Source organism: Lolium perenne, chromosome 3, assembly GCF_019359855.2.
Source record: "Lolium perenne isolate Kyuss_39 chromosome 3, Kyuss_2.0, whole genome shotgun sequence".
NCBI classification, from domain to species: Eukaryota; Viridiplantae; Streptophyta; class Magnoliopsida; order Poales; family Poaceae; genus Lolium; species Lolium perenne.
In genome coordinates this window covers 212,641,852-212,786,030 of record NC_067246.2, presented here as the reverse complement: position 1 = coordinate 212,786,030, position 144,179 = coordinate 212,641,852, and the positions used below count along the sequence as shown (strand labels likewise).

The 144,179-nt window shown below is 40.8% G+C and overlaps 1 long non-coding RNA gene across 1 annotated transcript; it reads right to left on the bottom strand.

Moving 5' to 3' along the window:
• Positions 1-56,741: 56,741 nt before the first annotated feature.
• Positions 56,742-58,483, bottom strand: LOC127343279 (uncharacterized). Its single transcript, XR_007877136.2, has 3 exons — positions 57,457-58,483; positions 57,284-57,361; positions 56,742-57,177 (listed from the first exon to the last, which is right to left on the bottom strand). It is a non-coding gene; the product is annotated as an uncharacterized lncRNA (long non-coding RNA).
• Between the last annotated feature and the right edge of the window lie 85,696 nt (positions 58,484-144,179).

The following is a 144,179-nucleotide window of genomic DNA, read 5'->3' as shown; positions in this document are numbered from 1 at the left end:
TATTTTCTTGGTTTTTTTTCACCCACTGATTTTTGGCTATTTCCTTTTTCTTTTGATCCCCTGTCGCCTTGGAAACGTTCAGTAAGATGTTGGCTCATGGGACCCGCATGTCATCCTCTATGTCCATCAACTTTATTTTCTTGGATTTTTTTACCCCTTAATTTCTGGCTACTTTCTTTTTCTTTTGATCTCAAGCCGCATTTGAAACGTTGGGACAGCTGCTGCAAAATGGGACCCACATGTCATCCTCTATGTACAATAAAAGTTTCTTTTCTTGTATTATGTTTCACCCTCTGATTTTTGGTCACTTGCCTATTTCTTTCGATCTCATGCCGCCTTTGAAAACGTTGAGGAACCTGCTGGCTCATGGGACCCGCATGTCATCCTCTATGTACTATAAAAGTTCATTTTCTTGGTTTTTTTTCACCCTCTGATTTTTGGCTATTTCCTTTTTCTTTTGATCCCCTGCCGCCTTTGAAACGTTGAGGACTCTGCTGGCTCATAGGTCCCACATGTCAGCCTGTATGAACGATAAAACTTTCCTTTCTTGGAGTTTTTTTTTACCCCCTAATTTCTGGCTACTTTCTTTTTTCTTTTGATCTCAAGCCGCATTTGAAACGTTGGGACCGCTGCTGCAAAATGGGACCCGCATGTCATTCTCTATGTACAACAAAGTTTCTTTTCTTGGATTATCTTTATCTCCTGATATTTTGTCACTTGCCTTTTTCTTTCGATCTCATGCCGCCTTTGAAACGTTGAGTAAGCTTCTGGCTCATGGGTCCCGCATGTCATCCTCTACGAACAATAAAAGTTTCATTTCTTGGAGTTATTTTTGACCCCTAATTTCTGGCTATTTGCCTTTCTCTTTTGATCTCCTGCCCCCTTTGAAACGATGAGGACGCTGTTGGCAGGTCGGTCCCACATGTCATCCTCTATGAACAATAAAACTTTCCTTTGATGGATTTATTTTGAACCCCTAATTAATTTATGGATATTTCCTTTTTTTTTCTTTTGATCCCCTGCCGCCTTGGAATCGTTGAGGATGCTGCTGCCTTATGGGTCCCGCATGTCATCCTCTCAGAACGGTAATATTTCTTTTCTTGGATTTTGAATACCAAATGATTTTTGGCTTATTTTTTCTTTCGATCTTCTGCCGCCTTTAAAACGTTGAGGACGCTGCTGGCCCACGGGTCCCACATGTCAGCCTCTAACATTAAACGCTGAGGATGCTGCTGCCTCATGGGTCCCGCATGTTATCCTCTCAGACCGAAAATGTTTGTTTTCTTCGATTTTGTACCAACATATTTTTGGTTTATTTTTTCTTTCCATCCCCTGCCGCCTTTAAAACGTTGACGACGCTGCTGGCTCATGGGTCCCCGATGTCAGCCTCCCCGTATAAGAAACATGTGATATCTTGATTATTTTGTAGACAATAAATAGTGTATTTTGCTCTGAGCTATTGCAAAGGGATAAATTAAATCTTTATTTTTACATAAACAAACTTATATGTTGAATCTCCTTGTTTTCTTTTTTTTTTGCGAGGCATAGGACTTTCCTGTTTTTTTAGAAAATTCCAAACTTTCCTGTTTTGGAATGGGCTGAAATTGTACGAATCAAAAGGCGTCCAGCGGGATAGTTTGAAGGCCCAGATGGCCAGAAGCAACCCAATTGAAATATTCCTTTTCTTGGATTTTTTTTGACACCCTTATTTCTGGCTACTTCCATTTTCTTTTGGTCCTGTGCCGCCTTGGAAACGTTGAGACTGCTGCTGCAAAATGGGACCCCCATGTCATCCTCTATGTACAATAGAAGTTTCTTTTCTTGGATTATTTTTGGCTCCTGATATTTGGCACTTGTCTTTTTCTTTCGATCTAATGCCGACTTTGAAACGTTCAGACCGCTGCTGCAAAATGGGACCCGCATGTCATCCTCTATGCACAATAAAGTTTCTTTTCTTGGTTTATTTTTGGCTCCTGATATTTGGTCACTTTCCTTTTCCTTTCAATCTCATGCCGCCTTTGAAACGTTGAGGAAGCTGCTGGCTCATGGGTCCCGCATGTCATCCTCTATGAACAATAAAAGTGTCCTTCATTGGATTTTTTTTTACCCCTAATTTCTGGCTATTTGCTGTTTTCTTTTGATCCCCTGCCCCCTTTGAAACGATGAGGACGCTACTGGCAGGTCGGTCCCACATCCTCTATGAACAATAAAAGTTTCCTATGATGGATATATTTTTGACCCCTTTTGATCCCCTGCTGCCTTGGAATCATTAAGGATGCTGCTGCCTCATGGGTCCCGCATGTCAGCCTCTCAGAACGGTAAATGTTTCTTTTCTTGGATTTTTTTACCAACTGATTTTTGGTCTTTGTCTTTCGATCTCCTGCCGCCTTTAACACGTTGGGGACGCTGCTGGCTCAGGGGTCCCACATGTCAGCCTCTATGAACAATAAACCTTTACTTTGTTTGATTTATTATTGACCTGTAATTTCTTGGTATTTGCCTTTTTCTTTCGATCTCATGTCGCCTCGGAAACGTCAGCCTTTATGAACAGTAAAAGTTTCCTTTGTTTGATTTATTTATTACCCTAATTACTGGCTATTTTCCTTTTTTTATCCCCTGGCACCTTTGAAACTAAGAGGACGCTGCTGGCCCATGGGTCCCACATCTCAGCCTCTCTGAACGATAAACCTTTCCTTTCTTTTTTTTCGATCCCGTGCCGCCTTGGAAACGGTGAGACCGCTCCTGCAAAACGGGACCCATATGTCATCCTCTATGTACAATAAAAGTTTATTTCCTTGGATTATTTTTGGCACCTGATATATGGTCACTTGCCTTTTTTCCGATCCCCTGCCACCTTTGAAACGTTGAGGACGCTACTGGCTCGTGGGTCCCACATGTCAGCCTCTATGAACAATAAACATTTCATTTCTTGGATTTATTTTTGACCGCTGATTTTTGGCAACTTTGTTTTTTCTTTCGATCCCCTGCCGCCTTTGTTAAAGTTGAGGACGCTGCTGCAAAATGTGTCCCACATGTCAGCTTCTCTGTACGATAATTGTTTCATTTCTTGGATTTTTTTTCCACGGCTGGCCGATGGGTCCCCGATGTCAGCCTCTATGTACAAGAAATATGTGATTTCTCGATATGTTTTAACCCGAGAAATGTAGGATACTTTCTTTTTTTCGATCCCTTCTGTTTGTCTTTACCTTCAAATGTTGAGGGACGCTACTGGAAAATGGGTCCTGCTCTAGCATTCTCAACTGAAGGAAAAACTGAAATATTGCCTATTCATTTGTTTTTCGTACTCCATGCATCTAATCCATACTAACTGTTGATCCGGGTTTTAGTTCAACTTAATTAGTTCAAATTTGATATACGAGGAAGTATGTAATATATTTTGGGTTCACAACACTACACTTGTTAACAACAATCTGATGAAGAGGTTTGTCATTTTTTTAAGCTACAAATACACTAAGATCTTGCAAACTGATAGAATAAATCTTGGAACTTTAAATAATTTATGAAAATTTTGAAATCGACTATATGAATATATCAAAATATAGAGCCCATGTAGATGTGCATACTGGCTATGCGCATTTAAAAAGAATCATAATCATAATTGATACGAAATAAAAATAACTTTATATGTAGAATCTCGGTTTCTTGAGGGCCAATCATAGGATCTCCGTGTTTAAATTAGGAAGGGCCCCAATGGCATGAGTCGGAGGCCCATTATTTTTGGATTGTTATCAGCGAAGTAAGCAGGCTGACAGCAATCACCATGTACATGCCGGCGGCAGCCCAAAAGTACAAACAATTGGCCCATGCAGGGAAGATAGTACTTTTTATTTATTGGGAAGATTGTCTGGGCTAACCCAAAAAAAAGTGGTGCTACATGGGGTAGCACTTGAACGCGGAATGAGACCATTGATGGCGTGTAACTCACACGTTCATTGGGAACCCCAAGAGGAAGGTATGATGCACACAGCAGCAAGTTTTCCCTCAGAAAGAAACCAAGGTTTATCGAACCAGGAGGAGCCAAGAAGTACGTTGAAGGTTGATGGCGGCGGGATGTAGTGCGGCGCAACACCAGGGATTCCGGCGCCAACGTGGAACCTGCACAACACAACCAAAGTACTTTGCCCCAACGAAACAGTGAGGTTGTCAATCTCACCGGCTTGCTGTAACAAAGGATTAACCGTATTGTATGAAAGATGATTGTTTGCAGAAAACAGTAGAAACGATATTGCGATGATTGTATTTCAGTATAGAGAATTGGACCGGGGTCCACAGTTCACTAGAGGTGTCTCTCCCATAAGATAAACATCATGTTGGGTGAACAAATTACAGTTGGGCAATTGACAAATAAAGAGGGCATGACCATGCACATACATATTATGATGAGTATAGTGAGATTTAATTGGGCATTACGACAAAGTACATAGACCGCCATCCAGCATGCATCTATGCCTAAAAAGTCCACCTTCAGGTTATCATCCGAACCCCCTCTAGTATTAAGTTGCTAACAACAGACAATTGCATTAAGTATTGCGCGTAATGTAACTAGTAACTACATCCTTGAACATAGCACTAATGTTTTATCCCTAGTGGCAACAGCACATCCACAACCTTAGAACTTTACATCCTTTGTCCCGAGATATCAATGGAGGCATGAACCCACTATCGAGCATAAATACGCCCTCTTGGAGTTACAAGCATCTACTTGGCCAGAGCATCTACTAGTAACGGAGAGCATGCAAGATCATAAACAACACATAGACATAACTTTGATAATCAACATAACAAGTATTCTCTATTCATCGGATCCCAACAAACGCAGCATATAGAATTACAGATAGATGATCTTGATCATGTTAGGCAGCTCACAAGATCCGACAATGAAGCACAATGGGGAGAAGACAACCATCTAGCTACTGCTATGGACCCATAGTCCAGGGGTAGACTACTCACACATCACTCCGGAGGCGACCATGGCGGCGTAGAGTCCTCCGGGAGATGATTCCCCTCTCCGGCAGGGTGCCGGAGGCGATCTCTGGATCCCCGAGATGGGATCGGCGGCGGCGGCGTCTCTGGAAGGTTTTCCGTATCGTGGCTCTCGGTACTGGGGGTTTCGCAACGGAGGCTTTAAGTAGGCGGAAGGGCAGGTCAAGAGGCGGCACGAGGGCCCCACACCACAGGGCCGCGCGGCCAAGGGGGGGGGGCCGCGCCGCCCTAGGGTCTGGGCACCTCGTGGCCCCACTTCGTCTCCTCTTCGGACTTCTGGAAGCTTCGTGGCAAAATAGGACCCTGGGCGTTGATTTCGTCCAATTCCGAGAATATTTTGTTACTAGGATTTCTGAAACCAAAAACAGCAGAAACTTGAAGCGGCACTTCGGCATCTTGTTAATAGGTTAGTTCCAGAAAATGCACGAATATGACATAAAGTGTGCATAAAACATGTAGATAACATCAATAATGTGGCATGGAACATAAGAAATTATCGATACGTCGGAGATGTATCAGCATCCCCAAGCTTAGTTCTGCTCGTCCCGAGCGAGGTAAAACGATAACACGGATAATTTACGGAGTGACATGCCATCATAACCTTGATCATACTATTTGTAAAGCATATGTAGTGAATGCAGCGATCAAAACAATGTATATGACATGAGTAAACAAGTGAATCATAAAGCAAAGACTTTTCATGAATAGCACTTCAAGACAAGCATCAATATGTCTTGCATAAGTTAACTCATAAAGCAATAATTCAAAGTAAAGGTATTGAAGCAACACAAAGGAAGATTAAGTTTCAGCGGTTGCTTTCAACTTGTAACATGTATATCTCATGGATATTGTCAACATAGAGTAATATAATAAGTGCAATAAGCAAGTATGTAGGAATCAATGCACAGTTCACACAAGTGTTTGCTTCTTGAGGTGGAGAGAAATAGGTGAACTGACTCAACATTGAAAGTAAAAGAATGGTCCTCCATAGAGGAAAAGCATCGATTGCTATATTTGTGCTAGAGCTTTGATTTTGAAAACATGAAACAATTTTGTCAACGGTAGTAATAAAGCATATGTATCATGTAAATTATATCTTACAAGTTGCAAGCCTCATGCATAGTGTACTAATAGTGCCCGCACCTTGTCCTAATTAGCTTGGACTACCGGATCATCGCAATGCACATGTTTTAACCAAGTGTCACAAAGGGGTACCTCTATGCCGCCTGTACAAAGGTCTAAGGAGAAAGCTCGCATTGGATTTCTCGCTATTGATTATTCTCAACTTAGACATCCATACCGGGACAACATAGACAACAGATAATGGACTCCTCTTTTATGCATAAGCATGTAACAACAATTAATAATTTTCTCATATGAGATTGAGGATATATGTCCAAAACTGAAACTTCCACCATGGATCATGGCTTTAGTTAGCGGCCCAATGTTCTTCTCTAACAATATGCATGCTTAACCATAAGGTGGTAGATCTCTCTTACTTCAGACAAGACGAACATGCATAGCAACTCACATGAAATTCAACAAAGAGTAGTTGATGGCGTCCCCAGTGAACATGGTTATCGCACAACAAGCAACTTAATAAGAGATAAAGTGCATAATTACATATTCAATACCACAATAGTTTTTAAGCTATTTGTCCCATGAGCAATATATTGCAAAGGTGAATGATGGAATTTTAAAGGTAGCACTCAAGCAATTTACTTTGGAATGGCGGAAAATACCATGTAGTAGGTAGGTATGGTGGACACAAATGGCATAGTGGTTGGCTCAAGTATTTTGGATGCATGAGAAGTATTCCCTCTCGATACAAGGTTTAGGATAGCAAGGCTTATTTGAAACAAACACAAGGATGAACCGGTGCAGCAAAACTCACATAAAAGACATATTGAAAACATTATAAGACTCTACACCGTCTTCCTTGTTGTTCAAACTCAATACTAGATATTATCTAGACCTTAGAGAAACCAAATATGCAAACCAAATTTTAGCATGCTCTATGTATTTCTTCATTAATGGGTGCAAAGCATATGATGCAAGAGCTTAAACATGAGCACAACAATTGCCAAGTATCACATTACCCAAGACATTTATAGCAATTACTACATGTATCATTTTCCAATTCCAACCATATAACAATTTAACGAAGAAGAAACTTCGCCATGAATACTATGAGTAGAAGCTAAGGACATACTTGTCCATATGCTACAGCGGAGCGTGTCTCTCTCCCATAAAGTGAATGCTAGGATCCATTTTATTCAAACAAAACAAAAAACAAAAACAAACCGACGCTCCAAGAAAAGCACATAAGATGTGATGGAATAAAAATATAGTTTCAGGGGAGGAACCTGATAATGTTGTCGATGAAGAAGGGGATGCCTTGGGCATCCCCAAGCTTAGACGCTTGAGTCTTCTTAGTATATGCAGGGGCGAACCACCGGGGCATCCCCAAGCTTAGAGCTTTCACTCTCCTTGATCATGTTGCATCATACTCCTCTCTTGATCCTTGAAAACTTCCTCCACACCAAACTTAGAACAACTCATTAGAGGGTTAGTGACAATAAAAATTAACATGTTCAGAGGTGACACAATCATTCTTAACACTTCTGGATATTGCATAAAGCTACTGGACATTAATGGATCAAACAAATTCATCCAACATAGCAAAAGAGGCAATGCGAAATAAAAGGCAGAATCTGTCAAAACAGAACAGTTCGTATTGACGAATTTTATCGAGGCACCAGACTTGCTCAAATGAAAATGCTCAAATTGAATGAAAGTTGCGTACATATCTGAGGATCACTCACGTAAATTGGCATAATTTTCTGAGTTACCTACAGGGAAAACAGCCCAGATTCGTGACAGCAAAGAAATCTGTTTCTGCGCAGTAATCCAAATCTAGTATGAACTTTTCTATCAACGACTTTACTTGGCACAACAAAACACTAAACTAAGATAAGGAGAGGTTGCTACAGTAGTAAACAACTTCCAAGACACAAAATAAAAACAAAGTACTGTAGGTAAAAACATGGGTTGTCTCCCATAAGCGCTTTTCTTTAACGCCTTTCAGCTAGGCGCAGAAAGTGTGTATCAAGTATTATCGAAGGGTGGTGTGTCGTTATTATGAGTTCCCCCATCCGTAGTGGCACTAAGGGCTTTGTCAATTTTAGGCCTATAATAATACTTCTTTGGTTTAGGCACTTTAGAGACATACATAAACTTTTGCTCCTTACCCACATAAGCTTTCTCCTTATATTTAAGAGAAGAAAATGTTGAACCCAAGGTTCCCATAGCTTTTTCAAGATCGTCAATCCTATTGCTTTGATCATCATGGACAGCACAAGTTCCTAGGACACAAACTCTTTCATCAATTCCTCCTAAGGATTTATCAAGTTCATCAGTTTCATCAAGTAATATTTCCAATTTAGCTTCAATACTAGGAAAAAATTTCTCTATTGTTTCCAATTTTTTCATGACATCTTCAAGAGAGATTTCAGTTTTAACTTCATCAACAGGAGGTATTCCAAATAAACTCTCAATAATGCAACTAGCTTCTAATGCAGGAGTACTTAGGAAGTTACCTTTTGCAAGACTATCAAGAACATACCTATTCCAGCTAGAGATACCAACATAAAAATTCCTGAGTAAGATAGTAGTGGAGTGTTTCTTAGTGCACCTATTATGGGCATCACTAATTCTATACCAAGCATCTCTTAGACATTCTCCCCCTCGTTGCTTAAACGTACGAACTTCAACTTCAGGATTGCTCATCTTAGTAGTAGTAAATAAAGCAAACTAGATAAAGTAAATGCAAGTAACTAATTTTTTTGTGTTTTTGATATAGCAAACAAGATAGCAAATAAAGTAAAACTAGCAACTAATTTTTTTGTATTTTGATTTAGTGCAGCAAACAAAGTAGTAAATAAAACTAAGCAAGACAAAAACAAAGTAAAGAGATTGAGAAGTGGAGACTCCCCTTGCAGTGTGTCTTGATCTCCCCGGCAACGGCGCCAGAAAAAGAGCTTGATGGCGTGTAACTCACACGTTCGTTGGGACCCCAAGAGGAAGGTATGATGCGCACAGCAGCAAGTTTTCCCTCAGAAAGAAACCAAGGTTTATCGAACCAGGAGGAGCCAAGAAGCACGTTGAAGGTTGATGGCGGCGGGATGTAGTGCGGCGCAACACCAGGGATTCCGGCGCCAACGTGGAACCTGCACAACACAACCAAAGTACTTTGCCCCAACGAAACAGTGAGGTTGTCAATCTCACCGGCTTGCTGTAACAAAGGATTAACCGTATTGTGTGGAAGATGATTGTTTGCAGAAAACAGTAGAACATTATTGCAGTAGATTGTATTTCAGTATAGAGAATTGGACCGGGGTCCACAGTTCACTAGAGGTGTCTCTCCCATAAGATAAACAGCATGTTGGGTGAACAAATTACAGTTGGGCAATTGACAAATAAAGAGGGCATGACCATGCACATACATATTATGATGAGTATAGTGAGATTTAATTGGGCATTACGACAAAGTACATAGACCGCCATCCAGCATGCATCTATGCCTAAAAAGTCCACCTTCAGGTTATCATCCGAACCCCCTCCAGTATTAAGTTGCTAACAACAGACAATTGCATTAAGTATTGCGCGTAATGTAACTAGTAACTACATCCTTGAACATAGCACTAATGTTTTATCCCTAGTGGCAACAGCACATCCACAACCTTAGAACTTTCCTCACATGTCCCGAGATATCAATGGAGGCATGAACCCACTATCGAGCATAAATACTCCCTCTTGGAGTTACAAGCATCTACTTGGCCAGAGCATCTACTAGTAACGGAGAGCATGCAAGATCATAAACAACACATAGACATAACTTTGATAATCAACATAACAAGTATTCTCTATTCATCGGATCCCAACAAACGCAACATATAGAATTACAGATAGATGATCTTGATCATGTTAGGCAGCTCACAAGATCCGACAATGAAGCACAATGGGGAGAAGACAACCATCTAGCTACTGCTATGGACCCATAGTCCAGGGGTAGACTACTCACACATCACTCCGGAGGCGACCATGGCGGCGTAGAGTCCTCCGGGAGATGATTCCCCTCTCCGGCAGGGTGCCGGAGGCGATCTCCTGGATCCCCCGAGATGGGATCGGCGGCGGCGGCGTCTCTGGAAGGTTTTCCGTATCGTGGCTCTCGGTACTGGGGGTTTCGCAACGGAGGCTTTAAGTAGGCGAAAGGGCAGGTCAAGAGGCGGCATGAGGGCCCCACACCACAGGGCCGCGCGGCCAAGGGGGGGCCGCGCCGCCCTAGGGTCTGGGCACCTCGTGGCCCCACTTCGTCTCCTCTTCGGACTTCTGGAAGCTTCGTGGCAAAATAGGACCCTGGGCGTTGATTTCGTCCAATTCCGAGAATATTTCGTTACTAGGATTTCTGAAACCAAAAACAGCAGAAAACAAAGAAGCGGCACTTCGGCATCTTGTTAATAGGTTAGTTCCAGAAAATGCACGAATATGACATAAAGTGTGCATAAAACATGTAGATAACATCAATAATGTGGTATGGAACATAAGAAATTATCGATACGTCGGAGACGTATCAACCATGAATAGTACATATGCTACATGCTACAGTACTTAGATCTTAGCTATCTATTTTCGATCCAACGTCCAAATCTACAAGTCAACCAACTGTTCATCTGTGCTTGCTGATGTCAAGGCACTGGATCCTGGACGCTTGAACCCATGATCGTTACTGACGGTTGCCTATTTAATATGTTTTATCAGCGGGCACTTCACTAGTTTGTGCAAAACATACCCAGCGCAGGATTCTAAAAAACATCACGTTTTTTTCTTTACGGAAACAACAGAACATCTCATGTTCATCACGATGCAGCCAACATAAGCACATAATAATTAATAGTACAACTAGAGAGCTGTACACATAAATAAGGTTTGTTAAGCTTCATGCACTAGCCAACGCAACCAAAAGTCCGAACTGATGGAAAGGGCTAGGCAATCCACTTATACATCTCAACACCCCTCCTCACGTGTGACCGGAAGAAGGGAAGAGGTCAACACAAGGAGACTCAGAGGTATAGCTCAAGAGGCATATACGTGGACTCCGAGGAGGGCAACGGAGGGCAGCACCAATTTTTAGGATAAATTACGAAAGCCAGGTCTCGAACTCGAGACCCTGGGCTCTGATACCATGTCAAGCTTCATGCACTAGCCAACGCAACCAAAAGTCCGAACTAATGGAAAGGGCTAGGCAATCCACTTATACATATCAACATCCCCCCTCACATGTGACCACAATCCAGTAATGGTACCATCATGTTCACCACAATGCATCATTATACTAGTATTATAGACCAGCTCTCTCTACATAACATTTGTAAGACAACTTAAATACAGCTGTGATTCATTTTGTTGCCCCAGCGATGGGTGATAACCTGAACACCATATAACCTTCTCACAGCAATTGTAACCAAATATGAGCACCTGCAATGATTTGGTGTCAAGCTTCTTGAAGGTCAGGAGGTATCCTACCTTCAAGTCATGTGCTTTGACAAACTCTGGCCATCCTGCGTCCATTAAAACATTGCCATCTTGTTGCTTCAGGTCCACAATCTAGGTGCATGCAGTGGACATCTTCAGGTTGATGGACTCTGGACACCCACTGTAAAACCAGGGTAGAACACAAGTGGGGATGGTAATCACCTCTAAATCCGATGTACATAGTACCTTGCAGAAGCTGTCAACGGTATTCTACTCATTGATGCGCCTAAACACCTTGCACACTGGGGCTGGCTCTACAGATGTCTCCTTCCATGATAAGCTCTCTCCAAGCTTGAGCTTCTTGTTTGAACACTGCAAAAAAGAGGCCTCAATTAGATAATGCCTCTAGCTTCTGACCGTAATTCCAAGCAAATGCATAATCAAAGGCACCTAGCAAAGTCAGCGGATCATTGTTCTTATCATACACACAGTGTGAACAATAAGCTTCTGAATCTAGCTAGGCTGATATGTACAACCTTGTATCATCAAATTATTCAGCATAGTGTATCATTGTATCGCAGAAGCCAAATCGATATAAATAGTAGCTATGACAATAGAAATCAAGCTAGCATGAGCCATGCATGCTTGCTGGCTCGGTCTAGCATCAGAGTAATGCATCTGCAGTTCATCATCCGCCAGTACAGATCGACCAAGCAAACAAAAAAAATCAGCGTCGGCCTAAAGAGTCCATAAGCCAGACATGCATGCTCGGTGTCCTCATATGTGATTATCGGCCGTGGATTGACTAATATCATATTTGAACGATTATTATTGCACACATTAGATCCAGTCCCAACCTAGCTAGCATGCGTGCATGTGTAGCCCGAGTCTTTACCAGAGGATTAATATATACACTGGATGAGAGGAATACTCTATATCAAACAATGCTAAGCAACCGGCAATACAGCTTAGATATAATAAAGATGTGACCGACAACTCTAGTGATTCGGGGGAAACATACCGCCATTGCAGCCATGGACCGAGAGAATCAGGGATACCGCGCCGCCTTAGTGGAGTTTTTAGATGCGACGTCGCTGCATCCGTAGAGGACGGATTCCAAGCCGCGTAGTCCGAGCGGTGGTGGACGCCGGTGGTGTAGGGAGAGGACTCAGGGGAGATGGACGGTGAGGGATCTGGGGAGATCTGAACATGAGGGGGCTGTGAGAAACTGAGAATGATATATCAGCAAGAGAATAAATGCGCGTGTCCCCCCGGTCAAAAAAAATGCGCGTTTCTTGGAGGAACGAAGCCAGGTACGCAGGAATCCACACAGAAAACTTCACCCGGCGGGTCACTGTGCTTTATCAGTATATGGTGGGGCCCGGACCTACATACCAGTGAGATAGGTCGTGTGGGTTATGATCCGATCAGCGTGCACACAGAAATTGCATTCAGAGCTCAGGGCCTCAGGCTACGTTGTACTATACAGTATATCCATTTCTTTTGGTAAAATGAAAACCATACTCCATCTGATCCTCATTACTTGATGATAAAATGGATGTCTCTACAACTAATATGTGTCTAGATACATCTATATGAGAGCGTCTGTGTTTATACTGTGTATCTAAAAAAATGGATCAGAGGGAGCATTAAGAGGTGTCAAAAAAAAACTAAAAACAAACATGGATGTAAGCAGTTGAGTATTAAACCAGTGCGTAAAATACCTTTATATCTCGACCATGTAACAATGAATATGAGAAGTTTTTGGGGTTTGACCATCTGCACTTGTGTTCGTTACAATCAGATCAAAAAAATTGGTCACTTTTACACTTTCTAAAATAAAATGTATTTTTCCCTGAGATTTTACAAGCTCGTACAAGATAGCATTGACTACATATGGGATATATCACATTTACACTTACAAATCTATGAATATTTCAAAATGTTGAGCTCCATGTAGCTAGGTATAATACAAATCATCAGACCGCACATTGAAACTACCACAGCATATCACAGTAAATTAAAGTAAAATAAAACATGTCTAACATATACTATATTAGCTAATTAACAAAGTCTCATCACAGTGTATCTGATCCCCAGTTCAGCTTAATACAAAAACCAAGTTCAGCATGAAGATCAGCAGGGCACTACCCCAGGTCCAAAAGCAGCATCTAGTTAATTCAATAAAATATTGAGGTGTTTCTGATCCCCTCTTCCTAAAAACACTGCAGATCATGCATGCAACTAAGGGTGATCAACACAAAATATTATCCTCTGGGTGGAGGTGTTACGGTCGTAGATCAACACATTCATCAAGGAAGTGTCTTTCACCTCGAAGACGAGAAGGTCATCGAGCTGCAGCTCATGCGCCTCTGCAAACCCGAACCAACCATCCTTCAAGACCAGTTCACCCTGGTACTCATCGATGTGCACATACCAGGCGTAGCCTACGCTGGTCTTGAGCTTGATAGGCCTGGGAAGAATCCCTTTTAGACATTGCTTGAATTCTCTGGGGATGACCAACATATACATGTCATCGTTGCCGTCCAGTTGCACATAGAAGCGCGAGGGCTGAGGAGGGTCCGTCGAGTGACCAACCCATTTAGGGTGGCCTTTCCCTCGCCCTTTTAATATACAACGTTGAATTGCTGCATCACGCCTGCCCGTCACCTTTGGCTTTTTGGCTAGTGAATTTCTTTGAATTCTGAACTCGGGGGGGTGCAGAGGACATGTACAATCGACAGTCCTAAGACGTAGTTGCTCATTGACGTTGGAGCGAGTTTCCTTCTGCATCTAGTTAAGCACGGTATATATCAATCAACAACATATAAATCAGAACGTAACATACATGGAGAAAATGCATCTAGCTATCTCTTTAATTAGTTTGCACAAAATCTAGCAGCAGCAAGACAATTTGATTTTACAGGTACTGAGCAAGCTTTCAGACTTTCTGAAACAGGTAACATGGAGCATATATTTGTATATTCAGACTGCGAAACCCTGCTCTGTGATGGATACTATTACTTAACATCTTTTTTTGCCAGAACAAGTACTTAACATCTACTGTTTCCCGTCATTAAAAAAACATTTGCAGAAGAATACTACTACGGTTTCCCATCATTAAAGAAAAAAGAACTTGTTTAAAACCCCAACTATCATTGACTACTTACACCTGCATCCTAGTGAGTTCAGGACAACTTACAGCCACTTTTGGTGGTGCCGCCACCGGAGAAGACCGTGCCACGGGGGTTGGGGTCGGCGCAGCCGGAGAAGCTGGTGCCGCCGCCAGGGAAATCAGTGCCGAGCCAGATGGTGCTTCCAGCGGAGAAGAAAGTACCACGAGAGATGGAACCGACGCTGCCAAAGGGTAAGAAACGGATGTACTCGTAGATCCTTCTCTAGTCACGATCTGGATAGAAGAGACTGGACGTCCATCAAGCTGCTGGAGGATGCGGTGGATCAAATCGGCTGAGTTCAGGAAATATCGGCGATGTTCATCTGTGTCGGTGGCCGTTACCGCCAGGCAGCTGCCGGTGGAGGGAGGAGGCGAGCCGTTCATGGCAGTCATTAGTGTAAAAGAGGTGAAGTAGGTGGGAGATATAGAGGGTTCGGGACTGAAGTAATTGTAGTCTGCTCTCTCATTTTTACAAGCATGCGTCCTCATGCAGATTTTTTTTAGATGCGTACTCAGGCTGCTTTGTCAAACCAGGGCCTCAATGAAGCCCAGTTAACTATTTCTCCGCTAAAAGCGCGCTATAGCATATCTAGAGGGTCCACGCTTTGGCGCTATTTAAGAACAACATGCTATATCGCCCTAAAACTTCATAGTGTTAGCGCGCTATTTTTTTTAGGCAAGTTGCTTTCACTTTTTCGTGGTGATGAACTACAATCTGTTGGTTCCACTTCTAAGTCAGAAGATAATATCGCTTATGCTAATATGTTTTAATAAATAATTTATACTATGTTGTTGCCTTGCGAAATGTTGATGTTAGCCTTCTAAAATACTTGAGATCTATTTCTATATGTGGTTATGTATATATGATTCAGTCACTTTTGGACTATATATATCTATTTGCTCTAGTAAAATTATTTATTTTTAGGCTATATTTAGTATTATTTTGAAATATACCACACTATTACCACGATATAGCGTTCATATCGTTTGAAGGAGGCTGCCGCTAATTCATTTAGCACGCTATTTTAAACATTGGTTAAGACGCGTTTGGTGGCCTGCATCCAGGCTGGTGGGGAAATACCGTACCCAAGTGCTTAAAAGATTGCACCTTTTAGCAGGAAAACATTAGGGCATGTCCAACACAGGCGCTACTGCAAGGGGCGTGAAACTCTTTTCACCTGTCCTAGCTAAAGCACCGGAACCAACAGGAAGTCAGTCTGCCATCAGCAATTAGCGCTGTAAGGAGAGTACCTGGAGGATTTTACAATCTTTTGACATTCATTTGTTCTCTATTAGCGCCATATAGTATATAGCATTGTAATGCCCTTATACTCCTCTCAACATTAAAAAAAGATGTGCATATACTAATAACAGTTGCTGAAATGAAACTAAAAATAAACAGACATGCACGGTTTACGAAGGATGGAAATACAGAGTTCATCACCATCCGTTTTAAATAAGATTAGATTACTTCAATGTGGGCTACATACACACTAAAATGAGTAAACAGACACACTGAAATGGGTCCAGGTATATAAGATTCAGAAAAAAGGAAGAGCATCTTAAGATACGGAACAGGTTACTGAATTGTTCAAACATATCGTACAAAAAAGGTTATTTTCTCCAGAAAGATTCATGGCTCAGTTTAGGGTTGCATCAACATGCGAATATTTTTCAGACTAGGCTTAAACCACATTGTCGCCTGTCGGGGAAATCCCCAACCATCTTTTGGAAGGGTGATAACTCCCATGAGCTCATTTTCCCCTTGCTGCAGGTTACAACGACAAATACAACTAAATGCTGGTTCCTGAAATGCATAGTGCGCGATGTACACACAATTTGACCTCATGAATGGAGTCAATGTTCCATCAGGAGCATTGCCATCATTTATCTTCAGGTTCATTGGATAATTCAGTCCAATGAACAGAGAGTGTGTGCCAAGGCTGTCAACTCGACTCCAATTGGGTCCAATTAGGGGTAGATCTTTCTCAAAAATATGTACGACAAGGGCAGGATACTCCCGCAGGATAAGGCCATAACCATGATGCAGAACTTCTGCAGGCTCAAGGTGATCATTGCTACATATATACCGATCTTCATGGATGATCATCAAGCGCTTGCCATCGGCTGATCGAGCTAAAAACCATCTGCCATATGGTTCCTTCATCGGTGATGGGATCACGAATGGCAGGGCAAGGTGTGCATCTGCGTTGTAAATGGAGACAAAAAAATAGTGTTTGAATGACTCAGGAAGACAATAATACCAGTAGCTGCAACTTCACATTTGTAGGATCAAATGGAGGATGCAGTCATTATACTTGTATAAAAACTCGAAGAAATAAAATTGTTCCCATTTGAGATGTATGTTAATTACACTCATATTCATTGATGGTAGATACATGTCTCAACCTTATCTGATCCATGATTGTAATGCTTTGAGTACATCGAATATTCAAATAAATTGAAAGTTTGCATGCATCAATTGATGAAGAGGCCAGGGCTAAGCTCCTTATTCATATTCTGACAAGAGCATGCAGTAACTAATTCAGGAATGCATTCATATACTGCAATAATCTGGTTTGGGTTGACAGATTAGTGCACTGCATATACTGCTGTAATTCGTTTGTAGCAATGGTTCAGTCAGGTTAGGATAATTAAATGGTGCACAGTCATTTGAAAGGTGAAAAAAATCTTATTGAGCAATTAGTTAATTAAGTTACAATATATCATGAATGGGCTTGATATTAAAATTTATTGCGAAGTATATCATATGGATTGAAGAATTACCGGCCTGTGATTGATCCCAGCAATATGTGGTGCCGGTCCACCCATCCACCGCAACAATGAAGCCGTTGTGCTCGATGGCATCACTGTAATCTACACCCCAACTAGCAAGAGAGAATAACCTCCACTCCTGGCTACCATTAGCCAGGTAAGCGAGTCCAGAATTGAATAGAGCGATGAGCTTGTAATCTGAGTAATGTCCAGCTTTTGTGGGCACTTCGCAAATTACAATCTTCAACAAAAGCATGGCACGCCCATACATCATGTACCTTTCAGGAGGCAAGTCGGGGAAGCCAATCCATTCCTCCCGAAAAATGTTGCAAGTTTCCGACGATGGTAGGGAGATTTCTTGGTGCGTGTAGATGTTCGTGAGGAACCAGTTCCCACCTCTGTACACGCCGGCGATCCAGTCGCCGTTCATGCCAACCCAGAATCTATTGTCCATGAACGGCAGGATGGCTGTGTGCCGAGGATGGTCGAGGGGCACAACGTGGTACACCGTGTGGTGCGCACTACTATCATCATAGTGCCAATGGGCAGAATCGGGCATCAGCAAGCAGGGTCCATCCCAACGGTGCAGATTCATGTTGTCGGCGACATGGCGGCACAGCGTTTTCGAGCATGCGGCCAGCCGGACGTCGACTGGAATGTCCAGACTCTGGGCAATGAGATTGAACAGCTCGGCGGGGAGCTTCCCCCAGTCTCCATACAGCTGGTCGTCGTTCGATGCCGCCATGGAGACGAGATGGATTTAAGAGGGCGGAAGCAAGTATGTGTGATTGGAGTTTTGTAGGAGAGTCGAGCGGGAAGGAGGAGTGCTGCGGTTCTGCGGAGGGGTGAGGAGAGAAAGCTATGCAAATGGGAGATCTAGAGGATGAAAAATTTGCTACAGTACGAGTAGCAGCGTTGGTGAGTGGAGAACGATGATGGAAGTGGAGATCCAAGGATGGAAACGATGGAGGTGAAGAGTAGGAGTGGATATGACTTTTTTTTATTCTTCAGCAGCTGCATCGAGGCGCCGAGTAAAACTTCGGCTAGGATAGCATGCCACTACGTCCTGGTGCAGTTACCGTCTCGTCAAATCAGTTTGACCACAGAAATGGTTTCTTTATTACAGTATAACTTAATTTTTTCGAACAATATATACTACTCCATTTAATATACTCACTGCGATTCATATTACTAGTCAAATGATATGGATGAATCTAGAACTAAAATGTGTCTAGATATATCCATATTATAGTCAACTAATATGAATCGGAGTTTGTTTGGTTCAAAGGATTTCTAAAGGTATCTTGTACGGAGTAGGATTTTTACACATAGGGATTTTTCCTACAGAGCTTGCTTGATTCAAAGGATTGAGAACCCTCCAAAATACCTATGGATTGCTTTCTCTACAATCCTATCTCTTGGTAATATTGCTATGTGTCTATAACAACTATGAAATGAACTCAATCTCAATAGAAATTTCCTTTGTCTTTCCTAATCAAACAACTAGTTATTTTATGTCTTCGTTTACAAATTAAGATAATTTTTAGGTTATAGGTAATCATCGAGCTTATGTGATCATATTTTATGATCAAACTTACTTGATTAGCCGCGGAGGCGCAAAGGAGCAGTGGTGTGCATTAATACGGCCGCATGGGGAAGGCACAGCTAGCGACGATGAGACGTATCGCCAGCATTGGCCTAGGGAACCGTCACCACCATTAATAAAAGCTATCCCTTTGGGCACCATGTCTCCCACTACTCGTGTCACGCACGCATGTGGGTTACGGATGGATGGGCTGGGGAAGCCGAACAGAAAACATGAATAAAAATAATACAAAGTCGAAAATATTTCGAAAAATAAACTTTGTAAGAAACTCCATGCGTTTAGAAAATGCGAAGGCAATATGTTGAAACACGTCTAGACCACGTCTAGAACCACCGTCCAAAAGCTTAAGGATTAAATTGATTTTTCGAAAGTCAAACTATGTTAAGTTTGACTAAGTTTTTACCAAAAGCATTAATATGCAAGATACAAAATCAATATTATTAGATAGAAAATAAATTATATTTTCATATGGTGTCTACAAAATATTATGTGTGCTGATAGATTCTTCTAAGAGTTTTGTCGAACTTTACTTGGTTTGAATTTTCAAGAAAAATATACTAAGCTTTAAGCATTGGAACGGAGGTATTTTTCGAAGCACCTACATGTCTTTAGAAGACAAAAGAAAACATGGAGTAAGGTTGTTTTTTGTGCAATAAGTTTACGTCAAAATCTGGTTATTTGTGTAAAAAGAATCTCAAATTGTGTTACGTGCAAAAACTGCACCAACAAGTGGTGGTATGTGCAATTTCCTCCATCACACAAAAGGCAAGCCATTGATTCATACTTAATTGTGAATAATTACAAAAGTAGTAGGCAACTAATAAGAGCACATGATTAAACTGCTATGCGAGATCTTTAGCCACCAGAAGTCGTTCCCGCGCCTATCTAGCAATGAAAATCATGCGGTCTACGACTTCCATCAAAGAGACAAGCTGAGCTTTGATCCGTTCTCCCAGAGGAATGGCCTCGTCACAACTCCTACGAGCACAGGCCGTGATCTCATCTTCTAGGAAAGACACTGCCTGCCTGTACCGAAATATCTTGATCCCTAACTCTCTGTTCTCCTCCCGCATGCTGGCAAGAACCAACTTCATCCTCTGACAGGATAAGCAAGGGGAGTGATCCTGCCAAAGGTAACAACAAACATATCGAGCGTTACCAGCAAACGAAATGCACAATTTGGCTGATTAACGAATGTGGTCACTAACATGTAGGACAGACTTAAGTGGTGTCCACATGTTAGTGACTAAGTACCCAAAAACCAGCAACCCAAAGTCAGCTAATATTAACCTCCGTCTTCAGCTCCTTCATCCTCTTGAACGGCGGGGAAGCTGGCAACTTATCTTCTTCTACGACCTCTCGCTGGAACCTGACGTCGAAGGATGAGAGATCCTGCGAACGGATGTGCTGCGCCTGCGTGTGCGATTCCCCAGGGCGCTTCTGGCGTAACTCGGAGTTCTCGGCGCCGACATGCGGAAGTTCCGCTCCCGGGGCCTTGTTGACCCTAAGCCGAGATAGCTCCTGTGTAAGCCGATGAAAAATGTTCAAAATGTTACAGATCAGGCATATCATTACCAGTGCAAACGAGGTAAGTGAATCTCCGGGATCTCGCCCAACGACCGTGGTTGGTCCAATGCCACCACATCTTCTTCGAGATTGACTAACTCCTTAACATCATCTTCTCCGACATTGACTATCTCCTTTACATCATCTTCTGCTCCGAGCTTGACCATCTCCTTTACATCATCTTCTCCTGCGAGCTTGATCATCTGCCTCACATCATCTTCTCCGGCGATATCGACACTCTCCTGCGGAAGATAACAGATATAAGTCCGAGTATTAGCAGCAAAATGAAGGTAATTAAAAGAGGCGTAGTAACCCTTGTGTCCTGGCTCATCAACGGCGGGGACGCTGAGCCCGCATCGTCTCCTCCGAGATCTCCCTTCGAAGGCAGGATTGTTTGAGGCAGTGTACTTCTGGTAGTAGTATTTATGCGTGGGGCGCCAGGGGGTCGAGAAGCTAGGACTGCATCTTCTCCTCCGAGCTCTTCCTTGGTAGACATGACAAATGGAACGAGGTGTGGGGGCGTAAAGGTATAAAATGGCGGACGGCCGCCCCGCCTCGGCCCTCCAAGGCTTATTTTTTGCCTTACTAAACTAAAAACCATATTTTGCGTCTCACACGTCTGCCCTAAGAGGGCTGCAGGGTCCCATGCATGCAGGTCCCACACTTTAGTGAGCACAAGTCACGTGCGGTAGGTAGGCAAACTTCCAAAAAATCTTCTTTGTCAAGTGAAGACACGTCGTCAAGACTCTCTCTCTCTCCCCCCTTTTGTCATTGAAAAAAAGAATATTAGACGGGCGCGTAGCCTGCACTGCAGGCGCGATTTTGACAAAGTAACCCTTTTGGCGAAGAAAAACACAGAATGCGCCACACAAAAAGGTTAGTCCAGTGAAATAGATTGCTCAGAGGGTCAGTCCGTGCTTTTCTTTGACAAAAGGGTTATTTCTCTCAAAATCGCCGCACTGCAGGTTTGCAGCACTGATAAACCTTGCGTGCCAGTCAACATCACTTCCTGGAAAGGTTTAAGCATTTCGAGACCGTGACTGCTCTCCCTTCCTCTTCTCCTTCCGTGTGATCCCTCTTCCACCTTTTATCCTTTGCAAGATTTGCAAAAAATTGTCCGTGACTTGTGCTCACTGAAGTGTGGGACCTCACGCATGGGAACCACACGTAAGTGACATACCTGTTGGTGTAATAATTCGGGTGATCATTATACTGTATTGGAACTCCGTACAAAGTTTCGTATGGATTCAAGGGTAGGAAAGCCAAGTTAACTCATTTACATGACATTATTTTTTCCATGATGCCAAGTTAACTCATCTAACACCTGGTACATTTTGATTATATATTCGAAATTTTACTTGAAACTTGTTGGTCATGCCATTTTACTACTCGCCTAACACTTTTTCCGCGCGTGAAGGGATGGTCGAACCCCAAAAAACTTGCAAATACGAGCTAAATTTGTGGGACCCCAAAAAACTTGCAAATACGAGCGCTTCATCCAAAAGAAACACACTCGTGTCCCCTACCACCCCCCATGATTTTTACCTAAATTTGAAATCAAGCCAAAGGTGGTTCAAAACCGGCAATCAGAAAGCATGGATTGTGCGTCTTTTTTCTATATAGTTAGGAAAAAAATAGCAGACATGCCATACCAATGTTTTAGAAAAGAGCTTTTACTTGTGCATTTTGGGTTGTCGCACATAAATGTGCTTTTACTTGTCTGCCACCAATTAATCCAATTCTCATTTGTGGGAAACATGAAACGAGATGGCCATTTCCAAAGTTTCATGAATTATCTCAATGTGAATCCATATATGTACCATTTTTGGGGGCTAAATTGCTTAAATGCAAATTTGAATAGTGGATAGATGAAGTACATATCAAACAAATAACTGGAAAAAATACAGGGGTGTGTGACCGGAATGTTTGGAGCCATGGTACAAGAGATATAATGGCTTACCACACGAGCCCCGACCCTTCGTCCAACAGCTAGCATAAAACAAGGGTGAGCGTCATGAGATTGATCGACATCAATTTCAGAACATGCCAAAGTTATTGTGGGGCTCGATATAAAAAAGCTCGAAACAAAGCATGAATATTGAGTCATATCATCTGTGGTTTACATACTACCTCTATATATATATGTCAATACCAAATGAATGTGGCATATATATACACTTGTATATCCTCTTTTAGAAGAACCCTGCACAGTTTTCGGCACCACATGTGTGTTTGAGTACAAGTTCCTCTCACTTCCCAAAAGTGTGTGAGCATTGTATTAAGTACTACAAGAAAACAATGGCAAACCTTTGAATCCCATAACTGATTTTTTGTTGTAGTGATATATAGATTTATAAGTGTTTAGGGGTAGGGGGTTAGGGTTTATAGAGATGATGCACATATTTTGATTTCACGCTTGTGATGTACAATACTACATAGGTAAGAAATTAAACAAGCATGACCTTTGTTAGAATAACATTTAACATGTTCTCTCACCATTCATATATGTTGGAGTTTGCCTTGGTTCTTCAATTTCCCTCGTGCACATGTTACTACAAGAACCAAGGCAAACTTTTAAATCATCGTTGGGACTGGCAAGATGCACCACCATGCCCAATTTGGGCACATTATAATAAAATATGTCACAAATATGGCCATATATAACTATATATATTATTTGGCTTGAAACCCATGAATCTTCATACACGATAGTCCATTTTGTGAAGAAATTTTGTTTTTTATTACCCTATCACAGGTTTCTTATTTTCCCTGACAACTAGTACACCTATATATGAGCACTCAATGCGGAAGGGTTTCATTTTTTGAGGTTTTCTTCATTTTCATTTTTTTTATTTCAAAACCAGGTCAAAATGGTCGACATGATTATCCATTCAAAGGGGTTGAATATTTCAGTACTATCACTGGTTTATGTATATAGTAAGTAATATGAATCTAAAAATGATTTTGGGGGATTTCTATGACCAAGTTATAACACACCTACATTTCAAATTTGAATTACTTCCAATAAATCAGCATATAGTCATTTAAATGTGTGAAACTAGCTAAAAACACTAAAAATCGTAAAGAGTTGGGAATTGGCACTAACATATGGCCTAGTTTATCTTAAAAATGTAGAGGCGCCATATTCACCCGTATCTTATGTACCCGGCCCATTCGTAAAATGATAAACTATCACAAATTACCATTTATTTTAGGCATTACTTTTCACGGTAAAATGATAAACTATATCACGAAGTTCCATTTCCGTCAAGATAGTCCGCATTACTTTTTTGTTGAGATATAAACCCCCACAACGACGGACACAGATCAGGTGACACGGTGACATGCGGTCTAAATTCAAATTTAAACATTGCGAAAAAATCTGAAAAAATCATGCATGTTCACAGCACATATTAAGATAACCCCTAAAAATTTCAGATCAAAATTTGAAACATACATCGGGAAACAAAAAAGAGAAACTCAGATGTGAATAGTTTACAGAGAAACTTAGATTTGAATTCAGGAACTATTCATGACAGATTTCTCTTTTTTGTTTCTCGATGTATGTTTTGAATTTTGATCTGAAATTTTTAGGGGTTATCTTAATATGTGTTTTGAACATGCATGATTTTTTCAGATATTTTCGCAATGTTTAAATTTGGATTTAGGCCGCATGTCCTACGGGACATGCAAAAGGTGCATGTCACCTGATCTCTATCCCACAACGGCCATCTCCTCCTTAATTTATTGTGTAAAACCCCCACAACGGTCACCTCCTCCTTAATTTATTGTGTAAACCCCTACAACGGTCATCTCTTCCTTATAAACAACCACAACGACCATCCTTTGTGTCAATAGGTTCTGCCTCTCTCTTCTTCGTTCACATACACTTGATCCATTGCCATGGCTTCCACGTCCCGGACGCCGACCAGAAGGGGAAGGGGAAGGGGCGGCCGGGGTGATGGATCATCATCATTGCCACCACCACCATCAACACTTCCTTTGATCATAGAGGAGTTCTTCATCGTCGTCTATGAAGACCCTTTGGTCAAGAAGGTACGTACGCGTTCCCACATATATGATGCATGTGATTAATTATGGGCATGTTCTAAAAAACCTTTAATTTCAAACGATCTGCGCTCGGTCTCTTTGCAGGCTCTCCCAAAAAAGTTTGTGGACTATCTTGATGGCCAGGAGCCAGCTAAGATGTATCTACGAGCAGCTGACTGCGGTCCTCGTCTCTGGACCATGGAGGTCCTATTTGACGGACAAGGCCGGATGTACCTCGACAAGGGCTGGGAGAATTTCGCCATCGCGCACGGTGTGGATTTCGGCTGCTTCCTACACTTCAAATATGAAGGCGATGATGTGCTCACAGTGAAGGTGTTCGACGGAACAATGTGCAGGAAGTACTACTACTCGGACGACAAAGATACTGACGATGAAAGCGACGACGACGTGAAGCCATGCATCCATCCTCTTTAGATAAGGGGATTATGACCAAGAATATATATGTAGCTTCATATGCATCGATTTTAGAGGTGGATAACTGGAGAGAGAGAGAGAGTCTTGATGCGTCTTCTCTTGACAAAGAAGATGGGAGTTTGCCTACCTACCGCACATGACTTGTGCTCACTGAAGTGTGGGACCTCACGCATGGGAACCACACGTAAGTGACAGACCTGTTGGTGTAATAACTCAGGTGATCATTATACTGTATTGGTACAAAGTTTCCTATGGATTCAAGGGTAGGAAAGCCAAGTTAACTCATTTACATGACTTTTTTTTTCATGAAGCCAAGTTAACTCATCTATCAATTGGTACATTCTGGTTATATTCGAAATTTTACTTGAAATTTGTTGTTCATGCCATTTTACTACTCGCCTAACACTTTTTCCGCGCGTGAAGGGAGGGGGGTGGGCATGATGCTACCCTGAATTTTTGTGACCCCCACGCTCCAAAGAAACACACTCGTCCCCTACCCCCCCCCCCCCAAATTTGAAATCCAGCCAAAGGTGGGTCAAAAAAGGCAATCGAAAAGCATGGATTGTTCATCTTTTTATATATAGTTAGGGTTAGGGTTTATGGTTTATATAGATGCACATATTTTCACGTTTTAAACTTGTTTAAATCCTGGTCAAAACTAGGATTTGAACGAGATTCAAATGGGTATAAAAAAATAAAAAATGCACATAGCCTTTTTATGTCACATAATGCATGAGCACTCAAGTTGATAAACATGGTCTAGACATATTCAAACTAGAAAAATCATGTATCTACCCTGGCCCTAACCTTAAACTCTGTATTATGGAGTCAAGCATGAAGAGAAGTGGTTTTGGGTTTCAAACATGGAAATTTCAAATTGATGAACAAGTTCTAGGCATATTCAAAACAGAAAAGCATGTATCTACCCCCTAACCATAAAGTCGGTCGATCTTATGAAGTCTAGCATGAAGAGAAGTCCTATTGGTTTCAAACATGGAAATTTCAAGAACCTCCCAAAAGCTTCATTTTAGAGTGACTAAAAAAGAACCATGCTTGCATTTTCATTTTCATGTTTTAAAATTGTTTAAATCTTGGTCAAACCTAGCTAGTATTTGACCAAGATTCAAATGGGCATAAAATTCAAAAAACCCAGAAAACTGAAAAACCAAAGCACATAGCCTTCTTATGTCATATATAGTAAGCATTCAAGTTGATCAACAAGGTCTAGACATATTCAAAACAGAAAAAAGCATGTATCGATCTACCCCTAACCCTTAACTCTGTATTATGAAGTCAAGCATGAAGAGAAGTGGTTTTGGGTTTCAAACATTATATTGAGATTTCAAGAACCCCCCAAAAGCTTCATTTTAGAACGACTAAGAAGGATCCAGGCTTGCCTTTTCATTTTCATGTGTTTTAAACTTGCTAAAATCTTGGTCAAACCTAGGAATTGACCAAGATTCAAATGGGCATAAACATTCAGAAAAAATCAAAAAATGAAAACCAAAGCACATAGCCTTCTTATGTCATATGTATATAGTAAGCATTCAAGTTGATCGATATGAACAAGGTCTAGACATATTCAAAACAGAAAAATCATGTATCTACCCCCTAGCCCTTAACTATGTCTTATGAAGTCAAGCATGAAGAGAAGTGGTTTTGGGTTTCAAACATGGAAATTTCAAAAACTTACAAAAAGCTTAATTTTAGAGTGAATAAGAAGGATCCAGGCTCACCTTTTCATTTTCATGTTTTTATCTTGTTTAAATCTTGGTCAAACCTAGGATTTGACCAAGATTCAAATGGGCATAAAAATTCAAAAAAAATTAAAACAACGAAAAACTAAAGCACATAGCCTTCTTATGTCATATATATATAGTAAGCCTTCAAGTTGATGAACAAGGTCTAGACATATTCAAAACAGAAAAGGCATGTATCTATCCCCTAACCCTTAACTCTGTCTTATGAAGTCAGGCATGAAGATAAGTGGTTTTGGGTTTCAAACATGGAAATTTCAAAAACATCCCAAAAGCTTAATTTTAGAGTGACTAAGAAGGATCCAAGCTTACCTTTTCATTTTCATGTTTATGCTTGTTTAAATCTTGGTCAAACATAGGATTTGACCAAGATTCAAATGGGCATAAACATTCAGAAAAAATTAAAAAATTTAGAAACCAACGCACATTACTAGCCCAAAATCGAACCAGTAGTTGGATATTTTTGAACTTGATCTGTAGTAGTGGGCAAAACCCTAGTTTAACATACTTAATCATAGATTCGTAGGTCGATTTTTCTACTTTTTTATTATTACTATGCAGCACATGTGTGTTTGCCCGTCGAGTGAAACTCGGAGGAAGAGGGATCACTCGGAAGGAGAGAAGAAGGGAGTGCATTATGGTGTCTCCCCTTTTTCGGGTGATGATGCTGACTGTTGTGCAGGTTTCGTCAGTGATCAGGAGGTGCGAGCGAGCGAGTCGAGTGAGGCCGAGAATGAGAGATTTTTTTTGTGAGAGGGACAACCGAAGGATCCTGAAGGACCCAGAGACTTCCAATACGCATCCTGATGCGTCTTCTCTTGACAAAGAAGATGGCTGGGAGTTTGCGTACCTACTGCACGTGACTTGTGCTCACTGAATGGTGGGACCTCATGCATGGGCACCACACGTAAGTGACATACCTGTTGGTGTAAAAACTCAGTTGATTATTATAGTGCATTAGAACAAAGTTTCCTCTGGATTAATGGGTAGGAAATCCAAGTTAACTCATTTACATGACATTAATTTTTCCATGAAGCAAAGTTAACACATCTATCAATTGGTACATTTTGGAGTGACTAAGAATTATCCATGCTTACTTATTTGTTTTCACGTGTTAAACTTGTTTAAATCTTGCTCAAACCTAGGATTTCACCAAGATTCAAATGGGCAGGAAAATGAAAAAAATGAAAAACCAATGCACATAGTCTTCTTATGTCATATAGTAAGCATTCAAGATGATAAACAAGGTCTAGACATATTCAAACCATGCAAATCATGTATCTACCCCTAACACTAAACTCTGTCTTATGAAGTCAAGCATGAAGAGAAGTGGTTTTGGGTTTCAAACATGGAAATTTCAAGAACCTCCCAAAAGATTCATTTTAGAGTGACTAAGAAGGATCCATGGTTACCTTTTCATTTTCATATTTAAAACTTGTTTAAATCTTTGTCAAACCTAGGATTTGACCAACATTCAAATGGGCATAAAAATTCAGGAAAAAACCAAAAGAATGATAAACCAAAGCACATAGCATTCTTATGTCATATAGTAAGCATTAAAGTTGATAAACAAGGTCTAGACATATTCAAACCAGAAATCATGTATACATGTGCCCCTAACCTTAAACTCTGTCTTAATTATGAAGTCAATCATGAAGAGAAGTGGTTTTGGGTTTCAAACATGAAAATTTCAAGAACATCCCAAAAGCTGCTTCATTTTAGAGTGACTAAGAAGGATCCAGGCTTATCTTTTCGTTTTCATATTTTATACTTGTTTAAATCTTGGTCAAACCTAGGATTTGACCAAGATTCAAATGGGCATAAAATTCAAAAAAATCAGAAGAATGAAAAACAAAAGCACATAGTCTTCTTATGTCATATAGATAGTAAGCATTCAAGCTGATAAACAAGGTTTAGGCATGTGTTCAAACCAGACAAATCATGTATCTACCCCTAACCATAAACTCTCGGTCGATCTTATGAAGTCTAGCATGAAGAGAAGTCGTATTGGTTTCAAACATGGAAATTTCAAGAACCTCCCAAGAGCTTCATTTTAGAGTGACTAAAAAAGATCCAGGCTTGCCTTTTCATTTTCATGTTTTTAAATTGTTTAAATCTTGGTCAAACCTAGCTAGTATTTGACCAAGATTCAAATGGGCATAAAATTAAAAAAAAAACAGAAAAATGAAAAACCAAAGCACATAGCCTTCTTATGTCATATAATAAGGTCTAGACATATTCAAAATAGAAAAACATGTATATACCCCTAACCCTTAACTCTGTCTTATGAAGTCAAGCATGAAGAGAAGTGGTTTTGGGTTTCAAACATGGAAATTTCAAAAACTTCCCAAAAGCTTAATTTTAGAGTGACTGGGAAAGGATCTAGGCTTACCTTTTAATTTTCATGTTTTAAGTTTGTTTAAATCTTGGTCAAACCTAGGATTCAAATGATCATAAAAATTCAGAAAAAAATCAAAAAAGAAAGAAAAGAAAAACCAAAGCACATAGTCTTCTTACGTCATATATATAGTAAGCTTTCAAGATGATAAACAAGGTCTAGACATATTCAAACCCGACAAATCATGTATCTACTCCTAACCCTAAACTCTGTCTTATGAAGTCAACCATGAAGAGAAGTGGTTTTGGGTTTCAAACATTATATTGAGATTTCAAGAACCCCCCAAAAGCTTCATTTTAGAATGACTAAGAAGGATCCAGGCTTACCTTTTCATTTTCATGTGTTTTAAACTTGCTTAAATCTTAGTCAAACCTAGGATTTGACCAAGATTCAAATGGGCATAAACATTCAGAAACAATCAAAAAATGAAAACCAAAGCACATAGCCTAGCTTCTTATATGTCATATAAAATAAGCATTCAAGTTGATGAACAAGGTCTAGACATATTCAAAATAGAAAAGCATGTATCTACCCCCTAATCCTTGACTATGTCTTATGAAGTCAAGCATGAAGAGATGTGGTTTTGGGTTTGAAACATGGAAATTTCAAAAACTTCCCAAAATCTTAATTTTAGAGTGACTAAGAAGGATCCAAGCTTACGTACCTTTTCATTTTCAGGATTTATGCTTGTTTAAATCTTGGCCAAACATAGGATTTGACCAAGATTCAAATGGGCATAAACATTCAGAAAAAATTTAAAAATAAAAAACCAACGCACATATAGTCTTCTTATGTCATATAGTAAGAATTCAAGTTGATAAACAAGCATGTCTAGACATATTCAAACCCGGCAAATCATGTATCTACCCCCTAAAACCCTAAACTAGCTTTTTCTTATGAAGTGAAGCATGAAGAGAAATGGTTTTGTGTTTCAAACATGGAAATTTCTAGACCCCCAAAGCTTCATTTTAGAGTGACTAAGAAGGATACAGACTTACCTTTTCATTTTCATGTTTTAAGCTTGTTTAAATCTTGGTCAAACCTATGATTTGACCAAGACTCAAATGGGCATAAAAATTAAAAAAAAATCAAAAAAATGAAAAACCAAAGCACATAACCTTCTTATGTCATATATAGTAAGCAGCATTCAACTTGATGAACATGGCCGATCTAGACATATTCATAACAGAAAAAGCATGTTTCTACCCCCTAACGCTTAACTCTGTCTTAATTATGAAGTCAAGCACGAAGAGAAGTGGTTTTGTGTTTCAGACATGGAAATTTCAAAAACTACCCAAAAGCTTAATTTTAGAGTGACTAAGAAGGATCCAAGCTTACCTTTTCATTTTCATGTTTTAAGCTTGTTTAAATATTGGTCAAACCTAGGATTTGACCAAGATTTAAACGGGCATAAAAATTCAGGAAAAAAAATGAAAAACCAAAGCACATAGTCTTCTTACGTCATATATATAGTAAGCATATTCAAGTAGATAAACAAGGTCTGGACATATAGTAAGTAATATGTATGTAAAAAATGATTTTTGGGGATTTATAGGACGAAGTTATAACACACCTACATTTCAGATTGGAATTACTTTCAATAAATCAACATAAAGTCATTTAAATGTGTGAAACTAGCTAGAAAGCACTAAAAACGTAAAGAGTTGGGAATTTTCACTAATATGTGGCCTAATTTATCTTAAAAATGTAGAGGCGCCATTTTGAGCCGTATCTTATGTACCCCATTCACAAAATAAACCTATTTTGACATCTAGAAAATGTAAAATGAGTTTTTATATACCGAAAAGTTGAAAATTCTAGTCAGCAACATTGTTGGGAATGGCAAGATGCACCACCATGCCCAATTTGGGCACATTTTAACAAACTATGCCACAAATATGGCCATAGCTACGCCATTTGTTGGCTTGAAACCCATGAATCTTCATACACGATAGTCCATTTTGTGAAGACATTTTGTTTTTTACTACCCTATCACAGGTTTCTTATTTTCCCTGTCAACTAGTACACCTATAAGCACTCAATGCGGAAGGGTTTCATTTTTGAGGTTTTCTTCATTTTCATTTATTTATTTCAAAACCAGGTAAAAATGGTCGACAGGATTATCCATGCAAAGGGGTCGAATATTTGTAGGCAGCACATGTGTTTGCCCGTCCAGTGAAACTCGGAGGAAGAGGGATCACACGGAAGGAGACGAAGGGAGAGAAGTGAGGGGGGCCTTCTTATTTATGGTGTCTGACCTTTTTCAGGGTTTGTCAGTGCGCAGGAGGAGCGAGCGAGGCCGATAATGAGAGAGATGGTTTTTTTTTAGAGAGAGGGACAACCGAAGGATCCTGAAGGACTCAGACTTCCAATACGCACCAGAGCACAGTTTACAACAAGACACAGAATAAACAGGAAATTTCATCTAAATCCCTAACTTTTACATGGAAGACCCCACACTGAAAGCAAGAAATGCGATCGGGTCCTTAACAGCCATCGCCCAGATTGATCCTCGTCGCAGTCGGGGATGAACCACTTAGCGCGACCAAATCGCCATGGCTACAGTGCGTGCACACCATGGCCTCCGAGCTGAGGTAGAAACGCAATGCCAAAACCAGCAGCCAGCGGAGGTGGATAACTAGAGAGAGAGAGAGAGAGAGAGAGAGGGGGAGTTTTGATGTGTCTTCTCTTGACAAAGAAGATGGGAGTTTGCCTACCGACCGCACATGACTTGTGCTCACTGAAGTGTGGGACCTCATGCATGGGAACCACACGTAAGTGACATACCTGTTGGTGTAATAACTCGGGTGATCATTATACTGTATTAGTACAAAGTTTCCTATGGATTCAAGGGTAGGAAAGCCAAGTTAACTCATTTACATGACATTATTTTTTCATGAAGCCAAGTTAACTCATCTATCAATTGGTACATTCTGGTTATATTCGAAATTTTACTTGAAACTTGTTGTTCATGCCATTTTACTACTCGCCTAACACTTTTTCCGCGCGTGAAGGGAGGGGGTGGGCATGATGCTACCCTGAATTTTTGTGACCCCCCAAAACTAGCAAATACGAGAGAGGCATCCAAAGAAACACACTCGTCCCCTCCCCCCCCCCCAATTTGAAATCCAGCCAAAGGTGGATCAAAAAAGGCAATCGAAAAGCATGGATTGTTCATCTTTTTATATATAGTTAGGGTTACGGTTTATGGTTTATAGAGAAGCACATATTTTCATGTTTTAAACTTGTTTAAATCCTGGTCAAAACTAGGATTTGAACGAGATTCAAATGGGTATTAAAAAATAAAAAATGCACATAGCCTTTTTATGTCATATAATGCATGAGCACTCAAGTTGATAAACATGGTCTAGACATATTCAAACTAGAAAAATCATGTATCTACCCTGGCCCTAACCTTGAACTCTGTATTATGGAGTCAAGCATGAAGAGAAGTGGTTTTGGGTTTCAAACACGGAAATTTCAAATTGATGAACAAGTTCTAGGCATATTCAAAACTGAAAAAGCATGTATCTACCCCCTAACCATAAAGTCGGTCAATCTTAGGAAGTCTAGCATGAAGAGAAGTCCTATTCGTTTCAAACATGGAAATTTCAAGAACCTCCAAAAAGCTTCATTTTAGAGTGACTAAAAAAGATCCAGGCTTGAATTTTCATTTTCATGTTTTAAAATTGTTTAAATCTTGGTCAAACCGAGCTAGTATTTGACCAAGATTCAAATGGGCATAAAATTCAAAAAACCCAGAAAACTGAAAAACCAAAGCACATAGCCTTCTTATGTCATATATAGTAAGCATTCAAGTTCATCAACAAGGTCTAGACATATTCAAAACAGAAAAAAGCATGTATCGATCTACCCCTAACCCTTAACTCTGTCTTATGAAATCAAGCATGAAGAGAAGTGGTTTTGGGTTTCAAACATTATTTTGAGATTTCAAGAACCCCCCAAAAGCTTCATTTTAGAATGACTAAGAAGGATCCAGGCTTGCCTTTTCATTTTCATGTGTTTTAAACTTGCTAAAATCTTGGTCAAACCTAGGACTTGACCAAGATTCAAATGGGCATAAACATTCAGAAAAAATCAAAAAATGAAAACCAAAGCACATAGCCTTCTTATGTCATATGTATATAGTAAGCATTCAAGTTGATCGATATGAACAAGGTCTAGACATATTCAAAACAGAAAAAGCATGTATCTACCCCCTAGCCCTTAACTATGTCTTATGAAGTCAAGCATGAAGAGAAATGGTTTTGGGTTTCAAACATGGAAATTTCAAAAACTTCCCAAAAGCTTAATTTTAGAGTGAATAAGAAGGATCCAAGCTTACCTTTTCATTTTCAAGATTTATGCTTGTTTAAATCTTGGTCAAACATAGGATTTGACCAACACACATATAGTCTTCTTATGTCATATAGTAAGCATTCAAGTTGATAAACAAGCATGCATGTCTAGACATATTCAAATTAACCCGACAAATCATGTATCTACCCCTAACCCTAAACTCTGTCTTATGAAGTCAACCATGAAGAGAAGTGGTTTTGGGTTTCAAACATTGAGATTTCAAGAACCCCCAAAAGGTTCATTTTAGAATGACTAAGAAGGATCCAGGCTTACCTTTTCATTTTATGTTTTAAACTTGTTTAAATCTTGGTCAAACCTAGGATTTGACCAAGATTCAAATGGGCATAAACATTAATTCAGAAAAAACAAAAAATGAAAAACCAACGCACATATAGTCTTCTTATGTCATATAGTAAGCATTCAAGTTGATAAACAAAGCATGTCTAGACATATTCAAACCCGATAAATCATGTATCGATCTACCCCCTAACCCTAAACTTTGTCTTATGAAGTCAACCACGAAGAGAAGTGGTTTTGGGTTTCAAACATTGAGATTTCAAGAACCCCCCAAAAGCTTCATTTTTGAATGACTAAGAAGGATCCAGACTTAATTACCTTTCATTTTCATGTTTTAAACTTTTTTAAATCTTGGTCAAACCTAGGATTTAACCAAGATTCAAATGGGCATAAAAATTCAAAAAACCAGAAAATGAAAAACCAAAGCACATAGCCTTTTTATGTCACATAATGCATGAGCACTCAAGTTGATAAACATGGTCTAGACATATTCAAACTAGAAAAATCATGTATCTACCGTGGCCCTAACCTTGAACTCTGTATTATGGAGTCAATCATGAAGATAAGTGGTTTTGGGTTTCGAACATGGAAATTTAAAATTGATGAACAAGTTCTAGGCATATTCAAAACAGAAAAAGCATGTATCTACCCCCTAACCATAAAGTCGGTCGATCTTATGAAGTCTAGCATGAAGAGAAGTCCTATTGGTTTCAAACATGGAAATTTCAAGAACCTCCCAAAAGCTTCATTTTAGAGTGACTAGAAAAGATCCATGCTTGCATTTTCATTTTCATGTTTTAAAATTGTTTAAATCTTGGTCAAACCTAGCTAGTATTTGACCAAGATTCAAATGGGCATAAAATTCAAAAAACCCAGAAAACAGAAAAACCAAAGCACATAGCCTTCTTATGTCATATATAGTAAGCATTCAAGTTGATCAACAAGGTCAAGACATATTCAAAAAAGAAAAAATCATGTATCGATCTACCCCTAACCCTTAACTCTGTCTTATGAAGTCAAGCATGAAGAGAAGTGGTTTTGGGTTTCAAACATTATATTGAGATTTCAGGAACCCCCCAAAAGCTTCATTTTAGAATGACTAAGAAGGATCCAGGCTTGCCTTTTCATTTTCATGTGTTTTAAACTTGCTAAAATCTTGGTCAAACCTAGGATTTGACCAAGATTCAAATGGGCATAAACATTCAAAAAAAATCAAAAAATGAAAACCAAAGCACATAGCCTTCTTATGTCATATGTATATAGTAAGCATTCATGTTGATCGATATGAACAATGTCTAGACATATTCATAACAGAAAAAGCATGTATCCACCCCCTAGCCCTTAACTATGTCTTATGAAGTCAAGCATGAAGAGAAATGGTTTTGGGTTTCAAACATGGAAATTTCAAAAACTTCCCAAAAGCTTAATTTTAGAGTGAATAAGAGGGATCCAAGCTTACCTTTTCATTTTCAAGATTTATGCTTGTTTAAATCTTGGTCAAACATAGGATTTGACCAACACACATATAGTCTTCTTATGTCATATAGTAAGCATTCAAGTTGATAAACAAGCATGCATGTCTAGACATATTCAAATTAACCCAACAAATAATATATCCACCCCTAACCCTAAACTCTGTCTTATGAAGTCAACCATGAAGAGAAGTGGTTTTGGGTTTCAAACATTGAGATTTCAAGAACCCCCAAAAGGTTCATTTTAGAATGACTAAGAAGGATCCAGGCTTACCTTTTCATTTTATGTTTTAAACTTGTTTAAATCTTGGTCAAACCTAGGATTTGACCAAGATTCAAATGGGCATAAACATTAATTCAGAAAAAAAAAACCAACGCACATATAGTCTTCTTATGTCATATAGTAAGCATTCAAGTTGATAAACAAAGCATGTCTAGACATATTCAAACCCGACAAATCATGTATCGATCTACCCGCTAACCCTAAACTTTGTATTATGAAGTCAACCACGAAGAGAAGTGGTTTTGGGTTTCAAACATTGAGATTTCAAGAACCCCCCAAAAGCTTCATTTTTGAATGACTAAGAAGGATCCAGACTTAATTACCTTTTCATTTTCATGTTTTAAACTTGTTTAAATCTTGGTCAAACCTAGGATTTAACCAAGATTCAAATGGGCATACAAATTCAAAAAACCAGAAAATGAAAAACCAAAGCACATAGCCTTTTTATGTCACATAATGCATGAGCACTCAAGTTGATAAACATGGTCTAGACATATTCAAACTAGAAAAATCATGTATCTACCCTGGCCCTAACCTTAAACTCTGTATTATGGAGTCAAGCATGAAGAGAAGTGGTTTTGGGTTTCGAACATGGAAATTTCAAATTGATGAACAAGTTCTAGGCATATTCAAAATAGAAAAAGCATGTATCTACCCCCTAACCATAAAGTCGGTCGATCTTATGAAGTCTAGCATGAAGAGAAGTCCTATTGGTTTCAAACATGGAAATTTCAAGAACCTCCCAAAAGCTTCATTTTAGAGTGACTAAAAAAGATCCATGATTGCATTTTCATTTTCATGTTTTAAAATTGTTTAAATCTTGGTCAAACCTAGCTAGTATTTGACCAAGATTCAAACGGGCATAAAATTCAAAAAACCCAGAAAACTAAAAAACCAAAGCACATAGCCTTCTTATGTCATATATAGTAAGCATTCAAGTTGATCAACAAGGTCTAGACATATTCAAAACAGAAAAAAGCATGTATCGATCTACCCCTAACCCTTAACTCTGTCTTATGAAGTCAAGCATGAAGAGAAGTGGTTTTGGGTTTCAAACATTATATTGAGATTTCAAGAACCCCCCAAAAGCTTCATTTTAGAATGACTAAGAAGGATCTAGGCTTGCCTTTTCATTTTCATGTGTTTTAAACTTGCTAAAATCTTGGTCAAACCTAGGATTTGACCAAGATTCAAATGGGCATAAACATTCAGAAAAAAACGAAAACCAAAGCACATAGCCTTCTTATGTCATATGTATATAGTAAGCCTTCAAGTTGAGGAACAAGGTCTAGACATATTCAAAAAAGAAAAGGCATGTATCTATCCCCTAACCCTTAACTCTGTCTTATGAAGTCAGGCATGAAGATAAGTGGTTTTGGGTTTCAAACATGGAAATTTCAAAAACATCCCAAAAGCTTAATTTTAGCGTGACTAAGAAGGATCCAAGCTTACCTTTTCATTTTCTTGTTTATGCTTGTTTAAATCTTGGTCAAACATAGGATTTGACCAAGATTCAAATGGGCATAAACATTCAGAAAAAATTAAAAATTTAGAAACCAATGCACATTAGTAGCCCAAAATCGAACCAGTAGTTGGATATTTTTGAACTTGATCTGTAGTAGTGGGCAAAACCCTAGATTAACCTACTTAATCTTAGATTCGTAGGTCGATTTTTCTACTTTTTTTATTATTACTATGCAGCACATGTGTGTTTGCCGGTCGAGTGAAACTCGGAGGAAGAGGGATCACTCGGAAGGAGAGAAGAAGGGAGTGCATTATGGTGTCTCCCCTTTTTCGGGTGATGATGTTGACTGTTGTGCAGGTTTTGTTAGTGAGAGGTGCGAGTGAGCGAGTCGAGCTAGGCCGAGAATGAGAGATTTTTTTGTGAGAGGGACAACTGAAGGATCCTGAAGGACCCAGAGACTTCCAATACGCATCCTGATGCGTCTTCTCTTGACAAATAAGATGGCTGGGAGTTTGCGTGCTGATACGTCTCCGACGTATCGATAATTTCTTATGTTCCATGCCACTTTATTGATGATACCTACATGTTTTATGCATACTTTATGTCATATTTATGCATTTTCCGGCACTAACCTATTAACAAGATGCCGAAGAGCCAGTTGCTGTTTTCTGCTGTTTTTGGTTTCAGAAATCCTAGTAAGGAAATATTCTCGGAATTGGACGAAATCAACGCCCAGGATCTTATTTTTCCACGAAGACTCCATAACTCCGGGGAGGAAACGAAGTGGGGCGACGAGGCGCCCACACGCTAGGGCGGCGCGGCCCAATCCCTGGCCGCGCCAGCCTATTGTGTGGGGCCCTCGCGTCGCCCGTAAACCTATCTCCTCCGCCTACTTAAGCCTTCGTCGATAATAACTCCAGTACCGAGAGCCACGATACGGAAAACCTTCCAGAGACGCCGCCGCCGCCAATCCCATCTCGGGGGATTCAGGAGATCGCCTCCGGCACCCTGCCGGAGAGGGGAATCATCTCCCGGAAGACTCTTCACCGCCATGGTCGCCTCCGGAGTGATGAGTGAGTAGTTCACCCCTGGACTATGGGTCCATAGCAGTAGCTAGATGGTCGTCTTCTCCTAATTGTGCTTCATTGTCGGATCTTGTGAGCTGCCTAACATGATCAAGATCATCTATCTGTAATGCTACATGTTGTGTTTGTTGGGATCCGATGAATACAGAATACTATGCTATGTTGATTATTAATTTATTATCTATGTGTTGTTTATGATCTTGCATGCTCTCTGTTATTAGTAGAGGCTCTGGCCAAGTTTTTGCTAGTAACTCCAGGAGGGAGTATTTATGCTCGATAGTGGGTTCATGCCTCCATTAAATCTGGGACAGTGACAGAAAGTTCTAAGGTTGTGGATGTGATGTTGCCACTAGGGATAAAACATCGATGCTATGTCTAAGGATGTAGTTGTTGATTACATTACGCACCATACTTAATGCAATTGTCTGTTGTTTGCAACTTAATACTGGAAGGGGTTCGGATGATAACCTGAAGGTGGACTTTTTAGGCATAGATGCATGCTGGATAGCGGTCTATGTACTTTGTCGTAATGCCCAATTAAATCTCACTATACTCATCATATCATGTATGTGCATGGTCATGCCCTCTTTATTTGTCAATTGCCCAACTGTAATTTGTTCACCCAACATACTACTTATTCTTATGGGAGAGACGCCTCTAGTGAACTGTGGACCCCGGTCCATTCTTTTACATCTAATACAATCAACTGCAATACTTTTTCTACTGTTTTCTGCAAACTTCATCATCCACACTATACATCTAATCCTTTGTTACAGCAAGCCGGTGAGATTGACAACCTCACTGTCACGTTGGGGCAAAGTAATTTGGTTGTGTTGTGCAGGTTCCACGTTGGCGCCGGAATCCCTGGTGTTGCGCCGCACTACACTTCGCCGCCATCAACCTTCAACGTGCTTCTTGGCTCCTACTGGTTCGATAAACCTTGGTTTCTTAGTGAGGGAAAACTTGCTGCTGTACGCATCACACCTTCCTCTTGGGGTTCCCAACGGACGCGTGCTGTACGCGTATCAAGCTCTTTTTCTGGCGCCGTTGCCGGGGAGATCAAGACACGCTGCAAGGGGAGTCTCCACTTACAATCTCTTTACTTTGTTTTTGTCTTGCTATGTTTTATTTACTTTCTTTGTTTGCTGCATTATATCAAAACACAAAAAATTAGTTGCTAGCTTTACTTTATTTGCTGTCTTGTTTGCATTCTCCATATTAAAAACACAAAAAAATTAGTTACTTGCATTTAATTATTTCATCATGTTTCGTCCTAATTTTACTATAAAAGATATACATGTGGGAGAAGGGTCTATAATTGGAAGAGATAATATAGAAGAATTTTTCACCCATGTTAGTATGCATGAAGATCTTAAAGATATACCCCTGGCGAAAGCTGTCCCTACCTATGAAGATGCTTCTGTTTGTTTGGTACGCATGATGGAAGCTAGATTTATTAGTCTCAACCCCATGATACAACACATGTTTCTTACACTTTCTGATATGGAGAGGGGAGAAAAGAGAGATTTTGTTTTAAAAGTCCTAGTGCGAGAATTTGAGGATATAGCCAAAGAAGCTAGAAAAGTTTTTATTAAGCATAAGAGGCTTGGTATGTTCACCGATTTTAAAAGAACACTTGAAAAGATGGATATGGATAGAATTAAGTACACTAATAATGTTAATGATGGTGGGGAGATTAAAGCACCAATACCATGTAAGCTCCTAGGAATGCATGAAGCTCTGGATGATAATTATGCTTGGCTTGTCCCTGAAAATTTGTTTGATGAGAGTAGCAAGCCCAAGACTAATGAAAAGGGAGCCTCTGAAACTTATGTATACAAAATACAATGCATCATTGAGAAAACTCCAAACCCCGCTGTAGATGCATCATCTCTTGATAATACTTGATACACACTTTCTGCGCCTAGCTGAAAGGCGTTAAAGAAAAGCGCTTATGGGAGATAACCCATGATTTTACTACCGCACTTTTGTTTTATATTTGAGTCTTGGAAATTGTTGCTACTATAGCAACCTCTCCTTATCTTAGTTTTGTTGCATAGTTGTGCCAAGTAAAGTCATTGATAGTAAGGTTCATACTAGATTTGGATTACTGCGCAGAAACAGATTTCTTTGCTGTCACGAATTTGGGCCTAATTCTCTGTAGGTAACTCAGAAAATTATGCCAATTTACATGAGTGATCCTCAGATATGTACGCAACTTTCATTAAATTTGAGCATTTTCATTTGAGCAACTCTGGTGCCTCTTAAAAATTCATCTTTACGAACTGTTCTGTTTTGACAGATTCTGCCTTTTATTTCGCATTGCCTGTTTTGCTATGCTTGATGGATTTTTCTATTCCATTAACTTTCAGTAGCTTTCTAAAAATGTCCAGAAGTGTTAAGAATGATTATGTCACCTCTGAACATGTGAATTTTGATTATGCACTAACCCTCTAATGAGTTGTTTTGAGTTTGGTGTGGAGGAAGTTTTCAAGGATCAAGAGAGGGAGATGATACAATATGATCAAGGAGAGTGAAAGCTCTAAGCTTGGGGATTCCCCGGTGGTTCACCCCTGCATATTTCAAGAAGACTCAAGCGTCTAAGCTTGGGGATGCCCAAGGCATCCCCTTCTTCATCGACAACATTATCAGGTTCCTCTAGTGAAACTATATTTTTATTCCATCACATCTTATGTACTTTGCTTGGAGCGTCGGTTTTTTTTTGTTTTGTTTGAATAAAATGGATCCTAGCATTCATTGTGTGGGAGAGAGACACACTCCGCTGTTGCATATGGACAAATATGTCCTTAGGCTTTACTCATAGTTTTCATGGCGAAGGTTGAATCTTCTTCGTTAAATTGTTATATGGTTGGAAACGGGAAATGCCACATGTAGTAATTGGAAAAATGTTCTGGATAATGTGATACTTGGCAATTGTTGTGCTCATGTTTAAGCTCTTGCATCATATACTTTGCACCTATTAATGAAGAAATACATAGAGCTTGCTAAAATTTGGTTTGCATAATTGGTCTCTCTAAGGTCTAGATAATTTCTAGTAAGGGTCGAACAACAAGGAAGACGGTGTAGAGTCTTATAATGTTTACAATATGTCTTTTATGTGAGTTTTGCTGTACCGCTTCATACTTGTGTTTGTTTCAAAAAACCTTGCTAGCCTAAACCTTGTATCGAGAGGGAATACTTCTCATGCATCCAAAATCCTTGAGCCAACAACTATGCCACTTGTGTCCACCATACCTACCTACTACATGGTATTTCTCCGCCATTCCAAAGTAAATTGCTTGAGTGCTACCTTTAAATTTCTATCCTCTACCTTTGCAATATATAGCTCATGGGACAAATAGCCTAAAAACTATTGTGGTATTGAATATGTACTTATGCACTTTATATCTTATTAAGTTGCTTGTTGTGCGATAACCATGTTCCTGGGGACGCCAACAACTACTCTTTGTTGAATATCATGTGAGTTGCTATGCATGTCCGTCTTGTCTGAAGTAAGGGCGATTTACCACTAGTTGAATGGTTAGAGCATGCATACTGTTAGAGAAGAACATTGGGCCGCTAACTAAAGCCATGATTCATGGTGGAAGTTTCAGTTTTGGACAAATATCCTCAAATCTCATATGAGAATATTAATTGTTGCTAAATGCTTAAGCATTAAAGAGGAGTCCATTATATGTTGTCTATGTTGTCCCGGTATGGATGTCTAAGTTGAGAATAATCAAAAGCGAGAAATCCAATGCGAGCTTTCTCCTTAGACCTTTGTACAGGCGGCATAGAGGTACCCCTTTGTGACACTTGGTTAAAACATATGTATTGCGATGATAATCCAGGTAATCCGATCTAATTAGGACAAGGTGCGGGCACTATTAGTATACTATGCATGAGGCTTGCAACTTGTAGGATATAATTTACATGATACATATGCTTTATTACTACCGTTGACAAAATTGTTTCTTGTTTTCAAAACCAAAGCTCTAGCACAAATATAGCAATCACTGCTTCCCTCTGCGAAGGGCCTTTCTTTTACTTTTATGTTGAGTCAGTTTACCTATCTTTCTCCACCTCAAGAAGCAAACACTTGTGTGAACTGTGCATTGATTCCTACATACTTGCATATTGCACTTGTTATATTACTTTACATTGACAATATCCATGAGATATACATGTTATAAGTTGAAAGCAACCGCTGAAACTTAATCTTCCTTTGTGCTGCTTCAATGCCTCTACTTTGAATTTATTGCTTTATGAGTTAACTCTTATGCAAGACTTATTGATGCTTGTCTTGAAAGTACTATTCATGAAAAGTCTTTGCTATATGATTCATTTGTTTACTCATTACATTAGCATTGTTTCGAATCGCTGCATTCATTACATGTGCTTACAATAGTATGATCAAGATTATGATGGCATGTCACTCCAGAAATTATCTTTGTTATCGTTTACCTACTCGGGACGAGCAGGAACTAAGCTTGGGGATGCTGATACGTCTCCGACGTATCGATAATTTCTTATGTTCCATGCCACTTTATTGATGATACCTACATGTTTTATGCATACTTTATGCCATATTTATGCATTTTCCGGCACTAACCTATTAACAAGATGCCGAAGAGCCAGTTGCTATTTTCTGCTGTTTTTGGTTTTAGAAATCCTAGTAAGGAAATATTCTCAGAATTGGACGAAATCAACGCCCAGGATCTTATTTTTCCACGAAGCCTCCCGGGGAGGAAACGAAGTGGGGCGACGAGGCGCCCACACGCTAGGGCGGCGCGGCCCAAGCCCTGGCCGCGCCGGCCTGTTGTGTGGGGCCCTCGCGTCGCCCCTAAACCTATCTCCTCCGCCTACTTAAGCCTTCGTCGATAATAACTCCAGTACCGAGAGCCATGATATGGAAAACCTTCCAGAGACGCCGCCGCCAATCCCATCTCGGGGGATTCAGGAAATCGCCTCGGGCACCCTGCCGGAGAGGGGAATCATCTCCCGGAGGACTCTTCACCGCCATGGTCGCCTCCGGAGTGATGAGTGAGTAGTTCACCCCTGGACTATGGGTCCATAGCAGTTGTTAGATGGTCGTCTTCTCCTAATTGTGCTTCATTGTCGGATCTTGTGAGCTGCCTAACATGATCAAGATCATCTATGTGTAATGCTACATGTTGTGTTTGTTGGGATCCGATGAATAGAGAATACTATGCTATGTTGATTATCCATTTATTATCTATGTGTTGTTTATGATCTTGCATGCTCTCCGTTATTAGTAGAGGCTCTGGCCAAGTTTTTGCTAGTAACTCCAAGAGGGAGTATTTATGCTCGATAGTGGGTTCATGCCTCCATTAAATCTGGGACAGTGACATAAAGTTCTAAGGTTGTGGATGTGCTGTTGCCACTAGGGATAAAACATCGATGCTATGTCTAAGGATGTAGTTGTTGATTACATTACGCACCATACTTAATGCAATTGTCTGTTGTTTGCAACTTAATACTGGAAGGGGTTCGGATGATAACCTGAAGGTGGACTTTTTAGGCATAGATGCATGCTGGATAGCGGTCTATGTACTTTGTCGTAATGCCCAATTAAATCTCACTATACTCATCATATCATGTATGTGCATGGTCATGCCCTCTTTATTTGTCAGTTGACCAACTGTAATTTGTTCACCCAACATACTACTTATTCTTATGGGAGAGACGCCTCTAGTGAACTGTGGACCCCGGTCCATTCTTTTACATCTAATACAATCAACTGCAATACTTGTTCTACTGTTTTCTGCAAACTTCATCATTTAAACTATACATCTAATCCTTTGTTACAGCAAGCCGGTGAGATTGACAACCTCACTGTCACGTTGGGGCAAAGTAATTTGGTTGTGTTGTGCAGGTTCCACGTTGGCGCCGGAATCCCTGGTGTTGCGCCGCACTACACTTCGCCGCCATCAACCTTCAACGTGCTTCTTGGCTCCTACTGGTTCGATAAACCTTGGTTTCTTACTGAGGGAAAACTTGCTGTTGTACGCATCACACCTTCCTCTTGGGGTTCCCAACGGACGCGTGTTGTACGCGTATCACGTACCTACTGCACGTGACTTGTGCTCACTGAAGTGTGGGACCTCACGCATGGGCACCACACGTAAGTGACAGACCTATTAGTGTAAAAACTCAGTTGATTATTATAGTGCATTAGAACAAAGTTTCCTCTGGATTAAAGGGTAGGAAATCCAAGTTAACTCATTTACATGCCATTAATTTTTCCATGAAGCAAAGTTAACACATCTATCAATTGGTACATTTTGGAGTGACTAAGAATGATCCATGCTTACTTATTCGTTTTCACGTGTTAAACTTGTTTAAATCTTGCTCAAACCTAGGATTTCACCAACATTCAAATGGGCAGGAAAATGAAAAAATGAAAAAAAATGAAAAACCAATGCACATAGTCTTCTTATGTCATATAGTAAGAATTCAAGATGATAAACAAGGTCTAGACATATTCAAACCATGCAAATCATGTATCTACCCCTAACACTAAACTCTGTCTTATGAAGTCAAGCATGAAGAGAAGTGGTTTTGGGTTTCAAACATGGAAATTTCAAGAACCTCCCAAAAGATTCAGTTTAGAGTGACTAAGAAGGATCCATGGTTACCTTTTCATTTTCAGATTTTAAACTTGTTTAAATCTTTGTCAAACCTAGGATTTGACCAAGTCTTCTTATGTCATATAGATAGTAAGCATTCAAGTTGATAAACAAGGTTTAGGCATGTGTTCAAACCAGACAAATCATGTATCTACCCCCTAACCATAAACTCTCGGTCGATCTTATGAAGTCTAGCATGAAGAGAAGTGATACGTCCAAAACGTATCTACTTTCCCGAACACTTTTGCTATTGTTTTACCTCTAATTTGTGTGTTTTGGATGCAACTAACACGGACTAACGCTGTTTTCAGCAGAACTGTTCTGGTGTCTCGTTTTTGTGCAGAAATCCAACTTTCAGGAAAATCCTCGGAATTTATGCGAAAGGTCTTATTTTTCCAGAAGACTCACGGAGCCAGAAGGGCAAGCCAGGTGGAGGCCCGAGGGTCCCACGCCATAGGGTGGCGCGGCCCAGGAGGGGGGCGCGCGGCCCTAGCGTGCGGCCCCCTCGGCCGGCCTCCGACGCCCTCCTCTGGACTACTTAAGGGGTTTTGATCTAAAAATCGCGACCAAGAAGTCGAAGTCGCCAGAAACCCTCCAGAACGCCGCCACATCGCGAAACTCCGTCTCGGGAGCCAGAAGTCTCCGTTCTGGCACTCCGCCGGGACGGGGAATTGGAGGAGATCATCGCCATCATCACCACCGACGCCTCTCCATCAACCAGCAATGTTTCCCCCATCCATGTGTGAGTAATTCCCCCGCTGTAGGCTGAAGGGGATGGTAGGGATTGGATGAGATTGGTCATGTAATAGTATAAGATTGTTAGGGCATAGTGCCTAGTGTCCGTAATTGGTACTTTGATGATATTGTTGCAACTTGTTATGCTTAATGCTTGTCACTAGGGCCCGAGTGCCATGATCTCAGATCTGAACATGTTATTATTTCATCATGATATTCATTGTTTTATGATCTTACCTGCAAGTTGTATACACATGTCGCTGTCCGGAACCAAAGGCCCCGAAGTGACAGAAATCGGGACAACCGGAGGGGATGGTAGTGATGTGAGGATCACATGTGTTCACGGAGTGTTAATGCTTTGCTCCGGTACTCTATTAAAAGGAGTACCTTAATATCCAGTAGATTCCCTTGAGGCCCGGCTGCCACCGGCTAGTAGGACAAAAGATGTTGTGCAAGTTTCTCATTGCAAGCACGTACGACTATAATTGGAACACATGCCTATTGATTGCTTTGTACTTGGACACCATTTTATTATTATCTGCAAATGCCCTGCTTGATTGTTACATGAGTTTCTCTCATCCATGCAACGCCCGTCATCCGTCCCCGTGCCTACAGTATTTTAATCCTGCTGTTTACTATAATCACTACCGCTGTCTTTGTTACTCTGCTGCTGTTATTTTACTACAACTACTGTTATAAAACTGTTACTACTGATAAACTCTTGCGAGCAAGTCTGTTTTCAGGTGCAGCCGAATTGACAACTCCGCTGCTAAGGCTTTCAAGTATTCTTTGTCTCCCCTTGTGTCGAATCAATAAATTGGGTTATACTACCCGCGAAGACTGCTGCGATCCCCTATACTTGTGGGTCATCAAGACTGTTTTCTGGCGCCGTTGCCGGGGAGCATAGCTTTATTTGGAAGTTCACTTGGATTGATATTGTTCACTACAAATTCTCCATCATGGGTAAAACACACAATCCGAAAGTCGCCATATTACCATCCACTACAAGAAAAGGTACAACTCTGAGTACCTCTGCTACTCTTGATTCACCATTTGTGATAAGTCAACTTGTTTCACCACCACAAGCTTCACTTGCTGGTACTTCTGCTGAATCTGAAAACTCTCATAATATTGATAATGTTTCTGCTGTGCTTGATGATAGTGGTTCATTGGGATCCTTTCTAGATGCTACAATTGCTAGGTCTAGAAAAATTGAAAATACTGAAACTCCTAATGCTGCTACACCTGTTAATTCACCTGAACTTGATTATTCTAGTGATGATCCTGATGAGGATTATGTGGAGCTTAATGATGATTTTATTAATAGATGCAATGCTACTGCTGATGCAAGAAAAATTAAAAAGTTTCTCACACAATATACTGTTAGACATAAGTTATCTCCTGATCCTAAATTTGCCACATCTCCTATATGCATTAAGGATAAAGATTATGATTTTTCTCTTGATCTATCTCATATAGCTATTGTAGAGAAAGCACCCTTTTGTGGTACTGAAAAAGAAAGTGTTGTAGAACTCATGATTGAACTTTCTTCTATGAGTAGCTTGTTTTCTGATGATGTCAAGATGCGTACTTATTTTGTCGCTAAATTTTTTCCTATCTCATTAAAGGATGATGCTAAAACTTGGTATAATAATTTGCCTCCTGGTTCTATTAAAAGTCCAACTGATTTGCGTGATGTTTTCTTTCGAAAATACATTCCTGCTAGTGCTCAACATGCTGCTTTACAGAAAATTTATAGATTTGACCAGGGAGATGAAGAGAAATTGCCTGAGGCTTGGGCAAGATTTTGTTCTCTTATCAGAGCTCGACCTGGACATGATTTAGAAAAGAATGATCTACTTGATATATTTTATAGTGGACTAACCATTGAGTCTAGGGCATATTTGGATAGTTGTGCTGGTTGTGTTTTCAGGAAAAGAACTCCAGACGAAGCTGAAGAATTATTGGCTAAAATAGGCCGGAATCATGATGATTGGACTACACCTGAACCAACTCCAACGCTAATATTGAAGAAGAGGGGTTTAATTAAATTAAATGAAGAAGATATGAGGGAAGCCAAGAAGTCTCTCAAGGAGAAAGGTATTAAATCTGAAGATGTGAAGAATCTACCTCCCATAGAAGATATATGTGAGATAATTCCCCCTTCATCCATGATTGAGGTAAACTCCCTTCAACGCTTTACTAGGGAAGATATTCCGTATTCAAAACCGCCTGCACAATGCTTAGATGAGTTTGATAATTATATTGTTAAGCAAGAAAACTTTAATATGAGAGTAGAGAATCATCTAATGGAAAATTCTCAAGCTATTAGCAATTTGCATGATATTGTGGAGAGAACCTCCAATGATGTTAAGATGCTTGTTAAACATTTTCAAATGATTCAAACTCAAATTGATCAACTCACTAAAGTGCAAAATGACTTGTTAAAAATAACTCTAAGGAGAAACATGCTTATGAAGTAACAACTAGAGGTGGTGTCTCTACCCAGGATCCTCTATATCCTGAAGGGCATCCCAAAAGAATTGAACAAGATTCTCAACGCATTGAACCTAGTGCTCCTTCTAAGAAAAAGAAGAAGAAACATAAAAATGTTGTAGAATCCTCTGAACCTGTTAATGATCCTAATAGTATTTCTATTTCTGATGCTGAAACTGAAAGTGATAATGAACATGATAATGATAATGATAAGAATGACGCTTAATATAAACAAGAGGTTGAAGATGAACCTGAAAAGCATGATAAAAATAAAAAGTATACTAAAGAAGATTTTATTGCTAAGAAACATGGTAATGAAAGGGAACCTTGGGTGCAAAAGCAAATGCCTTTTCCTGCTAAGAAATTAAAATCAAAGGAAGAAGAACACTATAATAAATTTTGTGATTGGATGAAACCTTTATTCTTGCAAATCCCTTTGACTGATGCTATTAAATTGCCTCCTTATTCAAAGTATATGAAAGATATTATTACTAACAAAAGGAAAATCCCCAATGAGGAAATTTCCACTATGCTTGCTAATTACTCTTTCAATGGCAAGGTTCCAAAGAAGTTGGGCGACCCAGGTATACCTACTATTCCTTGTTCTATTAAGAATAATTATGTTAAAACTGCTCTATGTGACTTGGGAGCCGGTGTTAGTGTTATGCTTTTTTCTCTTTATAAGAGACTTTATTTAGATAAGTTGATAGCTACTGATATATCTTTGCAAATGGCTGATAAATCTACTGCTATTCCTGTTGGTAAATGTGAGGATGTTCCTGTTCAAGTTACTAATAACTGCTTGATATTAACTGATTTTGTTGTGTTGGAAATGCCTGAAGATGATAACATGCCTATTATTCTTGGGAGACCTTTTCTTAACACCGCAGGGGCTGTTATTGATTGCAATAAAGGAAAGGTTACTTTTAATGTTGATGATAAGGAGCACACCGTCTATTTCCCCAAGAGGATTGATAAAGTATGCGGAGTTAATACTATTTCTAATGTGAGAACTATCAAAGTTGGAACTATCGATTGTCCTATATATGAGCCTAAAGAAGGATATCAAAATCTTATGATTGGATCCATATCAATACAATTCAAGGTAACATGATTGATTTGAGGTTTATTTCTTCTTATGCTATGTAAAAATTATTCGGTGGCAAGACTTGATCAACCTTGTTAACGAATACTTTTTATATGCATAGAGGAGGTGAATAACATTTCTTTCTTCCTCCACTTGTTTTACTTGCTGTAGCACTTTTGATTTGCAAAGTTCCTTAGTTAATTAGAGATATCAAAAAATTTCCTGTCCAGTAATAATAAACTTAATGCCCAGAAATGTGCATTTTTCAAAGTTTTCAAAAATTCACAAAAATTATACCGTTGGTCCTATTTTTCGAAAATGCACCTGGGAGCACCTGGGGATGACCAGTGGGGCACCCCAGGGTGGCACCCCACAGGCCGGCGCAGCCAGTAAGGGGGGCGCGCCCCCCTGGTGTGTGGGTCCCCCTTTGCCCCACTTTAGCATCTCTTCCTCCCACACTCTTCTCTCTCCCGAAAAAATTTAGCACCAGCTTTCTCTCACTCGCGTTTTTTCTCAAGAGCTCAGGATTTCTCGATCTCTTTGCTCAGCCCAGATTTCTGTCTGAAATTTGGCACATTTGCTCTCCGGTATGTGACTCCTTCGATTATCCAAGTAGAATTTTGTTTGGTTGAGTATATCTTGAATATTTTGCTGCTGTAAGTAACATGTTTAGTGAGCTTGCATGCTTGTTCTAAGTTGTATAAACTAGTTTTGATGCATGATTAGTACTCTAGCAAGTTCCTATAGTAGTTCCCCTCAATTATATGTCACCAAATCAAATTTTATAATGATTGTTGAAAATTTTAGAAAATGGAGTGGAATAGATATCAACTAAACCAACAAGAATTGGAGGTGCAACAAGTCATGAGAGTGAACCGCGAAGAGGGAGTATACCCCTCTTACTACCCGTGCACAGATTTCATGAGAAGTGCAGGAATCTTGGAAGATGTTCAGAATCTAATTTCTCGTGCAGGGTTGAATGATTTTGTTGACGGAGAACCATGCCAATATGCAAAATTGACTATGTCTGTTGTGCAGGATTTTAAGTTCAATTGGTCGCAATCTAACCCCATGGTTCAGTACAAGATTTATAATAAAACTGTCAACTTGCCATTCAATGATTTTTGTACAGCAATTAGAGTACCGCAATGGGGATCATGCGAGAAGATAAGGGGATCGCCGCAAGAGCTTTTAAACCTCTTCGAGATGATTTGTCATGGAAGGAGTTTCTCAGAGGATGGTGGTAAAATCAGTAGCATTCAACTCCCAGCTATCCGCTACTTTGCTTATTTCATTACTAAATGCGTTCTTGCTAGGAAGAATGGTAGTATATTATCTGTTCAGGATTTAGCTTTTCTAGCTGCTGCACTGCAAGGCAATAGGGCTTATAATCTGGGTGCATTGATAGCCTACAGACTTGCTACTAACCGTGAGAAAGGCGGAATTTGTGGAGGTCTCATCGCCTCTCGTTTACTAGCCTTGCATGGTGTAGAACCTCATCATCTTGATATTCAACTTTCCATAGAAAAACTTGACATAGTCTCTATGATTAAACATGAATTTGTTTCTGATTCATCTAATTTGGGTAACCTGTTCTACAAGATGACATTTTACAAGAAAGCTTGGAGAATAACTAAGAAAACTAAAAAACTAGTAAGATTACCTGCGCCTGTTCTATTTAACCTTGATTCCAGGGAGGATTGGTCAGTCACGGAAGGAGCGCTGAATGCGTACATAGAGGGAGAAGGCCATCATGCAAGAGACAACACGGAGGCCGAGGAACACCTCGACTCGTCATCCGATGCAGCAACTTCTTCGCATCAACATTTTGGACATGTGGAGCCTCCACGCTTCTCTTCTGCACGGGGATCTCACTATGACTACGCCATGCGTGATCCACCGGCGCGGAACAGCGACCCTCGCTGGGGTTGAACTCCACTTAGGCCAAAAGCCTAAGCTTGGGGGGAGGTATACTGGCATCACTCATTCTTTGCATATTATGGTTGCTGGATACTTGTACATACTTGTTTAGTTTCTTTGAGTGGTTTTCTAATGAGAGGAAGATGATATTTGGGGAAGTGCTGCCTGAAAATAGATTCTGGACTGTTACCGAAAAGATTCTCAAAAATATCCAGAACGATATTTTTCGAAGCCAATTTTTGTGCATGTTCCCCAGGTTGTTATCTAACTTTCATTAGTTGAACACTTTTCGATTTGAGCAGTGGAAGAATTTCTTAAAAATCGAGTACTGTACTGCTGTCAAATTTGACGAATTTCTGCTACTTTGTGTTTATGTGACTTTTCTAGTTTGCCATTTCTTGTTTTTGCTTTGTTTCTTTCCCAAAACACAAAAACACCAAAAATATTTGCTGTTCTTCTTTGGTTTGTAAAGTTCATCATGAGTTCAATGGTCTTCGGTGGCTGGAGCATGGTTTTTATTTCATATTATCCAAGCTACACAAGTGAAAGGCAATAATGACGATCTACGACAATTGGATTGTGGTGAGAGGCTGGTATGAACTCTATTTGTTTTCATTTTTGTACATATACTCATCCATGTGAGCATTCTTAGTTGGTTCATGTGAGGTATATGTCATTTAAGAAAGTCTAGTAGTTCATGTTCTCTCATGTTTAGCTCCAATTTATTAATATGAGTAGCATGTCATGGATGTTTGCTTGCATTGTTTTATTCATAAATAGGTATGACATTGTGGTATCCTCCTCTGAATAATTCATTTGAATTAACTTGGCACATGCTCACGCATGCATATGACTAAACAAAAGTCAATTAAGCCTCTATGATTTACATTGCTTCAGAGTTCTTGTATCACTTTTATGCCTCCGTTAATTTATTTTGCCGCAAGCATGATTATGACAGTTACTGCTCTCTTGATTTGTCGCTCCCTAGTCTTTTGCTAGCCTTCACTTGTACTGAGCGGGAACGCTGCTCGTGCTTCCAAACCCTTGAAAACCAAGTTGTTCCAAAGTGTCCACCATAAATACCTATGCATGGCATTTCAAACCATTCCAAGTAAATTATCATGCGCTACCTTTAAACCTTCAAAATGCTTCTCAATTTGTGTTAATGTTTCATAGCTCATGAGAAAGTATGTGGTGTTTAACTTTCAACCTTGTCATTTACTCTTGACGGGCTTTCATACGGACTAGTGGCACATCCGCTTATCCAATAATTTTGCAAAAAGAGCTGGCAATGGGGTTCCCAGCCCCGATTAATCAAACTTCATTAATAATTCTCTTCACATGTTTTGCTCTGATTCATCAGTAAGCAACTTAATTTTGCAAATAGACACTCCTCCATGGTATGTGATTGATGGAAGGCACCCGAGGATTCGGTTAGCCATGGCTTGTGTAAGCAAAGGTTGGGGGGAGTGTCACCCATAATACAACTAAAATACGTGTGTAAACAAAAGAGAAGAGGGATGATCTACCTTGCTGGTAGAGATAACGTCCTTCATGGGAGCCGCTCTTGAAAGTCCGGTTGGCAAGGTAGTTGGTGTACCCATTACCATTCGTTGACAACAACAAACACCTCTCAAAATGATTTTACTCCTGTTTAAAAAAATGAAAAGCTCTAGCGCATGTTAATCCCTGCTTCCCTCTGCGAAGGGTCAATCTTTTACTTTTATGTTGTGTCTCCATCCTTTCTTTGAGTACTTTCTTGAGAGCACAACTGTCATTCTTAGTATAATATGCTTGTCTCAAAATATGATTGATGGCGGTATAACTTTGATGCTTTTATCTTTGACAATCACTATTTCTAGTCTTTCTATGAACTTCAGAGGTGACTGAGCATCTATGTTTTGCTGATAAAATATGGGCAAGCGAGATACCACTTTATCATACTCTTTTATGAACATTGCAATCTTGCTTATAGACATGATTCATGATGCTTATTATTAATTGTTGGTACCTTTCCATGATTGACATAGCTATTAGATGATCTTATTTGCATGTATCTTATTATGAACTGCCTAAGTGTTAGTCATAGCATGAGAATATTAACATCATATGAACAAATGTGTTTGTGAAAGTTCTTTTATCGCTCAGTTGTTAACTGAATTGCTTGAAGACAAGCAATAAGCTAAGCTTGGGGGGAGTTGATACGTCCAAAACGTATCTACTTTCCCGAACACTTTTGCTATTGTTTTACCTCTAATTTGTGTGTTTTGGATGCAACTAACACAGACTAACGCTGTTTTCAGCAGAACTGTTCTGGTGTCTCGTTTTTGTGCAGAAATCCAACTTTCAGGAAAATCCTCGGAATTTATGCGAAAGGTCTTATTTTTCCAGAAGACTCACGGAGCCAGAAGGGCAAGCCAGGTGGAGGCCCGAGGGCCCCACACCATAGGGCGGCACGGCCCAGGAGGGGGGCGCGCGGCCCTAGCGTGTGGCCCCCTCGGCCGGCCTCCGACGCCCTCCTCTGGACTGCTTAAGGGGTTTCGATCTAAAAATCGCGACCAAGAAGTCGAAGTCGCCAGAAACCCTCCAGAACGCCGCCACATCGCGAAACTCCGTCTCGGGAGCCAGAAGTCTCCGTTCTGGCACTCCGCCGGGATGGGGAATTGGAGGAGATCATCGCCATCATCACCACCGACGCCTCTCCATCAACCAGCAATGTTTCCCCCATCCATGTGTGAGTAATTCCCCCGCTGTAGGCTGAAGGGGATGGTAGGGATTGGATGAGATTGGTCATGTAATAGTATAAGATTGTTAGGGCATAGTGCCTAGTGTCCGTAATTGGTACTTTGATGATATTGTTGCAACTTGTTATGCTTAATGCTTGTCACTAGGGCCCGAGTGCCATGATCTCAGATCTGAACATGTTATTATTTCATCATGATATTCATTGTTTTATGATCTTACCTGCAAGTTGTATACACATGTCGCTGTCCGGAACCAAAGGCCCCGAAGTGACAGAAATCGGGACAACCGGAGGGGATGGTAGTGATGTGAGGATCACATGTGTTCACAGAGTGTTAATGCTTTGCTCCGGTACTCTATTAAAAGGAGTACCTTAATATCCAGTAGATTCCCTTGAGGCCCGGCTGCCACCGGCTGGTAGAACAAAATATGTTGTGCAAGTTTCTCATTGCGAGCACGTACGACTATAATTGGAACACATGCCTATTGATTGCTTTGTACTTGGACACCGTTTTATTATTATCTTCAAATTCCCTGCTTGATTGTTACATGAGTTTCTCTCATCCATGCAACGCCCGTCATCCGTCCCCGTGCCTACAGTATTTTAGTCCTGCTGTTTACTATAATCACTACTACTGTCTTTGTTTCTCTGCTGCTATTATTTTACTACTGCTACTGTTATAAAACTGTTAATACTGATAAACTCTTGCGAGCAAGTCTGTTTCCAGGTGCAGCTGAATTGACAACTCTGCTGTTAAGGCTTTCAAGTATTCTTTGTCTCCCCTTGTGTCGAATCAATAAATTGGGTTATACTACCCGCGAAGACTGCTGCGATCCCCTATACTTGTGGGTCATCAAGAAGTCGTATTGGTTTCAAACATAGAAATTTCAAGAACCTCCCAAGAGCTTCATTTTAGAGTGACTAAAAAAGATCCAGGCTTGCCTTTTCATTTTCATGTTTTTAAATTGTTTAAATCTTGGTCAAACCTAGCTAGTATTTGACCAAGATTCAAATGGGCATAAAATTAAAAAAAACAGAAAAATGAAAAATCAAAGCACATAGCCTTCTTAATTCATATAACAAGGTCTAGACATATTCAAAATAGAAAAAACATGTATCTACCCCTAACCCTTAACTCTGTCTTATGAACTCAAGCATGAAGAGAAGTGGTTTTGGGTTTCAAACATGGAAATTTCAAAAACTTCCCAAAAGCTTAATTTTAGAGTGACTAGGAAAGGATCCAGGCTTACCTTTTAATTTTCATGTTTTAAGTTTGTTTAAATCTTGTTCAAACCTAGGATTCAAATGAGCATAAAAATTCAGAAAAAAATCAAAAAAGAAAGAAAAGAAAAACCAAAGCACATAGTCTTCTTACGTCATATATATAGTAAGCATTCAACATGATAAACAAGGTCTAGACATATTCAAACCCGACAAATCATGTATCTACTCCTAACCCTAAACTCTGTCTTATGAAGTCAACCATGAAGAGAAGTGGTTTTGGGTTTCAAACATTATATGGAGATTTCAAGAACCCCCCAAAAGCTTCATTTTAGAATGACTAAGAAGGATCCAGGCTTACCTTTTCATTTTCATGTGTTTTAAACTTGCTTAAATCTTATTCAAACCTAGGATTTGACCAAGATTCAAATGGGATAAACATTCAGAAAAAATCAAAAAATGAAAACCAAAGCACATAGCCTAGCTTCTTATATGTCATATAAAATAAGCATTCAAGTTGATGAACAAGGTCTAGACATATTCAAAACAGAAAAGCATGTATCTACCCCCTAATCCTTGACTATTTCTTATGAAGTCAAGCATGAAGAGAAGTGGTTTTGGGTTTGAAACATGGAAATTTCAAAAACTTCCCAAAAGCTTAATTTTAGAGTGACTAAGAAGGATGCAAGCTCACGTACCTTTTCATTTTCAGGATTTATGCTTGTTTAAATCTTTGCCAAACATAGGATTTGACCAAGATTCAAATGGGCATAAACATTCAGAAAAAATTTAAAAATAAAAAACCAACGCACATATAGTCTTCTTGTGTCATATAGTAAACATTCAAGTTGATAAACAAGCATGTCTAGACATATTCAAACCCGGCAAATCATGTATCTACCCCCTAAAACCCTAAACTAGCTTTTTCTGATGAAGTGAAGCATGAAGAGAAATGGTTTTGTGTTTGAAACATCGAAATTTCTAGACCCCACTACAAGGAATCGGGTCTATTGCAACACAAAAATTTGTCGCGATAGATGCCGTTTTGTGGCAATATGCACCTATTGCCACGAAATGACGTTCGTTGGCAAGCGTTGCAATTACATGTATGGTAATAGGCTATTGCAACGAAAACGCGATTGTGGCGACAAAGCGATCTATTGCAACAACCATGTGGGAAGTTGCCACATGTTTTCCCGTGGCAGCACTCACTTGTCTCCACAATTTGGTTTGTGGAGATAGCTTGTCGCAACATGCAGCCGTGTCGTGGCGTTTGCCAGTTTGTGGCGATAGACATTTGTGGCAATAACCTATGCCAACGACCAAAGTTTCGTGGCGCACTCTCTTTCGTGGCGATAGCCAGCCGTGGCGATAACCTACGGCAACATCTACTGGTTTGTAGCATTAGCCATTTGCCACGAACCGCTACGCTCGTGGTATTAACTTATGGCGACAATCATTCCACTCGTCGCAATAAATAGGTGTGGCAACGGTAAAAAAAATTGTGGCGGGAAGGTGTTGCGACAATTATAACATTTCGTGGCGATACTCTATTTCAACAAAATCCAGTTTCGTGGCGCCAAATGCTTATCGCAACGGGGAAAAAGCTTGTAGCAAGAAGCTACTGCGACAATGCGAACTTTTCGTGGAGATACTCTGTTTCAACAAAATTCACAATTGTGGCGTTACATACTTTTTGCAGCATCCAAAATATTTGTAGCAAGAAGTTACCGCCACAATTTGAAGGTTTTGTGGCGATACTCTATTTCAACAAATTTTTAGCTTCGCAGATCCACTGACAAAACGCTTCTGAGCTGCTTTAACACCTTTTACAACACCTCGCCCTTTCTTCTTCTTCTGTCCATCTGCTTCTACATCCCAAATCATAGAAAAAAGTATTGCATGACTTGGTAATTAGATTGTGTCAGATCGGAGGACCCAGATTTGAAGGAGAGAAAGTACAATGCTGTAGTTGCGCACGGTAGCGGCGAGCATGGGATGGCCATTCATCCAGGACACACATGTCATTAGCTGACACTGGAGTGTCAGATTGTCCTTGAGTACCTGTACAAGATTTAGCAATATTGAAGATTTAGCAATTTAACCCATACAAGGATTTTATGCATTATAGCAAATGCTAGGGACAACTTAAGTGAGATAAACAGTTTACCAGATCTGGGTTGTCCACCATTGTTTATGTATTCGGTTATACTTTCCGTCCTTGTTAAGACAACAGAGCCTTTCCTTACTGCACACAAAAACAATAAAGGGACATAGCATTAACAAACCATATTTGATGTGCACCATTCAGATAGGTGATCAAGAAGTAAATATGGTGTGTACCAGAAGCATCCACCCTTGAACTCATCCTTATGCCCTTGAGTAGGTACGATCAGAAATTGAGTCATATTCAGAAGAAAAAAAACACAAAACGTAAAGCAGGCATACTTTAGCACTTCAATATCTTGGAAACAATATTTTAGAATGTCTTGTTTTTAGAATAAAAGGATGCAAGAATGACTATGATAGTATGCCTGTCCAACATAATATTAGACAAGCTGAATGGATCACATTTTGTTTCCACCAGAGGTACCACAAATAACATAACACCTCAGATTCTGAGTAATGCACATATCTGTCAAATATTTTTCAGAAACCTTATCTTAGCACCTACATGTGGTTCTCTTACTAACTAGTTCTGTTCAAGCCAAACTACCTTGAAGAGGTAGCATTACATATAGAAAAGGCACAAGTCCAAAGCATGAATCACCTACTGGAAGTATTCCGTGTGCATCTATGGCCTAACCAAAGGAGAAAATTATCAGGTTACTTAAGGCATCCTAACATTGCTTTAGTCAAATAGATGACAAAACTATTTAGAGTTCCATAGTATGATTGCAGGCACATGCAGATTTTACAGAGTATTTGGACAGCAGGTCATCATGCCTGATACCATTATACAAGAATTTGAAAGCATCTTATAAATAAGAGAAGTCTGTCGTCACATAGTTATTATCACACATTGAATTGTCATTTGTGAAGGCAAGCACAAGCAGCTGGATAGTGTCATGTTGGAATTATAAAAGATCACAAACTCACAATGTACAAAAACATATATTAGATGAATACTGAACATGCTTCAGTTCAGATGAACATTATTTCAGTTCAGATGAGAATAAACCACATACATGTTGAGACTAGATTCAGTAAAAGCATTGAGAGTACAATGTCCAATCAGCAAAGGATTAAAGTTAGAATCCATGTTGAGCATCTAATACAATGATTCACCAACTTGGAAAAGGAGTCAGTACAACTAGTCAGACTGGATTTACTTGTGAGAGTACCTTATGTTCAAAGCATGAAGTGTATAAGACCTATCCTCTAGTAGAAACTTACACAAATTCAACTCCTCAGCTAAGCGATTGAATACAGTTTAATTTGATCTGCAGGTTGCAAGTTGCACAATCTCCTAGAGTTAAAACTGGAGAATTACATCAAATTCGTCCCAAATGGATATGATACATAACTGCATCTGGCTCCTGAACTTGACCAAGCGGATAACGTCCACCCACTTATGGCAAACCACACCCACCGGAAGACTTCCAAGGCATGTATGTACCGCAACAAATTAACCTCATGCAGCACAGACCTACACGACAAATCTTACAAAGGAGAAGAGAATGAACTAGCCCGAACAATTTCCTGCCCGAATTCCGGAACCAAATCGAACGAGATCTCACGACATCAAAAGCTGATCCCGTCATGAGACCGCAGCAAACCAGGGTCACACTTCGTCAGAACCTAGATTTTTCTAATGTAATCATTCACACAGTATTATAGATTTTTCTAATGTAATATTGTAATCTCAAAAATGAATTGTCACTGTTATTGATTAATTTTATGCCTAGAGAGAATGTAATTAAGACGTGGAACAATTTCAGCGTCAGATTTGCAGATGAAGGAGATACAGAATAGAAAATATAAAGGCCCAAGGTATGCACTGCGAGAGCTTACAGGCAAACATGTCATTTTAGCTATGTGGTTCTGGTCTCCTATTCTATGATCTAATTCGATGCTGCGGAATGGGCAGCTTGGAATATTAGTGACAACAATCTAAGTTATAGCCTTCTAGCAAATGCACAGTCAACCACCAAGTCATGGATTCAGCAAATTCAGCGTTTCGTTTGTCTCTGGGTTGCTTCCGAAATTAAAAACTTGGGATTTGTTCTTTTGATCTTTTCACGCCCTGCTAATTCCAGGCGAGGCACGGTTCAATCAACCCAACAAGACACGATCGATCTGCTAATTCCAGGAAAATTAAGGCCCTATGCATGGAGAGATGGGCTACAGGGCTTTAGTTTGTTTGTCCACATCTAAATCAATTGATCATGGGCTAATTATTAGTGCTAATCTCCGGCCATTAGCGCACGTACCAGTATCTACCGCGAGGCGATCGATTGTGTCCAAGAGCTTCGACTCAAAAAAAAAAAAAGAATGTGTCCAAGAGCGGCGCGGCACCATCCTCAGCAGGCCTGATCCCCAGACGCATTCGATTGTGTACAATACCTGCGTCTCGAAGGGTGGCAGCGTGGGGCCGCGCGTGGCAGCGCGGCAACGGACTGGAGGGCAGGGCGGCGGCCATCCCCGACAATACCCGGCGGCCATTCCCGGCGTGGGGCAGCGCGGGGCGGGCGGCGGCATAGCGACGATGTGGGGCAGCGCGGCAACGGCTGCGCTGGTGGCAGGCGGTAGCGGCGGCGCTGAAACGTGTGGTTGGTTCTACGATGGGAGGGGATTGGAAGAAAATGGGGATTGGAAGAAAATAACCTGAGACTGAGAGTTTGTACTCCCGATCGGCGGTGGTGGGTTGACGCCGCGATGAAGCCGTGAGCACGGACGAAGAGACCTCAGATCCAATCGCCACCGTGATGACGGTGTGATTTCGTTAGAGTACTAATCGGGAGTAATTGTCAGGTGCTTTTACGGGGAAGGTTAAATAGGCTCTTTTTTTGGTGGGAACAAAAATATTCGGAGGCATTTAGCGGGAGGTTTGATTTTTTTAGGCGTAAATGCTAATTAGGTGGTGGGAAAGTAATTCTTTTTGGAGGGAATGTTTACATTAAAAAAAATTGAAAAATAATATTTCCGAGCAGTATGAAATATATGTGCTGTTGAAAATAATGTTACTAAAATTATTTCTGCCGTTTGCGATCTAGTTGTACAGTTCTAGGATGGGAGGAGATAGGAAGTGAATTATCGTCGGCGGTGTTGTTCGCTGTGTTGACGCCCTCATGATGCTATAAGGTTGGAAACGCTTCGTGTCGTCACGCTGTCCTCCCGATTGGCTTCTCTCCCTCTTCCCAACCGTTGTTGCGTGGTTCCGGCGGCAGCGGACTGGCCTCTACCGTGTAGAGGAAGGTAAGCTAGCAGCCGGGCTCAAGCGCGAGGTCCCAGGCGAACTTGTCCCACCCCGTGTGCAGGCTTGCCCTGCCCATCGAACAAGACCTCGACAGTCCACCGGCATAATTTGCAGCTGGCCTCCTGTAGCTGCAAGTGCGCCGGCTCGACGCCATCGACGAACTCGGCGAACTTGTCCGGGAGCCGCTTGATGCCGAGTGGATCATCATCGATGCGGAGGAGGAACTCGAAGCAGCGGTCGTCCTACGAAGACGAGGAGGGCGCAGGCGACAGCGAGCGTGGGGCCGTAGCTGCTCCACCACGGCGGCTCCCGCGTCCACACATCGTCGAAGTTCATTGTGCAGCGGGAGCAGCCGAGGCGCCATGCGGCGAGACGTGGGAGGCAGAGGTGGAGCGACACGCGGGCGGCTGAAGTTTTCGGGCGGTTGGCTTGCGTGCACGTGGCATTTATAGCACGCGCGGCAGCCCAAGAGGCAAGTTTCCCGACGCATGTGTTCGTCAGTATAAAAATGGCAGTGTCAGCTAGCGTGCACACAGCTGCGCCTCCGCCCTCCATCGACTGGACAAAACTCATCTCCACCCTCGTCGACCTGCACGCAGCTGCAGCTAGCGAACACACATCTGGCGAGCTGGTGGCAGCCAGGGGGAGACGCCGTCGCTGCCGATTGAGTTGGCGCCGGAGAGGACGCCGATGCCGCCGCCACCGATCGAGCTACCTCACGCAAACATTTCGACAACATCTAGAAGAGCAGGGTTAGGGATTGGAGCAGGGCGATTGGGGAATTATCTCCGAGTTGTAACTTGCCACCAATCATACTGGTATGTTTATCTTTCAAATAAACCCTGGAACTTTCCTAATGCGCACGCTCGGTCCGTCAAACAGCCAAATACTGAGCCCCACCGCACCACATCAGCAGAATACATAGGACAATATGTTCCATAGAAAAGAGAAAGAGCTATAGAACAAGTGTGTAGTGATATGATATGTAGTAATCGTGAATCAATATAAAGTGAATTATTTCACTCTTAAATTTGACATGAAGATTGAGTAAACAGCTGATAGCGCAAGAAAAAATCTATTGTAATCTATAATTCAGACATAATTTCTGAACACAAGAAAAAACTATTGCAACAAAATGGGTTTGAGGCAAAATACTAGTATTACGACAAATGACTATTTTGTTGCAATAAGAACTATTTTTTGCAACAATGTGAATACTTAGCGCAACATGGGAAAATGTTGCAATATCTTTTCAAATATTACCACAAATTTATGCTTTTGTTGCATTAGCTAGTCTCTATTGCAACAAGGTGGCAAGTTTATGCAATGAAGCGTAATTGTCGCAATAGGACCACCATATTACAACGTCGCTATGTTTTGTTGCAATACACGCCCTCTTTTGCAACAAAAGATGTGGCTACCGCGACAAAACTAAATTGTGGCAATATGTGGAGGCTATTACCACGAATGGGGGTTTCGTGGCAATATTGCATTCTATTGCAATGAAAAGTGGTCGTTGCAATAATTATTGTTGCAATAGACCGGATTTCCTGTAGTGCCCCCAAAGCTTCATTTTAGAGTGACTAAGAAGGATACAGGCTTACCTTTTCATTTTCATGTTTTAAGCTTGTTTAAATCTTGGTCAAACCTATGATTTGACCAAGACTCAAATGGGCATAAAAATTCAAAAAAATCAAAAAAATGAAAAACCAAAGCACATAACCTTCTTATGTCATATATAGTAAGCAACATTCAACTTGATGAACATGGCCGGTCTGGACATATTCATAACAGAAAAAGCATGTATCTACCCCCTAACGCTTAACTCTGTCTTAATTATGAAGTCAAGCATGAACAGAAGTGGTTTTGTGTTTCAGACATGGAAATTTCAAAAACTACCCAAAAGCTTAATTTTAGAGTGACTAAGAAGGATCCAAGCTTACCTTTTCATTTTCATGTTTTAAGCTTGTTTAAATATTGGTCAAACCTAGGATTTGACCAAGATTTAAACGGGCATAAAAATTCAGGAAAAAAAATGAAAAACCAAAGCACATAGTCTTCTTACGTCATATATATATAGTAAGCATATTCAAGTAGATAAACAAGGTCTGGACATATAGTAAGCAATATGTATGTAAAAATGATTTTTGGGGATTTATAGGACGAAGTTATAACACACCTACATTTCAGATTGGAATTACTTTCAATAAATCAGCATAAAGTCATTTAAATGTGTGAAACTAGCTAGAAAGCACTAAAAACGTAAAGAGTTGGGAATTTTCACTAATATGTGGCCTAATTTATCTTAAAAATGTAGAGGCGCCATTTTGAGCCGTATCTTATGTACCCCATTCACAAAATAAACCTATTTTGACATCTAGAAAATGAAAAATGAGTTTTTATATACCGAAAAGTTGAAAAGTCTAGTCAGCAACATTGTTGGGAATGGCAAGATGCACCACCATGCCCAATTTGGGCACATTTTAACAAACTATGCCACAAATATGGCCATAGCTACGCCATTTGTTGGCTTGAAACCCATGAATCTTCATACACGATAGTCCGTTCTGTGAAGACATTTTGTTTTTTACTACCCTATCACAGGTTTCTTATTTTCCCTGTCAACTAGTACACCTATAAGAATGCGGAAGGGTTTCATTTTTGAGGTTTTCTTCATTTTCATTTATTTATTTCAAAACCAGGTAAAAATGGTCGACAGGATTATCCATGCAAAGGGGTCGAATATTTGTAGGCAGCACATGTGTTTGCCCGTCCAGTGAAACTCGGAGGAAGAGGGATCACACGGAAGGAGACGAAGGGAGAGAAGTGAGGCGGGCCCTCTTATTTATGGTGTCTGACCTTTTTCAGGGTTTGTCAGTGCGCAGGAGGTGCGAGCGAGCGAGCGAGGCCGATAATGAGAGAGATGGTTTTTTTTTGAGAGAGAGAGGGACAACCGAAGGATCCTGAAGGACTCGGACTTCCAATACGCACCAGAGCACAGTTTACAACAAGACACAGAATAAACAGGAAATTTCATCTAAATCCCTAACTTTTACATGGAAGACCCCACACTGAAAGCAAGAAATGCGATCGGGTCCTTAACAGCCATCGTCCAGATTGATCCTCGTCGCAGCCGGGGACGAACCACTTAGCGCGACCAAATCTCCATGGCTACAGTGCGTGCACACCATGGCCTCCGAGCTGAGGTAGAAACACAATGCCAAAACCAGCAGCCACCGGAGGTGGATAACTGGAGAGAGAGAGAGAGAGGGGGAGTTTTGATGTGTCTTCTCTTGACAAAGAAGATGGGAGTTTGCCTACCGACCGCACATGACTTGTGCTCACTGAAGTGTGGGACCTCACACATGGGAACCACACGTAAGTGACAGACCTGTTGGTGTAATAACTCGGGTGATCATTATACTGTATTAGTACAAAGTTTCCTATGGATTCAAGGGTAGGAAAGCCAAGTTAACTCATTTACATGACATTATTTTTTCCATGAAGCCAAGTTAACTCATCTATCAATTGGTACATTCTGGTTATATTCGAAATTTTACTTGAAACTTGTTGTTCATGCCATTTTACTACTCGCCTAACACTTTTTCCGCGCGTGAAGGGAGGGGGTGGGCATGATGCTACCCTGAATTTTTGTGACCCCCCAAAACTAGCAAATACGAGAGAGGCATCCAAAGAAACACACTCGTCCCCTACCCCCCCCCCCCCAATTTGAAATCCAGCCAAAGGTGGATCAAAAAAGGCAATCGAAAAGCATGGATTGTTCATCTTTTTATATATAGTTAGGGTTAGGGTTTATGGTTTATAGAGATGCACGTATTTTCATGTTTTAAACTTGTTTAAATCCTGGTCAAAACTAGGATTTGAACGAGATTCAAATGGGTATTAAAAAATAAAAAAATGCACATAGCCTTTTTATGTCATATAATGCATGAGCACTCAAGTTGATAAACATGGTCTAGACATATTAAAACTAGAAAAATCATGTATCTACCCTGGCCCTAACCCTGAACTCTGTATTATGGAGTCAAGCACGAAGAGAAGTGCTTTTGGGTTTCAAACACGGAAATTTCAAATTGATGAACAAGTTCTAGGCATATTCAAAACAGAAAAAGCATGTATCTACCCCCTAACCATAAAGTCGGTCGATCTTATGAATTCTAGCATGAAGAGAAATCCTATTGGTTTCAAACATGGAAATTTCAAGAACCTGCCAAAAGCTTCATTTTAGAGTGACTAAAAAAGATCCAGGCTTGAATTTTCATTTTCATGTTTTAAAATTGTTTAAATCTTGGTCAAACCTAGCTAGTCTTTGACCAAGATTCAAATGGGCATAAAATTCAAAAAAACCAGAAAAATGAAAAACCAAAGCACATAGCCTTCTTATGTCATATATAGTAAGCATTCAAGTTGATCAACAAGGTCTAGACATATTCAAAATAGAAAAAATCATGTATCGATATACCCCTAACCCTTAACTCTGTCTTATGAAGTCAAGCATGAAGAGAAGTGGTTTTGGGTTTCAAACATTATATTGAGATTTCAAGAACCCCCCCAAAAGCTTCATTTTAGAATGACTAAGAAGGATCCAGGCTTGCCTTTTCATTTTCATGTGTTTTAAACTTGCTAAAATCTTGGTCAAACCTAGGACTTGACCAAGATTCAAATGGGCATAAACATTCAGAAAAAATCAAAAAATGAAAACCAAAGCACATAGCCTTCTTATGTCATATGTATATAGTAAGCATTCAAGTTGATCGATATGAACAAGGTCTAGACATATTCAAAACAGAAAAAGCATGTATCTACCCCTAGCCCTTAACTATGTCTTATGAAGTTAAGCATGAAGAGAAATGGTTTTGGGTTTCAAACATGGAAATTTCAAAAACTTCCCAAAAGCTTAATTTTAGAGTGAATAAGAAGGATCCAAGCTTACCTTTTCATTTTCAAGATTTATGCTTGTTTAAATCTTGGTCAAACATAGGATTTGACCAACACACATATAGTCTTCTTATGTCATATAGTGAGCATTCAAGTTGATAAACAAGCATGCATGTCTAGACATATTCAAATTAACCCGACAAATCATGTATCTACCCCTAACCCTAAACTCTGTCTTATGAAGTCAACCATGAAGAGAAGTGGTTTTGGGTTTCAAACATTGAGATTTCAAGAACCCCCAAAAGGTTCATTTTAGAATGACTAAGAAGGATCCATGCTTACCTTTTCATTTTATGTTTTAAACTTGTTTAAATCTTGGTCAAACCTAGGATTTGACCAAGATTCAAATGGGCATAAACATTAATTCAGAAAAAAACAAAAAATGAAAAACCAACGCACATATAATCTTCTTATGTCATATAGTAAGCATTCAAGTTGATAAACAAAGCATGTCTAGACATATGCGAACCCGACAAATCATGTATCGATCTACCCCCTAACCCTAAACTTTGTCTTATGAAGTCAACCACGAAGAGAAGTGGTTTTGGGTTTCAAACATTGAGATTTCAAGAACCCCCCAAAAGCTTCATTTTTGAAGGACTAAGAAGGATCCAGACTTAATTACCTTTTCATTTTCATGTTTTAAACTTGTTTAAATCTTTGTCAAACCTAGGATTTAACCAAGATTCAAATGGGCATAAAAATTCAAAAAACTAGAAAATGAAAAACCAAAGCACATAGCCTTTTTATGTCACATAATGCATGAGCACTCAAGTTGATAAACATGGTCTAGACATATTCAAACTAGAAAAATCATGTATCTACCCTGGCCCTAACCTTGAACTCTTTATTATGGAGTCAAGCATGAAGAGAAGTGGTTTTGGGTTTCGAACATGGAAATTTCAAATTGATGAACAAGTTCTAGGCATATTCAAAACAGAAAAAGCATGTATCTACCCACTAACCATAAAGTCGGTCGATCTTATGAAGTCTAGCATGAAGAGAAGTCCTATTGGTTTCAAACATGGAAATTTCAAGAACCTCCCAAAAGCTTCATTTTAGAGTGACTAGAAAAGATCCATGCTTGCATTTTCATTTTCATGTTTTAAAATTGTTTAAATCTTGGTCAAACCTAGCTAGTATTTGACCAAGATTCAAATGGTCATAAAATTCAAAAAACCCAGAAAACTGAAAAACCAAAGCACATAGCCTTCTTATGTCATATATAGTAAGCATTCAAGTTGATCAACAAGGTCTAGACATATTCAAAACAGAAAAAATCATGTATCGATCTACCCCTAACCCTTAACTCTGTCTTATGAAGTCAAGCATGAAGAGAAGTGGTTTTGGGTTTCAAACATTATATTGAGATTTCAAGAACCCCCCAAAAGCTTCATTTTAGAATGACTAAGAAGGATCCAGGCTTGCCTTTTCATTTTCATGTGTTTTAAACTTGCTAAAATCTTGGTCAAACCTAGGATTTGACCAAGATTCAAATGGGCATAAACATTCAGAAAAATCAAAAAATGAAAACCAAAGAACATAGCCTTCTTATGTCATATGTATATAGTAAGCATTCAAGTTGATCGATATGAACAAGGTCTAGACATATTCAAAACAGAAAAAGCATGTATCTACCCCCTAGCCCTTAACTATGTCTTATGAAGTCAAGCATGAAGAGAAATGGTTTTAGGTTTCAAACATGGAAATTTCAAAAACTTCCCAAAAGCTTAATTTTAGAGTGAATAAGAAGGATCCAAGCTTACCTTTTCATTTTCAAGATTTATGCTTGTTTAAATCTTGGTCAAACATAGGATTTGACCAACACACATATAGTCTTCTTATGTCATATAGTAAGCATTCAAGTTGATAAACAAGCATGCATGTCTAGACATATTCAAATTAACCCGACAAATAATATATCCACCCCTAACCCTAAACTCTGTCTTATGAAGTCAACCATGAAGAGAAGTGGTTTTGGGTTTCAAACATTGAGATTTCAAGAACCCCCAAAAGGTTCATTTTAGAATGACTAAGAAGGATCCAGGCTTACCTTTTTATTTTATGTTTTAAACTTGTTTAAATCTTGGTCAAACCTAGGATTTGACCAAGATTCAAATGGGCATAAACATTAATTCAGAAAAAACAAAAAATGAAAAACCAACGCACATATAGTCTTCTTATGTCATATAGTAAGCATTCAAGTTGATAAACAAAGCATGTCTAGACATATTCAAACCCGACAAATCATGTATCGATCTACCCCCTAACCCTAAACTTTGTATTATGAAGTCAACCACGAAGAGAAGTGGTTTTGGGTTTCAAACATTGAGATTTCAAGAACCCCCAAAAAGCTTCATTTTTGAATGACTAAGAAGGATCCAGACTTAATTACCTTTTCATTTTCATGTTTTAAACTTGTTTAAATCTTGGTCAAACCTAGGATTTAACCAAGATTCAAATGGGCACAAAAATTCAAAAAACCAGAAAATGAAAAACCAAAGCACATAGCCTTTTTATGTCACATAATGCATGAGCACTCAAGTTGATAAACATGGTCTAGACATATTCAAACTAGAAAAATCATGTATCTACCCTGGCCCTAACCTTGAACTCTGTATTATGGAGTCAAGCATGAAGAGAAGTGGTTTTGGGTTTCGAACATGGAAATTTCAAATTGATGAACAAGTTCTAGGCATATTCAAAACAGAAAAAGCATGTATCTACCCTCTAACCATAAAGTCGGTCGATCTTATGAAGTCTAGCATGAAGAGAAGTCCTATTGGTTTCAAACATGGAAATTTCAAGAACCTCCCAAAAGCTTCATTTTAGAGTGACTAGAAAAGATCCATGCTTGCATTTTCATTTTCATGTTTTAAAATTGTTTAAATCTTGGTCAAACCTAGCTAGTATTTGACCAAGATTCAAATGGGCATAAATTTCAAAAAACCCAGAAAACTGAAAAACCAAAGCACATAGCCTTCTTATGTCATATATAGTAAGCATTCAAGTTGATCAACAAGGTCTAGACATATTCAAAACAGAAAAAATCATGTGTCGATCTACCCCTAACCCTTAACTCTGTCTTATGAAGTCAAGCATGAAGAGAAGTGGTTTTGGGTTTCAAACATTATATTGAGATTTCAAGAACCCCCCAAAAGCTTCATTTTAGAATGACTAAGAAGGGTCCAGGCTTGCCTTTTCATTTTCATGTGTTTTAAACTTGCTAAAATCTTGGTGAAACCTAGGATTTGACCAAGATTCAAATGGGCATAAACATTCAGAAAAAGTCAAAAAATGAAAACCAAAGCACATAGCCTTCTTATGTCATATGTATATAGTAAGCATTCAAGTTGATCGATATGAACAAGGTCTAGACATATTCAAAACAGAAAAAGCATGTATCTACCCCCTAGCCCTTAACTATGTATTATGAAGTCAAGCATGAAGAGAAATGGTTTTGGGTTTCAAACATGGAAATTTGAAAAACTTCCCAAAAGCTTAATTTTAGAGTGAATAAGAAGGATCCAAGCTTACCTTTTCATTTTCAAGATTTATGCTTGTTTAAATCTTGGTCAAACATAGGATTTGACCAACACACATATAGTCTTCTTATGTCATATAGTAAGCATTCAAGTTGATAAACAAGCATGCATGTCTAGACATATTCAAATTAACCCGACAAATAATATATCCACCCCTAACCCTAAACTCTGTCTTATGAAGTCAACCATGAAGAGAAGTGGTTTTGAGTTTCAAACATTGATATTTCAAGAACCCCCAAAAGGTTCATTTTAGAATGACTAAGAAGGATCCAGGCTTACCTTTTCATTTTATGTTTTAAACTTGTTTAAATCTTGGTCAAACCTAGGATTTGACCAAGATTCAAATGGGCATAAACATTAATTCAGAAAAAACAAAAAATGAAAAACCAACGCACAAATAGTCTTCTTATGTCATATAGTAAGCATTCAAGTTGATAAACAAAGCATGTCTAGACATATTCAAACCCGACAAATCATGTATCGATCTACCCCCTAACCCTAAACTTTGTATTATGAAGTCAACCACGAAGAGAAGTGGTTTTGGGTTTCAAACATTGAGATTTCAAGAACCCCCAAAAAGCTTCATTTTTGAATGACTAAGAAGGATCCAGACTTAATTACCTTTTCATTTTCATGTTTTAAACTTGTTTAAATCTTGGTCAAACCTAGGATTTAACCAAGATTCAAATGGGCACAAAAATTCAAAAAACCAGAAAATTAAAAACCAAAGCACATAGCCTTTTTATGTCACATAATGCATGAGCACTCAAGTTGATAAACATGGTCTAGACATATTCAAACTAGAAAAATCATGTATCTACCCTGGCCCTAACCTAGAACTCTGTATTATGGAGTCAAGCATGAAGAGAAGTGGTTTTGGGTTTCGAACATGGAAATTTCAAATTGATGAACAAGTTCTAGGCATATTCAAAACAGAAAAAGCATGTATCTACCCTCTAACCATAAAGTCGGTCGATCTTATGAAGTCTAGCATGAAGAGAAGTCCTATTGGTTTCAAACATGGAAATTTCAAGAACCTCCCAAAAGCTTCATTTTAGAGTGACTAGAAAAGATCCATGCTTGCATTTTCATTTTCATGTTTTAAAATTGTTTAAATCTTGGTCAAACCTAGCTAGTATTTGACCAAGATTCAAATGGGCATAAAATTCAAAAAACCCAGGAAACTGAAAAACCAAAGCACATAGCCTTCTTATGTCATACTAGCAAAATACCCGTGCGTTGCTACGGCTGACCATAGAACCACTTTTCTAAATAGAACTTTATCTAGTACGCATCAAATGCTTCTAAACCTGCTCACATAAGAACATGTTAATTTCATATGGAAATTTGTCTACTCATAATATTGTAAATTGGCATATTTAAAAAAATATAAAAATGTTGAAAATAACCGACTCTGCATGACGCCTGGACAATTGAAGGAAAAAAAGTGCAAAGCTAGCTATGTGGAAAAAAAAACCATATATAGCGGTTTTAAATAAAAATATATAACTCAATGCATTGTATGAGAAATATTGCAACAAACCTCATGTATAAATTCGAAACTTGTTAACATATGCTCAGATGTAGCAACATGCCAGTTATAAAACAATTTGAATTCCCTGAGCTGAAATTGATTCTATGACAAGCACATACTTAACCTTTTTAGTCAATAAATTAACCAAGCTCAAGTACAATAAAGTGAAAAGTAGACATGATATTCTAACTAATAATGCGCCATCAGAAAGAATGTTAATTCGACACAGCATGAAATAAAAAATATTGGACATAGCCATGATGCCTCGATGTAATACCCCAATGCACAATTTAATCCACAAACGCCCTCAAGCCCAAGGTCAGTGCCCACCAGAGTAATGGACGTAGTCCCATGGGCCATGAAACTAAGGCATACTGTCATCATAAAACAAAAACGGTGCTGACCAGCAGTGTCGTTCTTGCTAGTATTTCTATTGAAAGAAAGCGTCAGCGTTAGAAGCAATGAGGGATAAAAACTCATCTCCCAAAAATCGGACTCTAGTCCTCCTGTAGATCGAGGTAGGTGCGCACTGATGCCATCTGATCTCTTACGTTTTGAAGCCAGCGACATAGAGGAGAACAGAACAGAAGTGCAGTCGATCTCGTATAGGCGTATCGTAATTATTTGCTATCGTTGAGGAGGGCTGATGCACCATGCAATTCGTATCGGCAATAGGCAACCAAACCTGAGAACGGAGGGATCAGACGGGAACACAGCAGGCCTCGGCGAGTCGGCGTCCACACCGAGTGCGACTGGCCTTTATCCCTTCCGTGTCTGCTCTCTGCACTCTGCAGCTCTACTTCTCACCTCCTTGGCGACCAAGGCGTCCACAACGGGAGTGTGCCAGGCCTCATTGAGATCCCCTGCTGCGTCCGCTGCTCGGCAGCCTCGGCGGCGTGACGCTCTGGCAGAAGACAACGAAATCCCCGCCGCGTTGGTCTCCTCTCCAGGCTGCTACGGTGCAGCCCCGCCAGCAGAACCTGCACGGAGGAGAAAAGGCTTAGAAGGACCGCTCGTGGGGCTACCGCCGCTGCCCATCCTCGCGCTACTCAAATCGAACAGAGGGGGCCGGCGACGCAAGTGATTGGGTGTGTCCGCCGCCAGAGCCGAAGTTAGATTAATTTGGCAACGTGGCAAACTTGGAGATCGGTTTTCCTTCTTCCGTCATGGTTGACCGGGGGCGCTTGGCGCTACATACGACGTAGACGTTTTTTTCCAATCGCTACGCGGAAGATCAAGGGCGACGTACACGAGACGTTTTTTTCCAATCGCTACGCGGAAGATCAAGGGCGACGTACCACGGTTGCATCGAGATTTAATAGTAAAGATATATAGTAACCATTCAAGTTGATCAACAAGGTCTAGACATATTCAAAACAGAAAAAATCATGTGTCGATCTACCCCTAACCCTTAACTATGTCTTATGAAGTCAAGAATGAAGAGAAGTGGTTTTGGGTTTCAAACATTATATTGAGATTTCAAGAACCCCCCAAAAGCTTCATTTTAGAATGACTAAGAAGGATCCAGGCTTGCCTTTTCATTTTCATGTGTTTTAAACTTGCTAAAATCTTGGTGAAACCTAGGATTTGACCAAGATTCAAATGGGCATAAACATTCAGAAAAAATCAAAAAATGAAAACCAAAGCACATAGCCTTCTTATGTCATATGTATATAGTAAGCATTCAAGTTGATCGATATGAACAAGGTCTGGACATATTCAAAACAGAAAAAGCATGTATCTACCCCCTAGCCCTTAACTATGTCTTATGAAGTCAAGCATGAAGAGAAATGGTTTTGGGTTTCAAACATGGAAATTTCAAAAACTTCCCGAAATCTTAATTTTAGAGTGAATAAGAAGGATCCAAGCTTACCTTTTCATTTTGAAGATTTATGCTTGTTTAAATCTTGGTCAAACATAGGATTTGACCAACACACATATAGTCTTCTTATGTCATATAGTAAGCATTCAAGTTGATAAACAAGCATGCATGTCTAGACATATTCAAATTAACCCGACAAATAATATATCCACCCCTAACCCTAAACTCTGTCTTATGAAGTCAACCATGAAGAGAAGTGGTTTTGGGTTTCAAACATTGAGATTTCGAGAACCCCCAAAAGGTTCATTTTAGAATGACTAACAGGATCCAGGCTTACCTTTTCATTTTATGTTTTAAACTTGTTTAAATCTTGGTCAAACCTAGGATTTAACCAAGATTCAAATGGGCATAAACATTAATTCAGAAAAAACAAAAAATGAGAAACCAACGCACATATAGTCTTCTTATGTCATCTAGTAAGCATTCAAGTTGATAAACAAAGCATGTCTAGACATATTCAAACCCGACAAATCATGTATCGATCTACCCCCTAACCCTAAACTTTGTATTATGAAGTCAACCACGAAGAGAAGTGGTTTTGGGTTTCAAACATTGAGATTTCAAGAACCCCCCAAAAGCTTCATTTTTGAATGACTAAGAAGGATCCAGACTTAATTACCTTTTCATTTTCATGTTTTAAACTTGTTTAAATCTTGGTCAAACCTAGGATTTAACCAAGATTCAAATGGGCATAAAAATTCAAAAAACCAGAAAATGAAAAACCAAAGCACATAGCCTTTTTATGTCACATAATGCGTGAGCACTCAAGTTGATAAACATGGTCTAGACATATTCAAACTAGAAAAATCATGTATCTACCCTGGCCCTAACCTTGAACTCTGTATTATGGAGTCAAGCATGAAGAGAAGTGGTTTTGGGTTTCGAACATGGAAATTTCAAATTGATGAACAAGTTCTAGGCATATTCAAAACAGAAAAAGCATGTTTCTACCCTCTAACCATAAAGTCGGTCAATCTTATGAAGTCTAGCTTGAAGAGAAGTCCTATTGGTTTCAAACATGGAAATTTCAAGAACCTCCCAAAAGCTTCATTTTAGAGTGACTAGAAAAGATCCATGCTTGCATTTTCATTTTCATGTTTTAAAATTGTTTAAATCTTGGTCAAACCTAGCTAGTATTTGACCAAGATTCAAATGGGCATAAAATTCAAAAAACCCAGAAAACTGAAAAACCAAAGCACATAGCCTTCTTATGTCATATATAGTAACCATTCAAGTTGATCAACAAGGTCTACACATATTCAAAACAGAAAAAATCATGTGTCGATCTACCCCTAACCCTTAACTCTGTCTTATGAAGTCAAGCATGAAGAGAAGTGGTTTTGGGTTTCAAACATTATATTGAGATTTCAAGAACCCCCCAAAAGCTTCATTTTAGAATGACTAAGAAGGATCCAGGCTTGCCTTTTCATTTTCATGTGTTTTAAACTTGCTAAAATCTTGGTGAAACCTAGGATTTGACCAAGATTCAAATGAGCATAAACATTCAGAAAAAATCAAAATATGAAAACAAAAGCACATAGCCTTCTTATGTCATATGTATATAGTAAGCATTCAAGTTGATCGATATGAACAAGGTCTGGACATATTCAAAACAGAAAAAGCATGTATCTACCCCCTAGCCCTTAACTATGTCTTATGAAGTCAAGCATGAAGAGAAATGGTTTTGGGTTTCAAACATGGAAATTTCAAAAACTTCCCAAAAGCTTAATTTTAGAGTGAATAAGAAGGATCCAAGCTTACCTTTTCATTTTCAAGATTTATGCTTGTTTAAATCTTGGTCAAACATAGGATTTGACCAACACACATATAGTCTTCTTATGTCATATAGTAAGCATTCAAGTTGATAAACAAGCATGCATGTCTAGACATATTCAAATTAACCCGACAAATAATATATCTACCCCTAACCCTAAACTCTGTCTTATGAAGTCAACCATGAAGAGAAGTGGTTTTGGGTTTCAAACATTGAGATTTCAAGAACCCCCAAAAGGTTCATTTTAGAATGACTAAGAAGGATCCAGGCTTACCTTTTCATTTTATGTTTTAAACTTGTTTAAATCTTGGTCAAACCTAGGATTTGACCAAGATTCAAATGGGCATCAACATTAATTCAGAAAAAAAACAAAAAATGAAAAACCAACGCACATATAGTCTTCTTATGTCATATAGTAAGCATTCAAGTTGATAAAAAAAGCATGTCTAGACATATTCAAACCCGACAAATCATGTATCGATCTACACCCTAACCCTAAAATTTGTCTTATGAAGTCAACCACGAAGAGAAGTGGTTTTGGGTTTCAAACATTGAGATTTCAAGAACCCCCCAAAAGCTTCATTTTTGAATGACTAAGAAGGATCCAGACTTAATTACCTTTTCATTTTCATGTTTTAAACTTGTTTAAATCTTGGTCAAACCTAGGATTTAACCAAGATTCAAATGGGCATAAAAATTCAAAAAACCAGAAAATGAAAAACCAAAGCACATAGCCTTTTTATGTCACATAATGCATGAGCACTCAAGTTGATAAACATGGTCTAGACATATTCAAACTAGAAAAATCATGTATCTACCCTGGCCCTAACCTTCAACTCTGTATTATGGAGTCAAGCATGAAGAGAAGTGGTTTTGGGTTTCGAACATGGAAATTTCAAATTGATGAACAAGTTCTAGGCATATTCAAAACAGAAAAAGCATGTATCTACCCCCTAACCATAAAGTCGGTCGATCTTATGAAGTCTAGCATGAAGAGAAGTCCTATTGGTTTCAAACATGGAAATTTCAAGAACCTCCCAAAAGCTTCATTTTAGAGTGACTAAAAAAGATCCATGCTTGCATTTTCATTTTCATGTTTTAAAATTGTTTAAATCTTGGTCAAACCTAGCTAGTATTTGACCAAGATTCAAATGGGTATAAAATTCAAAAAACCCAGAAAACTGAAAAACCAAAGCACATAGCCTTCTTATGTCATATATAGTAAGCATTCAAGTTGATCAACAAGGTCTAGATATATTCAAAACAGAAAAAAGCATGTATCGATCTACCCCTAACCCTTAACTCTGTCTTATGAAGTCAAGCATGAAGATAAGTGGTTTTGGGTTTCAAACATTATATTGAGATTTCAAGAACCCCCCTAAAAGCTTCATTTTAGAATGACTAAGAAGGATCCAGGCTTGCCTTTTCATTTTCATGTGTTTTAAACTTGCTAAAATCTTGGTCAAACCTAGGATTTGACCAAGATTCAAATGGGCATAAACATTCAGAAAAAATAAAAAAATGAAAACCAAAGCACATAGCCTTCTTATGTCATATGTATATAGTAAGCCTTCAAGTTGATGAACAAGGTCTAGACATATTCAAAATAGAAAAGGCATGTATCTATCCCCTAACCCTTAACTCTGTCTTATGAAGTCAGGCATGAAGATAAGTGGTTTTGGGTTTCTGATGTCTACGCCCCCTCCTTTCCCTGTAGACAGTGTTGGGCCTCCAAGAGCAGAGGTTTGTATAACAGCAGCAAGTTTTCCCTTAAGTGGATCACCCAAGGTTTATCGAACTCAGGGAGGAAGAGGTCAAAGATATCCCTCTCATGCAACCCTGCAACCACAAAGCAAGAAGTCTCTTGTGTCCCCAACACACCTAATAGGTGCACTAGTTCGGCGAAGAGATAGTGAAATACAGGTGGTATGAATATATATGAGCAGTGGCAACGGCACCAGAAAAGTGCTTTGCCCAAGACAGTAAACAAGCAGTAGTAACGCAGTAAAACAGTAAACAAGCAGCGATAGCAGTATTTAGGAACAAGGCCTAGGGATTACACTTTCACTAGTGGACACTCTCAACATTGATCGCATAATAAATAACTCTTTCTCATATGTGCTACATACACTCTTTTGTTGGATGATGAACACATTGCGTAGGATTACACGAACCCTCAATGCCGGAGTTAACAAGCTCCACAATTCAATGTTCATATTTAAATAACCCTAGAGCATAATAGATCATTGCAAAATAAACCAAGAACTAACATAGTGCACACACTGCCCACATTACACTATGAAGGAGGAATAGATCACATCAATACTATCATAATGATAATTAACTCCACAATCTACAAGAGATCATGATCATAGCCTACGACAAGAACCACATGGTGCACACACTAGTCACCTTTACACCATGCAGGAGGAATAGACTACTTTAATAACATCACATGAGTAGCACACAACTAGTAGCGATACAAAGCTCATCATATGGATCTCAATCATGTAAAGCAGCTCATGAGATCATTGTATTGAAGTACATAGGAGAGAGATTAACCACATAGCTACCGGTACAGCCCCGAGCCTCGATGGAGAACTACTCCCTCCTCATGGGAGCAGCAGCGGTGATGAAGATGGCGGTGGAGATGGCAGCGGTGTCGATGGAGGAGCCTTCCGGGGCACTTCCCCGTTCGGCGGCGTGCCGAAACGAGAGACTCCTGTCCCCGGATCTTGGCTTCGCGATGGCGGCGGCTCGGAAGGTTTCGTGGGTTTCGTCGAACGTCATAGGGTTTTCGCGACGGAGGCTTTAAATAGGCGGAAGGGCAGCCTCGGAGGGGCACAGGGCCACCACACCCGAGGGCGGCGCGGCCCCCCTCGGCCGCGCCGGGGGTCTAGTGTGGGGCCCCGTGGCTTCCCTCTGGCGGCTCTCGGGTGTTCTGGATGCTTCCGGGCAAAATAGGAACCTGGGCGTTGATTTCGTCCAATTCCGAGAATATTTCATTACTAGGATTTCTGAAACCAAAAACAGCAGAAAACAGGAACTGGCACTTCGGCATCTTGTTAATAGGTTAGTTCCAGAAAATGCACGAATATGACATAAAGTGTGCATAAAACATGTAGATAACATAAATAATGTGGCATGGAACATAAGAAATTATCGATACGTCGGAGACGTATCAGTTTCAAACATGGAAATTTCAAAAACATCCCAAAAGCTTAATTTTAGTGTGACTAAGAAGGATCAGAGCTTACATTTTCATTTTCTTGTTTATGCTTGTTTAAATCTTGGTCAAACATAGGATTTGACCAAGATTCAAATGGGCATAAACATTCAGAAAAAATTAAAAATTTAGAAACCAACGCACATTAGTAGCCCAAAATCGAACCAGTAGTTGGATATTTTTGAACTTGATCTGTAGTAGTGGGCAAAACCCTAGATTAACCTACTTAATCATAGATTCGTAGGTCGATTTTTCTACTTTTTTATTATTACTATGCAGCACATGTGTGTTTGCTCGTCGAGTGAAACTCGGAGGAAGAGGGATCACTCGGAAGGAGAGAAGAAGGGAGTGCATTATGGTGTCTCCCCATTTTCGGGTGATGATGTTGACTGTTGTGCAGGTTTTGTCAGTGAGCAGGAGGTGCGAGCGAGCGAGCGAGTCGAGCGAGGCCGAGAATGAGAGATTTTTTTTGTGAGGGGGACAACCGAAGGATCCTGAAGGACCCAGAGACTTCCAATACGCATCCTGATGCGTCTTCTCTTGACAAAGAAGATGGCTGGGAGTTTGCGTACCTACTGCACGTCACTTGTGCTCACTGAAGTGTGGGACCTCACGCATGGGCACCACACGTAAGTGACAGACCTGTTGGCGTGTAAAAACTCAGTTGATTATTATAGTGCATTAGAACAAAGTTTCCTCTGGATTAAAGGGTAGGAAATCCAAGTTAACTCATTTACATGACATTAATTTTTCCATGAAGCAAAGTTAACACATCTATCAATTGGTACATTTTGGAGTGACTAAGAATGATCCATGCTTACTTATTTGTTTTCACGTGTTAAACTTGTTTAAATCTTGCTCAAACCTAGGATTTCACCAAGATTCAAATGGGCAGGAAAATGAAAAAATGAAAAACCAATGCACATAGTCTTCTTATGTCATATAGTAAGCATTCAAGATGATAAACAAGGTCTAGACATATTCAAACCATGCAAATCATGTATCTACCCCTAACACTAAACTCTGTCTTATGAAGTCAAGCATGAAGAGAAGTGGTTTTGGGTTTCAAACATGGAAATTTCAAGAACCTCCCAAAAGATTCATTTTAGAGTGACTAAGAAGGATCCATGGTTACCTTTTCATTTTCATATTTTAAACTTGTTTAAATCTTTGTCAAACCTATGATTTGACCAAGAATCAAATGGGCATAAAAATTCAGGAAAAAACCAAAAGAATGATAAACCAAAGCACATAGCATTCTTATGTCATATAGTAAGCATTAAAGTTGATAAACAAAGTCTAGACATATTCAAATCAGAAAATCATGTATGCATGTGCCCCTAACCTTAAACTCTGTCTTAATTATGAAGTCAATCATGAAGAGAAGTGGTTTTGGGTTTCAAACATGAAAATTTCAAGAACATCCCAAAAGCTGCTTCATTTTAGAGTGACTAAGAAGGATCGAGGCTTACCTTTTCGTTTTCATATTTTATACTTGTTTAAATCTTGGTCAAACCTAGGATTTGACCAAGATTCAAATGGGCATAAAATTCCAAAAAAATAGAAGAATGAAAAACAAAAGCACATAGTCTTCTTATGTCATATAGATAGTAAGCATTCAAGTTGATAAACAAGGTTTAGGCATGTGTTCAAACCAGACAAATCATGTATCTACCCCCTAACCATAAACTCTCGGTCGATCTTATGAAGTCTAGCATGAAGAGAAGTCGTATTGGTTTCAAACATGGAAATTTCAAGAACCTCCCAAGAGCTTCATTTTAGAGTGACTAAAAAAGATCCAGGCTTGTCTTTTCATTTTCATGTTTTTAAATTGTTTAAATCTTGGTCAAACCTAGCTAGTATTTGACCAAGATTCAAATGGGCATAAAATTAAAAAAACAGAAAAATGAAAAACCAAAGCACATAGCCTTCTTATGTCATATAACAAGGTCTAGACATATTCAAAATAGAAAAAACATGTATCTACCACTAACCCTTAACTTTGTCTTATGAAGTCAAGCATGAAGAGAAGTGGTTTTGGGTTTCAAACATGGAAATTTCAAAAACTTCCCAAAAGCTTAATTTTAGAGTGACTAGGAAAGGATCCAGGCTTACCTTTTAATTTTCATGTTTTAAGTTTGTTTAAATCTTGGTCAAACCTAGGATTCAAATGAGCATAAAAATTCAGAAAAAAATGAAAAAAGAAAAACCAAAGCACATAGTCTTCTTACGTCATATATATAGTAAGCATTCAAGATCATAAACAAGGTCTAGACATATTCAAACCGGACAAATCATGTATCTACTCCTAGCCCTAAACTCTGTCTTATCAAGTCAACCATGAAGAGAAGTGGTTTTGGGTTTCAAACATTATATTGAGATTTCAAGAACCCCCCAAAAGCTTCATTTTAGAATGACTAAGAAGGATCCAGGCTTACCTTTCATTTTCATGTGTTTTAAACTTGCTTAAATCTTAGTCAAACCTAGGATTTGACCAAGATTCAAATGGGCATAAACATTCAGAAAAAATCAAAAAATGGAAACCAAAGCACATAGCCTAGCTTCTTATATGTCATATAAAATAAGCATTCAAGTTGATGAACAAGGTCTAGACATATTCAAAACAGAAAAGCATGTATCTACCCCCTAATCCTTGACTATGTCTTATGAAGTCAAGCATGAAGAGAAGTGGTTTTGGGTTTGAAACATGGAAATTTCAAAAACTTCCCAAAAGCTTAATTTTAGAGTGACTAAGAAGGATCCAAGCTTACGTACCTTTTCATTTTCAGGATTTATGCTTGTTTAAATCTTGGCCAAACATAGGATTTGACCAAGATTCAAATGAGCATAAACATTCAGAAAAAATTTAAAAATAAAAAACCAACGCACATATAGTCTTCTTATGTCATATAGTAAGCATTCAAGTTGATAAACAAGCATGTCTAGACATATTCAAACCCGGCAAATCATGTATCTACCCCCTAAAACCCTAAACTAGCTTTTTCTTATGAAGTGAAGCATGAAGAGAAATGGTTTTGGGTTTCAAACATGGAAATTTCTAGACCCCCAAAGCTTCATTTTAGAGTGACTAAGAAGGATACAGGCTTACCTTTTCATTTTCATGTTTTAAGCTTGTTTAAATCTTGGTTAAACCTATGATTTGACCAAGACTCAAATGGGCATAAAAATTCAAAAAAAAATCAAAAAAATGAAAAACCAAAGCACATAAACTTCTTATGTCAAATATAGTAAGCAGCATTCAACTTGATGAACATGGCCGGTCTAGACATATTCATAACAGAAAAAGCATGTATCTACCCCCCTAACGCTTAACTCTGTCTTAATTATGAAGTCAAGCATGAAGAGAAGTGGTTTTGTGTTTCAGACATGGAAATTTCAAAAACTACCCAAAAGCTTAATTTTAGAGTGACTAAGAAGGATCCAAGCTTACCTTTTCATTTTCATGTTTATGCTTGTTTAAATCTTGGTCAAACATAGGATTTGACCAAAATTCAAATGGGCATAAACATTCAGAAAAAATTTAAAAATAAAAAACCAACGCACATATAGTATTCTTATGTCATATAGTAAGCACTCAAGTTGATAAACAAGCATGTCTAGACATATTCAAACCCAACAAATCATGTATCTACCCCCTAAAACCCAAAACTAGTTTTTTCTTATGAAGTCAAGCATGAAGAGAAATGGTTTTGGATTTCAAACATGGAAATTTCTAGACCCCCCAAAGCTTCATTTTAGAGTGACTAAGAAGGATCCAGGCTTACCTTTTCATTTTCATGTGTTTTAAACTTACTTAAATCTTGGTCAAACCTAGGATTGTCCAAGATTCAAATGGGCATAAACATTCAGAAAAAATCAAAAAAATGAAAACCAAAGCACATGAATCTTCATACACACGATAGTCCGTCTTGTGAAGACATTTTTTTACTACCCTATCACATGTTTCTGTATATAGTAAGTAATATGTATCCCAAAATGATTTTTGGGGATTTATAGGATGAAGTTATAACACACCTACATTTCAAATTGGAATTACTTTCAATAAATCAGCATAAAGTCATTTAAATGTGTGAAACTAGCTAGAAAGCACTAAAAAATGTAAAGCGTTGGGAATTTTCACTAATATATGGCCTTATTTATCTTAAAAATGTAGAGGCGCCATTTTGAGCCATATCTTATGTACCCCATTCACAAAATAAACCTATTTAGTCATCTACAAACTGAAAAAGAGTTTTATATACCAAAAAAATGAAAATTCTAGTCCGCAACATTGTTGGGAATGGCAAGATGCACCACCATGCCCAATTTGGGCACATTGTAACAAACTGTGCCACAAATATGGCCATAACTATATCATTTGGCTTGCAAACCAGGAAACTTCATACACGATAGTCCGCTTTGTGAAGACATTTTGTTTTTCACTACCCTATCACATGTTTATTATTTTCCCTGTCAACTAACACATATAAGCACACTCCATGCGGAAGGGTTCCATTTTTGAGGTTTTCTTCATTTTCATTTATTTATTTCAAAACCAGGTCAAAATGGTCGACATGATTATTCTTGCAAAGGGGTTGAATATTTTAGTACTATCACTGGTTTCTATATATAGTAAGTAATATGTATCTAAAAATGATTTGTGGGGACTTGTAGGACCAAGTTATAACACACCTACAATTCAAATTTGAATTACTTTCAATAAATCAGCATAAAGTCATTTAAATGTGTGAAACTAGCTACAAAGCACTAAAAATCGTAAATTTGGGAATTGGCATTAAAATATGGCCTAATTTATTTTAAAAATGTAGATGCGCCATTTTGACCCATATTTTATCTACCCCATGCACAAAATAAACATATTTTATCATCTAGAAAATGAAAAACGATTTTTTATACTGAAAACTTGAAAAGTCCTGTCATCAATAGTGTTAGAAATGGCAAGATGCACCACCATGCCCAATTAGGGAACACTATAACAAACAATGCTGTCCAGGGAGAATCAAACTTGGTAATATTAACTATGAGATTGAACAAAACGTTATATTTGGTTTACCCTTTGAACCTCCTAACTTACCACAACATTGACTTCTTATTTTTATTTACAAATATATATTTTAATATCCCATTGTTGTGCAATAATATATGTTTTTATCTCAAATAAATTAGCATTTGATTTAAAAAAACTACCATAATAATTTATGAGAAAGCGTTGAACAAGTTTCAGAATGTAATTTTATACTTGATATGACCAATAATAGACTTAAATTAAATTGGATTTCAAAGTTCAGATTTTATACGCGAATAGGTTTCATGTTGCATACTATGTATTAGCTTGACGAGCACCCCTAGAATAAAGTATGTCGGTCACTTACGTGTGGTTCCCATGCGTGTAGGTCCCACACATCAGTGAGCACAACTCCGTGCGGTAGGTAGGCAAACTCCCAGCAATCTTCTTTGTCAAGTAAAGACGCATCGTCAAGACTCTCTCTCTCTCTCTCCCATTTTTCGCTGAAAAAAAGAATATAAGACAGGCGCGTAGCATGCACTGCAGGTCTACAGAACTGAAACCCTGTGTGCCAGTCAACATCACTCACCGAAAAAGTGAAGCATTTATTTTCACCATAAATAACAGCGGCCCCGTGAGGCATGATGTCTACGCACACTCCTTTTCCTGTAGACAGTGTTGGGCCTCCAAGAGCAGAGGTTTGTAGAACAGCAGCAAGTTTTCCCTTAAGTGGATCACCCAAGGTTTAACGAACTCGGGGAGGAAGAGGTCAAAGATATCCCTCTCATGCAACCCTGCAACCACAAAGCAAGAAGTCTCTTGTGTCCCCAACACACCTAATACACTTGTCAGATGTATAGGTGCACTAGTTCGGCGAAGAGATAGTGAAATACAAGTGGTATGAATGTATATGAGCAGTAGTAACGGTACCAGAAAATAGCTTGATGCTACAACTGGCGTGTGGTTGATGGTGGTAATATTGCAGGCAGTAGAGATGCAGTAAAACAGTAAACAAGCAGTGATAGCAGTATTTGGAAACAAGGCCTAGGGATCATACTTTCACTAGTGGACACTCTCAACATTGCAATCATAAAGGAATATAAATAAGCACCTCACTATGCTATTCTGAATTACTCTCTGGCAAGATAACGAACTCTAATTCATCATGTAGGCAAACCTTAAAGATGTATTCCCAAGTACTAATAAACACCCCACGCTGTCACTTTGAGCATTCATAGGAGGTACTAACACACCACAATTTCATAGAGACATCCAACTCAAATCATAACTCAGTGAATAAGTATTCTGTGAAATATAGCCTAAGAGACCCACACGGTGCACACACTGTCACCTTTACACACGTGGGACAAGGAGTCTCCGGAGATCACATAAGTAAAATCCACTTGAATAGCATAACGACATCTAGATTACAAGCATCATCATATGGATCTCAATCATGTAAGGCAGCTCATGAGATCATTGTATTGAAGTACATAGAGAGAGAGATTAACCACATAGCTACCGGTACAGCCCTTAGCCTCGATGGAGAACTATTCCCTCCTCATGGGAGACAGCAGCGTTGATGAAGATGGCGGTGGTGTCGATGGAGGAGCCTTCCGGGGACACTTCCCCGTCCCGGCGGCGTGCCGGAACAGAGACTCCTGTCCCCCAGATCTTGGCTTCGCGATGGTGGCGGCTCTGGAAGGTTTCTCGTACCGTGGCTTTTCCATATCGAAGATTTAGGTCAGGGACCTTTAAATAGGCGAAGAGGCGGAGTCGGAAGGTCGACGAGGCGACGACACAATAGGGGGGCGCGGCACCCCCTCTAGCCGCGCCGGCCTACTGTCTGGTGGGCCTGTGGCCCCCCTCTGGCGGCTCTCGGGTGTTCTGGAAGCTTCGTCCAATTGTAAGATGCTGGGCGTTGATTTTGTCCGATTCCGAGAATATTTCCTTACTAGGATTTCTGAAACCAAAAACAGCAGAAAACAGGAACTGGCACTTCGGCATCTCGTCAATATGTTAGTTCCGGAAAACGCATAAAAACGATATAAAGTGTGAACAAAACATGTAGGTATTGTCATAAAACAAGCATGGAACATCAGAAATTATAGATACGTTGGAGACGTATCAGCATCCCCAAGCTTCGTTCCTACTCGTCCTCGAGTAGGTAAACGATAAAAGATAATTTCTGAAGTGACATGCTACCAACATGATCTTAATCATACTATTGTAAAGCATATGAGATGAGTGCAGCGATTCAAAGCAATGGTAAAGACAATGATTAAACAATTGAATCATATAGCAAAGACTTTTCATGAATAGTACTTTCAAGACAAGCATCAATAAGTCTTGCATAAGAGTTAACTCATAAAGCAATAGATTCTAAATAAAGGCATTGAAGCAACACAAAGGAAGATTAAGTTTCAGAGGTTGCTTTCAACTTGTAACATGTATATCTCATGGATAGTTGTCAATGCAAAGTAATATAATAAGTGCAATATGAAAGTATGTAGGAATCAATGCACAGTTCACACAAGTGTTTGCTTCTAAGATAGAAGGAAATGGGTAAACTGACTCAACATAAAAGTAGAAGAAAGGCCCTTCGCAGAGGGAAGCAGGGATTAAATCATGTGCTAGAGCTTTTTAAGTTTTGAAATCATATAGAGAGCATCAAAGTAAAGTTTTGAGAGGTGTTTGTTGTTGTCAACGAATGGTAGTGGGCACTCTAACTACCTCGCCGACCAGACTTTCAAGAGCGGCTCCCATGAAGGATGTTATTTCTACCAGCAAGGTAGATCATCCCTCTTCTCTTTTGTTTACACATGTACTTTAGTTTTTATTATGAGTGACACTCCCCCCAACCTTTTCTTACACAAGCCATGGCTAACCAAATCCTCGGGTGCCTTCCATCAATCTCATACCATGGAGGAGTGTCTATTTGCAAAATTAAGTTGCTTACTGATGAATCAGAGCAAAACATGTGAAGAGAATTATTAATGAAGTTTGATTAATCGGGGCTGGAAACCCCGCTGCCAGCTCTTTTTGCAAAATTATTGGATAAGCGGATGAGCCACTAGTCCATTATGAAAGTCTGTCAAGAGTAAATGACAAGGTTGAAAGATAAACACCACATACTTCCTCACGAGCTATAAAACATTGACACAAATTGAGAAGCATTTTGAAGGTTTAAAGGTAGCACATGAAGTACTTACTTGGAATGGCAGAGAAATACCATGTAGTAGGTAGGTATGGTGGACACAAATGGCATAGTGTTTGGCTCAAGGATTTGGATGCACGAGAAGTAATCCCTCTCAATACAAGGCTTAGGCTAGCAAGGTTGTTTGAAGCAAACACAAGTATGAACCGGTACAACAAAACTTACATAAAAGACATATTGCAAGCATTATAAGACTCTACACCGTCTTCCTTGTTGTTCAAGCCCTTACTAGAAAATATCTAGACCTTAAAGAGACCAATCATGCAAACCAAATTTTAGCAAGCTCTATGTATTTCTTCACTAATAAGTGCAAAGTATATGATGCAAGAGCTTAAACATGAGCACAACAATTTCCAAGTATCAAGTTATTCAAGACATCATACCAATTACTACATGTAGCATTTCCCGTTTCCAACCATATAACAATTAACGAAGCAGTTTCAACCTTCGCCATGAACATTAAAAGCTAAGAACACATGTGTTCATATGAACAAGCGGAGCGTGTCTCTCTCCCACACGAGCATTTATTCAAACAAAAACAAAAACAAAAACATACAGACGCTCCAAGTAAAGTACATAAGATGTGACCGAATAAAAATATAGTTTCAAGAGAAGTGACCTGATAATTTTGTCGATGAAGAAGGGGATGTCTTGGGCATCCTCAAGCTTAGATGCTTGAGTCTTCTTGAAATATGCAGGGATGAACCACTGGGGCATCCCCAAGCTTAGAGCTTTCACTCTCCTTGATCATATTGTATCATCCTCCTCTCTTGACCCTTGAAAACTTCCTCCACACCAAACTCGAAACAACTCATTAGAGGGTTAGTGCATAATCAAAATTCACATGTTCAGAGGTGACACAATCATTCTTAACACTTCTGTACATTGCCCAAAGCTACTGGAAGTTAATGGAACAAAGAAATCCATCCAACACAGCAAAAGAGACAATGCGAAATAAAAGGCAGAATCTGTCAAAATAGAACAGTCCGTAAAGACGAATTTCTAAGAGGCACCAGACTTGCTCAAATGAAAATGCTCAAATTGAATGAAAGTTGCGTACATATCTGAGGATCACGCACGTAAATTTGCAGATTTTTATGAGTTACCTACAGAAAATTCTGCCCAAATTCGTGACAGACAGAAATCTGTTTCTGCGCAGTAATCCAAATCTAGTATCAACCTTGCTATCAAAGACTTTACTTGGCACAACAATGCAACAAAACTAAGATAAGGAGAGGTTGCTACAGTAGTAACAACTTCCAAGACACAAATATAAAACAAAAGTGCAGAAGTAAAATAAACACATGGGTTATCTCCCAATAAGTTCTTTCTTTATAGCCATTAAGATGGGCTCAGCAATTTTAATGATGCACTCGCAAGAAATAGTATTTGAAGCAAAAGAGAGCATCAAGAGGCAAATTCAAAACACATTTAAGTCTAACATGCTTCCTATGCATAGGAATCTTGTAAATAAACAAGTTCATGAAGAGCAAAGTAACAAGCATAGGAAGATAAAACAAGTGTAGCTTCAAAAATTTCAGCACATAGAGAGGTGTTTTAGTAACATGAAGATTTCTACAACCATATTTTCCTCTCTCATAATGATTTTCAGTAGCATCATGAGAAAACTAAACAATATAACTATCACATAAAGCATTCTTATCATGAGTCTCATGCATAAAATTATTACTCTCCACATAGGCATAGTCAATTTTATTAGTTGTAGTGTGAGCAAATTCAACAAAGTGGCTATCATTATTATTCTCATCATCAAATATAGGAGGCATATAGTAATCATAATCAAATTTATCCTCCATAACAGGTGGCAACAAAAGACTACTATCATTATAATCATCATAAATAGGAGGCAAAGTATCATCAAAGTAAATTTTCTCCTCAATGCTTGGGGGACTAAAAATATCATGCTCATCAAAACCAGCTTCCCCAAGCTTAGAATTTTCCATATCATTAGCAACAATGGTGTTCAAAGTATTCATACTAATATGTTCCATGGGTTTTTTAATTTTCGCATCAAACCATCCATGTCTTAACTCAGGAAAAATAATAAAAAGCTCCATGTTGCTTTCCATTATGCCTAACTAGTGAAATAAAAACAAGAAAAAAAAAGATGCAATTGCAGGATCTAAAGGAAATAGCTTCGAGCACTTACAACGGTGCCGGAAGATAGCTTAGTAGCCGAGATCCGGAGTGTAAGTACCTTTTACCTTTCCTCCCCGGCAACGGCGCCAGAAAAGTGCTTGATGTCTACGCACACTCCTTTTCCTGTAGACAGTGTTGGGCCTCCAAGAGCAGAGGTTTGTAGAACAGCAGCAAGTTTTCCCTTAAGTGGATTACCCAAGGTTTATCGAACTCAGGGAGGAAGAGGTCAAAGATATCCCTCTCATGCAACCCTGCAACCACAAAGCAAGAAGTCTCTTGTGTCCCCAACACACCTAATACACTTGTCAGATGTATAGGTGCACTAGTTCGGCGAAGAGATAGTGAAATACAAGTGGTATGAATGTATATGAGCAGTAGTAACGGTACCAGAAAATAGCTTGATGCTACAACTGGCGTGTGGTTGATGGTGGTAATATTGCAGGCAGTGGAGATAGTAAAACAGTAAACAAGCAGTGATAGCAGTATTTGGAAACAAGGCCTAGGGATCATACTTTCACTAGTGGACACTCTCAACATTGCAATCATAAAGGAATATAAATAAGCACCTCACTATGCTATTCTGAATTACTCTCTGGCAAGATAACGAACTCTAATTCATCATGTAGGCAAACCTTAAAGATGTATTCCCAAGTACTAATAAACACCCCACGCTGTCACTTTGAGCATTCATAGGAGGTACTAACACACCACAATTTCATAGAGACATCCAACTCAAATCATAACTCAGTGAATAAGTATTCTGTGAAATATAGCCTAAGAGACCCACACGGTGCACACACTGTCACCTTTACACATGTGGGACAAGGAGTCTCCGGAGATCACATAAGTAAAATCCACTTGAATAGCATAACGACATCTAGATTACAAGCATCATCATATGGATCTCAATCATGTAAGGCAGCTCATGAGATCATTGTATTGAAGTACATAGAGAGAGATTAACCACATAGCTACCGGTACAGCCCTTAGCCTCGATGGAGAACTACTCCCTCCTCATGGGAGACAGCAGCGTTGATGAAGATGGCGGTGGTGTCGATGGAGGAGCCTTCCGGGGGCAATTCCCCGTCCCGGCGGCGTGCCGGAACAGAGACTCCTATCCCCCAGATCTTGGCTTCGCGATGGAGGCGGCTCTGGAAGGTTTCTCATACCGTGGCTTTTCCGTATCGAAGATTTAGGTCAGGGACCTTTAAATAGGCAAAGAGGCGGAGTCGGAAGGTCGACGAGGCGACGACACAATAGGGGGGCGTAGCCCCCCTCTGGCCGCGCCGGCCTACTATCTGGTGGGCCTGTGGCCCCCCTCTGGCGGCTCTCAGGAGTTCTGGAAGCTTCGTCCAATTATAAGATGCTGGGCGTTGATTTCGTCCGATTCCGAGAATATTTCCTTACTAGGATTTCTGAAACCAAAAACAACAGAAAACAGGAACTGGCACTTCGGCATCTCGTCAATAGGTTAGTTCCGGAAAACGCATAAAAACGATGTAAAGTGTGAACAAAACATGTAGGTATTGTCATAAAACAAGCATGGAACATCAGAAATTATAGATACGTTGGAGACGTATCAAGGCACTGCTCTCCCTTTCTCTTTCTCCTTCCGTGTGATCCCTTTTGCACCTTTTATCCTTTGCACGAAACTCCACTTATTGTTGTCATTGTTGCACAGAACACTCACTTAACCTGTTCTTTTGCACATATCACCAACTCATGTATTTGTTGCACAAAGGTCTAAATCTCTGGCTAAGCTACTTTTCTCTAAGGGCTCCTTTGATTCAAAGGATAGAAAATGCATAGGAATAGGAAAGTCATAGGATTAGAATGGCATGTCTATTTGAATCCCATAGGAAGATGAAGTGTGTTTGATTGAAGCAAAGGAATTTTTCATGAGGTATGAGCTAATGTTTTTTTCCTATAGGAATTTTTCATGAGGTATGAGCTAATGTTTTTTTCCTATAGGAGTACAAGATTTCCATAGGAATTTTTCCTATAGGATATATTCCTATGAATCAAACAACATGTATATGAAATTTTTCCATAGGAACCAAATCCTACACAATTCCTATGCAAATCCTATGAATCAAAGGAGCCCTAAATCCGATGGCCGGGACCTAGAAGGTAGTGGTAATATCCATTGTCATTGTGTAGTGTGTTTTTTAGAAATCTAAAAGAATATGAAAAGAACTCTAAAAGAATATGAAAATATTTTAGCAATTGAAATAATATAAATTAACTAATATGGGATATTCATGAAATATATTTTCTACTATCCGGCCAATAGCGAGTGTCATGAAATATATTCATTGTAAACTTAGTGATAATCACTCGAGTTTGATATGAATGGCCTAGCTAGCTATGGGCATCTCCCACTATATATGTTGTCCACACGACCAACCAACAAGCAAAAGGTATTCCATGAGGAAAGTTTCTTATGTGTGACTTTCATCTCTGCCGCAAAACACGCGCCGAAATTGTTGGCGCGTCCCATTTTCAAGCTACCCCAAAACCTGCGGTTTGCCCGTCCGCCTATAAAACATCGGTCAACAGAGGATATTTCCCTGTAGAGCACAATTCGAACACCACATCTTTCTCATGCTTCTACCAGGCACACTCCCACGACGACGGCCGTGCCCCACCGCCCCTCCTCACCATCACCGCCTCCTCACCGGCCACCGTAGTGACTGACCACGTTTTACCGGCGGACCTCCCTTGCTGTCTAGCAAGCCGGATTAGCTTCGTCGATGCCGACGTTGACCGCGCCATATCTACTCCGGATCTGCTTTCCCGACTCTGTAGTCCACCTCACCGGAGATCGAGATGGGCAAAAAACGTGGTCCCAAAGTCGACCACCCCCAACCAAAGAGTAAATCCGCCCTGGACTCAGACGAAGGTTGATGAATACTTTACATGTCCGCTTTTGTTATATGCATTTGATTTCTGACACTAGTTTTCGTTGCTTTCTTGCAATGCATTCTTGCTGATATTAGATCAGTGTAGATAGTTGTTTGCCGCGTAGCTATATGAGATCTCAACCTTACATCTGCTTATCGAGAGGAAGATCGAGGTTATGTCCGCTTTCGCTATGCATTTCTTTTCCGAGAATCACTTCTGTGTGATATGTTTTGGGGGTTTGAAGTATGCATTTTACAAAGTTTATGATAGCAGTCAAGCTAGCAGAGCAATTTGTTGATAGTATTAAACTGCATGTTTTTTTTAATCTCGGAACTCTGCTGATCGTAACCTTACATCTGCTGATGAAGAGGCAGAGCTTATGTCCGCTTTCGTTACACTTTTATTTTCCAAATATCACTTCTGTGCGGTACTTTTTGGGGGTTTGAAGTATACTACCTCCACCCCAAACCTGAAGGCTTATTTATAGAAGTCAAACCAAGTAAAGTTTGACCAAACTTTCAGAACAATCTATCAAGAAATATAATATTTCGTAGATACCGTACGAAAATATATTCGTTTTCTATATTTAATGATATTAAATTTGTATTTTGCATGTTAATAATGATTTTTGGTAAAAACTTCGGGATGGTGGTAGTACGTTTTACAAAGGTTATGATAGCAGTCAAGCTAGCAGAGCAATTTATTGATATTATTAAACTGCCTGTATTTTTTTCTATTTGCAACTCTGTGTGCGCCATGTGGAATTGCATGCTCTAGCCAGTTCATCCAATGAGGTTTTATCACTTAACACCAGAAGTTCGGGATTTTATTTTATCATAGAGCCACAACCCTAGAAATTTGTATCACAAAACATCAACATTTGGGGTAATTGTTTCGCAGAATACATGACCTCTGTTTGATAGCCCATTAGTGACTTCAGGCCACCGTCAGTTTAAGAGTGACAGCAGGTGAAAGACAATTAGACTTTATTTTGTGGTATTTGCTGTTAAACGCTAAATACAAAGCTGTTTGTCAACACTAGTTGTTTAATCTTATGTCCAGACAGTTCGAAAAAATCTTATGTCCAGGGTAGTTGTATTGGTACACATTATCAAAACCTTATCCTGGTACAGAATATATTACCCAAATCTCATGTTCTTGTGTGGTTATAATTTCAATGGATATTTGTCATATGGTAATTCATTTTGTGTGTAGCATATGTAACAAGTGTGACTCATATTCTCATTTCCACAGAGTGTCTACAAAATTTCACACCAAAATTCATTTGTTTGTAGCAAACATGCTCACGTACTGTAAATTGGTGTCACGCTGTAGGGTGATGCTCTTGTCAAGCCAACTAATGACAAATAATGTGTTATGTGAAATAATTTCCCCAATGTTGGTGTTTTGTGATAAAAATCCCCAACTTGTGGTGCTAAGTGATAAAACCGCTCATTCAATAGACCGAGCCTTAGGCATGTATCATTAGATATTTTTTTAGGAAGGCTGCAAATATTTATTTTGAATACTGCGTTGCTACTTGCTAGGATTTGAACTCAGGACCTTGTAGGTATGATACCATTTCGAATTGCATGCTCTAGCAAGTTAATCCAATAGACCGATCTGTCGGAACTTGGAAGACCCTAGGCAATTATATTAAGCACACACCATTCCATATGGTTAACCATTGGCATGAAATGACACTTATATGTGTTTGAGTGTATATGTTGATTGGTTAGCCCTTTCCATCAGTTCGGACATTCATACTTATCCTAAAAATTGTTGCTGCTGCCCTCTGTTGCCCAACGTAAATTATTTTTGAGCCATAATTTGTTTGCCCTTTCCATCAGTCCGGACTTCCGGTTGCGTTGGCTAGTGCATGAAGCTTGACAATATGAACATCAATTATTTTTGAGCCATAGTTTGTTTGTCATTACACCTTTTGAGTAGTCTCACTGCTACTATTAATTTGTTCTTATATGCACAGTTCCATGATAAATCTCATCTGCATTTCTCTCCAATGCATGTTAGGTGTTCCACTCGAGAATGAGTACGAAGAGCAACGGAGGCAAACTATCCTGCATAATAGCCGAGTTGCAGCCTCGTTGGGCCTAACACTACATCCTTCTACAAGGTCTAGTGCAAAAACGCCACCCACCTCCCTCACAAAGGATACGGAACATTCCTCTGATTCAGAATTTGATCCTGCTGATTGTGATGGCGAGCTGACTCAGGAAGATGCCTTGGTCGACTATCCTCTACAACACAGCAAGGTGAGTTTTCTCTGTCCTATCATCAAATTATTTGTCCCAACTTCCATTTGTTGTATCCCAGTCCTACCAAATATGTTACCCATGCCATGTTCAATCTCATTACTACAATTTTTCCTGCTTAGTTAACGCATCATATATGTTTTGGCATATGTTGCCTTACTGTTTTTCCATTCCATCTGCATATCATCATCATATAATATTGTACATTGAAATATCATTTATGTGTGACAGGCATCTGCAGATTCGGGCAAGAACTTTTCAAGAACGAACAGGAGGAAGAACACTCAACAGGAACCTCGGGCTGATACCGGAGGATGCATGGGTGACAGTGCGTAATAAAAAAGGGTTAAGCCTGATGCTCGTGCTGCTCCTCCTATTACAAGGTCTAACAAAAGACTGACACGAGGTGGCGAACAGGCAGAGAATGATAACAGTAAAAGGTCTCGTAAAAACCACAAACCATCGAATCATACAGAAGTAGCCCCAGCATGTACCAGCCCACACATTCCACAACCACCAGTTGCCAATACTGTTTCTCAGCAACAATTGCCAACGGAACCAGTTTCCACAGCAAATTCGGGCCAACAATTGGCACCATCAGGAGTGGTGGTAGGTAATAATGGCCAAGGACACATGATGCTAGTCCCAGATGATACGGCCTCAAATGTCCAAACAGTGCTGCCACAACACCAGCAAACTGGTGATGATCTCCCTCCGACCCTTAATCCTGCGAAAGACAACTCCTCTCCCGATGATGAGACCCACGCCAAAAAAGGTAATAATTTTTTCAAGACTTGTAGTTTAATGCTCCCTTATGTATCTATATACCATGATAGCTTGATGTAATGCTTAACTTGGTAGGTTCGCCACGATCAATAAAAACGAGGGGGCCAACGGTAGGAAGAAAACTTGCAGCTAAGATTTCCGGAATGGGTTCAAGATTTTGCATACATCTATTGTAGGTGGAAGAAGGCCACTTCATCCGCATGAATCTTCATATCGTGTATCACATATTGGCTATTTTATCAGGAATGAACTTCCTACCTTCCCATTGTGGAAGCAGCACGTTGACACCCCTTCACAGTTCGAGAGTTTAGTGCATAATTTACATGTAAGTCATGCTTCTCCTGGTAATGATAAATTATTCCACATTGATCTGTCCCATTTCTTGTAGCTTACTGTTGTTTCTATGCTATATAACTCACCAATCATTCCACCGTTGTGAGCAGTTAAGGTTTGAATTCGATGAGGATAATGAGGATGTAAAGTTTGTCATCGCTTCCATATTCAAAGAATTGTTGCGCCAACACCGCTATAAGCTTAAGGTGACATACTTCACTGGCCAGATTACTGCCAATGTTCGAACAAAGTCTCTGCACCCTGTATGACTGACGAGCAGTGGGGAGATCTTGTCAAGCACTGGTCTGATCCAAAGAATGTGGTATGGCTTATAAGGACCATGAAACCAGATTAAAATCCGAATACTTATTTTGCGCCAGTGTCTCACTAGTCTCCTTTTGCAGACGTTGTTTAAAAGGAACCAAGCTAACCGCTTGAAACAACGTTTACCAAGCCGTACAGGATCTCGTCACTTGGTTGGGCATCTCTGGCAAAAAGTAATGCCCTGCTGGTCTTTACTGCTACATATGTTACTCGTAAATTGTGTAGAACTCCATGTGCATGTTATATTTCCATCCTCCATTTTAACCACGTTATTTGATTTCTATATGATTGTACAAAAATGCAGAAAGTAGATCATGCAAACAACATGCAACCAGACAAAGAGATGACTCGCAGAAGCGATTCGAGGCATGCCAGAAGAACAAACATAATGTGATAGGAGAACTCGCAGAAAGTGTTATTGTAAGTCTTCTTTATGATTTAAATTTTTTAACGACACACTTGCCAATTTGTAGGAGCAATAATGGGCATGTCAATATGATCTTGTAGGTGTTTTTGTGAAAATGCATTTGATGTGTAATCAGGCATACCAACTTGTAGGATTAAAAGTAGTTCATACACATTAAATCTACCGTCTGCATGTTTCTCTGTAATAACTTTAATTTTTACACGACTGAAAACTTTTCAGGCAAATATGAAATTGGAGATGGCAACACCCGGGAAAGACGGTATGGAAAAAACTCTAGAAGAATGTATGGAGACATTTACCATGGTACTTAAAAATAAAGATATCACCAAAAACACTTTCCTGCAAAATGCTGGGTTTTTGCAGTCCAAGTCCAAGTCCAAGTCCAAGTCTTTCTCTGCACAAGTTCTGGAGGAACAACTCCAAATAGAACGAGCTGCAGCAGATGTGTTAAGAAACCAAGTTGACATGTTGAGATCGAGATCAGTAGCTTGTGATGCCCTACTGCAGGAGGCCAATCAAGTTCGTTATAATCTCTCAAAGACTAATAAAATGCCATAGATAATTGGAGATGAACACTGACATTGACATGTGAGTACCTTGGTATTGTGAAATTTTTCCTGAGACTGAGGCAATGTTCCTATTTTGTTGGTGGATGTATTTATCTGCGGCTGGGATCAACTTGGTAGTTGTTCCTGTGGATGTTTAATAAATTGGTTGCCTAGTCTTTTCAGTTTGAACTTAAATGGTATTAGAGCCAAGGTCTTGAGTTTGAATTGTTGTCGGTGTGGTTCAATTCATCCTTAATTTGTTGGTGCCCCATTGGCCCTTGTAAAGCTTCATGTGCCTACCTCCGAATCCAGTGTTGAATTTCTCTTGTCACACACGAGGATGACTGTTAATGTGTGTATAAGTGGGTTGCATAGCCCCTTTTATATGAGTTTGCAAGTTTCTGTATTGTGTTGTGCCTTTGGGACTCAGCCTGCACTTCTGACTTTTGGTTGCGTTGGCTACTGCATAAGTTTAATATACTAGTTCCATGTGGTTTTTGTCGAGATCTATAATAAGTGGATTGCCTAGCCCTTTCCATCATTTCGGACATGTGGTGTGCTATTCTGTTTTCCACGTGTTAGACCTCCTCTTCTTAACAAGACTCCATGAGTAGGAGGCACTATGATTTTATTTTTTTGCGCGTGAAATTACTCAATTAGATAGCTTAATCCCATTTGTTGACTCTCTGTTGACCAGCCACTTGAGGGTAAAACTGAGTATATTGCACTAGCCAGTATTAGTACTCGAGGGGAAAACTGAGTACGGAGTACATATATTTTTCCAGTGTAAGGCTCGACGGTAGAACTGAGTACACGTAACGGTGCAGACGTGCAGTACCACGGACACGTGTCGTGGTGCGCAGCGGTTAGGCGGTGCGCGTGTTGAGACCAAACATCTAGTTTTTTTGAGAAACTACCGAGACCAACCGTCACGTTGCCTGTACAGAGCCCCTCTGTCCCTCCCTCTGCACACAGTCTCATTCTCACTCACGCACGCAACCACGCCTCTCACGTCCCATCAACTTCTCCAAATCGAATGAAAAAACACCAACCGCCCTACGCGCGTTCCCTGCCGGCGATGGACAAGAAGAATGCGCCTGCGGCCGTCGCCCCCGAGACCGTCACCTCTGAGGGCGGCACATCCAAGCGTGGCGCCTCCGTGGACTGGGCCTCTCTCAGGGCTGACGGACCACTTCACAAGATCGGGGACTGCTTACTGGCGAACGAGGAGTACATGGACACCTACTCTGCTTTGAGGCGAGTTTGTAGAAATTGGCGCTCAGGTGCCCGACGTGCACCTGCATGAATGGATCATGGTAGAACACGCCCTTCCACGCGCTGCTGATTGCACCTTCCTCCACCCCCGCACATCCCGCTATGTCACCATCGATCTAACGGAAGTTCATGCAAGGTTCAAATTCCTCCATATCTATAGAGTTAATCTATTTTTATTTTCAGTCGTAAACATCTTAGTGCTGAATGTTATCTTCATCAATATATTTTAGATACTACTTCGTTGACTTTTGCCGTGGCGTCATCGTGCTTGCCCAGAAGAACCAGCCGCACAAGATACGGCTTCTGAACCCACTCACAAAGACATTGAATACTAGGTTTGAGGCGCATATGCCATATGTTATTCTGAAGTCAGTCATTGTAATGAAGTCCCCGACTATGGTCTTCGTTTCCAAAGATTACCCGGCGGAAATTGCTTGGGTCGATGAGAGCACTCCAACTAAGGGTATAGATGAAGATTGGGGAGAAGGAAGATTTTTGACAGAGCACCATTCTCTGCGTTGCATTACCCCGTTCAATGGTGAATTGTATGCAATAGCTGTGAACAATTTTGAGTTCGGAAAATTAGTGTGCACCAACAATGTCCAGTTGGAGCAGCACGCGAGCACTGTCAACATGGATACACTATTTTCATTTCCAGAACTTGGAAATAACAAGTTCTACCTTGTGAAGTCGGATGGTGCTCTGCTGCTTGTGTTGTTGGACAACAAGCATTTGGAGGAAGGTCAACCATTGGTGTACCGTGTGGACACTGAGAGCCGCTCTCTCCATGCTGTCAATAACATTGGCAGTCGCGCCTTCTTCGTCCATTATATCCGGTGTATCTCCATCGACACCAGAGTGTACCCGACACTTCGACCTGGTTGCATCTACTACGGAGATTTGGGTTATATCAGAGAGTACTTTGATGATATAAAGGCCTGGGATGAGTGGCCAATACGTGTGGATAGATTAGGAAACTACGGTATGAGAAATGAACAAAGGCCATACCGTTCGGAGGATGTATTGGCTGCACACTGCAGACGGAAGGAGTTCAATGAATATTTCCTTCAGATCATAGAACGGAGTGACGAAGAAATATATGTTGAATGAAGATCAGATTCATTCATCCTGGGGTATCCTAATCTTCATGTTGGCCATACATTGCGTCTTGTATTATTTTCAGATTAGTTTGTCGTGAACATTAACATTGTTATTGGCTGCTTTTGGCTGTTGAATGCAGTTTATGTATTATACTCTGTACTTAGTTTTCTGGATTTATTATGCTGTGAATTTTTCCTATACTAGCTTCTAGATTTGACTGATTTTGTTTGTAATGATGATGGCTTGATGTGGCTGCTGGCCTTGACTGCCGAAGCAGAGAAATTAACCAGGTGTACCGTCTTTATATTAGTATTATATTATATTACTTGACCATAGCCATATTCAAAATCAAATCTCAGTCGGGCGGCAAAATCTCCCGCCAATCCTGAAATATTTCAGACGGGTTTTTGAATGGGATAAGAAGATAGATCACGATGATAGTAACCAGTATTTAATGTGATGATGATTTGATTTTGCACTCGGCCTTGAACAGAGGTACTAGTACGGTGTCACAATTTTTTATCATTATACTTCGACCTTAGCCAAATTCAAAATCTCATAGCGGCAAAACTTCCCGCCCACAAAATACAAAAATTTCACACGCTTCCAAATTCCAATTCTACCCCTGTGGAGATGGCAGCAAAGTCGGTTGGTGGGAGGGTCTGCCCGTCATTTTTTTGATCACCACCTCCCTAGCCCGGAAACCCTCCCAAAAAAAATTCATTTCCCTCAGACCACCCACCGGAACTTTCCAAGTCCCTCTCTCCCACCTCCACGACCACCGCACCGGAACATCCCCGCCGGACTTCTCTGGCCTACCCGAGGCCTCGCGATCCTCATCACCCGGCTGCCTGCCGGAGCCGCTTCATCGACGCCGTCATCAACCGGACCGGATCATCCCCGCCGAACCTCCAAACCATATGCTCATCCAGCAGTCTACCGCAGTCGCTTCAGCTGCGGTATCGTGCACCCCACCGGAGCCGCTTCGCCGGATCCGTCGTCCACCGCATCGGATCTTGCTCACCGACACCGCTGTGCATGAACTGGATCTGCTTCACCGGCGCCGTGCATGATCTAAACTCTTCTACTGTCGCTTTTCTATTTCTTGCTTGCAAGTTCTTGTTTAATCTTGGGGAACCTGTTTGTGCTAACGACGCGCCGTTGTTTTTTGCAGATGAGATGAGTAACCATGAATTGTAATGGCCGTCTCTCCAACCCCAAGTAGCACACGTAGCGTACTTCATCACCGGATCTATCAACCCCAGGAAGATCTGCTGTGACTCCCACAGAGTGCTTCTCCTAATGTAAGTCCCTTGTTTTAGCGCCATGTTCTGGGTTCAGATGCTTGTTTATGTGAAGCTCTTTTAGTTCATTCCTAGATATGACCGTAACACCTTGCTATTTTCTAGTTCATTGCTAACTTTAAGCGGTTGAACATTTTGGTTTGCATTCCCTGCTCTGTAGATGTAGCCATCATAACTTCTATCTTGCTCAGTCGTCGTTACAAAAATTATAGGCTGCTACTATTTTGTTCATGCCAACCTTGTTCTCCCTGAACATGTTGGTTTGCATTCCCTGTACTACAGGTGATGCCATTGTTATTTCTATCCACTTCGTCGTAAGCTAACAAAGTAACTGCCTGCTATTAGTTCCTGCATGCTATCGCTCTGCCATCTTATAGTACAAATTTATTTGAACTCGTCACAGCAACTACTTCCATCATAATTTTGTCTGCCATCTGATTCTACAAGTTGGTGTGCATTCCCTCTTCCACAAGTTCACGGGTGATCCCACTATATTCCGTTTCTGGTCCATCCTAAGCCGTAGCAGTAACTATCCTATATGTGTTGCTCATTACAACTTTATATCCCGAAACAAATTGATTTGTTTCCCTTATCTACAAGTTTATGAGTGATGCCATTATAACTCCTATCTGTTTTATTCCTAGCTATTATAGTAACATCCTGCTATTATTTAGTTCATGGCCAATTTTAAGTAATTGCACATGTTGGTTCGCATTCCCTGATCTATAGCTTTTGGAATCGTAACTTCTATATTTTGTTTACATTCCCTGCTCTGTAGATCTAGCCATCATAACTTTATCTTGCTCAGTCGTTGTTACAAAAATTATGGCCTGCTACTATGTTGTTTGTGCCAATTTTTTACTCCATGAACATGTTGGCTTGCATTCCCTGTACTACAGGTGATGCCATTGTTTTGTATCTAGTTCATTGTAAGCTGATACGTCTCCGACGTATCGATAATTTCTTATGTTCCATGCCACATTATTGATGATACCTACATGTTTTATGCATACTTTATGTCATATTTATGCATTTTCCGGCACTAACCTATTAACGAGATGCCGAAGAGCCAGTTGTTGTTTTCTGCTGTTTTTGGTTTCAGAAATCCTAGTAAGGAAATATTCTCGGAATTGGACGAAATCAACGCCCAGGGGCCTATTTTCACACGAAGCTTCCAGAAGACCGAAGATGATACGAAGTGGGGCCACGAGGTGGCGACACACTAGGGCGGCGCGACCTTGCCCTTGGCCGCGCCGGCCTGTTGTGTGGGGCCCTCGTGCGGCCCCCTGACCTATCTCCTCCGCCTACTTATAGCCTTCGTCGCGAAACCCCCAGTACCGAGAGCCACGATACGGAAAACCTTCCAGAGACACCGCCGCCACCAATCCCATCTCGGGGGATTCAGGAGATCGCCTCCGGCACCCTGCCAAAGAGGTGAATCATCTCCCGGAGGACTCTTCACCGCCATGGTCGCCTCCGGAGTGATGAGTGAGTAGTTCACCCCTGGACTATGGGTCCATAGCAGTAGCTAGATGGTCGTCTTCTCCTAATTATGCTTCATTGTCGGGTCTTGTGAGCTGCCTAACATGATCAAGATCATCTATCTGTAATGCTATATGTTGTGTTTTTTGGGATCCGATGGATAGAGAATACTATGTTATGTTGATTATCAATTTATATCTATGTGTTGTTTATGATCTTGCATGCTCTCCGTTGTTAGTAGAGGCTCTGGCCAAGTTTTTGCTAGTAACTCCAAGAGGGAGTATTTATGCTCGATAGTGGGTTCATGCCTCCATTAAATCTGGGACAGTGACAAAAAGTTCTAAGGTTGTGGATGTGCTGTTGGCACTAGGGATAAAACATCGATGCTATGTCCGATGATGTAGTTATTGATTACATTACGCACCATACTTAATGCAATTGTATGTTGTTTGCAACTTAATACTGGAAGGGGTTCGGATGATAACCTGAAGGTGGACTTTTTAGGCATAGATACATGCTGGATAGCGGTCTATGTACTTTGTCGTAATGCCCAATTAAATCTCACTATACTCATCATATCATGTATGTGCATGGTCATGCCCTCTCTATTTGTCAATTGCCCAACTGTAATTTGTTCACCCAACATGCTATTTATCTTATGGGAGAGACACCTCTAGTGAACTGTGGACCCTAGTCCATTCTTTTAATCGAATACAATCTACTGCAATACTTGTTGTACTGTTTTCTGCAAACAATCATCATCCACACTATACATCTAATCCTTTGTTACAGCAAGCCGGTGAGATTGACAACCTCACTGTTACGTTGGGGCAAAGTACTTTGGTTGTGTTGTGCAGGTTCCACGTTGGCGCCGGAATCCCTGGTGTTGCGCCGCACTACATTTCGCCGCCATCAACCTTCGACGTGCTTCTTGGCTCCTACTGGTTCGATAAACCTTGGTTTCTTACTGAGGGAAAACTTGCCGCTGTACGCATCACACCTTCCTCTTGGGGTTCCCAACGGTCGCGTGCTGTACGCGTATCATAAGCTAACAAAGTAAGGACTTAGTTTGGCATGCTATCACTCTGCTATCTAGCATGTAGTACAAATAAACTTGTCATACTACTAGATAATAATTTTGCGTGCCATCTTGTTCTTCAAAAGCTGCATTATTGACTTGTTTCTCTGACTTGGCATGACGCTCACATATGGAATGTTGAACATATTGGTTTGCATTCCCTCTTATACAAGTTCACAGGTGATCCCACTATATTCTGTATCTGGTCCATCCTAAGCTCCAACATTAACTATCCTCTATGTGTTGCTCATTACAAGTTTATATCCCGAAACATCTTGATTTGCATCCCCTTCACTATAAGTTCAGGAGTATTATTTAGTTCACGGCCAAAATGATGTAATTGCACTTGGCACATGTTGGTTCACATTCCCTCCTCTTTAGCTTTTGCCATCGTAACTTCTATTTTTGGTTTACATTCCCTGCTCTCTAGATGTAGCCATCATAACTTCATCTTGCTCAGTCGTTGTTACAAAATTTATAGCCTGCTACTATGTTGTTCATGCCAATCTTGTACTCCCTGAACATGTTGGTTTGCATGGGACTCGACAGTAGTAAGTCTGCTGTTTCATTCTAACATGCTCTGTTATATTGGCTATTGGTATGCAGCATGCACTCTTTGTTTGCTTATTGTGCGCATTACAACGATCTTGTTATAACGACGAAATGATGAGTTCCAAAATTCTTTGGCAAACAATATAGTAGTGTCTTTGCCTTTCCATTATTGCTGTCTTAAGTTGTAATGTCTTTGTTTCAGATATAGGTGCTGCATGGACAACTTAAAAGATTGCCGGATCGCTTCGTTGTATTGCTAGGTTTAATTACCATTCAATTTCTCTGGGTTCTGTAATATTTTTTCAAAGCCTTGCAGCTGATGTAATATTTAGTTAGTTTTTACAGTTCTTTCGCGCATTTTTTCTTTGGTGCTTGTGGTAAGTGAGGCTATCCGACAGAAATCATGTGATGCGTAAATATTCTCAATATCTAAATCACAAATTCCCATCACTTAAACGACCCAATTAAGCGAAATCACTAAAGCGCCTATTATGCCGGCATATACACACCAATTAAACGGGCTGGCCCACTTACTTATTGGGCCAGCCCACTTGCTTTAAGGTGGACCCCACCCACTACTGGGCCGGCCCAGTAACAGAAAAGTGGGCCCCACAAGCTTATTGGGCCGGCCCGCTAACTCGTCGGGCCAGCCCACCTGATTAACCGTGGACCCCACATACTAATTGGGCCGGCCCACTAACTTGTTGGGCCAGCCCAAAAGCTTTTGTGGTGGACCCCACACACTAAATGGGCCGGCCCTTTAACAAGATAGTGGGGCCCACCTGCGTTTTTGGCCCGGGCCACCATCTTGTTGGGCCGGCCCACTTGCTATATGGTGGACCCCACATATTAAATGGGCCGGCCCTTTAACAGGAAAGTGGGACCCACCTGTGTTTTGGCCCGGCCCACTATCTTGTTCGGCCGGCCCACTTGCTATACGGTGGACCCCACATATTAAATGGGCCGGCCCTTTAACAGGAAAGTGGGACCCACCTGTGTTTTGGCCCGGCCCACTATCTTGTTGGGCTGGCCCACTTGCTATACGGTGGACCCCACGTACTAAATGGGTCGGCCCTTTAGCAGGAAAGTGGGACCCACCTACGTTTTTTTGGCCCGGCCCACTTTCTTGTTGGGCCGGCCCACTTGCTATATGGTGGACCCCACATACTAAATGGGTCGGCCCTTTAAAAAGGAAAGTGGGACCCACCTGTGTTTTTGGCCCGGCCCACTATCTTCTTGGGCTGGCCCACTTGCTATATGGTGGACCCCACATACTAAATGGGACGGCCCATTAACAGGAAAGTGGGACCCACCTGTGTTTTTGGCCCGGCCCACTGGCTTGTTGGGCCAGTCAATTTGATCTATTGTGGACCCCACGTACTAAATGGGCCGGCCCGATAGCAGGAAAGTTGGACCCACATGCTAATTGGGCCGGCCCAATAACTTCTTGGGCCGGCCCACTTGCTTCAAGGTGGACCCCACTTTTTAAATGGGCCGGCCCATTAAAGGTTTGACCAGTCACCTGAGATGTTAGGCCCGACCCACGTAACTAATGGACCAGCTCAGCTATATAGTTGACCGGTCAAACTAAGTCACCTGGCCCGGCCCGCAAACTTAATGGGCCGGCCCACTTAAGACGTGGCAGGCCTCGTGTGGGCCTACCATCTACCACGGGGTTTAGCCGGTTAACGACATTAACTGACAGTTAACGACGTCTGCCACGTGTCAGTTTGCATGACGTCAGCAGTCAACGGGCTCCCGGAAACACTTCTGCAACGGTCCGATTTTCCGTGGCGGAAGGGCGCCCAAGCGCGACGGACCGAAAAAAACGAGGTAGGACTTTGCCTGACGCAGTTTCGACAACAGAACCCATATCGTCGGGTTAGGCCCATAGGCGACGAAAAATACCCCTTAGCGGACGATTTTGGGACGTTGCCTATCAGAACTTTTCTTGTAGTGATGATTGGTCTTTCTAAGTGTAACACCCCAAATTTCAAAACAAAGCAAAACTGAAGTTCCTTTTTCCAAAAATGAGAACCAACAAAAACTTTTCTGAATTAGAGTGCTATGCTTAGTGCTCCTCCCTATTATTGGTGTTTTGCCCTGATGAGTGTGATTATGCTTAGGTGATAAACCCTAAAACCCTAAAGTGATCAAGTTAGATCACTAACCCAAACAAAATTAAAGAAGAAAGAAATCAAATAAGAAGAACCCTAAAAACCCTAACCTTTTCAAAAGACATTTGGATCTTTTTTGAGAAACCTAAAATAAAGGAAAAGCCATATGTGGGCCTATAGCCTTAATATGTAAATCTGGAACCCTACCCTTTCTTATTTTGCTAAATGGTGGTGAACCATTGCAAAACTTATTAAACCCTAAACCTCATCCTTCTTGTCTTTAATCTTTGAAAAATAAAATAAAAAGGAAAAATCTTATTTAAGAAAGAGGCATATGTGCCTATGGCTATTTGGGTAAAACCTTACCCTAGGCCTTTCTACTTTCTTTAGAGGTTTGGAAAACCTTCTTAAACTTTATCTAGTACTTTTCCCACACATTTCCAAGAGGAACAAAAGTTTTCAAAAAGAAAGTAATAATGCCATAGAGGCATATGAGAGCAAAATATCAACTTTGTGAAATTAAGGATCTTGACTCTAGACTTGGAGTTGAATGGTGGGATCACTCCTATATACCATTTCAACTCTCAATTGGGTCAAGCCTAGTCAAAGTAAAAATCAAGTGCCACATATGCATAGAGGCATATGTGACCCATAGCCATTTTCACCAATTCTTGTCCTATGCACTTCTACCCTGACCAAATGGTGTGAAACCATCTCTGAATCCAATCTAACCCTAAAATTGACCCTCACCCTTGCTCAAGTAAAGCAAGGGGAGCACCTTCCAAGAATAAGAAAAATTGACATGTCCCCTCTCATGTGTTTGGCCAATTTTACAAATCTTGGAGCTAGACCTTTTGGAATGGTTTCAATGGTTTGAAAATGTTTCTAAACTAATAGGAATCACAGTAGAGTCAAGACAAGCCCAATCAAATGGAGAGAAATCCAATAGAGGGATAACTCCATTTTTCCCTCACATACACTTAGGGCCAATTTATCAAACTTTGACCTAGGCACCAACCTTGTCTCAAAAGGGTTGGAACCTTTCACCTAACTCAATCCAACACCAAACAAACCTCCCTCTTGTCAATTTGAAGCAAAGAAAAATAAAAGGATAAAAGTGAGAGAATCACAAAACCCTCACATAGGGCTTATGCCATTTTTATAAAATTTGACCCTAGACCATTTTGGCCTTCCCCATCAGTTGTATAATGTTACTAAACATTTATCACAACTATTGGAATCCAAGAAACCCAATTCAAATGTTTTTCAAACTCAATTGGGGATCACATGTGATAATGGTCAAATCTGCCATTTATAATCTGGTCCCTACTTTGAGCCTCTCTATCTCAAGTTTTTCAAACTAAACTTTCCCAACCCCTTGCATGTCATCCAAGAGCACATCAAGGTGAACACTTTTTGTAAAGACCACCTTGCCAAAATCCTTCTTGATCAATTGCTATGCTCATCCAAAGTTGGCACTTTTAATTAAGTGGAACAATCTCCCACTTAGTGAAAATTGCCATATTTTGATTTTCTAAATTCCACCACCACCTTTCTTTGCCTCTGGTCATTTAGAACCAAACCAAATACACCCTTTTCAATTTGGTCAACCCTTTGAATTAAATCAAATTTGGACAAATTTGAGGAAATTCAATTATGGAACAATACCCCACTATTTGAAATAGTGCTTTCCCCAACCCTAACCTGCTCCTAACTACTCTACCCTGTCCCCTTGTCCCCTCTCTGCCTCACCACCCACAGAAACCCTAAGGGAGCAAGCCTAGCATGCTTGTGCATGGCCATGCCATTGGCATGCCGGCCATGCCGTGCTCCCCCTCTCCTCCTTCATTCTTCTGGCCCTGGTGCCCAAGCCCGCCACCATGCATCCCTACACCACCCTAGCCCCTCCAGTGTCGAGGTAAACGACGACAGCCGCCGGACGACGCGCGCCCAGAACGGCATCGGCATGCCGAGGACGTCGCGAGCGTGCCCGCCGCAGACATCACTGGACACGCGCCGCACGGCCACCTCACGCAGGTCCTGGACCCTCCCGCTGCTCGTCGAGCCTCAGCACACCACCTCAGGAGCGCTAGACACGCGCGCGACCACTAACCTTGCCCGCCGCTGCTGGAGACGACGACAAGATCCCGTGAACGCCGCCGCGGACACGGAAGCAATGCGTCGCCGTCCGACACCGTCCGACCCCGCTGTCACCACCAGGAGAACCGCCTGGACTTGCTGAACATCGCCACGTCGTTGCCCAGCCCTCTAGCCCGCCGGAACCGCCGCGCCCTGGTCGACCTCACTGCACCCTCGCGGCACCTCGAGCGCCTATAAAAGGAGGCCCCCTCTCACTGATTTCTTCACACCATCCTCGTCGCCTCACTTCCCTCGATCTCCTCGACCACCTCCTCGCCTTGATTAGCCACCGGAGCCCCTCAATTTCATCATCACTGCCGAGCGCCGCCGCGGAAGCTCGCCACCGATTGGAGCCCTCCCCGGAGACGCCACTGCTACCAGGAGGACCGCCGTCTTCGACAACGTCGCTGCGCACATCGCCGTCGATCGCCGGAGCCCCAACTCGCCGTCGACCCCCTACCGCCGCCGTGCCAGCGCCTCCCTCGCATCGTCGACGACGACGACGCCCAGCCGCCCGATCTGCATCTAATCCTACGGCCCGCACCATCCCGTACCGTTTCGGTGAGTAAGACCCGCTGACTAGTGGGGCCTGTTGTCAGCTGGCCCGCTGCGCGCTGGACGCCTTGCTGGGCCGGCCCAACTAGTCTTCGCTGCGTTTTAAACAGTTTCGGCCCGTTTAGTTTCCCGCTAGCCCGCCTAGTCGATTTTATTTAAATCCAATTCAAACTTTTCCAATACTGCCTCCACTTTGAAATTCAACCATTTCAAATTGGCTAAACCAAATCTAGTGAATTTTATACCGTTGGAAAGCTTAAGAAAAGATCTATCCAATGCCACTGGTCCCACCCCAAGTTCTTGTGTAGAATTAATCTGACAAAAATAACAAGACAGGGACTTTTCTGCCTTAGAATAATTCTTAAAAATCAACCACAAGTGATTTTAAGTTAATTCCAACTCCTTTAGCTCACATTTGACTTACACTAGTTGTTTATGCAAGAAAAGGGTGTGGTCACTTTGCATGATCATGCCCTAGTTTAAGTAGTGGATAATATGGCTAGTTTAACTAGTTGATATTGTCCAAAATTACTAAGTAATTCATATGAAGCCTTATGTTTCATTCAAATCTTGTCTCAAATGAATTCATGTGATGTTTGGACCCCTGGCCAAACTCACTTATATGAATTACTGAGAGATTTAAATCATTTGTAGTTTTATTAAATGGTGTGAGGTATTTTTACCTCATTTAAATCTATTTCTCAAATGATGATGATGAATGGTTGACTTGGGTCAACATGATCTCATGCATGATTGTTTGAGAAATTAAATCTTAAGAAGTTTTCAATAAGAGAGAAGTATTTCTCAAACCCTAGATAGAAACTATCACTTACATGTAAGGTGAGGAGATTACTTTCCTCGAGCCACACAACCAATGCACCCTAATTGTAGTATTTGTGTGAATAGAATAATTGGTGTAAATATAAGTATTGTTAGAATAGCCAATGAATTGTTGAGGATGTGAAATCACCTCACTGGTAGTTGTTAACCTAGTTACAACTATGTGTTAAATCTTATGAGGGATTCCCCTCTCATTTAAATCTTGGTCTCAAATATTTCAACATGAGGTGATGACCATGATATATATAATCTCATGTTGAGTATTTGGTGACATTAAATCACTACCATGTTAAATTGTATGAGGTATGGAACCTCATTTAAATCAGTTTCTCAAAATGAGGAGTATGAAGAGGCTGACTTTGGTCAACCTAGGTCATATATTGTTCATAAGAGAAATTAAATCTTAATAAGATAATGAGAGGAAATTATCTTTCTTCCTTAAATAAGAGGAACACATCCACCCACTTAATAGTAGTGTGTGATGCTGGTTAAGTTGTGTGAAGCTGGTGTGTGATTAGTTTAGTATGTAAGTTTGGTATGATGATCGTGTATCCCGTATTCGTATTTTTTAGACGCTAGTACCGGAGACCATCAGGAAGAGGAGGACTTCTACAAAGAGAAGGGAGAAGAGAACTTGGACCCTCACCTCAACCAAGGCAAGCTATTATCAATGATAGTGTTTGCAAGCTATTATCAATGATAGTGTTTGCAAGCTATTATCAATGATAGTGTTTGCAAGCTATTATCAATGATATTGTTTGCAAGCTATTATCAATGATAGTGTTTGCAAGCTATTATCAATGATAGTGTTTGCAAGCTATTATCAATGATAGTGTTTGCAAGCTATTATCAATGATAGTGTTTGCAAGCTATTATCAATGATAGTGTTTGCAAGCTATTATCAATGATAGTGTTTGCAAGCTATTATCAGTGATATTGTTTGCAAGCTATTATCAATGATATTGTTTGCAAGCTATTATCAATGATATTGTTTGCAAGCTACTACCAATGCAAGCTAATATTCTTGCAAAGTGCAAAGCCCCTTGGGGCAAGGCACCATGTTTCTTACCTTTTCTTATGTGAACCCATCCCAAGTTTTTACTTTACAAGTTTTTACTTGTTTTCTAAATGAGTTACTTTTATAGTTAACTTTGGTCAAAGTACAAGTTGGTTACTAGAGTAGTAAAGTTAGCCAGCTATTACCAATCCAAACTAGACCTTGGTAAGTTGACCCCCAATGCAAGATAATAATCTTGCAACTTGCAAAGCTCACTATACCCAAGGCTTTACCTTATCTACTTTATACCTATGATCCTACTTTTCCAGTTTTACTTTACAAGCCTTATGTACTTTTGTTTTGTCAAAGTACTTTTTGATTCATGATTCACTTGGTTAGTATTGGATTAGTACAAGAGTATCAAACTTAGCCTAGAAGCAAAGAAAAATACTTAGCACCCCTCATACATAGATGCTAGTGCTGATTTTGAAAGTGACTACTCCATTTGGGAAACTGGGAACTAAAATGATTTCGAAAACCTTGGAATGACGAGTCATTCTATTGAGAGATTTTGAAGGAGTTTTGAAACCCTGGAATGAAGATGCATTCCATTGAATGATTTCTTTTGAAGGTGAATATGACTGGTGAATGACTTGGTGAATTTTACAAAAACACTGATGGTTGGGTTCGGATGCGATACCATTCCAATTTTACCGTACCCCCACAATACCTGAATCTGGGTAGGGCTTAACTGGAAGTTTGTGTGTCTTAGTATGGGTTCCCTCTAAACAAGCATCATCGGGGTTATGCCGAAAGCTGCCTCTACCACAAAAAGAAACGATACGATATGATGCGAAATGAGGTGAATGTCCGGCCCAAGCCTCGTGCGCTCCTGTGCCGATCGACCGTCTTCACCGGGAGGCCAAGCTCATGGGGAGAGGTGCCTATACTAGGGTATGTAAATGAAAGGTTATGATTGGTAGTTCGCGTCTTGCGTACGATAAATCGGGCCGATTACCTGACGAGCTATTGCAATTGTTGTGGCACAAGTGTACAACCTCTGCAGAGTTAAACCTATTCGAATAGCCGCGTCCTCGGTTATGGACAGTTGGAAAGGCCATACTGTTCCGTCATCAGAACTTTTCGAAAACTATGAATGGTGAAGGGTGACTTATGTTTTTGAAATTAAGACCTTGACTTGGAATCACAACAGAGTTGTGGGAATGACACTAATGTTCCCACTTGAGTTAGTTAGCACAGAAAGAGTTGTTTACAAAAATGTTTGTGAAACAAAATTTGCTTTACGCAAAATAGACTAGAGCTTAGCACCCCTTACTAGAATTGTTAGCACTTACATTAGTATTAGTTTGCGAGTACTTTAAAGTACTCACGGCTGTGTCCCTGGCTATTCAAATGGCCAGATTATGAAGCAGAACAGCAGTATGAAGAAGACGACCAGCAGGACGCCCACGACAACTAGGGAGCCTTCTGACGTCAGACGTTGGCCTGTGGACTAGAGAGTCCCTTTTATTTACGCTTCCGCCATGAAACTAGGAACTTTGTGTCCGTTGATCAATAGATCAACTATTTGTGTAATACTGGATCATGTGATCTCTATTTGTAAGACGACTATGGTATGTAATGAATGATGACTTATGATATTCAACTGTTATGTCTCGCAACAACAATATTCCTGGGATTGCGATGTATGGCATAACAGGCATCTGGACTTAAAAATCCGGGTGTTGACAAGTTGGTATCAGAGCCATTGTTTGACCTTAGGAGACCCTAGTTAGAATGGACGTCTGAAAAACTTATTTTCAAAAACCAATGAAGTGAATATTTGGGAAAACTTGTTCTTACTCTTATCCTTGAAATCCTTTTTCAAAAAGATGAGCAATCTATACTTCCTTGGCAAGCCTACCTAAAATTTTGCGCACTTGACTACTTCTCTAATTTACTCCTCTTTTCTCACAGATGACGTACCAATGGGAGTCTTATCAGCTTGGTCCCGAAGGCGACCTCAAGTTCGAAAAAGAGTTGAAGCAACTAGTAGATTATCTAGGACACCCGTACCCCAAGTTCTTCGGAATACCACTCAAGGCTAAGGCAGGAGGACCACCTCAGTGGGACGTTTCTACTGATCTACGAAGGAAGCTGGACGCCCCTGTATGGGAAACCATCTGGATTTCGGTAACGGGAAACACTTGGAAGGAAGGGCTAGCCAAAGCTATGCAGGAAGCCATTTTTCGTCAGTGTGGACAAAATGAGGACAAGATCAAGAACACTCGTTTCATCTACTACCCAAGACATGACTCCATGGGAAGACCGATGACCATGCCCCCACCCCAACCAAAAATGAACCCCTATGAAGCACCTCAGGACTTCAGGCAGTACAAAACCCGCAGGGATTTGGACAACGCCCTCGCCTCTCGCCAAGCACCTCACCCGTGAAGAAGAAGATTCCACCCGGAAAAGTAGTATCACCCCAGCACTTAAGTAGGTGTGAGTTGTATCAGGATCCCCTTGTATCGTAGAACGAATGAATGGTTCTTCAAACCAACGGTGTGTTAGAATTGTAATGTGTGATGTTTGGTATGAATGAAAAAGTGTTGCTGGTTTTTACCCCCTCAACACTACTCAAGTTTTCAAGTTTTAAATTTCTGAACTTTAACTCAAACAAACCATAGAAGTTTCCCTCTTATCTTATCATCTACTTCCAAATGTTCAGATGGCCCCTCCTACCCGCAATAACCCCCGTGCCCAGGCCAACCAGATGCACACTGAGCACGCCAAGATGACTGAGACCATCAACATCCTTGCAATGGAGCGCAAGGCACTTCGCCATCAACACGCCAAGAAGGACTACCTCATTGCCCGCCTCCGTGTGAAGATAGCATCACTAGAGCAGCTCATCCCAATATCCCACCATGCTCCCAGAGGCAAGTCCAATGTGACTTGCTATGAGTGTGGTGTTACTGGTCATTACTCTAGCACGTGCCCGAGGAAAACCGCCAACAATGCCCCAAGGACTGGAAGCAATGCTGTACCCATTGCACAAACAGACAAGTCAACGGTAACCTGCTATGAATGTCGAACCGTGGGTCATTACTCCAATGAATGCCCCAAGAAGCTTGCCAAGATCGCCGCCAACCCCTCTGCACCTGCACAGCAGCGGCGCCGTATCGCAACTAGAAGAAAGTTTGTTCCAAACTACCCGAACAACCGCAACGGTCGCTACTACAACATGAAGGCCACCGAGGCACAAGAAGCACCTCAGAATATGCCAAGTATGTGCCCTACTAAATCTTATCACCCAATCTCTCTTAGGAACCTAACTCCTCTTAAAATCTCGGGACGAGATTTGTTTAAGGGGGAAGGGTTTGTAACACCCCAAATTTCAAAACAAAGCAAAACTGAAGTTCCTTTTTCCAAAAATGAGAACCAACAAAAACTTTTCTGAATTAGAGTGCTATGCTTAGTGCTCCTCCCTATTATTGGTGTTTTGCCCTGATGAGTGTGATTATGCTTAGGTGATAAACCCTAAAACCCTAAAGTGATCAAGTTAAGATCACTAACCCAAACAAAATTAAAGAAGAAAGAAATCAAATAAGAAGAACCCTAAAAACCCTAACCTTTTCAAAAGACATTTGGATCTTTTTTGAGAAACCTAAAATAAAGGAAAAGCCATATGTGGGCCTATAGCCTTAATATGTAAATCTGGAACCCTACCCTTTCTTATTTTGCTAAATGGTGGTGAACCATTGCAAAACTTATTAAACCCTAAACCTCATCCTTCTTGTCTTTAATCTTTGAAAAATAAAATAAAAAGGAAAAATCTTATTTAAGAAAGAGGCATATGTGCCTATGGCTATTTGGGTAAAACCTTACCCTAGGCCTTTCTACTTTCTTTAGAGGTTTGGAAAACCTTCTTAAACTTTATCTAGTACTTTTCCCACACATTTCCAAGAGGAACAAAAGTTTTCAAAAAGAAAGTAATAATGCCATAGAGGCATATGAGAGCAAAATATCAACTTTGTGAAATTAAGGATCTTGACTCTAGACTTGGAGTTGAATGGTGGGATCACTCCTATATACCATTTCAACTCTCAATTGGGTCAAGCCTAGTCAAAGTAAAATCAAGTGCCACATATGCATAGAGGCATATGTGACCCATAGCCATTTTCACCAATTCTTGTCCTATGCACTTCTACCCTGACCAAATGGTGTGAAACCATCTCTGAATCCAATCTAACCCTAAAATTGACCCTCACCCTTGCTCAAGTAAAGCAAGGGGAGCACCTTCCAAGAATAAGAAAAATTGACATGTCCCCTCTCATGTGTTTGGCCAATTTTACAAATCTTGGAGCTAGACCTTTTGGAATGGTTTCAATGGTTTGAAAATGTTTCTAAACTAATAGGAATCACAGTAGAGTCAAGACAAGCCCAATCAAATGGAGAGAAATCCAATAGAGGGATAACTCCATTTTTCCCTCACATACACTTAGGGCCAATTTATCAAACTTTGACCTAGGCACCAACCTTGTCTCAAAAGGGTTGGAACCTTTCACCTAACTCAATCCAACACCAAACAAACCTCCCTCTTGTCAATTTGAAGCAAAGAAAAATAAAAGGATAAAAGTGAGAGAATCACAAAACCCTCACATAGGGCTTATGCCATTTTTATAAAATTTGACCCTAGACCATTTTGGCCTTCCCCATTAGTTGTATAATGTTACTAAACATTTATCACAACTATTGGAATCCAAGAAACCCAATTCAAATGTTTTTCAAACTCAATTGGGGATCACATGTGATAATGGTCAAATCTGCCATTTATAATCTGGTCCCTACTTTGAGCCTCTCTATCTCAAGTTTTTCAAACTAAACTTTCCCAACCCCTTGCATGTCATCCAAGAGCACATCAAGGTGAACACTTTTTGTAAAGACCACCTTGCCAAAATCCTTCTTGATCAATTGCTATGCTCATCCAAAGTTGGCACTTTTAATTAAGTGGAACAATCTCCCACTTAGTGAAAATTGCCATATTTTGATTTTCTAAATTCCACCACCACCTTTCTTTGCCTCTGGTCATTTAGAACCAAACCAAATACACCCTTTTCAATTTGGTCAACCCTTTGAATTAAATCAAATTTGGACAAATTTGAGGAAATTCAATTATGGAACAATACCCCACTATTTGAAATAGTGCTTTCCCCAACCCTAACCTGCTCCTAACTACTCTACCCTGTCCCCTTGTCCCCTCTCTGCCTCACCACCCACAGAAACCCTAAGGGAGCAAGCCTAGCATGCTTGTGCATGGCCATGCCATTGGCATGCCGGCCATGCCGTGCTCCCCCTCTCCTCCTTCCTCCATTCTTCTGGCCCTGGTGCCCAAGCCCGCCACCATGCATCCCTACACCACCCTAGCCCCTCCAGTGTCGAGGTAAACGATGACAGCCGCCGGACGACGCGCGCCCAGAACGGCATCGGCATGCCGAGGACGTCGCGAGCGTGCCCGCCGCAGACGTCACTGGACACGCGCCGCACGGCCACCTCACGCAGGTCCTGGACCCTCCCGCTGCTCGTCGAGCCTCAGCACACCACCTCAGGAGCGCTAGACACGCGCGCGACCACTAACCTTGCCCGCCGCTGCTGGAGACGACGACAAGATCCCGTGAACGCCGCCGCGGACACGGAAGCAATGCGTCGCCGTCCGACACCGTCCGACCCCGCTGTCACCACCAGGAGAACCGCCTGGACTTGCTGAACATCGCCATGTCGTTGCCCAGCCCTCTAGCCCGCCGGAACCGCCGCGCCCTGGTCGACCTCACTGCACCCTCGCGGCACCTCGAGCGCCTATAAAAGGAGGCCCCCTCTCACTGATTTCTTCACACCATCCTCGTCGCCTCACTTCCCTCGATCTCCTCGACCACCTCCTCGCCTTGATTAGCCACCGGAGCCCCTCAATTTCATCATCACTGCCGAGCGCCGCCGCGGAAGCTCGCCGCCGATTGGAGCCCTCCCCGGAGACCTCGACAACGTCGCTGCGCACATCGCCGTTGATCGCCGGAGCCCCAACTCGCCGTCGACCCCCTACCGCCGCCGTGCCAGCGCCTCCCTCGCATCGTCGACGACGACGACACCCAGCCGCCCGATCTGCATCTAATCCTACGGCCCGCACCATCCCGTACCGCTTCGGTGAGTTAGACCCGCTGACTAGTGGGGCCTGTTGTCAGCTGGCCCGCTGCGCACTGGACGCCTTGCTGGGCCGGCCCAACTAGTCTTCGCTGCGTTTTAAACAGTTTCGGCCCGTTTAGTTTCCCGCCAGCCCGCCTAGTCGATTTTATTTAAATCCAATTCAAACTTTTCCAATACTGCCTCCACTTTGAAATTCAACCATTTCAAATTGGCTAAACCAAATCTAGTGAATTTTATACCGTTGGAAAGCTTAAGAAAAGATCTATCCAATGCCACTGGTCCCACCCCAAGTTCTTGTGTAGAATTAATCTGACAAAAATAACAAAACAGGGACTTTTCTGCCTTAGAATAATTCTTAAAAATCAACCACAAGTGATTTTAAGTTAATTCCAACTCCTTTAGCTCACATTTGACTTACACTAGTTGTTTATGCAAGAAAAGGGTGTGGTCACTTTGCATGATAATGCCCTAGTTTAAGTAGTGGATAATATGGCTAGTTTAACTAGTTGATATTGTCCAAAATTATTAAGTAATTCATATGAAGCCTTATGTTTCATTCAAATCTTGTCTCAAATGAATTCATGTGATGTTTGGACCCCTGGCCAAACTCACTTATATGAATTACTGAGAGATTTAAATCATTTGTAGTTTTATTAAATGGTGTGAGGTATTTTTACCTCATTTAAATCTATTTCTCAAATGATGATGATGAATGGTTGACTTGGGTCAACATGATCTCATGCATGATTGTTTGAGAAATTAAATCTTAAGAAGTTTTCAATAAGAGAGAAGTATTTCTCAAACCCTAGATAGAAACTATCACTTACATGTAAGGTGAGGAGATTACTTTCCTCGAGCCACACAACCAATGCACCCTAATTGTAGTATTTGTGTGAATAGAATAATTGGTGTAAATATAAGTATTGTTAGAATAGCCAATGAATTGTTGAGGATGTGAAATCACCTCACTGGTAGTTGTTAACCTAGTTACAACTATGTGTTAAATCTTATGAGGGATTCCCCTCTCATTTAAATCTTGGTCTCAAATATTTCAACATGAGGTGATGACCATGATATATATAATCTCATGTTGAGTATTTGGTGACATTAAATCACTACCATGTTAAATTGTATGAGGTATGGAACCTCATTTAAATCAGTTTCTCAAAATGAGGAGTATGAAGAGGCTGACTTTGGTCAACCTAGGTCATATATTGTTCATAAGAGAAATTAAATCTTAATAAGATAATGAGAGGAAATTATCTTTCTTCCTTAAATAAGAGGAACACATCCACTCACTTAATAGTAGTGTGTGATGCTGGTTAAGTTGTGTGAAGCTGGTGTGTGATTAGTTTAGTATGTAAGTTTGGTATGATGATCGTGTATCCCGTATTCGTATTTTTTTAGACGCTAGTACCGGAGACCATCAGGAAGAGGAGGACTTCTACAAAGAGAAGGGAGAAGAGAACTTGGACCCTCACCTCAACCAAGGCAAGCTATTATCAATGATAGTGTTTGCAAGCTATTATCAATGATAGTGTTTGCAAGCTATTATCAATGATAGTGTTTGCAAGCTATTATCAATGATATTGTTTGCAAGCTATTATCAATGATAGTGTTTGCAAGCTATTATCAATGATAGTGTTTGCAAGCTATTATCAATGATAGTGTTTGCAAGCTATTATCAATGATAGTGTTTGCAAGCTATTATCAGTGATAGTGTTTGCAAGCTATTATCAATGATAGTGTTTGCAATCTATTATCAGTGATATTGTTTGCAAGCTATTATCAATGATATTGTTTGCAAGCTATTATCAATGATATTGTTTGCAAGCTACTACCAATGCAAGCTAATATTCTTGCAAAGTGCAAAGCCCCTTGGGGCAAGGCACCATGTTTCTTACCTTTTCTTATGTGAACCCATCCCAAGTTTTTACTTTACAAGTTTTTACTTGTTTTCTAAATGAGTTACTTTTATAGTTAACTTTGGTCAAAGTACAAGTTGGTTACTAGAGTAGTAAAGTTAGCCAGCTATTACCAATCCAAACTAGACCTTGGCAAGTTGACCCCCAATGCAAGATAATAATCTTGCAACTTGCAAAGCTCACTATACCCAAGGCTTTAACTTATCTACTTTATACCTATGATCCTACTTTTCCAGTTTTACTTTACAAGCCTTATGTACTTTTGTTTTGTCAAAGTACTTTTTGATTCATGATTCACTTGGTTAGTATTGGATTAGTACAAGAGTATCAAACTTAGCCTAGAAGCAAAGCAAAATACTTAGCACCCCTCATACATAGATGCTAGTGCTGATTTTGAAAGTGACTACTCCATTTGGGAAACTGGGAACTAAAATGATTTCGAAAACCTTGGAATGACGAGTCATTCTATTGAGAGATTTTGAAGGAGTTTTGAAACCCTGGAATGAAGGTGCATTCCATTGAATGATTTCTTTTGAAGGTGAATATGACTGGTGAATGACTTGGTGAATTTTACAAAAACACTGATGGTTGGGTTCGGATGCGATACCATTCCAATTTTACCGTACCCCCACAATACCTGAATCTGGGTAGGGCTTAACTGGAAGTTTGTGTGTCTTAGTATGGGTTCCCTCTAAACAAGCATCATCGGGGTTATGCCGAAAGCTGCCTCTACCACAAAAAGAAACGATACGATATGATGCGAAATGAGGTGAATGTCCGGCCCAAGCCTCGTGCGCTCCCAGTTGATCGATCGTCTTCACTGGAGGCCAAGCTCATGGGGAGAGGTGCCTATACTAGGGTATGTAAATGAAAGGTTATGATTGGTAGTTCGCGCATCGCTGCATTTACATAAATCAGGGCCGATTACCTGACGAGCTATTGCAATTGTTGTGGCACAAGTGTACAACCTCTGCAGAGTTAAACCTATTCGAATAGCCGCGTCCTCGGTTATGGACAGTTGGAAAGGCCATACTGTTCCGTCATCAGAACTTTTCGAAAACTATGAATGGTGAAGGGTGACTTATGTTTTTGAAATTGAGACCTTGACTTGGAATCACAACAGAGTTGTGGGAATGACACTAATGTTCCCACTTGAGTTAGTTAGCACAGAAAGAGTTGTTTACAAAAATGTTTGTGAAACAAAATTTGCTTTACGCAAAATAGACTAGAGCTTAGCACCCCTTACTAGAATTGTTAGCACTTACATTAGTATTAGTTTGCGAGTACTTTAAAGTACTCACGGCTGTGTCCCTGGCTATTCAAATGGCCAGATTATGAAGCAGAACAGCAGTATGAAGAAGACGACCAGCAGGACGCCCACGACAACTAGGGAGCCTTCTGACGTCAGACGTTGGCCTGTGGACTAGAGAGTCCCTTTTATTTACGCTTCCGCCATGAAACTAGGAACTTTGTGTCCGTTGATCAATAGATCAACTATTTGTGTAATACTGGATCATGTGATCTCTATTTGTAAGACGACTATGGTATGTAATGAATGATGACTGATGATATTCAACTGTTATGTCTCGCAACAACAATATTCCTGGGATTGCGATGTATGGCATAACAGGCATCTGGACTTAAAAATCCGGGTGTTGACACTAAGGTCTAGATATTTTCTAGTAAGGGTCGAACAACAAGGAAGACGGTGTAGAGTCTTATAATTCTTGCAATATGTCTTTTATGTGAGTTTTGCTGTACCGGTTCATACTTGTGTTTGTTTCAAATAACCTTGCTAGCCTAAGCCTTGTATTGAGAGGGAATACTTCTCGTGCATCCAAAATCCTTGAGCCAAACACTATGCTACTTGTGTCCACCATACCTACCTACTACATGGTATTTCTCCGCCATTCCAAAGTAAATTGCTTGAGTGCTACCTTTAAATTTCCATTCTTTGCCTTTGCAATATATAGCTCATGGGACAAATAGCCTAAAAACTATTGTGGTATTGAATATGTACTTATGTATCTTATCTCTTGTAAGTTGCTTGTTGAGCGATAACCATGTTCCTGGGGACGCCATCAACACTTTGTTGAATATCATGTGAGTTGCTATGCATGTTCGTCTTGTCTGAAGTAAGGGCGATTTACCATGAGTTGAATGGTTAGAGCATGCATATTGTTAGAGAAGAACATTGGGCCGCTAACTAAAGCCATGATCCATGGTGGAAGTTTCAGTTTTGGACAACAATCCTCAATCTCTTATGAGAATATTATTTGTTGCTAAATGCTTATGCATTAAAGAGGAGTCCATTATCTGTTGTCTATGTTGTCCCGGTATGGATGTCTAAGTTGAGAATAGTCAAAAACGAGAAATCCAATGCGAGCGTTCTCCTTAGACCTTTGTACAAGCGACATAGAGGTACCCCTTTGTGATACTTGGTTAAAACATATATATTGCAATGATAATCCAGGTAATCCGAGCTAATTAGGACAAGGTGCGGGCACTATTGGTATACTATGCATGAGGCTTGCAACTTGTAGGATATAATTTACATAATACATATACTTTATTACTACCGTTGATAAAATTGTTTCTTGTTTTCAAAATAAAAGCTCTAGCACAAATATAGCAATCAATGCTTCCCTCTACGAAGGGCCTTTCTTCTACTTTTATGTTGAGTCAGTTTACCTATTTCCTTCTGTCTTAGAAGCGAACACTTGTGTTAACTGTGCATTGATTCCTACATACTTGCATATTGCACTTGTTATATTACTTTATGTTGACAATATCCATGAGATATACATGTTACAAGTTGAAAGCAACCGCTGAAACTTAATCTTCCTTTGTGTTGCTTCAATGCCTTTACTTTGAATTTACTGCTTTATGAGTTAACTCTTATGCAACACTTATTGATGCTTGTCTTGAAAGTACTATTCATGAAAAGTCTTTGCTATATGATTCAATTGTTTACTCATTGCATTTACATTGCTTCAAATCGATGCATTCATTACATGTGCTTACAATAGTATTGATCAAGATTATGATGGCATGTCACTTCAGAAATTATCTTTGTTATCGTTTACCTACTCGGGACGAGTAGGAACTAAGCTTGGGGATGCTGATACGTCTCCAACGTATCGATAATTTCTTATGTTCCATGCTACTTTTATGATGATACACACATGTTTTATACATACTTTATGTCATATTTATGCATTTTCCGGCACTAACCTATTAACGAGATGCCGAAGAGCCAGTTGATGTTTTCTGCTGTTTTTGGTTTCAGAAATCCTAGTAAGGAAATATTCTCGGAATTGGACGAAATCAACGCCCAGGGGCCTATTTTTCCACGAAGCTTCCAGAACACCGAAAGGGAACCGAAGTGGGGCGACGAGGCGCCGCCACACTAGGGCGGCGCGGCCCAGGGGGGGCCACGCGACCCTAGTGTGTGGCCCCCTCGTCAGCCCTCCGACTCCGCCCTTCCGCCTACTTAAAGTCTTCGTCGCGAATACCCCAGTACCGAGAGCCACGATACGGAAAACCTTCTAGAGACGCCGCCGCTGCCAATCCCATCTCGGGGGATTCAGGAGATCGCCTCCGGCACCCTGCCGGAGAGGGGAATCATCTCCCGGAGGACTCTTCACCGCCATGGTCGCCTCCGGAGTGATGTGTGAGTAGTTCACCCCTGGACTATGGGTCCATAGCAGTAGCTAGATGCTCGTCTTGTCCTAATTGTGCTATCATTGTTAGATCTTGTGAGCTGCCTAACATGATCAAGATCATTGATGACCCACAAGTATAGGGGATCGCAGCAGTCTTCGCGGGTATTATAACCCAATTTATTGATTCGACACAAGGGGAGACAAAGAATACTTGGAGGCCTTAACAGCGGAGTTGTCAATTCAGCTGCACCTGGAAACAGACTTGCTCGCAAGAGTTTATCAAGAGGTAATAGCTTTATAGCAATAGCAGTAATGAAATAACAGCAAAGCAGAGTAACGAGACAAACAGTAGTGATTATAGTAAACAGCAGGATTAAAATACTGTAGGCACGGGGACGGATGACGGGTGTTGCATGGATGAGAGAAACTCATGTAACAATCATAGCAGGGCATTTGCAGATAATAATAAAACGGTGTCCAAGTACAAAGTAATCAATAGGCATGTGTTCCAATTATAGTCGTACGTGCTCGCAATGAGAAACTTGCACAACATCTTTTGTCCTACCAGCCGGTGGCAGCCGGGCCTCTAGGGAATCTACTGGATATTAAGGTACTCCTTTTAATAGAGTACCGGAGCAAAGAATTAACACTCCGTGAACACATGTGATCCTCACGTCACTACCATCCCCTCCGGTTGTCCCGATTCTTGTCACTTCGGGGCCATTGGTTCCGGACAGCGACATGTGTATACAACTTGCAGGTAAGACCATAAACAATGAATATCTTGATGAAACAATAACATGTTCAGATCTGAGATCATGGCACTCGGGCCCTAGTGACAAGCATTAAGCATAGCAAGTTGCAACAATATCATCAAAGTACCAATTACGGACACTAGGCACTATGCCCTAACAATCTTATGCTATTACATGACCAATCTCATCCAATCCCTACCATCCCCTTCGGCCTACAGCGGGGGAATTACTCACACATGGATGGGGGAAGCATGGCTGGTTGATGGAGAGGCGTCGGAGGTGATGATGGCGATGATCTCCTCCAATTCCCCGTCCCGGCGGAGTGCCAGAACGGAGACTTCTGGCTCCCGAGACGGAGTTTTGCGATGTGGCGGCGTTCTGGAGGCTTTCTGGTGACTTCGACTTCTCCCCCGTGCGTTTTTAGGTCGAAGGCAATATATAGTCCGAAGGAGGGCGTCGGAGGCCGGCCGAGGGGGCCACACCACAGGGCCGCGCCGCCTTATGGTGTGGGGCCCTCGGGCCTCCACCTGACTTGTCCTTCTGGCTCCGTCAGTATTCTGTGAAAATAGGGCCTTCTGCATAAATTCCGAGGATTTTCCTGAAAGTTGGATTTCTGCACAAAAACGAGACACCAGAGCAGTTCTGCTGAAAACAGCGTGTAATATCCCAGGTTTAGAGGCTACAAAATGAGAGAACACCAAAGTGTGCATTGCATTCATGCATAGAAAATCCGGGGAATTTTCGCGCTTCAAATAAAACTTACCACAGTAACTGAAGTTTCACTTGACTTGCTGGAATTGAAGTAGATCATCAAGTCAAGCGCTATAAACTTCACTGTGATCTTTGCTAAAACCTTGTTTTGGTTAGAGATGATTTGATCTATGGATTAGATCAAATAGAATTAGATTTATATCAACACATTCTTTAAGAATCGAAGCCTAACTTATTAACACTTAAAAGTTAGCAACTACCTTTGTGTGTAAATTAATTCACTTCTAAACTTATTACCAAATATGGTAAACCACAGGGTCTAAAGTGCATAAAAGCCGCACATTTTTATTTAAATCATAACTTATTAAATATATGGAATATCATAAAACTAAATCCATTTACATTACAAATTATAGCTCAAACTATTTGAATAAAACTGACTATGAGTATTTTGAAACTCATATGATCATGCCTTGGTGAAATCAAACACCAACTATCCAAATTTGAGGAATAACCTTCAACCTTGATCTTTTGATCAATATTATAATATAAATCCAATCCAATATAATATAGTGACTCATCCACAATAATAAAACCATCCACAAGATATTTAGTAACAAATGCCACTTGGCTATCCAAAAACAAATCATATGAGAGGATAATGATCTTGCCACATAGGAGGAAAATATCTACATGACTTGCTTTCCAAGTTATGCCACCTCATGCTCAAAGGATTGCTATGGATGAGGGCATGATAACCAAAGCACCTTAGTCATCTAACCAACACAAGAGTCACCACCTATGTGTCATGATGCTAGAGCTTGCCCAAGCCTATAAATAGAGCCACACCCTTCATCCATTTGCTCATCAAGTACCATGATACATGGGAACAAACACATAGAGCCACTCCATGTGAATTAGCTAGGATCAAGATGAAGAAGCTAGGAGGTGGAGGCATACCACAAGATGCAGGTTTATCAGATTTCATGAAGAACAAGCTACAGAATATTGCAAGGTAGAATCCCTAGGCAAACCATATATTTAGAGGATCATATCATCATATCTTGAGTAGGACCTTAGGCTATTACAAGACATTTATAAGTGAGAGAGATTATAGATGCTAACCATAGCCATGTCTATCCTAGAGAATTTTAGAGTAGTATTACATCTTACTTGTTTAAACCAACCTTTAATCTTGTAGATGAGAGCCATGTTCCATTAGTGAAACATAACCAAAGCTTATGCTCATATTCTAATCCTAGTTATGTATCACATTGGTGATCACTAATTAAACCCTAAACTACATCTGAATTCCAACCCATGGATTAACTTGGATTATAATTAGAACCCTGCCATACCTCATGCCTATTAACACTTCGAATAGTGAAGCTTATGCAAAACCCTAAACCATTTCCCATAGGATCCAACCCACATGAAATATTATATCCTAACTTGTGAATCATGGATCACAAGTAATAAATCAAGCCATATATGCTTATGGACTAAATGCCATTTGGTAAGAAGAGTAAAACCAATATCCAATTCTGTTTGGTATCCCAAGTACTTGCCTAAGTGAACCAAATGAAATAGTAGTTCTCTACATAAAATCATGATTCATCTTATTCTCAACACCATTCAATTTAAATTCTAACCATAATAAAAATTATATGAGAACAATCCATATTGTTAAGCACACTAGTTAAACCTAATAATATTTTCACCAGTCACATGTTATCATATTCCAAACCATTTAAACAAATTTGGTTTCTAAATAAAAGAGAATTGAGATAAACACTTACACCCATTCCTACTCTACTCAAATATCATAAAATATAACCAATATTGCAATGTTTGTTTAAACAACAACATTATGCAGGGAGCATGGCTATCAAATTGTTTTGATATTCAAATAATTTAAGACCTGCAAAATAAGACAGAGTTCAAATGTGAAATCAAATAGTAAAATCAAACCAGAAAATAAAAACAGAAAATTTGAAAAATGAAAGTGGAGGGAAAGCTAACCTGGCAGGCCACCGTAGCCCAGCAACCATCTCCACACCAAGCCCACTAGTAGCCCAGCCCACGAACAAATTCGACCCACCTTACCGTTTCGGCTTAAGAGAAGAAAAGGAGCTTCGTCTTCCTTCCCGGCAACGACAGCGCGGTGGAGGAGCTTCGACACGTCCCCGCCGATGATAAGATCAATCCCGGACGTCGTCAGTAGTCTCAGAGCCTCGCTCAATCGTTCTCGCGTCCGAGCCTATCCAAATTCGCCAAGATTCACGCCCAATCCACCTCAGTCTTCATAGAGGCATCCCGGCCACTGCCGCCGGCGAGGTGACGAGATAGACCTCGTCGTGGCCTATAAATACGCCCTGAGCTCCGCATTGAAACCCTAATGTCTCACCGCCCAGCCATTCTTTCTCAGTAGCCCTCTATTTCTCACCATCATCCAATCACCGTCGCCGGAGTACATCACAATTCCGACCATAGAAACCACCCCTGAGCTCACCGTTTGGTCGAGGAGGTGCGCCTCGATGTCGTCGTTCTACTGGCAAAGCCACGCATCCAGGGGAGCTCTGGATCAATCCAATTTGACATTTCCCTTTCGGTGTACTGTGGCGGTATCGGCGAGTTCGTGCTCGATTCCGTCCAGGATCCACCTCGGCGACCACACCATCAAGATCAGGGTAACATTACGCATCTCCAGACCTATTGTTTGCGTCATTTAGTGACTTGTAGCTCGGTTTCATCATTCGACCGGCCGGCGCCGCCGCAGATGTGCTCACCGGAGTAACTCCGGTGACCATTTGATGGTGCCGAGGGTACCGTTTCACTCGGAGTGAGGAGAGGGATCGAACGCACTAATTTTTGTGGTCTCTGGGGGTCTCTGGCGTCCCGTCCGTCGTTCACCGGAGCATCGCCGGCGCTCTCTCCGGCGAAGTCGACGTGGCATGTGGGGGCCACTGGTCGTTGTCGACTGGTCGTTGCCATCGTGGCAGCTGACCCAGTCAACGACCCCACATGTCAGCGTGTGTGGGTAGGAACGAACCGGTATGTTTAGTATTTAGTGTTAATCTCAAAATTCCAGAAAATTGCAGAAACTTTGTAAAATCATAGAAAAATAATTTCAACTCAGAAAAATATGAATAATATATCAAAATGCTCACAAAAATAAACTCTATTCAAATAAAATATAAAACATAAATGTGTGTCAAAATAAAAATACACTTATTTTTAATTTTTTTAATTATGCCATTTCATTTATTTAAAATGCAAATTGAATTCAATAAATAAGTAAGTTCCAAAATTAAATTTTAACTATTCAGTAACTAAGTAAAATGTTAAGATTAATTTTATTTATCATATTTGCATTAACTTAATTATTAGTGGTAATTCATAAACCCTAATTTGCAAATTACCATTTACCATTTTCTTTAAATAAGTAATAACTCAAGAAAATATTATAAGCCAATATTATTTTGGTAAATCCAAAACTTATTTACTTAAACATCTTTAGTTAACAAGTTAATTATTTTAAACCCTAATAACAATTATTAAACCCTGATTCTTAATTAAACCAAAACTAGCACAGTGGCCCTCGTGTCGGCCCCCGAACTTAGATACGCATCACGGAGCTATTACCCCTCGTGACTACGTATCCGTGTCGGAGTACCAAGCTGTTGACCCTAGGAGTAGGAATACGGACGCGGAACTAGTGCCCCTCGCGTACACGCATCCAGGCCTAGGTGTCTCGCCTTCCTGTGCACTCGATATGAAACACGCACGGTACACAGGTTACAAGGGCATAGCATCACAGATGATATCACAGCATTAACTCTACGACACAAAAGAGTGAAATAAGTATATAGCAAAGCTCATAGAGCAAGATAGCAAATGACACTCAGAGGACACATGTCCCAACAATACATCAATACATCATGCGGAAGCGAATATACGTCTGAGTACAGACAAGATGCAAATGGGACTAAGAGTCCATAAATAAAGCAGGCGGATCCATATCCAAAGAAGCCCAGTTGTTGCCTTAGAGCGTCCTCTCTACTCGACGTAGTCGTCCTCAGCGTAGTCCACAAAGTAGTGTCCAGGTGGATACTCAAAACCTGTCGTACCTGCAAACATCGGGCCAACGGTTGCCGGAAAAAGAGAGGAAAAGCGAGGGTGAGTACCAAGGCGCGTACCCAGCGAGACTTAGAATATTGGCTGCGCTCGCCGGCTATATGGTGGGTTTAGCGGCAGCAAAGCTTGCACTAAAACATATAGAGACACTCTCAACTTTCCGTCTGCAAGATATAGATAAGAGAGTGTGCATCTAACAGTTCTAAAAACTCTGCAAACATAACTCAGCCGATGCATTCCCCCTTCTACATGCTACAGGAAGAAGATGCAAAGGCACTCACACGGTGTACAGTTTTAACCAGTTTTTATTATAGTTCTGCTAATTACTACGCAAGTTAATTAGCAGGTAAAGGTTGAAAGTTGTCTATGATCAAGCAACACTTCTCCAAGTCGTCCATAACCGCGGACACGGCTTTTCGAAAAGATTTGTAACCCTGCGGGGGTGCACTCGGTCTCATACGCTCGATCAACCCTCCGGATCAAAGCAGTAGTATCACGACACTACCTCTCCCTTCACCACAGACCAAGTCCAAGAGCCACCTAACTAAGTTAAACCCGTTACGGAGTTCGGCCGAGTCTCCGAGGCGGACCTAGCTGTTGCGCCAGCGTACTAGGTGGTTTAACACACACTGGGGCGATAAACCACTTCGCAGCGGCTCCGCGACCTATACGTGCATACCAGAAACAAGGGATACAAGGCACCCAGGGGCTTCCCAAATATAAAGAAGTAACAGGCTGGTATGCACGCAAACAACAAATGGTAAAACATTGCAAACTAGTTGTGGCCACTGGACAATGCAAGTAGTTCAGGAATTGGTCGAGGGGGCCCCACTGAACCCCACGTATGGTTAGTGCGCTCAGTCTTGGATCAGATAACAAGAACTCGGGATCCTAAGATATTATTGGACACAAGTGAGCCATGTTCAAACCGAAAAATCAGCTGACCCACCGATGCCTCTACTTAACAATTTTATTATTAGCATGAATAAGTAAGGTGTGATCTTATCGAACAGATATAACCATAACCATGTATCTCGGAACCCCCAACGGATATAACCCAACTAGATAACGGTGGCGATAGCGATAATAGTGACAACATATAACAACGGTACTAAGCAAGCCTACGACTCGCATGGTCGACCACCGTAACCAAACAATAGTCGTAGGATATATGTATGGGTCTATGGCTTGCATTAGGTAACATGCGATAGGATTCGTGACAAGAACGGCACACCAAGATACGAAAGAAGGTAAAGAGGCAAAGCAGAAAATAGGTAGCAGGGAAAAAGTGCTCGCCTGTCAAGTCAGAAGAAGAGAAACTGGCACGATCCTCCTCGGGGTAGTAGTCGTACTCCTCACCGTACTCCTCGGTACCGGCGTCTAACGAGAAAAACCAAGAACACATACAAGAGAGAGTACACAATCAATACAGGAAATGCAATGCACAATATGATGCATGATGTGCAATAGGTTTCATGCATAGCAATTTTAAGTGGGGCACTTGCAAACAACAAGAAATAAGAAAGTAACCCCTCACATAACATTTAGTTCTAATTGCATTTTTAATTAGGCCGATGCAGGGATGATGCCAATGATGCATGACAAGTTAATATTTGGATACCTTGCATTTTTCCAATACAAACTAATATAAATTTTGTTGCAAACAGAGTTATAGAAGTGGAGATATGCTATTTGCAAGTTTTAATACTTAAGAAACGCATTTATGTTTAGCACCAATTTGATTATTTCAAAACAGAGCAAACGGATCAGAAGGTGGGTCTCCAGGTTGGTGCAAGACACTAGCCAGTGTGCTGGCTCGATGGTTTGGAAAGCTACAGGAAGATATCAGGAATTGTTACAGCCAAAAATAACTGAACTTATTAACAGTCTTAACTGAAACTGCACACGTTCTTGACTGAAACCAGCAGAGTTAAAAAGATGAAGTCGTGGGCTTTTATCCTGGGATTGGCGTGGGAATTGGTACAAAAGAAACAACCACGGGGAGCTGTGTGGTCTTTGGAGACATACAGGAACCAGACCTGAAGCCCTACAGGAGAGGTGTCAAATTTCACTGAACCTTCTACAGGTTTCAGAACTGAACATCGTGGGATCTGAATTTTGGACTGCTGGGAAGTAAAAAAATGAACCAACATGTGTGCTACAGGGGGGAACCAGAATAGCAGCGCCAACAGAGTGGATCTACAACACGTTTTGAAACTACAGTCACAACAAGGAAATGCCAACAAAGGGCTAACTGAAGACCGACAGCAGCTAACTGAACATGATTCAGTACGTACAGAAAAAGGATGCCTTGCGTGCTGGTACAACGAACGAACTTGAGCCTCACCTTCGGTGCAGATGGAACAGGCGAACTGCTAGATTAACTGATGACTGAAGAGGGGCTCGACCCTTTTGAGTGAAGGATGGCGCAGCTCGACCAAGATCGACGATGTTGAGGTTCCGACGCCACAAACGACGAGCTGCAGCAGCGAACAGCCGAAACAGACGCGGACGACGGCGTCAGCGCGAGATAGCGAAGGAGAAAATGGGAGGACGACGAGGAACTCAGTAGGAGGCTCACCACGTCGAGGGAGAAGGTTGGGGAGGATGGAGACGACGGCGGGGCGAAGCGGAGGTCGTCGGCGTGCACGGCGGCGCTCCCGGTACGTCTTGGCGGCGGCGGCGGCGTTCTTGAGCAGCTCCGGCTCCGGTTCAGCGAGGAGGAAGAGGACGCCACGGCGGCTCCATCCCCGCGCTCGGACGGCGACGCAGCGGTTTGGTTCGACGGCGCGGTCTTGGTCTTCTCCGGCGAAACTTTTGGTGGCTCTCGGATGTGGTTCTGGCTGGGCGCTTGGAGGAGCAGAGGAGGCAGCGGCGGCACAAGGGGAAGAGGGAGCCTAGGGTTTTGCTCTGGTTCAATTGAGGAGAAAGGGAAAAGGAAAGGGAAGGAGATGCTCACGCTTTCCTCATCCTTGTTCACGTGCTGGAGGAAAAACAGAGGACTCCTCGCTCGGTCAACAGGTAAAGGCTGGGCTGGTTAGAGTAGATAGGTTAGCTTTGTTTTCTTTTTCCCCTTTACTTCCAAAACTTCTCAGATTTTTGACCGAACCATATTTTTTAGCAAAACTGAATGTGGAAAAAGAGAAGAGAGAGATTGGTAAAATAATCTGTATGCAATGTTGTTTTATATGTAACCAAAACAAAACCATTTTCCATTGCAAAAATATTTATTATATTGATTAATTATAAAATAGAAGATATAGGAGAGGGGTAATAATAATAACCCATAAGAATGGAAGTTTTGGCATGACCTTTTTGAAAGTGGTCAAGTATTAGGAATAGGATAGGCAGGCTTTAGATTGGAACATCTCAAGTGAGATAGAGGTAAAACAAAGAGAGATAGAAAATCACACATAAAAGATGAAATGACAAAATAAAACCAAATGCAATTTTTATAAGAACCAAAAGTGACATGATGAGATGCATGAATGCAATATGATGCACAAACTTGCAAAACTAAAAGGGTAGCTCACTTGGGATGTTACAACTCGCCCCCCCTTGAAGGAATCGCGCCCCGAGATTCCTAAGGAGATGTGAAGAGAGCGGGATACTCGGATCTGAGAAGATCTTCGCGTTCCCAAGTTGCTTCTTTCTCGGAATGATTAGACCAAAGGACCTTGAGAAACTTGACAGAACTGTTCCTCGTCTTCCTTTCGGCTTCATCAAGAATGCGAACTGGATGCTCACGATAGGAAAGATCCTCTTGAAGGTCAATAGCCTCGTGATCAACTGCACGGCCTGGATCTTTGAAACATTGCTTGAGCTGTGACACGTGGAACACATCGTGCACTTTGGAGAGATTTGGTGGAAGCTCTAACAAGTAGGAAACTTGACCACGCCTTGCAAGAACCTTGAAAGGACCGATGTATCTTGGAGCCAACTTGCCCTTGATACCGAAGCGATGTGTACCCCTCATGGGAGTCACACGAAGGTAAGCCAGATCATCAGGCTTATAGACCATATCACGGTGCTTGCTATCATAATAGCTTTTCTGACGAGACTGAGCTATCTTCAGATTGTCGCGAATGATTCTGACTTGTTCTTCAGCTTCTTTGACAATGTCAGGACCAAAGAGTTTCCTTTCACCGGGACCTGACCAGTTTAGAGGCGTTCTGCACTTACGACCATATTGAACTTCAAATGGTGCCATGCCAAGACTGGATTGATAGCTATTGTTGTAGGAGAACTCAGCATATGGAAGACATTCTTCCCATTTCATGCCGAAGGAGATCACACAAGCACGAAGCATATCTTCAAGGATTTGATTTACCCTTTCAACTTGTCCACTAGTTTGAGGGTGATAAGCCGTGCTGAACAGAAGAGTTGTTCCCATAGCTTTCTGAAAGCTTGCCCAAAATCTAGAAGTGAAGATGCTTCCACGATCAGAGCTTATTTCCAAGGGAACACCATGAAGAGAGACAATTCTAGTGGTGTAGAGCTCAGCCAACTGACTAGCAGAGATTGTCTCTTTGACAGGAAGGAAGTGAGCAACCTTAGAGAGGCGGTCAATCACAACGAAGATTGCATCATTGCCCTTGCGGGACTTTGGAAGGCCAGTGATGAAGTCCATCTCGACTTTATCCCATTTCCACTCCGGAACTTTCAAGGGTTGGAGAACACCGGCCGGTCTCTTACATTCAGCTTTGACTCGGCGGCAAACATCACATTCGGAGACATACTTTGCTATCTCACGCTTCATTCTTGTCCACCAGAATGTTGACCTTAGATCGTGATACATTTTGGTGCTTCCAGGATGGATAGACAAGGGAGTATCATGAGCTTCTTTCATTATCAACGCTCGCAAGCTTTCGACTTTAGGAACGACCATGCGCCCTTCAAAGAGCACAGTGCCTTGATCATCAAGAGAGAAAGCCTTATACTTTGATTGATGCATATTCTCCTTGATTTTCTCAATTAAGGCATCACCCAACTGTGCCTTTCTTATCTTTTCTTCAAGAGTAGGCTCAACTACCAAGGTTGCAACAAAGCCTTGGGGAACGATTTGAAGATTCAACTTCTGGAATTCTTCATGAAGAAGAGGTTGTGCTTCTTTCACCATGAGATTATTGCAATACTCCTTGCGACTCAGCGCATCAGCCATCACATTTGCTTTGCCAGGAGTGTAGGAGATAGACAAGTCAAAGTCTTTGATGGTCTCCATCCATCTCGTTTGACGCATGTTCAAATTGGGTTGAGTGAAGATGTATTTGAGGCTTTTGTGGTCGGTGAAGATTTCACAACGGTTGCCCAACAAGTAGGGACGCCAAGTTGTCAAAGCATGTAAAACCGCGGCAAGCTCGAGATCATGAGTGGGATAGTTCAATTCATGCTTGCGCAACTGATGAGAAGTATACGCCACAACTTGACGTTCTTGCATGAGAACTGCACCCAATCCTTGAAGAGAGGCATCACAGAATATCTGGAAGGGCTTGGAAGTATCTGGAGCAACAAGAACTGGAGTTGAAGTGAGTTTCTGTTTCAGGAGTTCAAAGCTTTCTTGACACATCGGAGTCCAAAGGAACTTCTTGTCTTTCTTCAGAAGATCCGTGAGAGGCTTGGCAATTTTGGAGAAGTTCTCAACAAAGCGGCGGCAATAACTAGCCAAGCCGAGGAAGCTTCTCACTTGCTTGACATTCTTCGGAGGAAGCCATTCAACAATTGCCTTGGTATTTGTTTCAGGATTGACGGCTATGCCTTTTGCAGAAATGACATGCCCAAGATAGACGACTTCTGGAAGCCAAAATTCGCACTTGGAGAACTTGGCATAAAGGCGATGCTCGCGGAGCTTGGTGAGGACGAGGCGAAGATGCTCTTCATGTTCTTCATTAGACTTGGAATAGACAAGAATATCATCAAGGTAGACCACCACAAACTTGTCAAGATACTCCATGAAGACTGAGTTCATGAGGCGAGAGAACGTTGCTGGAGCATTAGTGAGGCCAAAGGACATGACTGTGTACTCATACAAGCCATAGCGAGTGGTGAAAGCTGTTTTTGGAATATCCTCCTTGCGGATTTTTATTTGGTGATAGCCGCTTCTCAAGTCCATCTTAGAGAACACAACAGCACCCGCAAGTTGGTCGAAGAGATCAATGATGCGAGGAAGAGGATATTTATTCTTGATCGTCTTCTCATTCAGAGGGCGATAGTCAACCACCAAGCGATCAGTTTTATCCTTCTTCTTGACAAAGATGGTGAGGCAACCCCACGGGGAAGTGCTAGGTTGAATGAAACCAAGCTTTTCCAACTCATCAAGTTGTTTCTTGAGTTCAGCTAACTCATTTGGACCCATCTTGTAAGGCCTCTTGGAGATAGGAGTCGTGCAGGTTCTAGCTCAATGACAAACTCAACAGCCCTGTCAGGTGGCATTCCTGGAAGCTCATTTGGAAAGACATCGGGGAAATCACAAACCACCGGAACATCTTCAATTGAAGGTAGAGGATTTGCTTCAATAGAGAACACTTGCACTGTTGAAGAAGTTGGAGAATAGACTATCTGGCCAGAAGGATGAACAAGAGTGACAGACTTTGTGGCACAATCAATCTTTGCCTTGTTAGCTGTTAACCAATCCATGCCAAGGATGACATCAATGCTAGCACTGTTGAGGATTATTAGTGAAGCAAGAAACACTTGACCTCCAATGTCAATTTGACTTCCATGGCATATCATAGAAGTTGACATTTTCGCACCAGGAGATACAACCATGAGTTTGTTGGACAAGGGAAACATTGGCAAACTATGCATATGTGCAAACCTTGTCGACACAAAAGAATGCGATGCACCAGTATCAAACAGAACTTTAGCAGGAATAGAGTTCACAAGTAAGGTACCAAGCACAACGTCTGATGCCTTCTCAGCTTCCTCTGTGGTGATGTTGTTGACAGTGGCAGATCTAGGCTTATTGTTATAGTTGAAAGCCTTGCCTGTAGAAGGAGCACGCACCATCGTCTGGGTCGAGGAAAGACGAGGTGGTGGTGGTGGAAGTTGCTGCTTCTGAGAACAAGTACGGGAAGTGTGCCCGGGCTGACCACAAGAGTAGCAAGTGACTGAAGAAGAACGAGGAGCAAACTGTCTCTGAGGAGGACCAAAAGCTGGCCTCTGCTGCTGAACAAAACCTCCGTCTTTCTTGAGGAAGCGAAAGCTGGCTTTGTCTTTGGCTTGTCTTGGCCTGTGAGCAAACTGAGGGGTGGGTGGGCGGGGAGCAAACCCAGGCGGTCTCGAGTGAAAAGACCGTGGAGCTGGTGGAGCAGTGTCAGGAAACCAAACTCTGCGCTTCTGAGGTGGCATAGCTGGTGTCGAAGAAGAGCCATTGTCACGAGAGTGCTTCCTTGACTGCTCAAACTCTTGTCTACCAGTCTCAGCCTTGATAGCTGTATCAACAAGCTCATCGAAGTTTTTGCACTTGATCAGGTTGATAGCGAACTTGATTGTAGGGTTGAGGCCTCTGCGAAACTTGTCTTGCTTCCTCTCATCGGTGGAGATCTCATCACCTGCATAGCGAGCAAGGTTGGTGAAGGCTCTGCTATAGGTTTCCACATCCATATCAGCCTGTGTGAGCCTGCGAAACTCCTCACGCATCTTGTCCATGGCACCATCACGAATGTGATGACGCCTGAAAAGCGCCTGGAACTCATCCCAACCAGTCTCAACATCTGGATCTCTCCTCTCCAGGTAGCTGTCCCACCACGCAGCAGACTCACCTCTCAGGAGGAAGGTCACAAAGGAAACTCTGTCTGCTGGAGCTACACGCGCAGTGTTGAGGGTGCGGTTCATCTCACGCAGCCAATCATCTGCATCTAGTGGCTTCAGAGGAGTGTCGAAGGTGCGCGGGTTGAGGTTAAGGAACTCTCTGATAGTGACCCGGCCATTCCCTTCATTGTTTTGCGCCTGGTTCTGGGTCAACTGCGCTAGAATCTGAGTCACATTCAGCAGAGCTTGCCCAATCTCCAGATGTGGAGGTGGAGGAGGCGGAGGTACGCGCCTTGGAGGCATCCTGATGACAACATCAAGATTGCAGATTAGTACACAGTAGGATAAAAATCCAACATAAGTACATTAGAAGAAACTGCAACTGCAAGATAGAAACATGAATATGACATAGGTATCATCAAGGTACATGAATTCAAGTACACAAGAGCTAGCCATAACATATTGAAAATTAGAATGATAGCAAAAACAATACTTCACAAATCTCGCAAGACAGTGGTATGTAGCTATACTGAAGTTTTAACATTGGCAAGTGTCAATACGACCCAAGTTATGTTTATTGGAAGGTGAACAACACAAACAGGAACTTGATAGGAACAACTCCGTAGAAGAAAAGAACTCGATATTAGCACCGGAAACAACAACCAGTTAACATGATTATGCCAACAAGCTAGAAAAGAGTTTCAACGGAAACATGACTGATGAAGTAACAAAGGAATTGGATCGAAGCAACATTTTTCTCAACACAAAACCACACAACAATCTATGGTACTACGGAAGCCCGAAGACGTGAAATCCTAGATGAAATTTAGGTAAGAATAGAGTAAAATTCGTTACACTTCCTTACCAGAGGGAGGGTGGGTGGGGTAAGAAGTAAAAACAGAATTCCTACTCTCGCGCATAAAGTTTTCCTATATAGCTACTAAAGTATTAGTTCTAGACACGACTACGTCCGCTGCAAGGGCTCCTAAAAGGCAGTCCATGCTCTGATACCAAGTCTGTCGGCCCCCGAACTTAGATACGCATCACGGAGCTATTACCCCTCGTGACTACGTATCCGTGTCGGAGTACCAAGCTGTTGACCCTAGGAGTAGGAATACGGACGCGGAACTAGTGCCCCTCGCGTACACGCATCCAGGCCTAGGTGTCTCGCCTTCCTGTGCACTCGATATGAAACACGCACGGTACACAGGTTACAAGGGCATAGCATCACAGATGATATCACAGCATTAACTCTACGACACAAAAGAGTGAAATAAGTATATAGCAAAGCTCATAGAGCAAGATAGCAAATGACACTCAGAGGACACATGTCCCAACAATACATCAATACATCATGCGGAAGCGAATATACGTCTGAGTACAGACAAGATGCAAATGGGACTAAGAGTCCATAAATAAAGCAGGCGGATCCATATCCAGCAAGCCCCAGGTTGCTGCCTTAGGAGCGTCCTCTCTACTCGACGTAGTCGTCCTCAGCGTAGTCCACAAAGTAGTGTCCGGTGGATACTCAAAACACTGTCGTACACTGCAAACATCGGGCCAACGGTTGCGGAAAAAGAGAGGAAAAGCGAGGGTGAGTACCAAGGCGTACCCGGCGAGACTTAGAATATTGGCTGCTCGCCGGCTATATGGTGGGTTTAGCGGCGACAAAGCTTGCACTAAAACATATAGAGACACTCTCAACTTTCCGTCTGCAAGATATAGATAAGAGAGTGTGCATCTAACAGTTCTAAAAACTCTGCAAACATAACTCAGCCGATGCATTCCCCCTTCTACATGCTACAGGAAGAAGATGCAAAGGCACTCACACGGTGTACAGTTTTAACCAGTTTTTATTATAGTTCTGCTAATTACTACGCAAGTTAATTAGCAGGTAAAGGTTGAAAGTTGTCTATGATCAAGCAACACTTCTCCAAGTCGTCCATAACCGCGGACACGGCTTTTCGAAAAGATTTGTAACCCTGCAGGGGTGCACTACTGGTCTCATACGCTCGATCAACCCTCTTTGGATCAAAGCGAGTATCACGACACTACCTCTCCCTTCACCACGGACCAAGTCCAAGAGCCACCTAACTAAGTTAAACCCGTTACGGAGTTCGGCGAGTCTCCGAGGCGGACCTAGGCTGTTGCGCCGGCGTACTAGGTGGTTTAACACACATTTGAGGCGATAAACCACTTCAGTCGGCTCACGCGACCTATACGTGCATACCGAAACAAGGGATACAAGGCACCAGGGGCTTCCCAAATATAAAGAAGTAACAGTGGTATGCACGCAAACAACAAATGGTAAAACATTGCAAACTAGTTGTGGCCACTTTGGACAATGCAAGTAGTTCGGGAATTGGTCGAGGGGGCCCCACTGAACCCCACGTATGGTTAGTGCGCTCAGTCTTGGATCAGATAACAAGAACTCGGGATCCTAAGATATTATTGGACACAAGTGAGCCATGTTCAAACCGAAAAATCAGCTGACCCACCGATGCCTCTACTTAACAATTTTATTATTAGCATGAATAAGTAAGGTGTGATCTTATCGAACAGATATAACCATAACCATGTATCTCGGAACCCCCCAACAGATATAACCCAACTAGATAACAGTGGCGATAGCGATAATAGTGACAACATATAACAACGGTACTAAGCAAGCCTACGACTCGCATGGCTGACCCTGTAACCAAACAATAGCTGTAGGATATATGTATGGGTCTATGGCTTGCATTAGGTAACATGCGATAGGATTCGTGACAAGAACGGCACACCAGTACAGCAGTAAGGTAAAGAGGCAAAGCAGAAAATAGGTAGCAGGGAAAAAGTGCTCGCCTGTCAAGTCAGAAGAAGAGAAACTGGCACGATCCTCCTCGGGGTAGTAGTCGTACTCCTCACCGTACTCCTCGGTACCGGCGTCTAACGAGAAAAACCAAGAACACATACAAGAGAGAGTACACAATCAATACAGGAAATGCAATGCACAATATGATGCATGATGTGCAATAGGTTTCATGCATAGCAATTTTAAGTGGGGCACTTGCAAACAACAAGAAATAAGAAAGTAACCCCTCACATAACATTTAGTTCTAATTGCATTTTTAATTAGGCCGATGCAGGGATGATGCCAATGATGCATGACAAGTTAATATTTGGATACCTTGCATTTTTCCAATACAAACTAATATAAATTTTGTTGCAAACAGAGTTATAGAAGTGGAGATATGCTATTTGCAAGTTTTAATACTTAAGAAACGCATTTATGTTTAGCACCAATTTGATTATTTCAAAACAGAGCAAACGGATCAGAAGGTGGGTCTCCAGGTTGGTGCAAGACACTAGCCAGTGTGCTGGCTCGATGGTTTGGAAAGCTACAGGAAGATATCAGGAATTGTTACAGCCAAAAATAACTGAACTTATTAACAGTCTTAACTGAAACTGCACACGTTCTTGACTGAAACCAGCAGAGTTAAAAAGATAAAGTCGTGGGCTTTTATCCTGGGATTGGCGTGGGAATTGGTACAAAAGAAACAACCACGGGGAGCTGTGTGGTCTTTGGAGACATACAGGAACCAGACCTGAAGCCCTACAGGAGAGGTGTCAAATTTCACTGAACCTTCTACAGGTTTCAGAACTGAACATCGTGGGATCTGAATTTTGGACTGCTGGGAAGTAAAAAAAATGAACCAACATGTGTGCTACAGGGGGGAACCAGAATAGCAGCGCCAACAGAGTGGATCTACAACACGTTTTGAAACTACAGTCACAACAAGGAAATGCCAACAAAGGGCTAACTGAAGACCGACAGCAGCTAACTGAACATGATTCAGTACGTACAGAAAAAGGATGCCTTGCGTGCTGGTACAACGAACGAACTTGAGCCTCACCTTCGGTGCAGATGGAACAGGCGAACTGCTAGATTAACTGATGACTGAAGAGGGGCTCGACCCTTTTGAGTGAAGGATGGCGCAGCTCGACCAAGATCGACGATGTTGAGGTTCCGACGCCACAAACGACGAGCTGCAGCAGCGAACAGCCGAAACAGACGCGGACGACGGCGTCAGCGCGAGATAGCGAAGGAGAAAATGGGAGGACGACGAGGAACTCAGTAGGAGGCTCACCACGTCGAGGGAGAAGGTTGGGGAGGATGGAGACGACGGCGGGGCGAAGCGGAGGTCGTCGGCGTGCACGGCGGCGCTCCCGGTACGTCTTGGCGGCGGCGGCGGCGTTCTTGAGCAGCTCCGGCTCCGGTTCAGCGAGGAGGAAGAGGACGCCACGGCGGCTCCATCCCCGCGCTCGGACGGCGACGCAGCGGTTTGGTTCGACGGCGCGGTCTTGGTCTTCTCCGGCGAAACTTTTGGTGGCTCTCGGATGTGGTTCTGGCTGGGCGCTTGGAGGAGCAGAGGAGGCAGCGGCGGCACAAGGGGAAGAGGGAGCCTAGGGTTTTGCTCTGGTTCAATTGAGGAGAAAGGGAAAAGGAAAGGGAAGGAGATGCTCACGCTTTCCTCATCCTTGTTCACGTGCTGGAGGAAAAACAGAGGACTCCTCGCTCGGTCAACAGGTAAAGGCTGGGCTGGTTAGAGTAGATAGGTTAGCTTTGTTTTCTTTTTCCCCTTTACTTCCAAAACTTCTCAGATTTTTGACCGAACCATATTTTTTAGCAAAACTGAATGTGGAAAAAGAGAAGAGAGAGATTGGTAAAATAATCTGTATGCAATGTTGTTTTATATGTAACCAAAACAAAACCATTTTCCATTGCAAAAATATTTATTATATTGATTAATTATAAAATAGAAGATATAGGAGAGGGGTAATAATAATAACCCATAAGAATGGAAGTTTTGGCATGACCTTTTTGAAAGTGGTCAAGTATTAGGAATAGGATAGGCAGGCTTTAGATTGGAACATCTCAAGTGAGATAGAGGTAAAACAAAGAGAGATAGAAAATCACACATAAAAGATGAAATGACAAAATAAAACCAAATGCAATTTTTATAAGAACCAAAAGTGACATGATGAGATGCATGAATGCAATATGATGCACAAACTTGCAAAACTAAAAGGGTAGCTCACTTGGGATGTTACACCTCGCAAATGCGAGGGCATCATCTTTAATGGATTGTGAGTGTCCGAGAAATGTAGTAATGGTTTCATAAATTTAATATTTTTTGATAGGAAAATATGGTAAATAAAGTATCACATATGTGAGCAACAGTGTTGAATAATATCTTATGATTATTGTGTCATTTGTCAAAGCAGTCCATGTGTGTTGTTTGTAAGTAATATTGGATCAATCGTAAACCTATGCACCGTGATAGATCATTATATAATTTAGTTAACATTGATAAATCTTATTGATGAACTTGAAGAAAAAAATCATCATCGTCAATAGGTGGGTCAAATTAGACATTTATAAGTCTGTTTTTCTTCCTCACACTTATATATGTAGTTTTAAAATGTGCGGATTTGTAGACCGTGTTTCACATTATATTGTATCATAATATGATCTAAAAATTAAGATAAAGCCTAATTAATCATCAATTTAGTAGTATTATTTATTTTTCGGATGCATTAACATGTTTATATGCGCTACAAATTTAGAGATGCAATATTTATAATTTCATCTGTTTTTTTATTATCTTTTGTATGTTTATTATTTTTTGCATGCATGTTCAAAATAAACGAAGTAGATATTTAGATGTTCCGTGATTTTTTTGTAAATCAAGTTTCAGAATATTTACATCATTTTATAATGTTTTGTACTAAAATTGAAGAAGCGTACATATAAAGATGTCTTCCAGTTGTATGTTTAGAAACAACGATGCACATATGCAGATTGTGTACATAATCTTTTTCTGAACGGACTCTTTATTTCTACTGAGCATAGTGGATGTTTATTTTTCTAAACGGACTGGTCTACTAATCCTTATAGATATCGTACACATGTATACTTTTTCTAAATGTTACCCGTATTGACCTATTTTTCTGGGATCTGTTCTCTGCAAAATCTTGCCTTTCACATATATCGACACTGGCTAGAGTTTTTGCCATACTTTTTGGTGTTTGGGTGGCCGACGTGTTAAGTGAATCATTAGATTTTCTTTGACAGTTCCAACTATAAGAAAATTCTTCCCGGATTCCACCTTAAAAACGATGAAAGGTAAATCGTATCAGAACGGTATAAGTTGTGTCAAATGGCAAAGAAACGGATATATGTTGTTAATAGGCTTGTGCTTCCATAGACCCTGAAGACTGAAATCATGTCCCCTAATTTGAATTTCAACTACCAAAAATAATTTAGATGATGCGATTTAATGTGATGTGTCAAATAGAATATCCAGAACTTTCCTTTTTTTTTTTTGCTTCTACACGATGTCCATATTTATTTTTCATGGTGTGACCTATTTTCTTCCGGCCGGCCGGAACGCAGACTCTATCGATAGGGATCCTTCCTTGCACGACTGGCAAGTCTTTTGAACCTTGGACTCAACTATTGAACTGATGCACAATCTTTTTTTTAGAATTTTCCTCTTATTTCATGTTTTCTCGAGATGTATTTAAAGTGTACGTGTGGACTATGGCATTTACATGTTATAATTTACTTGTGTACACATATATTATTGTATATAACACCTTATATCTTTTTAATTTAAAAAGTATTAGTTTATTTTTTTAGCATATGTGGATTAACCTCATGCCTCGAAAAATACCCTTATATTACTTTTAGTATATAACAAAAGATAGATACTCTCTGCTCCACAAAGGTTGTCTGAGATTTGTGAAAATTTAGATGTATCATACATCTTAGACACCATTTATAGGACGGAGGAGGGAGTAGTTTAGAACCAAATTGATCTGAGATATATATCTTGTATTCTAGATCTAAAGAAATAGATGGAACAACTAAAAAAAAAGCTCATACGTACATACCTGGCCTTCAGCTGTTCAACCGGATTGAATGCATGAGCCATGTCAAAATTCATGGATGGATCCATGCTGCAGGAAAGCATAGCTGCATGGTGTGTGTATATAAGGCAAAGACTGAAACCTGTCCAGGCAACTGATAGCATCAGACTATCATGCATACATCTGCTATGGGATTGAAATACTGTTGCGGTGGCGTGCTGCGCCCGCTGCTGGTCTAATGCATGCATCTGCATGATCCAAACTTAAAGCACTTATTATTCTGCATGTACTTTGAGGAGATCGGATTTATTATTCTGCATGCACTTTGAAGACATCGGCTCTGGTCCGAAGGAGCAAAGGAAATTACGGGGATAGGAGGGGCGTAGCATAGGGTTTTTTTTTATGGCGGGGGAGATTTTATATATCAGACGAGGACACGACAAACTTTAAACGCGTACGCTTCGACGACGTGTTACGTAATATTTGGTTTAATCATGACCATCAACTATATATCTAACCGTCTATATAATTAAGATGATGTGGATTAATGTAGCGTCTCGAAAAACATCCTTATTTTGCTTTTAGTATATAATAGATAGGAGTTACCCTAATTATTAATTCTTATGGAAAATTAATAAAATATTAAACCATTACTAATTTTGATTCAAAGTAATTAGTTACCACACCTCTATTATCAATTATTATTTTAGGAGTTGTATCATAACTTAGAAACCTTAGTTTTAATTTAAGTAAGACCTAGATCCCATTATTTCATGTGATCATGTCAAAATGTTAAACCCTAAAACCCTAGTTGCTTATCACATGTGATCATGTGAATTTCACTTTACATAGAGAACCATATTATGTGACCAATGAATGCATGCTTATGATCCATCAACATAAAACCAATTCACATGAGTTTGTCATTTCATGTTCATGTTCTTAATTAAAACCTATATGATTCACTAGTATCACCTAGGTATAAACCCTAGCTTGTTACCACATGTTAGCACTATTGATCATCAATCCTATATACCACACCATTAGGATCAACCTCAACCATCAAACCCTAGTAAAACTATAATGATGAACCTTAGTACCAACCTTATGTAGTAATGCACATCACATGCTCCTAGTCCACTAAACCCTACTTAGGAAGTGATAAGCCACTTAGCTTATGAACTATTAGTGATTACTTAAATGAAGAAAATGTGAAGCCATAGTAAACCCTAACTCAAAGCAAAACCTTGACCATCATTCTGGATAGGATACCCATAATCAACCATAGTAATAAACCTACCAATACTTGCTATATAGAAGCCCATTCAACTTAAGAACCCAACTAGTCCCTATTAGTGGAACTAAATGAATCCAATAGTAAACCCTATAAGCCATAGCACCTATATATAGTAGTTCATATTCTTATTTTAACCTGTTCTTCAAAAGTTATTCTTTTGAAGTACAAATACCAATCAAACCTTAGAAGCCCTAATCCTTCTCTGAAATACTCAATATTTCTTAAACAACATGTTCTTCAAAAGTTATTCTTTTGAAGTATAGCATAAGTAATCATCAACCATGTCCTGTAGAACTTAAAATTGACAACTGTTCTTTACATATTATTCCGTCACTATTTTATTTGTGTATGATTGTTATGATGTCTTATATCACTTGGTTATGATGCTAATATAACCATACCCTAATAAGAACCTTGTTTGAGAACCATTCTAAAAGTGCAACCAACCCTAAAGAAATCTTTACAACTCATACATCCTAAATCATCGAGGTTAGGTTACGCTCGGGACGATTGCATCTCATACTATGCATTATAGCATTATTGCCAGTTCTTTAAACATTGTCCTTACCGGACGATGATGGTATTTTAGCATTTGGAGTTCTCACGTATCGAAGCTTTTGCCTGCATAATCTTGCAGTCAAGAAAGGCAAGTTCATCGCTTGCTCATGTCATTTGATTATTTGTATCAAACTATATGCAAAGTACTATACTTACCACTCATGCATTGAAAAGCAAAGTATTATTTTACAATTATGAATATGACTATGTGGTGGGCAATGGAACCATGGTATGTGTTGATATGGTGGAGGTTCCATTGCATGGGTACTACTCATCTAGGACTAAGTACCAATGCCGTCCAGTGATTCTAGCGCCGTACATATCGCGTTATCCATAAGATCTATAATGGCTCTGGGGAAGTCAGTTGTATCTTTTCCCTTCTGCACGCCAACGGATTGGTAGAGCCGGTGGGGTGTTGGAGGCACTGCCGCAATAGGTTGGGAAATCCTTTTAAATCCCCATCCATTAGTGATGATAGGCTCTACCATCTATGATGGATTGTCCGGAGTACACCGTGAGTAAAGCCGTATTATCGGGAGAAGTCTACTGGGGGTGTACGGTTGGACAAAAGGGTGGGTTTGCAGGGTCGCGGAGAAGGCAGTGATTGGCTTGGATCTTATACTGGGCCTCACACCAAAGGAAGTGTGGACGGGGACATACTCTCGTGACAACATGGTTAAGATCTCTTGTGGGGTAAAGTAACGCACCTCTGCAGAGGGTATCAAGAATTGTACTGTCACTCCTGTTAGGAAGGGAACTGCGAACGCGGCAGGAAAGGAACTCCACGAAGTTCTAGTCAACCTGTGAAGACTGACGGGCATAGTTTTCAGAATAAAATAAACCTTTTGAAGAAATGATTATGAAAACTTGCATTGGCCTATGACTTTCTGGTCTATGGCTGTAGCTAGTGCATGATACACATATTTCCTAATATGAACTTGCTGAGTACGCTCGTACTCATTCTATCCCATTTGAACCCCCTTCTTAGATCAAGGCACCGAAGGAGAAACTACCGTGGAACTCGAAGACAAAGGAGTCAACTGCAACGAGATGAAGAATCCAACCAAAGAAGTCAATGGAGTCAACTTCTGCATCAGCTATAATGGAAACTTAGACTAGTAATAGAAGGGAACCTTTCCCTAATCCTAGCACCTAAGTAGCTAGATTTCTATAGCAAGCCAATTAGCTCTTAATCTTGAGTTAGCAATAAGTTAGACTACGAGTCGTTCTTCTGGAGCTTTATTTGCAGTTTTACCTCACTGTAGAGTAGGAGGCTGTGTGGATCTTATGTAAACAGTTCGTGTGTACTTCTATAGATATACCTTGGACTCGCATATGTTTCTGTTGTACCACTCTGAGAGATGTAATATGAGTGG